This window comes from Scedosporium apiospermum (assembly GCF_000732125.1).
Source record: "Scedosporium apiospermum strain IHEM 14462 chromosome Unknown SEQ_SAPIO_0087, whole genome shotgun sequence".
NCBI lineage: Eukaryota > Fungi > Ascomycota > Sordariomycetes > Microascales > Microascaceae > Scedosporium > Scedosporium apiospermum.
In genome coordinates, this window is record NW_015971788.1 from 1,386 (window position 1) to 107,547 (window position 106,162).

The window sequence follows — 106,162 nt, forward strand, 5'->3', positions numbered from 1 at the left end:
AGACAGAGCAGCTTCGAGTCGGAAGCCCCGATGTCGGTGACCGGGGAGAACTTTAATGTGCAGAACTACTTGCTTCTTTTGAGGTATTACCCGCGTTCGCAGGAAAAGGTGAGCATGCATGCAGCACTTGATGCATGTCTCAATGGAGACTCGAAGAGAAGACATCTAGTAAGGACATGGATAGGAATAGGATATGTAGTGTAATCAGTGGAGACATTAATTTAACCTTTTGTGCGACTCTTTTGAACCATAGGTCAGAATCCTTAGCTTCTTGGGCGATAAGGACTTCCCCAGAGCGAAAGCGTTTCGAGATTTTCCATGGGTATCCTGGTGTTGACCAACCAGATGGAAGCTGCATGGCTTTCCTTCGTACAACAGTGTCAGCCCTAAGAGGCTGAGTTGGCAGAAAGGGAGATATAAGGATCTACTGATCCCGTATTCCACATGGACGAATGACCAGGGAGGGTGCTAATCCACACATATTACATGTCAGCCAAGGAGATCACACAGCAAGCCAATCTCCAACACTTCACTCAAGCCGTGGATACCAAGTTAACTCAGATAATGTTTCGAGATATCCGAGACAGCCCAAAGACCAGGAAGGGCCATCCACATCGATCTGATCCGCACATGTTTCAAGTAAGCATGTGGCGAAATCGAGACGATTCGTTGGCCAACCACACCGAACGAAGCCACCGCCTTAGACTTCCAAAGCAGCGACTTGAGGATTCCGAGGGAGGTCATACGCACACCGTAAAGAAGGGAGACAAAAAGAAGAAAAAAAAAAAAAAAAAAAAGAGAAAAAGAGGGGGAAAAAAATTGGGGAAAATGATGAGAAGACGAAATCATGTCTGAAATGGTCGAATGGGCTAGGAACTTCAAAGACAACTGACACTCAGCCAGCCAGACCGCAGCTACACCGAGAGAGAGCAAAGGACGCGAACGCACCCGGAGCCGAAACGGGACTGGCGCATCTAATCGACACAGAAAGGGAGGGGGAAAAAAGGTGGTCAGCCGGACCGGATTATGGCCTGCCGTTCCTTGTACCATTTTGTGACGGATGATCTAGAACACGGAGTATGCCTTGATATTCCTCATATCTAGACTTGGGCCAGCAGCCTTGGCAAAATATACCCGGAAAGAATCAGTAAGACTCAGTCGACGACGGCTCGAACCAGTCTCGGAGTCGGCCGGTGAACAAAGAAACATGGGACGATAGCCTCTTTGGCCCCGGTTGTCAATATTACCTTGCCTTTTGTCCGGAGCTTTCTTGGATTCCTTGTTATTAATATCGTTTTTAACGATGCTATTAGAAATCGAGCCCGCACAGTCTCGAAGCCTAGCGCATGACTTTCAAGACTGTACCGAAGAATGATCGAGAATCACTCGGGAGAATCGGGAGCATACTGTCGTAATAGGAGCATCGACGTCATTACAATGGATATTCTCGAGAGCAGTATTCCTCGCGAAGTTAACCCGTCTTAGAGTCCTTGACTCTGATCTCCTCCAAGCCTCATGCTTGGCAGACCGGAAATGGGTTGAGGAGGTGCTCACGAGGGTCAATGCGTCGGAACGTCGTGTAAGACCATGGAAGACTGGGGACGCAGGGGGTGAAGAGAAGCATAACACAGCATGATGTTTCCTAATCCTCCCGCGAGTCAGTTGAAGACTCTCCAACTTTCTAGAAACAGGCATGGGATGGGTGTGTCATATGAAGCCAGCGGGGTTGAGACACTTGTATTAACCTCAGGCTTCTGGGGACACCCTCTTTTTTTTTTTTTTTTTTTTTTTTTTTTTTTCCATCTGTGCTTGAAGGGGCTTCGCGACACCACCTCTTCATAAGACTACCGGCATGCTTGATGCACCATGGCGACGCGTGTCGCGAGGCGAAACTAGGTCTCACTGTTTCTAGGATTACCTTCCGAATCTGCCGCGTGCAACCTCGACCAAGGAACTCCGTGGACGAGATTCATTTTCTTGGCTGTCTAAGTTGGCAAGGGGCGGGTGAGAGCGAAAAAGAGACAAAACAAAGAGGTGTGCAACGACGAAAGCCGGCAGCTCTTGTTGCAGGCTGTGGGGTGGAAAGGGTTAGGAGGATCCCAAAACGGATGAAAGCAATTAATGATGATGGGGCGTGTTACGTCCCACTATACTTGAGAGGAAGGTATGTTTCCATTTATAACATGCCTTACAAACACGGAGCCGGTGTCGCCTCTTCCCGCAAACGATCCCACGCTCGATCAAGACGGGAGAATTCAACCTCATACGTAAAAAGTAAGGCGATGGTGGCAAAGCTTCGTTGTTAGTGAAAGGGAGCCCTCAATGCCTTCCAGCCCATGTAGCTGACGACCCGAGCAAGTCCGAGCCGAGAACGCATCTCGATAACAAAGAGGTGTCGGGACCGTCCTTGTATTCATCCAGCTTCAAGGACCGATGGCAAATCATGAAAGGTCCAAAGGGCCCTAAAAAAGAACGGAAGACCCGGGATAGGACAGGGTTCCGTTACATCAAGGAAGCCCATCGTGCAGCACGCTTGTCCATGGGGCCCGGCACGTGCCACACCTGGAGGTACCTCCCCGGTCCTGAGGAAGTGGTGTTGGGTATTACCAAAGACGTTTTTGAGGCTTTGGTCGAGACAACGTCGAATGGTTAGCCCCATGCCCGGGTTCATCAAAACAAATACCTCCTACTACTCCATAGCTCGAGACGGTCCTATCCCGGCTCATCCATCAGGATATCCAGATTCAAATCTCACAGGAATCTGCAAAGATGTCGATGTTATCCACCTTGCATCGTCTGAAAAAAACAAGGCATTGCATCGATACGGAACCCGGAGGTTGATGAAGAGACAGGTGGTGGCATCAAAGCCAAGACACTAGAACGCTGCAAAGGTCTAGCTTTGGGGTTGAGAGTGGATCCGGCAATGTCAATATCGGCTTAGAGACTTCGCGAGGGAAGCGTGTCTTCTCCTAAGCCATCCCCATCGGCTGATTGCAGCTGAGGAAGTCTCAGAAACAAGCTTGCGGGGGAAAGCTAGACCTAACTTGGCAGCGGTATCACCCCCTCAAGCAGAGCACCGTGACCAAGAGCGTGACTGTACGGGCCATGGCTTGTATGCTATGGGTGGGAAACAACAGCAATACGAGAATTATTGGGGAATAAATTGGCCTGGTGAGCAGGTGTAGTGGAGGGCTAGCTCCATCGAGACTGAGGTCGAACGGGCGTTTGGAGTGTGGATAGGTTTATGGTGTGGACGCAGACGGAGGAGCAGACGGGGGGTGCATAGTAGGCAAGATGTGCAGGGTGGTGAGGGACACTCGACGATGATTAGTCGGAGCCTTACAACTGCATGAGCTGCGGTCAGTGAGGAGTGATGCATTGAGACTGGAGAGGCCCTATCGGAAAAAAATCGTGCAGGAGAGGATCGAGGAAGGTAATGAGCGGGGAATGAGATGTCTTCCAAGACGAGACCAGGATTGTTCCGTCATTTTTCGCGATGTGTTCTGGTGGATAATATAGCCGTTCCCACGGAGGCTCGAACTAGGAAGTTGGATATTCTGAAGTGCACCACTATTGGGGGACGGGAGAGCCAAGAATAGACCTGAATACAAGGACGGCGCGCTAGTGAAGCGTGAACCTGGTTGACGTTGATGGTGGAGAGATCCTCCACTGCAACGGAGGCTAAACAAGGATCTTCCCACCAGGAATTTGGTTACATTGAGCAGGCTTGCTCCTGGGGCTTGAAGCGTGGTTGATCATTTTTATCCAAGGATGTCGCAAAATGCCACATCGGAAATTCTCGTTCGAAGGTGATAGGTGTGCGATCGGACATTATTGAAAGACTGCGCTGACAAGCATGAGTTAGTGGGAGCGGCAAACAGTGCAGCATGCAGCGCAGATAGCCATCGTGCAGGTAGATATGGCGGATAAGGCGGCCAAAGAGAATCAATCTACCCCGAAGAGTGCAGCCTGTTCAATGTGACCCTTTGCACGATGCGGATTCCCAAGACAGAGGAGGGAAAGGTGGGGGCATCGCATCGCCATGGTCTGCCCACTGGAAAAGTCCAAAGGTCGATGAGCAGAGAACCATTAATGCGGCATCGAGGGGCAGCGTAACCAGATGATAATTGCCAACTTGAGGCGTTTGAAAACTTTGGAGCTGACCACAATACTTCATACGAAAAGACTGATGACGACAGTCCAATACAACGCCGAGCAGGCGCACCCAGTCCTTTGCGCGATGTTAACATCGGAGATACGAAACTTGCTCACCAAGGATCAGTCAATGATCGTAAACGAGGTGGTCACCTTGACCCCCATGATCCCAGTCCCATCACTAATTATACTCGGCGAATTCTTCCCGCGAGGAGTACCGGCCCAGGCATATCGATTAATCGAATAAAAGCGGCAGGATGGCGAACTTGTGATGAGAAACTCTTGCTGATGGGCAAGGGAGGCAATGTGGTGGGTGGTAGTGGAGGATGGCGTTGCCGTTGGGTTTCCTCGAGGCGTCGCGGTCAACAAAACGCGCCATTCTTGTTCCCTCCGATGGTGGGTTTCACTCGGAAACATCTCAAACAGGGTTCCCCTGTGGAAGCAGACAATTTTTTTTTACGTCCTTTTTTTTACGTCCTTTCGTGGCCGCGCTCGTTAAAATCCGGCAGTAAGGACACAAGGGGCGATTCTGGGTTCTATTGAGTGTTGGCTGTCTCTTCCTCGTTGGGGCAATCCTCCATCTACCGTTGTCTATAGGGACAACTCGAGTACCAAGGGCTAACCCACACGGGGCGAAACGGCGAGGAATCTGCAGGCCTAATCGAACACAGCCAGACATGCCGATATACTGATACTTGAAAGTTTTCGGGTGAAAGCCAGCTCTAATAAGGAATGCTCGAGTTAAGTTGTTGATAGGCTTAAGTGAGACCGAGAGACGCAACTAGCCGCCATCCTGCAAGGCTCGCTAGTTTCGGTTGGTTGAGGTAGCTCATGATGTCATATCAGAGACGGGGTGTTACAGTGCTTTCTTCCTCGACGTGAGCACTCTTCTTTCTCATCTCTTGAGCCATTCTCAAGGGAACTCAGTCGAAGGTGTAAATTTGGGTCACGCTGACCTAAAGAGCTGCTAGCAACGTTCTCTGGTAACACTGAGAGCTCGTGAAATGGACACTTCCGGAGAGTCGAAAGCTGGAGGAATCCATCCTAGAGCCAAAACTAACCGTCCGCTGCCTAGCCAAGACAGGCCTGGCACGGCCTGGATATCCGATCCTTCACCAGGGATGATGTTGCATAGCCTAAGCAAGAAAATCCGAGCGGCCCGACCCACGCTTCGAGAGGAGTTGAGCAGAAAGACGAATTGTAAATATTTTCGAGTTCAGGAGGACATTCGAGGACTCAAATGAGTCATCACGGTTGTATCGAACAGATGTCATCTGCTGCTTTTGCCACCAACAAGAAGCATTGCATCTGGTTCAAACAAGGGTCGGAACAGTGTGATTGATCTCCATGCCGTGAGGGTGCACAGATTTGCGATCAATTCCGCTTTCAGTGAGCAACGAGCCACCCACAGCCACTGATGCCGAATCGAAGAGAACAGTTTGGACAGCCAGGCCAGACCGGCATTGGAGGTCTTCACTTCTCCTGCCAGGGACGACCGTGACGACAGCCTGCGTTGCCCCTTCCCCATGTTTCGAATGCGTTGATGTCACCTGCTCCCGCTCCCCACCAACTTGGCTGCATAAAGAAGGACTTGCCTCGGGAGAGCGTCACTCGCTGCTTCCATCATGGGGGTTTTTACCTAATATGCCCCCAGATGTGTACAACCTGTGCGAACCGGAGCCTCGTGACAGACCGGGAAGTTGCGTCGGTACAATTGTATCCTCAAAATCTTGACTAGCATCTTGATCTTTCTGTTCATGGGTGCTGTGGAGCATAAAGTGTATGAGGGGAGCTGACAGATACGACAATTCAATTGGCCGAACAGATGTACTAAGCCACGCCTAGTGTCAGGATCTGGGAGCAGCATCGAGAAAAAAGGGCCTAACACCGCTGAGTTTTGCATTCTGATGAAGTGTTGAACCCGACTCCAAGCCTTCAGGCGTCGCCATGTGAGTGGCTGACTGGCCAGCTAGACCACTGGCCCAGACTCGACCTTAGGAAGACCCCGCCTTCCGGATTAGAGCAGGGATCTGGTTGGCATGTACTGCTGTACACCGGCGCCTTTCGTTCACCGCCAAAATTTTTCAAGAAAGCACCCTGATCATACAGGAGCAGGCACTCCCGCTCGACAGGTAGAGTCGAGGTCCAATCCAAGGTTTCGGCGAACCCACCCATCTTTAGGCGAGGCGTACCTAACATTTGAATTAAGCTATTGATGTTGAGGGAACTAGAAGATGGCGTCAAGTCTCCCGTTGCGTCTCTTGATTTCTTTCAAGCTGAGCGGATGCTGATGGTTTCTTGACTAATGTTCGATCCAGCTGGTGTGCTCGACTCTTTGTTGCTTCGACGTGTAGCGGGCACCAGCTCTACGCGTAATTATTGGCGGCCTCGATTTGGGGTATCGCAACGCCCTTACTGGATTGGACCTGTCATCTCCCCCAATCGGTTCAATATTGTTAGTCTTTCCTGCTGAATGGACGGACCGCGGTACCTCTTGTCCAGTCGCTCCTGCTACAGTTCCTCCCCTTAGACTCAAACCAAGGTGTTCTGTTAAAGTGGCAGCAGCAGTACGAAGTCGTGATATCAATATTCCCATGCAAGCACATACTTGGCAATAGATGACTTCCCCCCCCCAAACCCCCCCCAAAACACCCCAAAAGCCTTCTTTCCATTGAGTACGTATTCCCTTTCCCCGGTTTCCATATTTCATGCTGTGTATCCCGGGCTTGGGCCTGAGCCTGTCCCCCACTTTCCCTTTCCATTTTTCCCATCCCAACCCCACCAATGTAAATGAGGTCAAAGTGTACCTCCATTGGTACCACTGTACCACCACACCCTCTTCCGCCGGCCCAGGCCACACACCACTGTGACCATGCCTAAGTCCGGGGCCAGCTTAAGCCTCCATCTCCGGTGCTTCCCAATGCTTCGTCCTCACAGGAACAAAAGAAGAAAAAGGGAAGAAATATCAAGGCATTTCCCGCCTTCTTCATCTGATAGGCCACCATACGGGCCCTCACCTGACAACAAGCTATGCCTCGCCCTCCCTCCCAAGAATAAGTTGGTTGGTCAACTGTATAATATAATCTTGGTTGGTGTGCCCTTTAAATCAAGCCCACACACCCTTTGACCCTTCGACCTTGGTATCCTGGAGAGTTTCTTAAATACTGGATCGATTTTAATTGTCTTTCTACCTCCTTCCATCCTGCACCTACATCCCTCGCCTAGAAGGAGCATTCAACTCGGTTCGGACTGGATATTTCGAAAACATCAAAGATTGAAGCGCCCTGTTAGTGGGGTTACAGCCAGGCCCGCTCCAGGTTGTTCGGCGCTGTCCTACACCACAGATAACACCAGGACAAAGCACTAACACTACGCTGTCGCCTCTTCTCTTCACTAAGTTCGCGAAAGGTTAACCCGGCCCATTCACAGCATCTGACGCCAGATCTCGGTTTATTTCGGGGCTTTTCACACTCGGGCAAAATTGAGAAAAGAAAAAAAAAAATACATAAAAAAGAAGAAGAAGAAGGCGAAAAGAAAAGAATCAACGACGACGACCGCCGGCATCAGACTCTACTTCGCCTGTGCTAGGTAGAGATATCATTGATCTCCTCTCCTCCAGTGACCAGCCGCCCCAGTCCAAGTCCGCTGGTGAACGTTCCTTTCTCCGTTCCTCTCCCTCCTCTTTCCTGTTGAACCCCACATGGTTGATGCCATCACGTCAATTCAGATTTCTTAATTGAGCGACCCTGGACCGGACCCGAACCCAAAGACCACTCACCACCCCCCTCCCTCCCAACCCTTGCTCTCAGACCAGGGCGCCCAACCCCATTTATCGGTTGCCCCCAAGCAAGCCATTCCACCTGAAGCGTGCTGAGATAAGCCGGCGATTCAACCCCTCATCCTCACCCAAGCCCTCTCCGCCTTCCCTCAATTGTTGTCTGGACCTGATCATCCCGAGTGCTCAAATACGAAGTACTGCACCTGGCCTCCAATAACAATTTCTTCTCTGCCTGTCTGAAATTCCGCTACCAGTCGGCACACTTGTATCATCTTTTCTTCCCGCCTCTTCCGGCTTCATCCCATCTCCTTCCCACGCAACCTCCGATCACCACACGTCGGTCGCAGGATCCTCGAGGTCACAATTCTTCGCGACGTGTGCTACTCCACGTCGCCCGAGATCTCCGCTCGCGGCTCTCTACAGCCTTTCCTCTCTTTAACTCCGACCGATCCCGAAAGTCGATTCCGCTACCCAACACTCTACCCAAGGCCGACAGTTTGCTTCGTACGACGTATTTTTCTTCCGCTCTACCGAGCTCATCCTCCGCTAGAAGATGCCGGGGCCCAATTTGCCCGAATACCGTCATGCCCGCGGTAACAGTCTGAGTATTCACAACGCCAATGGCGTATCTACACCCGCGGCTCCGCGATTTGACGGTCCTCGCAGCCCTCCGAGTAAGTTTTAGGTTGAGTCTGGCTTGTTCTTCTTGTTTCCCGTCCCTGTCAGCCCACTCTGCTGGGGCATTGCTGTTCTCCCTTCTTCCCATGCGATACCTGTGCAATGTTTCACAAAGTTGAGTCTTCTAACTTATCCTCCCATTACTAGACACTTCGCATGTCCCCTGCAAGTTTTTCCGCCAAGGCGCATGCCAGGCGGGAAATGCCTGTCCTTTCAGTCACGACCTCTCGTCCGCATCCGAGAATATCTGCAAATACTTCGCCAAGGTACGCTTTTCGAAACATAGAGGCTTAGATATGCCTACCTCACATTCCGAGACATGCGATTGAGGTATTGTCAGATGTGGATGTTACTAACCATCCTGACCTGTAGGGAAACTGCAAATTCGGCCCGAAATGCGCCAATATCCATGTCCTCCCCGACGGGCGACGCATAAACTATGGCAAGCATGGTGTGACGATCGGACCTGCGCTACCGACGCTTTCGCCAGTGAGGCCGACAACAGCCACCCAGACCAACAACTACCACCCTTCGACGAGTGCACTTACGAACGGTCTATATCGTGCCGAGGGCATCCCGCCATATACTCCCACCTACACGTCCTTCCAGACTGCGACTGACGATGGACACCATCACCTTGGTCGCCAGCCCAGTCTTGAGAACGGCCTTCCCACTATCGATACGCCTGGATATTCAGGCTCCGTATACGGCTCACCACGCGACGACGATGCGAGCCGGTATGGCCTTGCGTTGTCGCCGGCAAATGCAAAGGGCCTCTCCGTCCTAGATGCTCCGCTGCCCGCTTCGTTTGATTCCAATGGCATTTCAAATGCTGCCCGATACCCCGCAGGCCCGTGGCCATCTTCCGTTCCCTCCAAATTCGGCCTTGAATCGCCCTCGCCGTCGCTCAACGCTGCCAAGGACTCGAGGACGTCAGAAGCTTTGAAGCTCCTCCATACCTCTGCCTTTGGCAGCAGTGAACACCTTTCTCCCAATATCCCACCATCCAGCAGTCCGTCAGCCGGCTTTTTAGACGAACCTTTCGCCAAGCGTACCCTCCACTCAAGTCGGTACACCAAGACTCGAGTGCTCAGTTCGAGCTTACCCAAGCCAGCCACCGTAGATAGGGACTGGGAGGCTGAGTTTGCTTTCCTCGAAGAAGATTACGTGCCCCAAAATCTACAAGATCTTCTCACCCCCGCCGAGAAGGCTCGCCGTGGCTCTCTCCGGGCGGTAGATGCCGAAAGACCCGAGGGCATCACAAAGTATGGGAGCCCGATCGGTGCTGCCAGCCCTAGTCGATGGGGCCCTCTCTTCCAGCGCCAGCGAGAAGAAGAACTGGAAAGCAGGGCTATCAAAGCATCTGCATTTGGCCACGTAGGCAGTCCTCTCCGGAATTCGAGCCTCGCCGATGAGATTGATAGCCGACAGAACGGTTCCCATCTTCTCTCTGGATCGAGGTCCGGTGGTGATTCCAATTCCATGTCGGCCTTGACTCAACAGTTGCAGCGCACGCGTTTGAATGAGGAAACGGGTAGCCCACTGCTGCACCCGAATTCGGCCGTCGGACGAAGCGTGGGTGTCGTGGCCCCTAGGGAGCGAGATAGGACGATTGAACGACATGTGTCCACTGGATCCATCGGCTCGACATTAGCCCGCATAACGACCCCCATCGACGAAGAAGATGCCACTTTCGTCTTTAGAATGGAAGAAGAAGAAGACCAGCAGCCCAGTCGATCGCGAAGGAACCACCCTTCCGGCCTCGGATGGAGCCTAGCCGGATCCAATAAGGGAGTCAATGTTGATCCCAAAGACCACCGCGAAGCCTCTGATCCTGTTGGGCGATGACTAGTAATGGCATAACCACGAACTTGTTACGGCTCGAATGAAAGTCTGGCGAAGAGATAATCGGTATGTTGTGTTTAATGCTTTTTTTTCCAGACCGCGACACACGAAAAAAAAAAACGGGGGGTAAAAAACGGGGGGTTAGATTGTGAGAGGTAGCGATTAGAGGGATGCCGGGGTAACCCGCATTCCACTGCATATTAGCTAGGAGCATTCTATTCAATTGGCAACGAGGGTGTCTAGGAGTATTGGCAACTAAGGCACGGCGTTTGTTTCTCTTTTCTTTTTGAGCCCATTCTCGTTTTGGGCTCGACAGGATAGCGACGGATATTTCTTCGCCAAGGGGATGGAACGCGACCCTAGGTGGTAGAAAGGCGGAAGTGGAACACGCGTGACATTAGCAAAATCATTGATGGCTCGGTTTCTTCTCTTGGTTCTGGTACTGGTTTTTCGGTTTGCTATTTTCTCGAGTTATCCTCCCCTCCTGTCTGTCATTTACGCCTGGTCAGAGAGTGGATTTTTGTTTTGTCTACCCTTGAAAACATTGATACACCATTCGGGTCGGTTTTCTAAAAACAAATATGGAATATGAAAGAGATATCCCCATGGCAGCGAGTCGCACATTCGGAAGGACAAGTTAGGACGGGATCATTTGAGGAATTTCTCTTTTCTTTTCAACATGGATGTCAATCTTTCCAGTTATTCTGCAGTTTTGGGTCTGTTTGATGAGCCGAGTTTGTTTGATTGGGTATGGATGGGTGGGGAACATACTCGAACGTTATTCGACTTGAGAAGATAATGTATCAATAGCCTCTCTCTAATGGGAGGCCTAGATGAAGGAGCCACGAATGGGTGAGATGGTGATAGATGCCAGCTGCTTCGCGAGTCCGAGAGACGAGACGCATCGATATCAGCGGGTCAGAATAAGAGCAAGCTACTCACGTACAAACCATCCTGATCGACTGCCCACTTCTATATGTCATGGACTCTCCACGTCAGGTGAATCGTTTCGTTCAGGGACTTCCACGGTAGATGGAGCCAGAGGACGGGCCCGGATGGGAACTACGGCGGACGTGACTTAGCACTGTCATGAGGAAACGCCAAGGAGGTAGATTTAACATGGCGAAACAACGAAGACAAGATGGTATACAGTTACAAAAGGAGTAGTAGTCGTCCCATTTGCCATTTAAAGATGATCCAGATCTATATGCCTAACTCACCGCCCCCAAGAAGTCTCGGCTCGACAAAGGGCGGCAGAAGTGAGAAGGGGGTTTGCCGAACAAGGAAACAAGGAGAACTCGGGAAAAAAAAAGCCAGCTGAGATGGAGATGGTTTGTATCGGGAAGGAAGAAAGGGAGTCTTCCAGAAAAGAGGTATTTGTTTTGTTTTTGTAGCAAAAGAGGCGAACTATATCGTATTGTACAGGAATGTTTTGAATCGTTTCTGTGTTTTCCCTCCTCTTTCTATCTCGACCCGTCTAGATGGTTAAAGGGAGAGAGATTAAGTTCGGTGGAAACGGCGGCGGCGGGGACACGACTATGATTTAGTTGGCGTCGGGCTGTTTGAGGATGTACTCCACCGCTTGGTCGACTGTAGTCATTTGGGTTAGTATAAGGTCATGGCAGAGCGTGTCCAGGTTGAAAAGCCTTACTGGAGTGGATGGCATCGGCCTCCTTGTCGGGGATCTCAATGCTGAACTCCTGTTCGGTTGTTAGACGGTTGGTTCTCCTTTTGACTAAAGTATCATGAGTCGGGGGTGGGGATCGGGAATGCGAACCTCCTCGATGGCCATGACGACCTCGACGGTGTCAAGGCTGTCCAAGCCGAGATCGTTGGAGAAGTGGGCATTGGGCTTGATCTATATTAATATCAGGGTTAGAAAAGCCGCGCCACCTTCAGATATCCATCCTCCATTCAATTGCTGGGTGAATGACACATACGTTGTTGGGGTCGTTGACCTGTTCAAAAGAGTTGTTAGCAAACTACAACTTCTCTCCAAGAGTTCCTGCCAACAAATATCCGGGGAAAAAAAAAATAGCTGAAAGGCCTAAATCTCACCTTGTCGAAGCCCTGGAGCAAAGAGATGATCCTTCCCTCAACCTCCTCCTTGTTAAGCGATCCCCCCGCAGAGTAATACCTAACCGCAAAAGCAGCAGTGCGTGTTGGCGCAATCACGACGGGCCTGCGCGCGACGCCGCTAAGGAACCTAGTCGACGAGACGGCGGGCCTCGCGGCGACGGTTCGGAGAGCCGGAGCGGTCCTGAGAAGGGCGGTGCGGAACATTTTTATCCTCGGCGATGGAATTTTCTCTCGGATGATTTGGAAATTGTCTCGTAGCGATTGGGGGCTAGACGAGACCTTTGTTGAGGAAAGGGAGAAAGAACAGGTCCTGGAGATGAGGGTTATGGACTTGATGAGTTGGATTGACCTGGTTTTTGGATGGAAGGGGAGGTGGGTTTTTTCTGCTTCGGCCTGGAACGGGAGAACGAAGGAAGTTGACGTTAGAAGGTGGTGATGATAAATTTCTCGGAATAGCTAGGGGCATTGGGCTTGGAGCTTTCCCGGTTGGATGGTTGACATTGATATCACGTGATGACTAGTGTAAACAACTGGCTGCAGTTGACTCGGTCCGGTTGAAGGGACAATGTCGGCATTGGAATGCGCTCAATAACATGATGGGTCTAGCTCTTGTCTCACCGCGTGGACGATGCATTTGATAACAAGCTCCCAAGATACAAAATAATTCATGGAATAGAATAGCGGGCAGTTTATGTTTTTGGAACTCTAGAAAACTTCTATATTTACACGATCCTCCACTCCATCATAGTCAATTGTTTAGCGATAAGGAGCGTCAGCTCGGATAGCAGCGGCCAGCTCAGACTCCCACTTGTCACCATTGGAGAGAAGCTTCTCTACAGAGGAAGTCAGAAATCGGATCCAGATAGGTAAAGGAAGTAAAAAGAACGTACCCTTGTTGTAGAGGAGCTCTTCCCTAGTCTCGGTCGCGTACTCGGCATTGGGAGATTCAACAATGGCATCGACGGGGCAGGACTCTTGGCAGAAGCCGCAGTAGATGCACTTGGTCATGTCAATATCGTACCGGGTAGTTCGGCGGGAGCCGTCAGCACGCTCCTCGGCCTCGATAGTGATAGCCTGGGCAGGGCAGACCTGTTTGGATTGTGTTGGTTAGAGGTGGGAGAGGTGGAGGAGATATTGGAGATATATCTGGGACCCATGACGTACAGCTTCGCAGAGCTTGCAGGCGATGCAGCGTTCCTCGCCGGAAGGATACCGTCTTAACGCGTGCTCACCACGGAATCTGGGGGAGATGGGACCCTAATTTCATCAAGGTATTAGAATAATCCATCGCAGGGCGTTAGTGCAGGTCGAGTGTTCTGCGGATATCGGAGACAATATCGAACCTTCTCAAAGGGATAGAAGATGGTGTAACTGTATCCACGGTGTCAGAAAACCGGAAACTCCACAGCTAATCGTCGTCGGGTATAACATACGGCGGCCTGAAGAACTGCTCAAGCGCCACGTACATGCCGCGGAACATCTCGGTCAACAGGAAGTAATTTCCAACGTAGTCCATCGTCGACTCGGGGTGGCTCTCCCACGTCTGCTTCTTCGTGATCCTGAATCCAGAGGGAGGAGGGCCGGAAGGCGTGGCATAGCTTCGCCTCGCGGTTCCGAAGGCCACGGGTAGTGTTCGTCGCACCACTGCGACGCTGGGAGCTGCCCGCTGCAGCTGTCTCGTCGTCGAGAGCATGACGACTGTCGAATGGGAGGGGGGTTCCGGAGTGGAGATTGGCGGAGGTTCGGTCGGGAGCGTTGTCGTTCGGCTCGACGAAATCGGTCTCTCAGCCCCTGTCAAGATCAATTGACGACAGCGCCAATTGATCGCCTAGGTGGTGGTTGCGGGAAGCGGTTGGCAGACGCCTGGGATTGTCTGGAGATCGAAAATGTTCTCTTTTCCACGAGGTTCATTGAGCAATTGCAAAGCGAATGAGGGATTACTGAAAGGAATAGGAGCGCTGCTGATTGGTTGGTGTCGTCTGTGTCACGTGATTTAACTGTGGTGGACAGGCGCTCCAGGTACAAACCGGTCGAGGCTTGACCTTCTACTTCAGCCTTCTGTGAACTCATCTTTGCAGCCTGAGCACACTCAGTAATTGCGCATGATCTTTCTCTTGTGCTGGGGCTAGTTTGCCGTTGTCGGAATACAATTGATATAACAACAGCTTTGATCTACGGATTTCCCCAAACCTCGATCGGATCTATTATAGGACTCAAGACCACCCAACTCATATCTGCCATTTACTCTAATAAGCACTCAGCTTCTGAACATTCAATTGCTTCCATTTGCGATGTAATCATAAACTCATCATAAGCTCATTACATCGCTCTTGTCTTTTCATACTATTTAATCTCATCTCTCACTACCTTCAATTACATCCCATTCATTACTGCCAAAAACTCTTCTCCCAAGCTCCCCACCAGATACCCATATTCGCAGCTATTACTAAATCAAGCATCTTCATGCCCTCGTCAAAGATGATAAGTTTTCCAAGTTTAGCCCGCCTGCCACGTGTACCTCCGCCCGCCTTCTCTTTGCCCAGGCTGAGATCAAATGGAAGAACGGAATACTCCTCGTCGCTGCTGTACCCTGCGGAATTCTGGGGCTTTAACAGTTTATTGAAATGATCGTGCAGCTGCTGGGCAGCTTCCTCGCGTGACTTGAGAAGATCGGCGACAGGTAGGTTGAATCTTAGTTCGCTAACAGGAGGGTACACACCAAGCTTTGCCTTGCGGCGCTCGCTCGACGTGTGCACCAAGGGGTTCGAATGGCTCTGCCCCGATTCGGCAGTGATGTGACGGCAGATGACGCTTCGGCCTGCGTTTCCGGTGCGGAAGACACAGCGGCCATCCCATGGGCTCGTAAACATGTACCCCTGCGGTCTTAGTCCCGGACCTGGCTTCGTGATGGGTCCCTCATGCTCAAAGTCGATCGAGTCTGAGCTTCGCTGCCTCGAATGGGACCGTGCGTGGCCCGAGCTCTCGGAATCACCGCGACGGAATTTCTCACGAATACCAGACCTCCAGCCCTTCGTATAGGTCATCAAAGCCTGTCTTGAGAAGCCCGAGTTTGCGTCTGCCGCCGAGGTGCTCAGATCCACTAAAGACGATGGGAAGGAGGCAACCGAATCACGTTGTCGTCCGTCGAGACTCTGGCGGTTAGGCATGCTGGGCATTCCGCGGAACTTGCAGTAGCCGGACGTTTCGATTAGGATATTGATCGGAGGGGGCTCCGGGCCGTCCTCGTATGCCGGGCGTTGGTGGATGTATCCGGATTCTTCTTCCGTTTCAATCTGGCACGAGCTGACTTTACCCACATTCCACTGGTGGCCTGTACTTGGGTCTCGGCGAATAATCGTCAAGGAAAAGGGGACGTAAGGTGTGAAATTGTCCATCGGTCGTACGGGCGAAGGACTTCGAATGGTACTAACGCCCGGAGGGGTATTGCTGACGCGAGGTCCGTTCCGGGGCTGCGAGGTTATTGCGGAGCCGTCCGTTAAGGGGGCTCCCCCGGCGGACAGGGTTCCCGGTAGCGGTCGCGGGCCAAGCAACCTAGGACCATCCGGATGCAGGTTGCCTTGAGAGCCCGGGCGAGGAGGCAGATCCGGAGGGAACTCGTAGCCATGATTCTCTAGACTCGATGCTGGGCGGGGAGGTAAAACTGGTCGCAGGCGCTCATCGTCGCTGCTCTCGGCGCTACGAGTGGGTCGGTCAAGGGGTGATGGAGTATACGGCGGAGGAGGGTCATCGGCAGGCGACAGGTTCTTCGGAGCTGTGGCAGCGGGGGCCAGGACGGCCGCTGGTGCAGGTGCAGGTGCCGGAGCAGGTGCCAATACGGGTGCTGGCGCTGGCGCTGGTGCTCGCGTCGGTGAGGTAGCTCCAACCGATCCCGTCGGTGATGAGACAAGGGTGGCGGCTCTAGAGTCAGCGGGCAATGGCTTTCTGCGGATCTGATTCTGGCTAGTAGTGCTTCTAGAGCTTTCTTGACTTCTCCTAGGCGCAGCGGGATCCGCGATGGGGGCCGGCGGCTCAGATGTTTCATTGGGCAAGTCGAGGTGAACGTAGTATAGGGCGTTGAGTACGTCCTCGCCCGTTACGTTCTTGAGCTGTGGCTTAGCTGTGGAAAGAATTACATCTAGAATACATGTCATGGTCAGCCGGTCTCCCATCGAGACACGTAATCTGTCTTGTTAAAACGATTCAGCTTTACCTCTTGTGCCGGGAACTCGGGAAATGTAAAGCACTAGAGGCTCTAACTTTTCGTCGGTAGGTTTATTTGGATATTGAGGCGGATTGGCGGCGAGGTGGTTAAGCGAAGTGAGAGATCGGGCCTCGACGGTTTCCACCGCGTTTGGATCTCTGCCATGAGACCCCGCCATCTGCAAGACAGCAAGCTCCGAGAGCGCTGGGTTGAGAACAATGAGGGTAGTGGGGGCCGATCGATATGTGAGAGGAAATCGGGATGGTTAAAAAGAAATAGGGAAAATCAATGAATGAAATGCCCGAAATAAATAATGGGAGGTGAAAAAGGTAAGGGGTGTGAGGGTGAGGAAAAGAGATCTCGACTGGGTTCAATGTTTATCTTATACAGACTGCAGGTGTGTGTGAAGTGATGAAAGTGAACCTGGCAACCAGGTATCAAATATTGCCTTCTGTGGTGCGGCAAGACACTGGAAGTCAAACGACAAAATCCAGCCACGGCGGATGCTGTCGTGGTGCCAAGCCCGTCTTTCCCTCCCGGCAGCGATTCGAAGGGGGCCTCAGTCCAGTGGATCTAGATGAACCCAGCAACAGTGAAGACGTCGGCGGTTCGGTTCAATTCTGCTGGCATCAGATTGTTTCGCATTAGGTATTGCTAGCTACGAAGTGACACAGAGATTTGATGCACACAGCAACATCAAACCAACACCAGGGGGGTGAGGCGGATGAGCTGACCATTCAGCTCCAGGGATGCTGACACTAAGGATGATTGGAGCTGCCTGTGCGAGGAAGAGGAAAGTAACCTTGCTTGTTGGTGGCTAGGAGCTCCTTGGGAGTCTGGGACTAAGGTGCAAGAATGCAGGAATTATGTGGGTGGGAAACCTGCAACGTCAGCACCCAGTTTTGGTCTGGATCGGCCTCTCCCAACCTTGGAAGCTAATACGAAATCGTGGAAGTCCGCTGGGAGGTGTCGCGGCTGTGTTCGATGACCTGACTGTGTTGGTTTGCGTCGAGAAGCTACTTCGTAGTCGACAGCTTGTTCTATTTCTGGCCGCGGGTGCGCGTGACTGGATTGATGAAGAGGGGCGATGAGACTGGAGGATACGATATCTATTCCATCGACTTTTGTCTTATTCTTCTCTTTTCCTCGACAATGAAGATTTACAAGTTCTCAATCTTGACCGCTTTCTCGACGTCGGTCTCGTTGATATCAATGCCTGTTAGGTGCAGGGATCCCTGCTGCGAGCTTCAGACGAAAGAGGCCGCCAATAATACTAACTCACGCCAATACCTCAAGCAATAAGGCCAGAGGTCGGGGTGCTGAGTCTGGTCTGTCCCAACCGAAGCGGCCATGCTGCAGGCTGCCGCGCGGCGGGTTTCAGCGCATATCGCGCTACCCATGTATCATTGACAAGAGCACATGGAACAATGCACAACAGCTGCCATCAGACCCAGGCACAACGATCAACGATAAACGAGCGAGCGAACGGGGGGATGACTTCGTACCGAATTGGCTTCGTATCCTTATGAGGCTGTTCCAAAGAATCAAACTTTTTGAGGAGCAGATCGCCCAGTTTCTCGGTGAAGCCAATCCCAGATTTACAAGGGCGGCAGTACATACAACCAGCAAATAATAGACGGGAATGAGTATTGACTGCCAAAGATTGATCAACGCGAGGGTAGGAACTAGCCTACCGTATCTGTATTTGGAGTATAACTTCATCTGCATGGTGTAAAATGGTAGTGCAGAGTTACAAAGTAAAATGAGAGTTTAGTTGAAGATATCCGAAATCCAGGTCAGGGCTGAAGGTAGCGCAGATTCCTGTACTCCGAGGTGCGAGATGAGATAGATCCTCGGTCTCGGTACTTGTACGAATGTACCTTGGCCTGTCGAAGGATCAATTTGCTCATTTGGTGGGATGCACAGTGTCAATCCGTCCAACACAAACCGCACAAAGGAACATTGAAGATGCCCAAACGGACGATGTGCCCTGCAACTAGACTACACAAGTAAACTGGACGGGCAGTGGACAGTGACAGTGGGACTCCAACTAACTTTCGTCATCAAGGCACACCCAGACGACAGCCACATGCTGCAGTAACAGCATCAGCCCAACGCATGCCGGTTTCGCAATCAACCACCAATCGAAATTTTGCTTGGTTCCCAGTGTAGCACTCTAGCTATCAACCAAGGCTGCGATAACAACGCGCACAGCATAGCAAAGCTGCACCACAAGGAAAACCTCTCCTCCCCCCCACATTCCACCTCTCAAACCCTCCGTACTCGACAAGCGCCACGATGGCCCAGCAGGAGGAAAAGCAACAGCCCGTTGTGCTAAAGGGCCCCAGTGCCCTACGGTCTATCATCGCCGGGTCTACGGCCGGTGCAATCGAAATTGGTGAGACCCGTCGCGAACCGAGCTGCCTGCGATCAACATCTATCGATAGCTAGGAGCCAAGGATATATAATGCCGGACGAAGTCTGGACGTCGAGGATATATGCTAACCCTTGTTCGTTTTGTAGCTATTACTTACCCTGCCGAATGTACGTCCCCGCAAACTCGATCGAGAGACCGACCATATCTGTATTAAGGGGGATTCGCTAACATGAAAACTCCTCCCAAGTTGCCAAGACAAGAACACAGCTTAATCGCCGCCTCGCCGATGGCAAGAAGCTCCCATGGCCTCCATTTGGCGCCCAGTGGTATGCAGGATGTACCACTCTCATAATAGGAAACTCCCTCAAGGCCGGAATCCGTACGTTTCGTCTCGCGACCAAACACCCCGCAAGGGGTCAAGGCCCACGTCGCTTCCCGTCTCACACCCCTATCTAACAACGGATCTAGGCTTCGTTGCCTTTGACCAGTTCAAGAGGCTCCTTGTCGATTCCGAAGGCAAGCTATCCGGGCCGAGAACAGTTATCGCCGGTTTCGGCGCCGGTGTGACAGAGTCCCTCCTCGCTGTCACCCCCACCGAGAGTATCAAGACCACGCTGTAAGCAAGATCCCCGGTGTTTGCCTTTTATTCCTGAGAGCGCAACTTTCTAATTATATCATCTTGAACGAACGTAGAATCGACGACCGAAAGAGTGCCAAGCCCCGAATGCGCGGTTTCCTAGACGCCGTCCCCATCATTGCCCGCGAGCGAGGTATCCGCGGTTTCTTCCAGGGTTTCGTCCCCACCACGGCGCGACAGGCCGCCAACAGCGCCACGAGATTCGGTTCCTACAACTTCTTCAAGCAGATCGCCGAGTCTTACATCGCTCCCGGCGAAAAGCTTGGTGCTGCTGGAACGTTCGCCATGGGCGGTCTTGCCGGTCTCGTCACCGTGTACGTCACGCAACCGCTCGACACCATCAAGACTCGTATGCAGAGTATCGAGGCGAGGTCGCAATACGGAAACTCGTTCAGGTGCGCTGCTATCATCTTCAAGCAGGAGGGTGTCTTGACTTTCTGGAGCGGTGCTCTTCCGCGGTTGGCTCGGTTAGTTCTCAGCGGCGGTATCGTCTTCACGATTTACGAGAAGGCGATAGATTTCATGAACAAGGTCGATCCGGACCAGAAGTACATATAAGCGCAGTGTAGAGGACTTTGGGAAACAAAGCTAGAGGCGGGAAGATCATGAGCGGCGCATAGCCCTTGCATATATACCCCAGTACTTGTTACAGCTATTGTACAGATCTAAAATAAGATTTCTTGCCCCATATACAAATCTTTCTTCTTCACCGTTATCGCTTTTTTTTTTTCTTTTACCTCAACCGAATGAAACCCGATATCCTCTCCCACAACTTCGCCGCATATGTCTTGTCTGGCATCCTGTCGAGCTCCGCGAGGAGATTTTCAAAATACGCCGGGTTGGATTTCGGTTTGAGTGTTGCCCTCAGGGGATACTACCGAAACGCATCTATTAGTCCACACTCCAGATTGTTCGATTCGCGAAGAGAGCTATTCTACCTTCTTCTGGTACCCGTCATTCAGTAACGTGAGAAGAGCGCTGGCCTGCTTCAACTCAATAGCCTCGTCCGGCGCCGCAGCTTTGGCATCAAACGTCCGATCTACTCGCTTCTGGATGGCATCCTGTATCTGGACGCCGGGCCGCACCTTGTCGCGGGGCCATAGAGAAATGGCCTTTTGGTACCGCTGAAAAGCGAGCTGTACGTACACAACGTTAGCAGTGATTCAGAGGTCACAGAGAAATCTGTTTAAAACTTACACTCGCGGGTCGTGACATGATTAAGAGTTAGGATCTATCCTGGCCCCCAATACTAGTCATGCTCCTGATGCTTGTGATGCGTCTTTCTCGCGTTCAAGAAAAATTAAAGTGAAGGCCGTGCAGGACACAGTGCCATACCTCCGTTTCGACGGTGTTTCGTCATCTGATCTAATTTGCCTCAGGCGTAGTGAATACCAAAGGTACTTCGTACTTTCACCCAACTCTTCCCGCACTTCGGAACCAACAATTGAAGTCCCCGCTCGCCTCTCTGACACGCAAGAGTTACAAAACCGATTACAGGGCGCTTTGTCTCGTGCACCTGGAGTCTAGTGTTCCTGTGCCCTCAGCTCAGCCTCCTTTCGCTCTCCGATCGATTCGCTTCCATTTGTCACCTTTGGTGCCTGTCAACTTCCCCAGCAGGCCCAAAACACATGGCGACATTTTTTCGTTTGTTCTCTTAATTAATTTACTTCTTTTACTCTTATTCTTAGCATTTGATTTTTTTGCCTTCGATTCACGACGATTTCTTCCATCCGACGTCACCTTTTCCGGTCCAACTTCACCACACTCGACCATTCCACTCGACGAACCTACGAACCTACACGACATGTCAGGCGGTGGCTACGAACGGGTAGGAACCCCTTCTAACGAGTCCGCAACCACCGAGTTTTCATTAACTAACGTTTTGTCGATATACAGGTAAATACCCGCGATGAAGAAGATCACAGGACAGGGGCAACCGGGCCCCGAGAAATGAACCCAATTCCCAATTCACCGCCTCCTTCCTTCCACTCCAGAGCCTCTTCCTTCGAGCGGCGCCGACAACGCGTGAACCAAGACCTTGCAGATGCTTTCGATGCCGACGGAGACGATAGTGAGGACGAGTCCGATGATCGACAGAGGCTGGTGCGAAACAACAGCCTACCGGCCGAACCCACCACACCATCACAGAGTAACGAGGAGACGCCAGCCAGAACAGGGAGGAACGGGTATCAGTCAGTACCGCAAGTAGGGAGTGCAAGCCTAGGAGGAAGGGTTTATGGTGGTGGCTCGCAGGCGGACGGAGTATTTTCCAACATGTCTGCGAAGCCCGAGAGGAGTGACGGCGAGAAGGAGGAACAGCCACCAGTAAGTTGAGGGGAATAAGTATCCAAGTGCAAGACAGTGGTACTGACGTATTTTCGCAGTCATACGAACAAGCTGCGGCGGACCAGGCGCCACCGTACTGGGAGACGACGATCCTAGCACCCGGTCTCGGTGGACCAGACGATGTGTTTATCGATGGTCTACCGGTTGGCTCTTTCTTCAGTTTTCTCTGGAACGCCTTGATTTCGTGGTCATTCCAAATCGTCGGATTCCTCCTCACGTACCTCCTACACTCTTCACATGCGGCAAAGAATGGTTCCCGGGCGGGCCTAGGTATCACATTAATCCAATTCGGATTCGGCCTCAAGACCACTGTTGGCTCGTCGCCGCCTTCTGGGCAGATGCCTGGACCCGACGGTTACGCGAGCCCCCCAGATCCGAACTCCCACGACTTCGATCCGAGCGATGTGACGAACAGTGACGACGACGCATTTGACATTTCCGGATCCGAGTGGCTTTCTTATATCCTGATGGTGGTGGGATGGTTCATTCTCATTAGGGCGATTAGCGATTATCTGAATGCGAGGCGACACGAGCAGCTTGTCCTGCAGAGTCCTGACCGGGGACTCCCGGTGCCTATTATTGCTGAGGGAGAGCCTCCAGAAAGAACCGTATAGACGGCACCTGCAGTCATTGCTTCATCTTTGGACTTCTTTTTCCTTCCTCTCTCTCTCTCTCTCTCTCTCTCTCTCTCTCTCACTTTTCCATTTTCCTTGTTTGGGTACGGATGGCGGATATAATGTATTACTACATCACACGGGCATACGGCGATTTTCCTATCTGATTCACACTTTTTTTGGTCATATACTCACTCATATGAAGCATGAAGGCTTCATTTCGTCTCGAAAAAACAATACCATTTCCTTGCTGTTTCGGAGACTGCTGATCCAATTGATGTAGAAACCGCCATCTACTAAGTCACTAGTGTCCCTTCGTGAATCCAGTACTATTTATTCCCATACGCCAGAGGAAGAAATGGAGTGAAGCTAAGCATGTGCTTTGATTAACTTGCTAGGTTTGACGTCTTATAAACGGTTTGATGTTTGACATCCAGGAACATACCTCGCCAGACTTCTCTTTTGTTCGGTTCCCCCACGTAAATGTCGCAAAATCCAAAGCCATGTTCAAAGGGAACAAGCAGTTGAATCAAACGGGCAAAAGTATCTCGGAATTCTGACTAAACTCTGAACTGGTAAACCAACCCAAGACAGCATACAATTGTCAACTGCATGCTATGCTGCAGAACGAGACACCTCAACTCATGCGCCATGTGCCGCTTCCCCCCCGCACTTTGAGTCTTGGGTGATGGTGACTTCATACGATTATTAGATCATCACATCACCACCAGGTCATTCAAATTGATTCGATTGTGACACGGCGCCACCAACCTCGTTACTTGCTTTCCCACAGGGAGAGGTTTTCGTTTGTTTTTAAGGGGGGAAGATCCCTCATTGTGTTGAAATACGAGGATCTTGTTTCTGCGTCAGATCACGCCTTCGGAGCTGAGCAACTTATAAACACCCTACGACGACCCATTGATGATATCAAGGAGATCCTTCTCGCGCATCAGGACTATTCGATTCCGATATCCACCTTTCGTGCCTAGGATCATTTTCCCAGCGTACTCTGCGACTAAGGACTTAGGGACAACCGAGATAAGAAATACCAGCTCGTTCGCAAAAGCGTTGAAAATGGCGTGGAGAAGCACGGGGACTTCCAACTCGGAGCTGGTGGAGAATATGGCGAGGCATGGTCTCCTCAAAGATGCCCGAGTGAAAGAGGCATTCCTCAACGTGAGCTTAAACAATGCTTTGGGGGCGGGGATATTTGGTTTCTACATTACCGGAGCAGCCCGGGAGTTACGTGCTGTATAATCTCAATATGCTGATGAGTATTCGAATACATAGGTTGACCGGGCGCACTACGCCCCGGAAATGGCGTACGAAGATGCACCGCAGCCCATCGGCTACGGGGCAACTATCTCAGCGCCGCACATGCACGCTACAGCCATGGAGAACCTCGTCGATTACATGGTACCTACGGCCAACCGTCCAGCACCCCGCGTGCTCGACATCGGTTCGGGCTCAGGCTATCTCACCCATCTGATGGCCGAGCTGGTGGGCGACAAGGGCCTCGTCGTGGGCGTCGAGCACATCAAGCAGCTCAAGGAGCTAGGAGAGAAGAACATGAAGAAGAGCAAGGAGGGCAGGGAGTTTGTGGACTCGGGAAAGGTCAAGTTTACCGTTGGGGATGGGAGGAAGGGGTGGGTTGAGGAGCCGAGGGAGGGTGAGGAAGCGGGCGGAGAGGGGTGGGATGCTATTCATGTTGGGGCTTCGGCGAAGGAGGTCCATGAGGAGCTTTTGGCGCAGCTGAAGTCGCCTGGGAGGTAAGATTGTTGTGCGTGAATTTTGCGGTCAGGATGTCCTATGCTAACGGGTTTTCTTGCACCTAGGCTGTTTATTCCAGTGGATGACGATATTGGCGGATGGGACCAGCATGTTTGGAACATTGACAAGGATGAGAATGGAAAAATTACGAGGACTAAGTTGTTTGGTGTCCGGTATGTGCCGTTGACAGATGCGCCGAAGTATTAGGGTCATTGATGGTGAGAGTGCGGCTTGAGACATCTCACAGGAAGGTCTTTAAGCAAATGGGCCATCCGCCCATACGAAAAACGATAACAAATTGAAGAACACAATAGTATCTACCACACATTGAGATGAAAATCCCAAGGAGTTGCTGTGCGGGAAGCATGGAGACCTAACATCGCGTGGTGTTATGCATAACGGTCACAAATGTGAGCTGGGCGTCGTTAGCTCTCTCTCACCTGATGTTGCAGATGCTTGAGGATACCACGCTGGGTCAAGTACCAAGTACTCTGTAGTGTGGATAGAGGGCCAGCTATTGAGAGGAATTGATCGGTGGCGAAAGGTGCGAGATCACCTGTCCGTTAAGCAGAAAGACCGATGATAAACTAGATGATAGGACGCAGTCTCATCGCATCAATTGACTCCCAAGTTGGCATCTCACTCCAACACGTGCACGACATCGGTTCTACCTCAACTACCTCACTAAATTGTGGCTGATGAATCCCTCAATTGGTCCTCTGGGTTGTGCTCAACGGAATGCGCTCTATTCTAGGCAGATGGTTCAATTAAACTGTATGTGGGACGGCAGACTTGAAGACCTGGGATGGTCTCTACTCTTGGAGGCACAGCATTGCTACAAACAGCAATCTACTTTTGTACGGTGAAGCATTTATGATTCGAGGAAGGTGCATGTGGGTTGGATGAGGTCAGAGATGTGGGGGCATTTGGGGACGCAACTGAACAACGAGGAGGTACGAAGTACAACATTTTTTCGACTGGTCCTTGCAAGTGTAAGTCTGACGAGGGGTACAAGGGACTTGGGAGCTATTCACGCACGGACCAGTTTCGCAGATCCAGCCACACCATGTCACGACCCTGTGGCTCGGGGGAAAGGTACAATAGCTGAGGAAATTACTGGTTAATAGTAGCGGTACTTGGGTCTCCAGTCAATTAGGCTTCAAACCTATATTGATTTTGATGTGTGGAAAGTACTGGTACACTATAGCCTGTCCTTGCTTCGCACCAGCTACAAGTATATAAGTGGGGTTTCTCCTGGGTTTTGCAAGCACAATTGCAGGGAGCTTCCAAGCTGTACGAGTACAAAGGTACCATGGTCCGCTGCTCACTCTTCCCTCTTTTCTCCTTGTTCCGCTGTGGTCCAGAACCACTTCTTCACAGCCAAAGCTCCAGCCAACTCTAGTTTTGAGTCTCCCGTCTGCCAAGAACATTGACGAGTCTTGGTCTTTTTATCTTTACCTCAGGAATTTGATGATCAACGCGAAGCATCTTCGCCTCGCACGCCTCGCACGCCTCGTCACCATCATACATACCCATTACCTTTCGATTACATCTTTTTCCCTCTGATTTTCCACCCCCTTTGCCCTTGCATTATCGAGCCTTGCTGGCAGCATTGTTAATCCGGCCCGAGTCGAAATCCAACTACAAGCTTCATCACCTTATCGTCGCGCCTTGGGAAGCTACCACTGACTTGGCCCCGTTCCGCGTCGCGCCTTAGTCATTCCACAACTTCCAGGGCACTCCAACCCGCGCCTCTCCCCAATTTTACATCCTCACATACTTCACCCCACACCCTTCTGAATCGGATACCACGGATTGACAGCGGCAGCACACATTTCTAAGGGACCTCTTGAGATCGTTCCCAATCCATTCCCCCCCCCTTTCGCATTGCCCGTCCCTGTCGGGCGAGGTGCATGCCAGCCATCAGACGACCCTTGTTGTCAGCATACCGCCGTTCTCGCTCCCCACCATTGACACCGAACAAAGAGCGCCACCAGCTTACCTTTTTTTCCGACTACCGCGTTCAGCAAGAGACACCTGTTCCAACGCGCTTCTTTGATACGATACACCCAACCATAAATGTCCCGGTGATGGGATTGCCGCACCCGACACACATGTCCCCAACATGACCAAGATATTGTCCCTAGGGTCGCGCTTGCGCTACCCCATCACGATAACCAAGCTGTTAAAATCGCCCGGCGACGAGGTCAAGAAGCGTGAGCCCGTCTTCGAATACAAGTTCAAATGGATGAAAGAGGTTGGTGACTCGTTCCGCGGCGAAACGAGAGAGGAAGAGCAAGTCACCCTCGTGTCGTGGGAGTCTCCTGCCGATGGCAAGCTGACGGAGTGGCGCATCCATGAGGGTGCCACCATTGAGAAGGATGCGCCGTGCATGGTGATCGAAGAATCCTGCACCCATGAGATCCAATTCCAGGGTCTCTGCGCGATATGCGGCAAAGACATGACGGAAATGGATTGGTCGTCCGACAAACCCGAGACGTCGCGCGCTACCATCAATATGACGCACGATAGCACCGGCCTCACAGTTAGCTCGAACCTTGCCGCGAGAGTAGAACACGCGACTCAGAGGCGCCTGCTCGAGCAGCGCAAGCTAAGTCTCGTCGTGGATCTCGATCAGACCATCATCCACGCGTGTATAGAACCCACCATTGGCGAGTGGCAGAGCGATCCGAACAACCCCAATTACGAAGCCGTCAAGGATATCAAGAGTTTCCAGCTTAACGACGATGGACCTCGAGGCTTGGCTACTGGCTGTTGGTATTACATCAAGATGCGGCCCGGTCTCGCCGAGTTCCTCGAGACCATGGTAGACATGTACGAGATGCACGTCTACACCATGGGTACCCGCGCCTATGCCATCAATATTGCGAAACTTATCGATCCCGAGAAGAAGTACTTCGGCGACCGCGTAATATCGCGAGATGAAAACGGAAATATAATTTCCAAAAACCTCCATCGGCTGTTTCCCGTCAGCACTGACATGGTCGTTATTATCGACGACAGGTCTGATGTCTGGCCCAGGAACCGGCCGAATCTAGTCAAGGTTACCCCCTACGACTTTTTCAAAGGAATCGGCGACATTAACTCTAGCTTCCTGCCCAAAAGACAGGATATCCTCCCCGCCCCGCCAAAGGCGACGAATGGCAGCACTCCTCTTAGCCCTCTTAGCGCTGCCGTGGCTGCGTCGACAGGCGATGCGGCGGCAATCAAAACGGCATCCGCACTCGACGATCTAGTAAGCATGAGTAGTGGCCAGGATAAGGCGCTACAGCTGGAGCAGGCGGCATTGCAGGAGAAGTCTCTCGCGAAGCAGATCACGGAGCGGCCGCTGCTTCACATGCAGGAAGAGTTGGACAAGGAAGACGATCTCGCACAGAAGGCGGAGGAGTCGGCCAATGCCACATCATCGTCATCATCATCGTCGTCGGTGGTGAGGCACCACGTCCTTCGCGATGACGACGAAGAGCTTTCACACATTAAGCGACACCTGACCAACATACATAAAGAGTTTTACAAACACTACGACGAGCGGAATCCTGAAGGCAAGGACGATTTGTCTCTCATCCCCGACGCGGGATACATTCTGGATGAGCTCAAAGGCGAGGTACTGAAGGGATGCGTCGTTGTTCTGTCGGGCCTCGTGCCCCTCGGCGTCGACGTGCTGCAGTCTGAACTCGGACTCCAGATTATGAGTTTCGGTGCGGATTTGGACACGCGGATCTCTAAGCGGGTGACGCATCTCGTCGTATCGACACAGCGGCCGCGAACAGAGAAGTTGCGACAGGCTGCCAAGATACCGAGCATCAAAATCGTCAACCAGTACTGGCTCATCGACTGTCTTAGCCAATGGAAGGCGCTCGACGAAACACCGTACCTGGTCGAGGTGCACCCATCGGACAGGAAACGACCGTCTGTAAAGCCACTCTCGGCGGAGGTTTCTGATGCCGACGAGGATGAGAATGCTGAAGCGACCCCGACGCTGACGATTATTGATGAGTCGGGCCAAAAGCAAGCGCTCGAACTCGACGAGGATGTCGGTAATGGTCATGGTGATGACCACGACGAAGGGGAGGAAGAGGAGGAGGGGGGCAACGCAGGCGAGGCAGGCGAGAAGCTCGTCATCGACGTCGACCATGTCATGCCTCATCAGATCGAAGCAGGCGCTAACAGCCCGATCGACGACCTGAAGACATTCGACTGGGAGGGTGCCGACGATGAGCTTGCCGAATTCCTTGGCAGCGATGCCTCCGATCTAGACGAAGAAGAGGAGGAGGAAGAGGAAGGGGATGAGGACGTTGAAATTGATGGCGAGGAATCTGGGCCTTCCTCCAAACCAACACCTTCATCTCAGTCTGGCGCTAAGAGGAGGGCCGAGGAAGAGGCCGAAAATAGTGCAGCGAAACGCCAGCGGCTGACGAACGGAGATGTTTCCGATCCTCCTGCTTCCGGGTCCGCTGAGGACGAAGCGCAGCAGGGAGAGAAGAGGGCGCCCAGCGACGTGGAGGAGGAGAGGAGGGGGTCGTTCGAGGAGGACCTTGAGGCCGACTTATTAGCGGAGTTGGAGGCTCAGGAGAATGGCTAGAAGGCATTCTTGTGAGGGGAAAGTTGTTAGGATTTGGCCGTGTTTAGATAGAACAGAGGGAGGTGTGCATGGGGGCGAGATATACCCTGTTGGAACAGCTCTTTGTAAATTAGATGATTTTTTGGCGTTTTCTTAACTTTATGAGGAAATGGTTCATGAAAGGTACATCCTTTTTTTTTTTTTTTTTTTTTTTTTTTTTTTTTGTGCCTATTGTAATTGTGATTCTTGCTGTTTAGTGAACCATGGAGGATATATCGAGGAGCACAAGCGAGATCGAATTGCTCGTTTTGGCTGAGGGCGACGTACCGTTGATTGCGCGTCTGTTCTACGGAGAGTTCCCAAATGACACGGCAGAAGCGCAGTCTTGAATCTTGCTACACATTAACCACATAATGAACAGGAATGCTTTCATGATCTATGAGATCCACGGGGAACGGTCATCTTGAAAGTCATCCGACAGACAAGATCAAGATACAGGGACCCCAAGATGAGCGTCGGCCGACCTTGCTTCTGCCGCAAGGTACCTGCCAGTTAATAAAAGCCGGGAAATTCAGGGCAAGCTGTCAAACTGCCGGCTCGATGCAATAAACCTTGGCCTTGCCCACCCGGGACAGCCGATGATGGGAATGAGTGCGGGGGAAAACAATTAACAAATCGAGGAGGGAAGAGGTTATAACTGGCCCAATAACTATAACATGGGATTTGGGTAATTGGAAATGTCCAAGTATCTCCCTTTTAGGCGGAGATGTCAGAGAGGACCGCCCCTGGAGAGGATATATGAGGAGCAGCTGTGAATAGATGACTTGCAGGACATACTTCGTACTTCGGGGTTGAGGCCGCAATGACAGGCCGGACCCGAAGCGGAGAGGATGGGGAAGCAATCGTACTATGGGTCGGGAAAATTGGATGACAGCAATTTATACGAGTGCGTATTTTGGAGATGCGGGTTTGAGGGGAAAAGGAGAACTTGGCGAGCCTTGGTATATATGAAGATGCGGAGAACGGTGGATTTTGCTCTGGAAGATTGTGATGGATGATCTCTCTTTCAAAGCGATTCCGTGAAGGCATTGCTCAATTGGAAGCAAGGACAACCTCGAAAGAATCCAGGTTGAGAAAACATCTTGAGCATTTGATGATGGCTCCGACTCGGGCACTCGTCCTTCTCGGTACGCTTGCATTGGCGAGCGCCTTGCCGCATAGGAACGGCATTGGGAGGGTTGTCAAGAGACAGGTTGAGGAGCTTCGCGACAGTTATGATTTCGTCGTTGTTGGCGGTGGAACGGCGGGTCTTACCATTGCCGACCGTCTCAGCGAGGCTTTTCCCGAGCGTAGGTTTGCATCTCATTTCTCCTGCGGATGTTCTACCCAAGAACTATATTAACATGACGAGTCTAGGAAATACTCTCGTCATAGAGTATGGTGTCGTCGAAGACGCCGAGGCGGTTTTCGAGCCTCCCGGCGGCGGCCCCGGTAACAAGCGTCTCAACATCCAGTCGCTTCCCATTCCGGCCCTGAACAACCGACGTGCTTCGCTTACCGTGGGAATGACTGTCGGTGGGAGCTCGACCATCAACGGACAGTTCTTCGATCGTGGACATAAGCTCGATTATGACGACTGGGCCAAGATTGGTAGCCCTGAGTTTGATGAGAGTGAGGAGAGTTGGGACTGGGATAATATTTTGCCATTTTTCAAGAAGGTGAGGATATACATAATACCCACTCCTAGCCTTTGGGTGGTTATGGAAGAGGGGAGGGGGAAGAAGAAGCTAACTTTATATTTGCTGCAGAGCGTCACTTTCTTCGAGCCTTCGGAGGAGAATGCCGAACTGTACGGATACACCTGGGATGTTGATGCCGCATATGGCGAGAACGTCTCTCACATCCAGGCCGTCTATGCCCAGTACCAGTTCCCCGTCCAGAGTAAGCTTTACAAACAGCGGCCCAGCCCAATTTCTCCCCCCAGAAACAGAGCTCTTAAGAACGTTTTATGGCTAATTCACGAGTTACTGTCAGAAATCGCCTGGGACGCCTTCATCGAGATGGGTCTCCCCTCACCCAAGGAATGCGCCGGCGGCGACAAACACGGCGTCTGCTGGGTCCCCGCCTCGCAGTACTATCTCGACGGCCAGCGATCTCACGCCGGCCGCGGCCACTACCTCGAAGTCATCGAGGACCGGTCCAACTACGACCTTCTCGCTGGACACAAGGTCACGCGTCTCATCGTAGGCGAGGCCGATGCTCCGCCGGCCATCGAATTCAAGCCCGTAGATTCGGATAGTGAGGATGATGTCAAGACCGTCACGCCTAAGTTGGAAGTTGTCGTTTCGGCTGGGGCTATTCACTCACCGCAGATTCTGCAGAGGAGTGGCATTGGGGAGGCCGAGTTTTTGGAGGCTGCTGGTATTGAGGTTGTGGTTGACTTGCCTGGTGTGGGACATAATTTCCAGGATCACTGCGGCCCTGGATCTTCCTTTGCGCGTAAGTCTTCCTCAGGGGATGAGAATACAAGTGCTCGTAGTTCGCTCAAAACTAACTATTGTGTGAATTATAGTCGCCGAGTCCATTCAACCCAGCCAAGGCTCCATCAACTCCAACGAAACCTTCGCCAAAGAAGCCCTCGACCTCTACGCCGAACGCCCCGCCAAAGGCCCATACACCCTCGCCATGGGCAATAGCGCCATCTACCTCTCCCTACCTGTTATCACCGAAGACTCAGCCGACATCGTAGCCGCCATCCGCGCACAGATCGAAGACGGTTCGGCGCTCGACTACCTCTCCGAAGGAACACCCGAGAGCGTCAAGGATGGCTACCTCGCGCAGCTTGCCGTGCTGGCTGACGCGCTTGAGAACCCCGAGCACCCCGTCCTCGAGGCCCCCTGGATGAGCTCGACGCCTGGCGGAGGCTTCCTTCTTAAGCCGCTTAGCCGTGGGACCGTGCAGCTCAACCCTGAGGATCACGACGCCGAACCCATCGTTGATTATAGGACTGGTGCCAATCCCATCGATATGGAGGTCATGTCGCGTTTCTTGCCATTTTTCAGACGGTACTATGAGACGGAGACGATGCAGGCTTTGGGTGCCAGGGAGGTCTCTCCTGGCGCGAATGTGACGGCGGTGGAGGACATTACGGAGTATATTCGGAATACTATCACGCCTTCGTTTATGCATCCCTGCTGCACGGCGTCGATGATGCCCAAGGAGAAGGGAGGCGTGGTTGGTCCGGATTTGAAGGTGCATGGATTAGAGAGGGTGAGGGTTGCGGATATTAGTATTATTCCCATAATTCCCGGAACGCATACTAGTGCTACTGCTTATGCCATTGGTGAGAAGGTAAGTTGTATTGCTCTCTTATATTATTTTCTGATGATGTTGACGAAGGAAATGAATGCTAACGAGGTTTCAGGCTGCTGATATCATTATTCGATCCTGGCCTTCTGAGGAGGCCGAGGAGCCGGTGAAGGAGGCACCCAAGTGCAAGAAGAGGCGATCGCAGAAGCACTAGGCGAAGGAAGATGTTTCTGGAATGTGTGTTTTTGTCTGTAAGGCTCGAAGTGGGTGTTGGGTCATTGATCCATCCAACTGCTTAACTTCTAGCCCGTTCGAGTAAGCATTCGCTGCAAATGTTTCCTTTTCACATAGCTCAAAATGTCCGACTTGATGATTCGCAAAACGGCCTTGTATGTGAAAAAGCTGCTATAAAAAATGGTATCATTGATATTGTGATCCCCCCCCCTTGTCAGTCTCAGTCGCTGTCTCCTATACCCATCGGCTAGGAGATAGGGGATCAAACGTAGCAAGACTTAACAACCTAAAAGAAACAACCCGCCAAAGAGGTATATACAGAAAACCAAAGCCAAAACCAAGTCACCCCTAGAACCACCTCGACTTAATCACCTCCGTCAACCCCAACTTCTTCCACGCCAAAATAATCATAACCGCCCCCGAAGCCAAATACCCCAGCGCCTTCCTCTGTCCCTCCTCCCCACCCCTCCTCCACATCTCTACGGCGTCGACGAGATCCACGGCGCCCACCATACTCATGAGCACACCGACGGCCATGTCGTCTCCGTGGCCCTCGTGCGAAAGAAACAGGAATCCCAGGGCGATGTCGCGCGAGCCCTTTTGGCGTAGCAGTAGGTTGATGAGCGAGTCGAGGTCTGAGGCGGCGTGGTCCTCGGTGGCGGCGAGGGCCGTGGAGGATTTCTTGATGGCGGCCTCGTCCGTAGAGAAGAGGGGGAGAGGTTGCCCGATTATGGGGAGGGGGGCTCGGCGGATGAAGGGGTAGATGCCTAGGCCGATGAAGGCCGTGCCTAGGATGTAGCTCGTTTTGAAGAACTCGGGCATGTTTGTTTGTAGTTGGGGAGGAGTTTATGAGTTTCTGGTAGTTTGGATAAGGTTGCTATGGTATTCCTCTATGTGAATATGCGAGGGTATATGATCAAATATGATTAAAGTGGGAGGTTAAGGATGAGCTCACTTGATTCTCTCTCTTGGTCTCTCTCCGCCCTTACACTGAGAAGGCGCCTCCAAGTCCAGTGATCAGGCCACGCGGGATCCCTCAAGCTCCAGATGGCCTGAGTTTCGCATCTCCGGTCTCCGACATCGTCAAGTACAGTCTCGCCAGGTGGAATGACCTGCCACCACCCGCCAACCAATAGCCTCCCCACAAAAACAGATGACGCCGGAGTACCGAATGACTAAGCATCAACCACCCTTCCCATCGCGAAGAGAGGCTCTCTCTTTTTGCAGACATTCAATTGGAACCACGCAAATCGAGCCGACTTCTCTTCTACGATCGACGCCCGGCGCTCCCCGACTCGAAGGCCGCCCTTACGAGGAGATAATCAATTCGAAGTTCCTACCGGTTGCGATTCCGAGTTTCTTTCCGTCTGCCCGCCATGCCTCAGGATATGCCGCCTGCTGGCGGCTATGCCCCAGTTCAGTATAAGGTGAGCAGTTTGGGGGATTTTTTTCTTCATTATGATGGCCATTGTTAGCGGAACTGCGGGATTTGGGCGAAAGAATACCGAGATGGGTGGATTAAAAGTTTGAGAGATCCTCCGACTCGATGGGAAGGGTGGATTGGGCGGCCAATTGCGTTGAGACTGTCGGAGTCCGAGGGACGGTCTAAAGCAAGATGGATTTTAAGCCTCGTGAGAGAGGAGCAGAACGGCTGACGTATTTCTTTCCACCGCAGCGAAACCTTCCCTTCCGCGGTTTCCGACCCCGAACGTACCTCCTCGGCATCGGCGTCGTCATGGCCTACGGCTGGTACAAGCTCGTCAGTGGTATCCGCGAAACGAAGTGAGAGAATTACCCCCTCCCCCTCCCAGCTCCGCCCGATGCACGAGGAGAGAACGGGGCGAAAGGAAACGAAATATCCTTTTTTTTTGGAAGGGAGACGACGTATAATTGCTAATTGAGGTTGAAACCTGCAGCGAGTACGCCCGTGAGAAGATGTGGGCTCGTATCCACCTCCTGCCCGTTCTCCAGGCTGAGGAGGACAGGGACCAGGTGAGGCGGTATCTTGCCGATCAGGCGCGTGAGAAGGAGCTTTTGGGCGAGAATACCAAGGTGTACCACAGCGACAGGTATGGCTTTCTTGTCCTTTTCTTTGCTTTCTTTTCTTTTGCCCCTCTTTCATTTTGCTGCGTACAAAAGTTTGGAACTGATGGCTGTCCGATAGGTTTGTGAGGCCGACGTTTGCGGCCACCCCTCGAGAAATCTCGAAATAAAATGTTTTAGGACGGGAAGAGGAGAACGGGGGGGTGTGACTGTGTGTTGAATGTTAAATGCTGGGTATTGTACAAAACACTCCGAGCTAGGATTTACGGAATTGAAACTTGTTAGACTTATCGCCAGCCTACTCTATGTGCCTCACGTGCATAAGTACGATATCCCTGATCAGGAGGAACGTGTGATGCCTTGAAGGAGCAGGAACAAGATGAAACATTGAACAACAGAATTTCCATACAAATATACCGCCAGCTAAACAAAATCCATACACATCCCATAACCCCCCCAATCCAGTCCATATTCCTCATTACACGCATTACGACTCAACTAAGATGGAAAAGGAAAAACTACGCCGCGACTTGGACAACCTTGAAACCCTCGGACACGAGCTTGGTAATCTCCTCGTTCTTGTGCTGAAGAAGACCGAGCGCAAAGGCGACGTCGTTCCACTGCCTTTCCGTCTCGCACCTGTTGAGCCTCGCCGCGAGCTTCTCGGCGAGCTGCTTGGCATGCTTGTCCTGTTCGAGACGGTTAGCACCAGACAACATTGGGTAACGAAGAGAGAGAGTGAGAGATGAAGGGGAAAGAAAACGTACCTTTTCAACAAAACCAAGCAAAAACCTAACAATCCTCCTAAAGCTCTCCTCCTCCAACGCCTTCTCAGCGCTAAGCAAGCTAAACATGTCCACAAAGTGGTTATAAACAGCATTGTCCTTCGTGCTCAGCTCCGTGAAGAACATCCTCGCGAGATCCGCGATGCGCCTATCCTCGTCCTCCAGACACTTCGCCATCTCGCCCAGCTGTCCCTTGACCTTGACCTGACCCGCGAGGATGAGGAATGTCAGTGTCATGAGACACGTGCGCTTGACGGAGATCTCCGAGTCCGCGAGGCGGCGGTACAGGAAGTCCGTGTTCTCGTCGATGAGGTGGTTGAAGCACACGGCCATGTCGCCGAGGGCGATGACGGCGTTGGAACGCACGGTGGCGTCCGTCGAGCGCTCCATGATGGTGATGAGGAGCGGGAGGTTCGTCTCGCAGTACTCCGAGCTGACGCACATGAGCTTCGCGAGGCAGAGCGTCGCGGCCGCCTGGAGTCCCTTGTCAGAGTACGTCGTGTTATTGGCGCAGATTTCAGACACGAGCGGGCCAAAGACGGCGAGGAGCGAGTTGGGTCCGTAAAGGAGTTCTCGCTCGCGGATGTGCGTCATGGCTTCGGTGAAGTCGTCTTCTGTCGTGCCGCCGATGAGGTCGAGCTCGTCGCCTTCGTCATCCTTGTCCTTGCCGGCACCCTTGTCACCCGCCTTGGATCCCGCTTCGCGCTCTTTTTCTTGCTTGCGCCGCTTAAAGTCTTGCTCGCAGAGCTCGAGGTGGACAATCTGCTTGATGGCAACATGGCCGACGATGAAGAAAAGTTGGGATAGGCCGACTGCAGCATCGCGGGTCCTAGGCTGGGGGGCGAGCACGACTGTCTGGGTGCCGTCTGCGTCGACAGTGGTAGTAACAGCTTGCGTGACGGCCTGCGTCTCGTCGCGGGAAGTTGGGCGGGATCCAGCCGCAGCAGCGCCGCCACTGCCGAATACCTGCCTCGTCTTTCGGCGGATGATTGCGGAGCACAGGCTGTCAGGGTGCTTGGCAATAGCGTAGATGGCGTTGATGGCCTGCTCGGCAACACCATACCACTCCTTGCTCTCGGTGGGCACCTCGGTAATGGCGGCAAGTCGCAGAAGGACCGCGTGGTCGTTGGGCAGCCGCGAGAACTTGACGGCAGACTCCTTGCTCGCTCGGCCAGAAGGGTTGATGCGGCTCAAGGCAATGCAGGTATACTTGGCAAGCTGCAGGTCGGCCCTGCCATGGGCACCAAGACCAGTGCGAAGCATGGTCTCCATCTCGCCGACGACAATCTCAGGGCTCGCCGTGGCAAGCATACCGAGGACAATAATGGCGCCGCGGCGCTGCTTCTTCGACATCTCACGCTTCTGAACACCGTAGACCTGCCAGAGCTTAGCAACCACAATATCGGGAATCATGCCTCCCTTCATCATAGTACTCAGGAGCTGCTCAAGCGAGGTCAGCTCGGCGGGAGTGGCGCCGAAAGTAAGACTGATCATGTTGCGGGCGATATAGATGGCTGCATCATTGGGGCTGAAATTATCAGGGGCCTCGAAGAAGAGTCTCTTGTAGCAGTCGATGAGGTGGGTCTGGACACCCTTGCCCTCATCGCTGTTGCCCTTGGTCCAGATGAGCCTGAGCATGCGGCGAATGCCAACCTTGTTCTGCTCAATATTGTAGGCGTCTCCAATCTCAAAATAGTCGATCGCCTCGATGACCTCGCTCTTGTTCCTAGACCCAAGTAGCTGGCAGACAGTAGTGGTCGCTTCGTGCACGACATCGATAAACTTGAGCGCATCGGTGTAGTAGCGCTTCTGCAGTGTCAGCTTGCTGATGGCCTCGGAAGTCGCAGCTTCTTCTTGCGCCTTCTTAATGGCGGCAATTTTCTCCTCATCCGACATGGGTTTCTGTTTCTGTGGCGATTCGATCTGGGTGGCCTCGTCAATGAGACCCTGGTCCGTCGTCGTGTTGGCCTCGTCACCCATCGCGGGAGCATCGGCGGGGGGTTTGAGAGCATTAATCTCGGCGTCGACCTGGTCTAGACGTGCCTGCCACTCCTTGCGAGCGAGCTGAGCGCCGTGCATGTGGGTGAAGGGATGTGTCTTGATGAGGGTTCCGATGAGCTTGATGGCGTTCCTGCGCACGTGGCTGCTCTTGTCCTCGAGACTTCGGGTGGCTAGCTCAGCAGCCTTGAGCCTACGCTTGGGGAACTTTTGCTCCAGCTCGCAGAGCTTGACGTAGACCTGGATAGTCCTGCACCGGCAGTAGGGGTTGATGTCGAGAAAGCGTTCTTCCAAAACATCGAAGAATGCGTTGAGCTGAGTCTTGTGATTCTCACCGCGCTCATCTTGACGACTCAGGTGGGCAATCATGTTGCCGCAAACCTCGATCAGCGCGCATCGCAGAGTATACGACTGAACAAGAACGGGTGGTAAGTCAGTGGCTCTTGGGTTCGGGTGGAAGCAATCTTCAACGTACCTCGCTGTCAAGCTGCTTGGCGAGCATGGTGACCTGCTTTATGACAATCCTCGGTGATAGTTCGGAAAGCTTGACAATGAAGCTTGAAACAGACTTTGGGCCTCTCGTATCATTGGAGTTGAACTCCTTGTTACTGAGTTCTCGAAGAACCTCCTCTGCAAGTTGGCTGTAGTCGTAAGTTTCGGCGAGAATGTGGAGGAATTCGGCCATGGGCTCGGATAGATGCTCGAAATACGTCAAGTTCTGAACGATCGAAATTTGCGCAGCTACACACACAGAGTCAGCAATCGCCTGAGAGCCGGAGGCGGGAGAAATCAGAAGAAAACCAATGATAAGCTCGCATACCATATCCGTGGCCATGGTGCTTGATAGCCATGCAAAGCACCTTGAAGGCATGCATCCTGATGGGCGTGTCCTTGACCCTCTGTTCGCTCTCGAGAATCATGTAGACTGGCCGGGTTAGCAGCTGCTGGATAAATGTATCTCGCTCCGAAGTTGTCAAGAAGATCTTGGAGAGCTTCAGCTTCAGGACCTTGCACATAATTTCCATAGCGGCCTGCAACTGGGAGGCGGAATCCCAGCTCGACTCCTTGTCCTTTGCAGCACCCTTGCCCTTAGGCTTGCCCCTACCCCTCGCGACGGGAGCGGTGGTGGATGACTTTTCGGCGGCCTTAGTCTCGACAGCGGCGATGGTCCATTGTAAGAGGAAGCCGTAAATCTCTAGGAGCTGTTTGTGGTGTGCGCCGGACTCTTGCTCGTCGGGCGACTCGTGTTCTTGGTGGATGGCGTCGGCCTCGGCGGAGAGCCCAGACATGACAAGATCGAAGACCTTGCTGAGAGCATGGGTGGAGAGGAAGGATGGGTATCTGGAAGAACCGGAGAGCTTAGAATGCTGCCTCACAGCGAGCGACCCTAACGTTTGATAATTAGACGAAATAGAAAAGGTGGAAGCAAACTTTAAAAGGAACTGGAGAGAGTCCAGGTAGGCCGGGCGCGCAATGGCCTCGGGGCACTCTGCCACAGCATCGACGATGTGGTTTAACACGGGGTTGATGAGGGCATTCGTAAGGGATTCGGGATCGTTTTCGCAGTCGAGAAGAGCAGAGTCGGCTTCGGGCGTGGGCACCGAGAAGGGGTCACTCATGTAGTATTTGAGCGCCTCATTGATGTCGAAGCTGATGCCGTCCATTGTTTCGGTTGCGCCGTCGGGCGGCGGGCGAAGGAGGCGGGCGATATATCGACGGCTAGTGTTGGATGGCCGTGTCCAGGAGAGGACAGCGAGAGAAGAATTGAAAATTCCACCGGGCTATGAAGCAATCAACAACAATCGAAAGACCACCTCTGAATTGAAGATGCGTCGTTGGTGGCGTTTTGGAGATGGAGGATTGAGGTGGTGCAGCGAAGTCGATTTGATGGTTGGAGTTGACGTCGACCTTGGCAACGGTTTGTTTTTGTTTTCTTTGCGACACGCGCCTAACAAATAAAATTGAGCCGCATCGAGTTTCACCCCACCAAAATATCAATGGGGATTGTCAATTTGTCACTTTGTCACTGCTACTTTAGATACTGTCGGAATGTACTTCGTACCTCGCTAATCGCCCCCGCTCATCAGAGCCACGCTACCACTGAGAATCTCGCGTCACCCCTGCAAACCCGTTCTTCGCCCACTGAAGGAATCAATCAACACGGCGATTGACATGACGAACGAAACTCGACCTTGCTATGTGTCTACGAAGTACGCCCAATTGATGCCAATTGATCGAGTTGACTGGTTCGGCTTCTCATTTTTTTCACTTTATACTTGTCGAGCTCACATACCCCTTGCATGCACTCGTTACGCAATGCTCTGCTGAAACCCGTTCCTTTGCCGCCTCCCTCCTTCTCACCCTTGGAAGTATCATTTCCCCACTGAGACCGCGTCTCGATATCACTCTGCCCCCAATCTCACTCCCTCCAGTCGGGAGCCTGCCAACCCTCACCCACTTATATGGCAGGTTCTCTTGAAAGACATATAGATATATAGACATGGCGTCAATGATTCGGGGTCCGGTGCCTGGCCAGGCCTTTGCAATCCACGAAGATGCCCCTACAGACGAAGCCGAGATGATTGACGAGTCGGAACAAAGGACGGAGGAAGTCAGGCCAGAGTCTGAAGGTGCTGTGAGCGGGGAGGAGGGAGAGGAAGAAGAGCCCTCTGATGAAACGGAGAGCTCCGACGATGAAGTCTCTGCACCGGACCACGTCGCCCAGGACATGGAGAAGCTTCAGAGGAGCATCCCAGGATTCAAGGAGAAGTACCGGTTAATCAAGAGAATTGGCGAGGGTTTGTCTTCCGTGGCTCATGGTCGCACTTTCGAGTGATTCTCAGAGCCGTCGCTAACACCAGCTCTAGGCACGTTCTCGACAGTTTACAAGGCGGAGGATCTCCAGTATGACAAGTATATCAACCACTGGGACTTTGATGAGAAGGAAAACGTCAAGTGGACGCCCCCACCGCTTAAAAGGAATCGAAACCGAAGTCACCCGTCCCAGTCGGAGCCACGCCGACGGCCCAAGTATGTCGCCATCAAGAAAATCTACGTCACTTCTAGTCCAGCGCGCATCTTCAATGAGCTGGAGCTCCTCCATGTCCTTCGCAACTGTCCTTCTGTCTGCCCCCTCATCACTGCTTTCAGATCCACCGACCAGGTCGTTGCCATCCTACCCTACTTTCGCCATGCAGACTTTAGGGACTACTTCCGGCAGATGACTGTGGTCGACACGGCCATTTACCTGCGCTCCCTCTTTACGGCGTTGGAGGCTGTCCATGAAGCCAAGATTCTCCATCGGGATATTAAACCTACCAACTTTCTCTACGACCCTTCGACGAAGAGGGGCGTCTTGGTCGACTTTGGTCTCGCCGAGAGGCAAGGCACTGAATCCCGGCCATGTCTCTGCCACGAAAGCCCCACCGTCCGAAAACGCCGCGCGGAGTCGAGCGTAGCTGGCCAAGCCGGCCCTCAACAAGGCTACCCCAAGACTGACACCCGGCCTTCGAGACGTGCCAATCGTGCTGGCACGAGAGGGTTCCGCGCCCCGGAGGTTCTATTCAAGTGTACCGAGCAGACGACCAAGATTGACATCTGGTCTGTTGGCGTCATACTCCTGACCATCCTCAGCAGGCGGTTTCCCTTTTTCAACAGTGCCGATGATGTTGAAGCCCTGATTGAAATCACCACGATTTTCGGTTCCAAGAAGATGAAGGCGGCCGGCCTCCTGCATGGCTGCGTCATGGAGACCACCATTCCTACGATTGGCCTGCATGGGTTCAATCTTGAAAAGATCATCTTGTGGTCCACTTGTCGGACGGACGGTGGCAAGGACGGCCAGGGACAGCCGCTTGATGATGATGAGAAGCTTGCTGTGGAGTTCTTGAACCGCTGTCTGGAACTTGATCCTAGTAAGCGAATCAGCGCAAGTGAAGCGTTGAACCATGAGTTCCTTCTTTTGCCCGAGCGTGACCTGCATGCGTCAGTTGAGATTGGGGATGACGTTGACGATGAGATGGACATTGTTCACGTATGATAGGGAGGAGTTGAAGTATCACCAAGTTTATATGGGAATTTCTATATGGGAATTGGGGTGGAGTACATATGAATATGGCAACGATTTGTATTTCTAGTGGACATTATTAGCACATACGGCAGACGGGGACTGTAGATAGGCAGCTCGAGGTACTGGACCTCTCTCCCCCTCCCCTCCTCTTGATGGTCCAGCGGAGCGGTTCATTGCATCTGGTCATAATATCATAATACCATTGAAGTCACAAACACGAAACAGCTGGCCAACAAGAAAGCATCCACCCGCCTCCCGGAGTGCTCTTCTCTTGCGCGACGTTGGTTTTGGAATGTTTTTCTTTTTTCTTTTGCTTTGTTCACGTCCAATCCCAGGTGTATTTCGCAAAACTCCTCGTTGATAATAGAGTCAATGCACATGAGCAACCGTCCGATTCCCTTTTTGTTCCCTTTTCGAGTTCGTCCGAGATTGTGCTCAAAAATATCCTCTAAGAAGATTTTTCGTTTTCCCTCAACCGAACCGAAAGGTTTCATGATTCCCGACACCCCTAAGAATGCAACAAGAGTACCAAAGTTATAATTTACGCTACCAACTCAACGACACCACCGGCCTCGGTAATCTTCTTCTCCGCGAGCTTGCTGACGTAGCGGGCACGAACGACGATGGGGATCTCGGGGAGGCGGCCCTTGCCGAGGACCTTGGAGTAGCCGAGGGGAAGGAGATCGAGGACGGGCGCGGTGTCCTTCTTCTGGCCAGCGAGGTAGGCCTCACGGGTCTCGGCGGGGACGAGGGTCCAGAGCTAGAGTCGACTGTTAGCACCCATTGCATCCTCCGAATAATCTTTTGCGCATCCTCGGGGTTTCTCTGTTTGACTCGATCTTTCTCTCGGGCGGTGTCATCTCGAGTGGAATCGGGCGGAAATTACCTTGTCGATGTTTATCGTGGGGCGCCAGAAGTGAGCCTAGAGACAGTCAGATCCTGAAAATTTCAAAGCGAGAGAGAACAGTAGGGCTACATACGAGTTGCTTGTGGTAGTACCTCATACCAACTTTACCAAAGTAACCATAGTGGTATTTCTAAGGGAAAGGGTTAGTACTTCGATCGTATCGCACTCCAAAGGCTTTCGGTGGAGGATAGACTTGCATCCATGTTGGTTCGGTGGCTGCGCAGGAACGAAATGGTCAGCAACGAAAAAAAGTTCGCCATAGTCACAATTCCTTGAGGAATATACTCACTGGTGCTGGCCACCAGCCAGACCGCGACCACCCGGGTGCTTCCTGTGCTTGCCTACACGCATTGTTGTTTAGAAGTTTCGTCCTCATCCCCATCTCGATCAATTCACGGGTTCTCGCTCGTACCAATTCGGCCCTTTCCGGCGGAAACATGTCCCCGGCTGCGCATCGACTGTCAGTTTCATTGTCTCCCTCGATATCTTCCCCAAACAGCGCCAACACAACAACTTGTCGGGGGAAGCCAAAACTGGACAACGGTTTTCAAACGTACTGTTTCCTCGTCTTCGAGAATCGGGTAGGCATGGCGACGGTATTATCGAAAAATAGTCGCTCGGTTGGGGGGTCAAGGGGTTGTTGGATGTGAAAAGTTGCGAACTTTCACTTTGGCGTGGGGATTGGTGTGCAAAAGAGGTTTTCTTTTTTGGGTGATACGCTTCGGCTGGACTTTGGCAAATCCTGGGCGTAGGGAATCGGAGCCCTAACCAGAGTGTGTGCGTGTGTATCTGGTCCGTGCGCTTTAATAGTCACGTGAGTATAGAGGACAGAGCTAACCAAGATGGTCGAATGCAGATAACATTTACCCCACCAAACTGCTCCCCTCCTCTCAATCAGTCAGTCCTGGCTCCCAGTTCAAGCCGACATGTCCTCAATCAAGCAAATACGCCGAATGCAAGACTCAGACAACTCAAAGCAAGCCATCAATTAAGAAGATAAGACTCACAGTAGATACTAAATTAGAGCACATTCCCATAAAATACCCCTCTTGAATTTTATCAATTACTCAGTACAAGTAGAAGCTTTCAATGGTAAGGGAGAGAAAAGATTGTTTTCGGATTTCTATCTTAGAAATTCATATCTAATCTACTCATCTCCTTGAAGGGCGGCGCCTCCCAGCTAGATCGATATTGTCTCCACCGGTGTTTCGAAGGAACCTGGGAGACGGTAGAATTCGAACACAAGCCCTCGAAAGAGGCGGCTTCACGCTTATTAACTGGCTTGGTTTGGCCGGTGAGAGCTCGTAATATCATTTTGGGCTGTAGGCTTTTTGGGCTCCTTGGAATTGGGAATTTGCGACGAGAAGCCTTGATTTGGAGGAGTCTTCCATTCACTTCAAATCCTCCCGACATTCGGTCCTGTCTGCGCACTCCGTGGCTCTCCTAGTCTACTAGTTGTAGAAGCCGACACTAGCTTGGGATCCTCATCTCCTCGTAGGGTTCTACTTTGATCATCAGACTGAAGATGCCTCAGATTATTTCACTCTGGCCATCCATTCCTGCCCACTTTGTTGCTCCGTCAGGAATATCAAGCACTCTCTGAGTATAGAATATGTGGCACCTCCGGCTCAACACCAGCAATTAGCCAAAATTGTACCAGCGGCATGGCTGATATACAGCTACTCAACAGGAGGGAGAAGCATACCGTGGCTTAAAGAGCTGCCTTTCCTCTTCGCTGCGGAACTTGATGAGCGTCGGGAAGATGAGCGCCATATTCCTCCCTTCATCCATGATTGGCGTGCGGCAGAACTTGCAGCTGACTTTGCAGGGCAGGTCGTGTGCCGATGTCTTGGTGGCCGATCTGTAGAAGGCGAGACCGGAGGTTCCGTTGTCAAAGGCCATGTCGGCCTTGTGGAAGATGGCTGCCCATTGGAATGGTGCGCCTGGTATCTGAGTTGAGTACCTTGACACGCTCTCATATGCCATAGTTACCTACCATGAAGGACTTGGCAGTCACGACAGTGGCAATACTTGGATGCGAGTGGCCGCTCGCGGCTTAGAGAGTATCGGATTCGCCCACAGTGGCATGTCCCATGATAGCGGGCAACAAAGTCTTCCCTTTCTAATGCTGACCGGTACGGCGGCTGAGTCTCCCAGTTCTTATGCGGCTGAATTGAATTTGACATTGGTGGTTCCTTTTAATTTCTATCAGTGGTGTTCTCATTCAGCATGTTGAGTATCTCGATGTCAGTCCATGACTTCGTGTAAGTCCATGATGGAAGCGGGCTCGAAGACACTACCATTGCTGACTCATCCCTCCACATAAATCCACGTGACACTCTCAAGTCGCGGTTCAAGATGTTCCTGAACTCAATTCTCATTAGTCGCGTCTTGAGATCTTGAACTTGAACACTGCGCTCGTCTCCACATCTTACAATGTCTCTGCCACTGAGATCCGAGACTGCCAACGAGGGTGGTTCCCAAGATGAACCGGTAAATTTCCACCACCCTTATACGCCCTACGACGTACAGCTCCAATTCATGAAAGCGGTCTACAAAGTCCTCCAAGCTGGCAATGGTCAAATCGGAATTCTCGAGAGTCCCACGGGCACCGGCAAGTCCCTCTCTCTCATCTGCTCCTCCCTCACATGGCTGCGCAACTTCAAGGCGTCGTCCCACGAAGCGGCGCTCAAGGACCTAGGCGCCAAATTCGCCGATGAGCCCGACTGGGTGGTCGAGCAGCTGCTCAAGCGAAAGAGTGAGGAACTCACCCGGCGGTGGGAGGAGAGGGAGGAACGGCTTGAAAAGATACGACAGAAGGAAAAGGCTATGGAGGCGAGACGGAGTGCCAAGCGACGGCGTGTTGGCGAAGAGGAATCACTGAGCACGCGGAAAGGACCGATTGACGAGGATGCCGAGTGGCTCCTAGATGACTGGGAGGGTGACGATTCGAAGGGAAGCGATCCCTTCTCTGGGCTCAGTGCCGAAACCAGAGAGATATTGGCACGGATGGGCGGACTTGGCGGGGTGAAGAAGCAGAGTGATACTGACGACAAGCTCGAGGACGAAGTGAAGGTAGTACCTCATCGTCTCTTTATTGTCCTTGTAGGAGAACATTGTAGTAACGAATATACCTAGATATTTTACGCATCCAGGACGCATTCTCAGCTGAGCCAGTTTATATCAGAGCTCCGTCGACCTTCTTTCCCTTCCAGCTATCCAAAAATGCAATCCTCGCCTAAGACGGCAGATGGATCCAAGGATAAAGAGCATGTCAAGCATATTCCTTTGTCATCGCGACAAAAATTATGCATAAACCCGTCTGTTGCGAGGCTTGGGTCGCTCTCGGCCATCAATGATCGCTGCGCTGAGTTGCAGCAATCCAAGACGAAGGAGAAGTGCAAGTTCTTGCCCAATGAGGAAACGCTTTCCCAAACTCATCAGTTTCGGGACACGGCCCTTGCTACGCTTCCTGATATCGAGGACCTTTATACCTTGGGAAAGTCTCTAGCGGTATGCCCGTATTACGCCTCGCGAACGGCGATCCCTGCATCCGAGATCATTACTCTCCCTTATCCGCTCCTCTTACAAAAGAGTGCTAGAGACGCACTTGGCATCAAACTCGAAGGCAATGTTGTCATCATAGACGAAGCACATAACATCATGGACGCTGTGTCGAACGTAAACTCTGCGGCGATCAAACTGAGCGAACTCAAACGTGCGCGGCAGATGCTCAGTGTATACGTGCGAAAGTTTGGCAAGAAGCTGAAAGGGGAGAATCGAGTCATGGTGGGCCGAGTTGGCCGTGTTGTCGAAGGGTTGAGCGACTGGCTGGATGGCGCCATGAAGCAAAAGGTAGGATTCTCTTGTGCCGGTTAGGTCCTTGACTCGTGTGCTAATTTTCGGCGCAGAGCGAACATGGCATTGTGGACGCAAATGCCCTTCTACGACAGAAGGCCATCGACCAAATTAACATGTACAAGCTCGTTCAATATATCCAAGAATCGAAACTAGCCTACAAGATCGAGAGCTACGTCTCCTACGTCGAAGACGAACAACAACCCGATTCTACCCACCAAACCGCGGCGAAATCATCCACCCCCGTCCTCCATACCCTCCTCTCTTTCCTCCTTGCCCTCACGAATCTTAGTTTCGAAGGCCGAATATTTTACCAAAAACTGGACTCCACCCCACGCGACATCGAGCTCTCCTACCTCCTCCTCTCCCCTACTCACGCCTTCTCCTCAATTGCCTCCTCCGCCCGCGCCGTCATCCTCGCCGGCGGCACCATGTCTCCCTTTGACGATTACACTGCTCACCTATTTCCTTATCTACCGGCCGAAAAGATCACAACGCTAAGCTGCGGCCACGTTATCCCCCGCGAGAATCTCTGCGTTTGGACCCTCGGTCGATCTCGTGCCGGTGATGCCTCACCAACGTTCGAGTTCAGCTTTCAGCGCCGAGGGGACAAGGCCATGATCAATGATCTCGGCCTCGCGCTTCTGAACATTTGCTCTGTAGTTCCAGATGGGGTAGTCGCTTTCTTCCCCAGCTACGGCTACCTAGACGAAGTTGTACAGGCGTGGCAAGCAAAACCTCCCGGCGCTCCCAACTCGGTGTGGGATCGACTGGGCACTAGGAAGGAAATATTCCGTGAATCAAAGGGCTGCTCAAGCGACGAGATTCTCGAAGCTTACTCGACCGCGATATTATCACCCGCAGCCAACGCAAAGACAAAGGGCGCTTTACTCCTCAGCGTGGTCGGTGGCAAAATGAGCGAGGGCATCAACTTCTCTGATCGCCTTGGGCGGTGTGTCCTCATCATCGGACTCCCTTATCCCAATATCAATTCCCCTGAGTGGAAGGCGAGAATAGAATATATCGAATCCACCACTGTGTCGCGTCTACTCCCCTCCTCTTCATCTTCAACTACGGATGCCCCCGAGGGTACTACCACGAGCATACCTGGTAGAAAGATGACTAAAGACCAGGCGATGGCTCAAGCTAAGAATGCTGCTCGGTCCTTCTATGAAAATGCCTGCATGCGGGCTGTGAATCAGAGTATTGGCAGAGCTATTCGTCACAGAGGTGACTACGCTGCTATCATCCTCGTGGATAGGCGGTACGCGGCGAAGAGGATACGTGGAAAGCTTCCGGGGTGGATTGCGGAGGCGATGGAGGGAGGCGATGAGGGAGAAACGCTGGGGAAAGTAATGGGCGGGTTGAGTGTTTTCTTTAGGGGAAAGAAAAGTACAGAGAATTAGATAGTTGGACAACGTTGGACAACTAGACAATTACTTTGTGTGTTGCCCCTTTGTATTGTATTGGAGAAATAGAAGTTAACGCTATAAGAGGCTCTGTTGTAGCCCGATGATGCGGCAATTACGACGACGAAGATGCAATGTCTTTTTTTTTTTTTTTTTTTTTTTTTTTTTTTTCTTCAATAATGTAAATGATATCCAGCGGAAACATCGACTGAGTAAATTTAAAGAAGCCCTCAACTCTGAAACTTTCGGGAAGGATTATGTCTTTGCAAATTGTCCTCTATCAAGGGTCTGAGTGATCAACTACATGTACTCAGTCGGATCCGGCGCCGTTGCTCTGAGCCGAATCTCGCGATGCTTAAGCGTGTTTAGCTGGCGAATGCAGGTACACCAGTACTGTGAAGGGCAGCCCGGGAGCGCCGATTCCTAGTTCCGAATGCCCGGGATCCATTCTAGAATCGATGGTATGAAAGGTGAGGGTAATCCCTGTCCTAGGGCCAAGGCGGGCGTCTCTCTATGGCGTGGGTTCAAACGGATAGTTGCGGCCTGACCGATAATATGGGAAGGCTTGGTATCTGGGATCGGATATATGCCATTTTGCTTCTTCGGAAACCACTTGATCTCCTTTCACTTAGACGCATAGACGGACAAGAGGGCTTGCAGCGTCCGATTCAATTTATGAGTGAATTTTCAAACATGCCGCGGGAGAGAGAGCCGAAAGAAGTACGCTATTGTGAAATAGAGGATGGGAAATTCCAGGAATGAATAGACATCGGCATTGCATTCTTTCTGGAAGTTGTCTCGGACGAACGCAATCGCTTTCTTTGTAAACTAGGATCATTGATAACCGACGTTGCTCTCAACTATGAGAATGGCGCCCTCCATCCCGAGGCAAGATAAAAGCCGCACTCGAATCATGGGGTGATCGAGATGTTGCCTCAACTGCGTCATCCGCCCAGGACGTCGTTACCCGCAACGCCATTTATGACATCGACAGAAGGCGTGGAAGGGAGACCCCGGCCGAAAGCGCACAGGGCATGACAAGTTCAAAGCTGGACCCGGTGACTACCTTGGAGGACGAAGTATCGCTTGAAGGAAGAAATCCCTCCAAATTTGTTGATGGCAGGTGAGCTGCATGTATCACATGCGAGGGATGAGAGACAAAATTGAAGCACCAGCGATAACGCCGATTTAGGCAAGAACAGTGTACTAGTCCCGAACAATTCTTTCCAACGAAGAACGTTGAAGTAGCAACGTACGAAGTACTGCGGAGTACAATAGTGTGCAATTAGGGACTTAGTGTGGAATATCGGTGCCACCGTTCCTTGACGACATTCGCCCCCATCGTGTACCGAGGAAACCGTGGCAGCGCGGACAAGTTCAGAGAGAGGTACAGAGTAGTCATCGTCGATGTCGATGTCGAGGTCTACTTCGCAGTTCCCTGCCTCGCTGATGCAGAATGCCAAGTTTTAGGGGCGAAGAAAAGCTCGAAGCGCTGAGGCAAGTACTTCGTAGTGTATAACGGTAATGAAGCGTTGAACAATGTCATTGTTCCTGCCTTTCTTATCGATAAAGAATGGAACTCAATACGGACAGCCAAGAAAGCCAAGAATATGTACCTATACCTGGAACGAAATTTGAAATTCGCCAATTTATGGAAACGCTTGAGTATTGTTACTTTACACATGCAGCTTAAAAGGTACTTTCTTGTCTCTACTATCCTTGCAGAGGTACCATGAATTCTCGTCGCCTTCCTTGTACCATACGATGTTCTATAACCTTCAAGTTCTTAGCAAAGGTGCACCATGTAGAGCCCTGAGAGCCACTGTCGATCTTCAACAACACAGCTAATAATCTCTGTCAACATAATGTAGACTTCCCCCACCCTGTCCCTTGCCTGTTCCTCTCCCCCAAACTCTTCCTGCATTCGCATGGAACACCAATTCAGACATCCTGACACCCCCCATAAGCCACGAGCTGACGTGCTGCTTTATCGTAGGCTCATTTTTTACTACACCTTTTTCTCACCTACACATGCACATTTACAGACATCAATAGACTGCATTTTCACGCGCTCTTTTTGGTCATTCTGGGCTCGAGCAAGGCAACCTTTTGTCTATCCGTTCGCTGCTCCACCTCCTCTTGCTTAACACTACCTTGCTCAGTCTTGCTTGATTCCCTTGTTCCATCAGCCCTACTGGTCATATCGCCTGGCTCCATAGAGCTAACTCCTACTCCATCTTCCGATCTTCCATTTCCCTCTCTATCTGACTGGTACGAAGCATCGCCGACGCCGACGTTACACCTCCCCCGCAACGATGACTTCGAGTTGTCCATCTTAATACCAATCTTTCATGCACGATACGCGGAAACCGACGCCCCATTAGCCACCGCGGCCGTGCTCTGTGAGAGGAGGCTCGGTCTCCCGGTTCCACTTGCGACGGACCAACCAGGTTCCCCACGACGAATGAACGCATCGCATCCGACTGCGGCTCGAGCTGTGCCTGCCTACGACCCCAGACCATAAGCATAAGACTCCTCCAATACCAGCTTCGAGCACAACCCTAGCCCTCGCTTCCATATTTCAATCCTCTCTCTCTCTCTTTTGCATTACTCGACATCAAACATATCCTGAGATTTCTCGTTCCCTCGAAGTTCAATCACGGTTATCGCCCGAGTACTCTTGCAACCATCCTCTTTGTTTCTTACCTGCCTGACTCGGTGCGAGGTCACACCGACTCCTCACCAAGACATGGCGCCCTTCGACGCCTCCTCCGACCTGGAGGAAGAGTCCAAGGCCAAGCATGTGCATGTACCAAAAAAGCTCCATAAACGCCGACCAAAAGAGTCAATCACCTCCGACGACCCCAACATGCCCGAGAGGCTAAGATGCCTTGATGATGCTGGCGAGGAGGACTTGACTGTCGCTAGTCAGGGCCCGACCATGTACATGGACATGAACCAGTCAATATTTGGCCTCATTGCCGCCGCCGGCTCCCGCCTCGACTTCACCGACCGGTTTCATCCCCAGTCCAGTGATGACGAAGGCGACAACGAGGGCAAAAATGACCTGCCACCACCTGGTTCTCGCACTACCATATTTAGGCGCCACGCTAAATCCCCCAAGTCCAGCGAAAAGAGTCGGCTAAAGATCACCGATCACAAGCTTTTACGTTCTTTACCAGCCTTGCCTCGACTCTCCAAGTCTAAACTTAAGAAGGATCATTCCAAGTTTCCTACGTCCCCGACCGACACGACCCCAAGTGATGCATCCGACAGTGTTTCACGTGGTTCCGACCTCGAGAGCGACAAACGATACGCTCCTGTAATGAGTCGTATGTTGGAAGCGAGAGCAGAGATGGCAGCTCGTCCCAGCTTCGACTTGGAGAGGTTGTCTGGGGAAGGTAGTCGAGATAGTGACTCCACGGATCTCGGAATCAGTCCGTTGGCTCGGAAGCTCAAAGAGATATTTGAATTCGACGAGCCAGAAGAGGTTATCGAGGGTATGCTACCACCTCCTACTCATCCATAGCCACCCCCAACTCCTCTTCTTGCAGTGCACTTTGCTAACTCGACTTGCTCCTTCGTTTAGAGTACCCTTGCTGGCTCCTACAGTGTGTCCTATTGCAAGGTTTCATGTACATTACGGCGAAGCACGTCTGCTTCTATGCATATCTTCCGAAGAAAGCCGTACGTTCCCCCCCCCCTTCTTCTTCTGCATTTATCGCGAACGCTCGACACACCTTGCTAGTGATGTTGCTCAGAAACTTACATTCTCCTAGAACGAGGTCTCCAAGTCCGGTTACCTCTCCAAGAGCGGCAAGAGGAATCCCAAGTACAACCGCTACTGGTTCCGCCTCAAGGGGGACGTCTTATCCTACTACGCCGACACCACCAACGTTTATTTCCCTAATGGCCAGATTGACTTGCGTTACGCCATCTCCGCCAACATCACAGACAAGGAAAAGGAAGGCACCCACTTCTCCGTGACCACCCATCATCGGACATACCACCTGAAGGCGGATAGTGCTCCTAGTGCCAAGGAGTGGGTCAAGGCGATTCAACGAGTCATCTTCCGGTCGCATAATGACGGAGACAGCGTCAAGATCTCCCTGCCCATTGAGAACATAATCGACATCGAAGAGATGCACATGTTGGAGTTTGCGGACACCTGCAAAATCCGGGTGTTAGATAATGACGAGACGTTTGTGCTTGACGAGGTAAGATTCAAATTTCTTTCTCTCTCCCCTTCCCCCTTTTCTTTTTCGACGAAACTGTACTCGATGCTGACGGCCTTCGAAAGTATTACTTTTCCTTCTTCAACCATGGCAAGGACGCCATTAATGTGCTCAAAATTCTGGTTGACGATGCAGCCTCGCGACAAAAGGATATGCCCAAGATCTCTGTCCTTGCCCACAGACCAAATTCACCTCTGGACCCGGCCGAGGTAGTTCAGGCGACCCTTCCTCGAGATATTGTCAAGGCGACTCTGTCACCCCACAGCCCTCCTGTCAGCCCTAGAGCGAGCGCCGATATGTCTAGGACTAGCTTTGATGGTTTTAAGCCGTTCGGTAGATCCAGCATCGATTGCGCGAGGAACAGCCAGGATATCCCTCGCAGGCACTTCAGCGGAACCCGGCGGTCTCTAAGCCGGAGTCGCGATGGGGTTGATGCGAGAGGGGGGTCGCCATGGAAGCACGGCGCCTCCTCCGAGTCCTATGTCCACTCCGTGGATGAGCCTAGCGTGTCGGCCCTCGTATTGTCTTCGAGCGATGATCCGTCGGCAAGCCAGATTCTAAAGGGGAGCGACGTGTTCCAAAGCCCCACCATAAGGAGGTCCACTTCTAGCACTCGCCTCAAGGATCGTCATGATAAATTACCCAGTGGTTTACAGCCTCAATCCCCGCCTCTCAAGTCCATTGCACCGAAACATGCAGCCAGCACCGGAAATCTGCCAAACCCGATCCCCCACGACCCCAATGGCCAGTCAACACCACCCACACCGACTCTACAGCAAATCGCTAAAATGGGATCCTACCCGCTACAACGCGCCGGAGCGTTTGCCAACTATCTGAATTCTACTAGCAGGAAGATGAGCTCGCTCCTAGCGTCTGAATCCATGGGCTATGTTGAGAAGGTATCTGGCATGTGGAAGGGTGGAAGGAAACACTACGAGCAACCGCACGCGCTGCGAACAGATGACGATGAGGACGATGATGACGATAGTGACGGAAACAAGCGTGCTACGGCCAACGAGAGGTTCAGAGCCCACTTTGCCCTGCCCGAGACGGAAAAGCTTCAGTCGACGTACTTTGGCCACCTGTTCCGCGTCCTTCCGTTGTATGGAAAGATTTATATTAGCGACCAGAATCTCTGCTTCCGGAGCCTGCTGATTGGAACACGGACAAAGCTTATTCTTCCGCTGAAGGACATTGAGAATGTCAACAAGGAGAAGGGCTTTACTTTTGGCTACTCGGGCCTGGTATTGGTGATCCGCGGGCACGAAGAGCTCTTCTTTGAGTTCAACAGAAGCGAAATTCGAGACGACTGCACGGTGACGCTCCTGCGCGCCCTGGAGAAAACACGGTTCATGAAGGATTCAGCCCAACTACCCATCGCGGAGGATCCCAGTGCCGAGGCTGCTAGAGCCGAGCGGGACGCCCTGCAGGAGGAGAGGCACGAAGTCGAGAATTCTAATGCGATCAACGCCCTCGAGGCCGCGACGGATGGCCCCCCTATTCTCTTCGGCGACATGAAGACATCGCTACTCGATTTTAAACCTGCAAACCCGCTTAATATTACCTGTTTGACGATCGGCTCAAGAGGCGATGTTCAGCCGTATATTGCACTCTGCAAGGGATTATTGGCAGAGGGTCATAAGCCGCGTATCGCGACACATGCGGAATTTCAGGGCTGGATCGAGAGTCATGGCATCGAGTTTGCCAAGGTTGAGGGTGACCCTGGCGAATTGATGAGGCTTTGCATTGAGAATGGCACGTTCACGTGGTCTTTCCTACGGGAAGCCAACTCAATGTTCCGGGGCTGGCTCGACGAGCTACTGGCATCGGCCTGGGTTGCTTGCCAGGGCAGTGACCTGCTCATCGAGAGTCCTAGCGCCATGGCTGGTATTCACATTGCCGAGGCGCTTGGTATCCCGTACTTCAGGGCCTTCACGATGCCATGGACCCGTACGCGTGCATATCCACATGCTTTCGTTATGCCCGAGAGTAAGATGGGTGGTGCGTATAACGTGACGAGCTACGTCCTGTTCGACAATGTCTTCTGGAAGACCACCGCCTATCAGATCAACCGATGGCGACGGAACATGCTCAAACTTCCCAACACCAGCCTGGAGAAGATGCAACCGAACAAGGTGCCTTTCATGTACAACTTCTCGCCTTCCGTGGTTGCACCGCCCATTGACTTTTCCGACTGGATCCGCGTCACGGGTTACTGGTTCCTCGACGAAGGACAGGATTGGACGCCGCCGCAGGATCTGGCCAACTTTATCGCCAAGGCGAGGGAGGACGGCAAGAAGATCGTATATGTTGGCTTCGGGTCCATCATCGTGAAGAACCCGGCCAAGATGACGCAAGAGGTTATCGATGCCGTTCTCGCTGCCGATGTGCGCTGTATTCTGTCCAAGGGATGGTCGGATCGCATTGTCAAGGGCGGACCACCTCCCATCGCTGATGAGCCCGAGCTCCCTCCCGAAATCTTTGTCATTAAGAGCGCCCCGCACGACTGGCTCTTTAGGCAGATAGACGCTGCTGCGCATCACGGCGGTTCGGGCACGACTGGTGCGAGTCTCCGGGCGGGTATCCCAACCATCATTCGGCCGTTCTTTGGCGACCAGTTCTTCTTTGGCAGCCGGGTGGAGGATCTGGGTGTGGGTATCTGGCTGAGGAAGTGGGGAGCGAACTCCTTTGGAAGAGCGCTCTGGGAGGCTACGCATAACGAGCGTATGATTGTCAGGGCTAGATCACTTGGACAAAGGATCCGAAAGGTAAGCATTGATGACCGCAAGAGTTGAAGAGAGAAGAAAAGAGAAAAAGAAATACTAATATCATCCTAGGAGAATGGTGTCGAGATGGCTATACAGTGCATCTACCGCGATCTCGAATATGCCAAATCGCTGATTAAGAGAAAACCCAAGGAAGGCGAGCAGCCAAAGGACCTTGACGATGATGACGAAGGGGAAGAGGAGAGCTGGACATTTGTGGGACGGGACGAGCCCGACCCCGAGGTACTTACTAGGAGATTGTCTGACCTATGGCCTGGCCCGGAGAATTAGAGAGTTTTGCGGGCTAGGTGGAACGAGGATCGGGAGAACGGGCCGAGGGGGACAAGTTGTGATGGGGAGGTGTGTAGATGGCGCTGTGCATGTTCCTGAGGGGAGCATATAATGTTGACGAGCAAGCATTATTTTCGCGTTGCTTCCGATTGGTTTGCGCTTTACTCTTCTTCTTATTCTTTTTTTTCTCTTCTCTTTCGTGTCTTTTCCTGTTCCTGTTCATAAGAGGATGGATGGTTAAGATGGCATTTCGATGTGGCGATTTGGAAGATAGACGGCGTTTGATACTTTGTTTTGCCTTGCGCTAGAGGCTGTAATGACGAGAATGTATTAGAGGGTTTGATTTCCTTGTTCTACACGGATAAAGTAATACATAGCAAGTGGTTCCTTTGATGGAAGTAACAGTCAAGTTTAGGTCCTCATTCGTGATTCTTCTTCGGTTCAGAGAGATCGTTGCTAAATCGAAGTGTGCTGCAGCTTAGAATCTTCTTGGACTGAGACAGTGGCGGACGTTGAGCAACTCCCTTGCGGACCTGGAGGGTATAGTGAGAGAAGGGCTCAGGAGCGGCCAAAATCACCGAAGGATTGAGGAAACTGCCACAGCCTCTTAAGAAACGGACAGGGCGTGTTTAGGATCTTGAAAGCAAGATACCATACAGTCGGTGACAATCTAGGGGCAGTCTTCTCTGGCCTCGGCGGAGCAAGTTGATATAATTGTCGGCATTGTAGAGGGCTGCAGATTTCGGTCAAAACAGAGAGCCATGTATATATGCTGGGACTCCGAGAGTAATGCTTGGAGCCTGCGAACACGGGTAGGTGTTGTTGTCCCGCGTCCATTGCTGCTGGCATCACATCCTGTTTTTGGTTGACAGTGTCAATGGAGACAAAACTTGAGATGAATCGGTTACGAACAGTTCCATTCTGCTCCATTACAAGTATCTCGGCTTCCTACCAAGAGGCAGTGCAACAGATATATATAAGAGCAACGGATTCCGCCCCTCTAACTCCTGGCTAAATCAATAAACGCAGATACCAAGCTGCCACCTTTCCCGTCCTTCTCTTCCGTCACTTTTCCTCAAACGCCAAACCTTACGAAATACAGAAGTTCCCCCATCACATCCAGAGACAGAGCTTTCCGCTCGCCGTGCCTCCTGCAACCCAATCCATCGTCGGATGAAATTGCGCAACTGCCGGCACGGCCGTAATGCCATCGCCCCCAAGCTGCGCCAACTGGCTCCCATCAGCAGCAAACACATCCACAAAGCGGTTCATATTGCCAATGACAAATTTTGGCACGCCGTCTTTGGGCTGCTGCTGCCACTGAGGTTTGAGGATCGTCACCCACCTGCCCGTCTGGTTATTATGCCGTACGACGTGGGCTGGTTCCATCTCCTTTTCGGTGAGGGTATGTCCGGGCTTCCATTTTCCGGCGTCGGCGAACGAGTAGATCTTAATCGTGTCATCGTATGACGACGTGGCTAGATGTCCGCCAGCACTCCAGGCCGCGTGGGAGACGGAGAGCCTCGAGGCGTGTTCGCCCACAAGGGTGGGTGTCTTCTTGTGGCCGGAGCCCGAGAATTTCCTCAGATCCCAGATCTTGACGGTGCGATCCAGGGAGGCGGTGGCGAGGAGGTGTGGGTGCAGAGGGTGCAGCGAGAACCCGCCGATTTTGTGCTCGGAGAGGACCCATTGGTCCGTCTTCTTCGCCGGTTCGCGGATGTCGGTGCGGCCCACGACGCCTTCGAGGGTCGAAAAGTAGATAACGTTGGGATCGGAGCGGGCCATGTCCAGCGCCGAGATGGGCGCGTCCTCGGACACGTCGGCTGGCGCGTAGACCTGGACCGAGACGCCCTTTGCGATGTCGAGTCTTCGGATGGAGGAGTCGTAGGAGGCCGAGTAGACGGAGTTGGCGTCGGCGGGGGAGAAGAGGAAGGAGGAGATGGTGCGCGAGTGGGTGTGGAAGGCGGACACTTGGGGTTCTTGGTCTTCGTCTTCAGGGGCGTCTTGGGAGGCATCGAAGACGCCCATTGCGCCTTCTTTGTCGCCGGCGAAGATGATGGGTTTGTCTTGGGTGGGGTGGAAGCCCATGCTGTAGACTCGTTGGGGTACCAGCTTGATATCTAGAGACGGGAGAGGTTTGCCATTAGCATTCACACTCTTGCATAAAAGCCGGGATCAAAGCCGGAAAACACCCTCGCAACTTACCATTCGGCACCCACTTCTCATAAAGCGTCAACCCACCCATCCTAACCCTCAACTTCTTCAACACCTCATCCGTCGTCTCCTTAATCTGATCCTCCGTAAACGTCCTCACCCCCGGCTGCGCACCCCTAAAAATATCCTTCAACCCCTGCACATCATTATCCCACTTCCTCCCCTCAACCCCAATATTCCCCAACACAAGATCCCCACTAACGCGCATCCGCTTCGCAGCCTGCTTCTGTGCTTCCGCCGCCGCCTCCTCTTCAAACTTGCGCTTCTGCACCTCGCTATCGGCCTCGATTCCCGCTAAGCGCGCGCTCGCTCGGGTTCGTCGGAGGGGCTGCTCGCGCTTGACGGGCGCCGAGGGGGATCGTTTTCGTCGCGGGTGTTTGGCGTGCGCGGCGGGTGGGGGAGGCGTCGGCAGGATGTTGGTTGCTACTTCGGCGAGCTCGCTTATTAGCTCGATGTTGGCTTGGCGGTTTTCGCGCCGTTTGCGCTCGAAGGCGCTGAGGGGTTTGGCGCTTGTTGCTGGCATTTTTGCCTTTCGATTTTTGTGCTGATGGGATGAAGTGAAGAAGAGCTGGAGAGAGAGAGAGGAGCGAGGTGAAAGCAAAGGTGAACAGTAAGGGAAGCAAGAGCTTGAGGAGCAAGTTACGCAAGGTGAAGCAAATTGAGAAGTAGCCAGAAACGTATTTTCGTTGTGTATGTGTGTATATAGGAGCAAGGAATAGCAAGGAATGAACTTTGTTTGTCTGGAATGGATTGTGAAGTCCAGCTCAGTTCACGATGGATTAAATCCAAGGAAGTAGAGGTACTTTGATACTTTTTAAAGTTCCAGTCGCGTACTTTAATTGAATTTCGCGTCGCGACCATCTTGACACTGTCACCACTTGTCCGCCAGCTGTGCCAACCTGCAGGTACCTTGTCGCTCAAAATCTACCATCTTGAGCTTCAGTCTCTGCCAAGATCGAAATTCAGCATTCACATCGCTAACAGCTCCAGCCTTCCCGCCCAAACTCAACAAGCCCGGCTGGGCTCAAAATGAGCCTCAAAATGTCATCCACCCTCCTCCTCCTCCGTCCCCTCCAGCGCGCAGTTCTCCCCTCCCTCTCCCCCGCCGCCCGTACCTCCCTCCTCCTCCACCGACCTCTTCACACCTCCCTCCGCCTCCGCGCCCGCCGGCATCCCGACGATGAATCCATCCCCTTCGAATTCGGTCCAGACCAAGCCGACGCCGCAGCAGCCCGGAACATGCGCGGCCCCTCCTCCACGATGACCGAGGCCGAGAAGCGCGTATTCGACGAGATCTTCGGCGACATCACGAAGCGGAGGAAACAAGTCGGCGGCGTTTCCGCCCCGGGCCTTGCGCCGAGCGGAATAGAAGTCGTGGGGAAGCCGCCGGGGCGAGAAAAGGAAATTCCCGCCGCGACGGACCAGGACCTTACGCGCGAAATGATCCTGATGATGTACCCTCCCGCGCTGCGCCGCGCTGCCGAGATCGCCCTGGGTTTACAAGAAGAGGAAGTGATCGATGATGAATTCCTTGTCGGCGAAAGGCCCTCCACCGACGCTGTCGAGGCCGAGGAGGCGTCGGAAGATTTGCGGAAGATGGAGGAGGCCAAGGTTGCCGAGCGCGCTGCGCTGATGGCGCTGCATCGGGAAGAAAAAGCGCGGGTGTTGGGTCTTATGCAGCAGTGTCGGACGGACGTCGAGCTTTGGAGTGTCCTCGAGGAGGAAGTCTTTTCCATGGTTGAACGGCTGGGGATCGGAAATGCCAAGGAGGAACCGGAGGCGGCGAGGAAAGAAACTGGGGAGGCAAAAAAGAAAAAGAAGAAGAATAAGAAGAATAAGAAGGAAGTCGAGCCTGCGGATCGGACTATTCAGTTTCGCGAGAGCTCACTTAGCATGGAGCAGTACGGACCTTTATATTCGGTCCACCTACTCACGGGCCTCCGACTCCTCGACCGCGGATTCGCCACGCCATCACCACTCGCCCTCAACGTCCTCCCGCGCGTCCTAGAGCTGGGAATGGCGTCCTACGTCCTCGGCGTATCGACGAGGTTCTACAACGAACTCATATCGATCTACTGGTACCGATACGGCGACTCGGACTCGGTCATGCGTCTGCTCCGCGAGATGGAGAGGGCGGGCATGTCGGGCGACAGCCAGACGCTGCGTATCATCAACTCCGTTGCGGACTCGATCGAGGGGCTTGCGGAGGCGGAGCAGAGGAGTCCGTTTGCGGCAGTTTTGAGCTCGATGCAGGAGTATGATTCGATTATGGTGGCGAGACTGAAGAGGAGGAGAGCTTGGGTGCTTGATTCGATGCGGGAGAAGGCTGAGGAGCTTCCTTTCTAGGAAACTTGAGAGCTTGTTTGGTGAGAAGGAGGGAGTTTAAGATAATGTTGTGGCTGAGCAGAGCCTGGCCGCGTGTATATCAACGCCACTTGGAGAAGACAAAAGCATCACTTAGATTGGGGAGAAAATGGCGGTCAACCTAGGCGAATGGGATCTGTACAATAGAACAAAAAACGATCACTTATGGAGTATGTCCAATAGACACATTTTGTATATTATACCAAACACTATTTCCCCAATCGAAAGAGAGACAAGCAAGAGAAATCTATGTTTTTGATACCAAGGGAGGAATGATATTAAACCAGTTGAAGGAAATCGAAGGAACGTGAAATCAGAGGTATCTAGTAGCGGTATATGAGAGCAATCAGAGGGCCAGGCCCATCGCCTTTCAACAAAGGAAACCCAAGGGGAAATCCCAGACGCCATATCCAACAAAGCCAACCAACATGTAAGTCCAAAGGCCAAGATCCAAGATCGGGAACAAAAACAAACCGAGACACACAGACCACACACTCCAACACTCTGGTCATCATCATCACCATCCGCCTCCAGGAAAAAAGAGAGCAAAAAGGCCCTCAGACACTCTCCACCTTCTGCGGCCCTCCGATCCCATCCTCCAACCAAAAAGGCGGCAAACCCACCTTATTCCCTCTCACCATCCCAGTCACATCAAACGGATCAACCACCGTCTGCCAAAACGGCCTAGGATCCTTCCAACCGGGACCTAACTTCTCCGTTGAGCCATCGACGGCCAAGTAGGTATTGCTATCCTCAGGAAGCCACTTCCTCGGGTGCCTCACGTTCATCATAACGAGATTGATCAACATCAACGCAGCCTCGAACACGTAAAAGAACCACTCGTACCTCACGAGCGGCGTCATGCTCTTAGGGTCGAAGTCCGGATCACTGAACCTGAGCGACGCGAGGTCAAAGTACTCGACGACGCGGTAAATGGTACGCACGACGATGAGGGCTGTGCTAGCGTATAGAGTGTAAAGGGGCTGCTGAACACGCGGATTCCGGATCTTATGGATATAGCACCGATGGTGGAAGGTGAAAGCCAGTGCGAGGAAGGCGGCGGCCACGACGAGCTGGAGAAGCAGAGCGGTCTTGATGAGGCCGTGGCCGGCGGCCAGGGAGTCGTCGTCGAGGGATTGGTTGGCAGTTAGGGAGGCGCCCCAGCCGTTGAGGGTCTCGACTATGGCGGAGATGATGGCGAAGGTGGAGAGGACGCGGCCGGGGTGGATCGGGGAGTGGTAGGGGACGTAGTAGAGGATGCGACCGAGGATGTTGTAGTTTTGGAGCTCGAGCAGAGGACTATAAGATAGGTCGAGGGGATTTGGTTAGCTCGGTAGGTTTCATAGGAAGACGGCGTTGAGAACTTACGGGGCCGCGTAGGTGAGGCAGATACTCGCGATGAAGACGTCGAGGTTGTCATAGTGGTGAGATCCGTATATCCTCAGGGCGAAGCCGGCAACGAAGAGAAGGGAGCAGAAGGGGAAGAAGCTCGTCCGGATAAGAGACTTGTACTTTCTGGGTAACTGTGAGAATATAAACTAGATAGGAATAGATCGCGGACGCAATTGATGCTTCGCCTCGGTGTCCTGAGGAGAAGTCGCAAAGAAGGAACCAAAGTGGCTTCGGAGTGCGATGAGATCATGGGGTCATATTGATAGTCACTTACACGTTCTGGTACAAGTGGAACAGGCCCGTCGATAAAAAGGCAATCACAAAGAAGATGGGAGCGCCCTTGTTCGGGGCATAGAAGTAGTAGCTCCCCGGCACTAATAAACAGGAAATGCCGTGTTAGTCGACGATGTCAAGACTTCTCGGGGCGATCATTTCTGGGGTAAAGATTGTTTTCGAGGCGTACCCCATTCACCGTTGGCCATGTTAGATCGTTGATAGTATCTCCAGATGCTGTTGTTTGTAGTTTCAGTTCCGAGCAAGTGTTGTTGGGATGCGCCGCTGGGCTCTTCTTGGTGACGATTCAAAAGAGTCTGAGAACAATCGACTTTTATTATTGCATTCGTCCGCTAGAATCCGTTACATCTGAATTGAATCTCTTTTCCATCTCCCGACTCACGAGGGGGGAACCAAGACTTCTTATATATCTCCCCATCTCTCAGTTCACTTCCTGCCTTCGAATAAGGCCTGCCCGAAACAACCCCCTCCTCACAGCGGGCCAACGCACCAAATCGGGCCTGCATCGACGTCCCACAAAGCCAAGGCCTCATTTTAAGGTGTGGGATGGACTGGGACGTCAAAGGAAGGAACTGGCCAATCGCATCGTTTTCTGGGGGATACGGTCGATCAGATGAACCCGACAGATGGGATGAGACGAAGAGAGCCGTGAACTTGCCAGTCTCTCCCTAACATATCTCTATGTAAATTTAGCTTGAATATGTTAGCCCGAGACTGTAGCGTTACATCCATCCTTCGCATTCCCCGTATCGCGACTTAACCGACCAAAACGCCTTGGCGACATGGCATAGCAATGGCACCAAGAGCATAGGGCTGGGCTCTTTTCCCTTTCTGGGCATATTTCTTCACCTTAGCATTGGACCCCTTCGCTTCGCCAATCACACAATCATCCTCTGAGTGAAGATTAGGAAGGGTGTAATATGAGGAGCAGTGTTAGCCCGTGAATTTTGTACGAGCAATGCGAGATTCAATGCGCTGAGCCACACTTTGATTTCGCGTCTGTCCCCTGGAGAAACACTCCAACTCTTTTGATGTCTCGTGCACAACATTATTTCCGAGTATTAATGGAGTCTGCCTTGCCTGTGCTGGACACCAACGTCTTCTTCGGACATATGTGCCGCCCACCCGCCCCGTCTTACTCCTTTCCCTGCCCCAAAGCTAAACGTCTTGCATTCACCAAAATATTACCAAGTCCGGTCAAGTCCTGTGGCGTGCATAACTTTGAAATAATATTCGATTTGATTCATGATGGCGTCTTAATTCGTGTTGTCCTGTACATTATAAAACAAAACTGCCTTTGTCCAAAACACGCATGGTGAAGAAGGAAAAAAAAAGAAGTGGAAAAAACATTTGAAACATGACAATAAGACGGAGAGCACTTGCCCGCCCGTCTTCCTTTTTACAATAGTAGTACACATTCTCAGCGACCTTCTGGCCGCATCCTATACGTAAGCCATCAACTTTCCTAATCAACTCCCCACGTCCGGCCCGTGTCGTCCTCGTCGCTGGTATTCCGCCCATCCTTCCTGTTGTCATCATCATCATCCTCACTGCTTCCCACCTCTCGCGTTTGTTCCTCTTCCTCCCCTGCCGACGGCGGCGGGGCAAAGTCGGCGTCCTCATCGCTGTCCCAGTCCAGATCGCCGTCGCCGTCGGAGTAGTCCCACTGCACCGGGATCTTCTCGCCGCGCTCGCCGAACCCGAAGACCATCCCGCGCCACTCGCCCGCGGCGATCTTCGATGCCACCTTGAGCATTAGCGTGACGAGATACGCCGGCGGCCCGAGGAGCACGTCGCACGTCTTCGCCACGATGGCAAGCGGCATCCGGCGGAGTACGTCGATGCGCGTGCCGGAACGGCTGCTCTTCTGCTGGTGCTGCTGTTGTTGTCGCGTTGGGCCGACCATGGCCAGTCCTATCGACTGGGGCGGTGAGAACAAGGCTGCTGCCGCCGGGAGTGGCGACAGTACCCTATTCGTCGATATGCTAGCCGTTGATCGGTGCCGAAGTGCCGACCTGTCCTTTTTCCTCGCCGTCGTGAAGCATGCCCCATCCTCTGACACGTTCGACTTGCCGCATTCTTCGATAGTATCTAGGTACGTATCCGGTGCCGTTATCGCACTTAGCTGTGATGTTGCGCTGGATGAAGTCGTCGACATGGCGTCCCACGTGTACCGTGTGTCTGGTGTCACCGTTGAATCCGAGACATCTCTCTGGTGGGTTACTTGATTAGGCATGACAATGTTGTCGTGTGGGTAAGGGAACATTTGCGGTTCGCTATGCTCCGTGTCGGGAAGTGATATGACCGGCGGAGATATGGGAGACTGCCACGCCCGCACGCTATGAAAGGAGTCTGCCGATTCCGTCGGCGATACAGTCCCCGACGTTTCTGACGGGTCCTGGCATGGTTCGGGCTGTTGGGTATCTGCTACTGTCTCCGTCGTCTTTTGTACGGATCTAGAAGATGAAGAAGTGATCAAGGTGAGGTGTGGTGGGGTCATCGTGGACCGAGAAGAAGAGAAGCCGCCGTATCGCCTTAGCTTCCGTTTCATTAGGATGTTGCTGCCTTGGCCGGAACCTTCGTGGACTTCATCAAACGCGACTTCATGGGCGGCGGTTGGCTCTACTTCGGTTGTACTCTCGGCCTCTTCTTCGCGTATAGTGATGTCCGCATAAGTCGCAACTTCTTCCTCGACATCTTCGGCTTCTTCTGCATTTGACCCTAGCGTACATGACGAAGTTGAAAATCCGTATGATCCGTAGGATGAAACGGGTTCGATGGCCCTCGATTCGAACCTGGGGATAGCTGTGACGGGGGTAGTTGGTGTTAATGCCCCCATCTTTATGGTGGTTGTCCGAAGATCCGCTGCTGACGTTGTATGAACAAAGTTTGTTTTCGCGTGTGGCGTTGGCGTGCTGGGTTGCCGCCACCGCGGCTCTTCTGGCTTCGGTTCCGGCGTCGTAACATTGTTGATTTCAAATCTAGGCGGTACCGGTTCCTCGGCGATACGTTCCTCGATAACTGAGACTACTTGTTTCACCTTGACTGGTGTCTCGACCTGAGTTGTTTCCTTAAGTGGTCCGGGGGCTGGTTCAGCTTCTCTCTCTGTCTCGGGAGTGGTCCCAGGCGCGTCCGATTGACTCGCTTCCCCGGGCTGGTCTAGGTCTTGATCAGGTCCTCCAGCATACCTCACTTCCCGACCATTCGCCGATGGCTCTGTTTGTTCTCCGGTTGTTTCCGGCCTCACGTCCGCAATCTCAGGGATTGTAGGAGGCTTGCTTTCTGTGGCTGAGTCTACGTCTTTTAACCTCGAACTTTTCGTCGGCGTCTGCATCTGCGGTGGTGTCGAGGAAGTTGTCGGCTTAGGCTCGTAGAATGCTGGTCTCGTCAACGACCTGACGACTATGGGCGTTGGTGGCGTCTCAGGCGACTCGGGTGCTCGGATTGGCACAAAAGACCTCCTAGCCGGCGTCCATGGCTTCTTTTTAATCGGAGTCTGAGGAGGCTCGGGTAGCTGCACCGTAAACGAGCGTTTGAAAGGGCACCGCGTTTTCTCAAAGAGCAGGATCTGATCAAAAATATCTCGCAGTAAAAAGGCCCGTTCCCTATCTTCGATATCCGTGACAGGAAGTTCGATTCGCCAGTACTGGGGTTTTCGGATCTGGAGTACGAATTTGCTCGAGTCTTCTTCAATACACCAGCATTGGCTTTTAGGTAGTATGGGTTGCAAAGCAGAGCCACAGTTGAGAAACGCAACGGATCCAGGCGCACGGTATATTCGGAAGGTTCCTGAGCAAGAAAAGAACCAGGGTTAGCAACACTAGATCGACGAAAAATATTTACCTGGTGTTGGGGTGATAAAATCGGTTTTAAAAAAAATCGAGTCACGCGTCAACCTACCGACTGCTATCGTCCTCTCCAACTGTGAAGACCATGAGAGCGTTCCTTGGTCCTCATCTGTGGGCGAGCCGCCGTTCTTCGTCGGACTTCTCGGCACGGTACGAGCGGTGGCTGTAAAAGCAATGATCTTGGCGTTGGGGTGATTGTAGAGAGTCTCAACACTTCCGGATGGGCCTGTTGATGAGGTGGACGATGAGGATGAGGATGGTCGTGTAGAGGGGAGAGGTGCCGTGAAGACACGGCGTGGAGAAGCAAACTGTGCGGTGGAGGACTCCATTGAGAGTATGTCCCGCCGCCAGAAGGCGGTGTGGCACCAGATTTTTTTTTCCTTCTCTTTATTCGAGCGATGGTTTGTTTAGTTTATCGTGATCGCGAGAGAAGCGGTGTTGATACAGGAAGACGGAACCATCCTGATAGGAACTCAACCCACCATTGCATCAACAATGGAGAGGAGGGGCGTCGTCGGTGGGAGCGGCCGTTGTCAGGGCGGATGGATGGGAGGAGAAATACAGACTTGGTCCTGTTCGGGGTAAGCGCTGGAAGGAAATGATACGTTCTTTTTTCCGCTCTATCGCCGGATCGGAAAGGACGAGATGGATCAATGTCGAGGAGCAGGAATTATTTGTAGTTTAGAGTCTGAGCGGCAGCAGGTGGACTGTGAGTTAAATGAGGGAAGCTATCGACGGCGCGTAGTTGAGGGTGGAGCCAATGTGAAGCCTTGGTGGGAGTCTTAGGGGTAGGATGGTGACAGAGTTTATTTCGAATATCGAACGTCGAATGCAGCTCGGTCGATAATCCAGTTTTAGGACTGGACGTGGGAGAAGTGGAGGCAATGGTTGGAAGAAGGTGAATGTTTTCAGTGGATCAAGAACAGCTCTGGTACTCAGGTACTCCTGCACTCCTACACTCCTGCAGAGTACTCTGGTACTGTTGTGGTGTATGTGTACGAAGGAAGTAGCCACTGAAGTGTAAATTCTAGACTCTAGAGGAGAGTGGATGTCGAAGGCAAGTGCAGCAAGCAACATTGAGGCCCAGCTCGATGCTGGTTGGTCCATATGTTCATTTGTTCATTGTTGCTGCTCGCAACTTCCTGGAGAAATTTGCCGACGCAGACGCACGTACCAGCAAAACGCGGAAGGGGAAGGAACGTTGGAACCAAACCACGCGACCAGGAGCTAAAGCGGAGCCAAAAATGGCACGATGGATTCCAAGGACGCCGGAGTTTTGTGTGGCAGGCGCAAACCAACGTCGACAGATGAGTCGATGCTAGAGTTACGAGATGCTGCACTCCCGTTTCAAGACAGTTTGGCTGTGTTTCTGCGATGGTCGATTCTCCTTGATTGACTCAAGTCTTTTTCCGGCTTGCTTGCTCGATCGATCGAGACTTGATTTGCAGAACTGGGTGATTTTCAATCCTGTTGGGTGGTTGGAAACTTGGAATTGATCGTGGCCTCCGAAAGGGATGACCCGAGGTAATCTCAAAGACGCAACACCCCGAAATTGATAGTAAATCTATCAATTTCGTAAATGATGGCACGAAGTACATTCAGTAATTCTTGATTGTCTGTTTAAACGGTGCGCCGTTTCCGCAAGTTTCTACAGAGGACATCCATTTGATATAGATAGATAGATTGAAGTTTTGATTGAACATCTGTGATCCGCTTAATCACTATTAAGTCTATCAGTTTATTAATTGGATCACCATGATCCGTGATGCTTGATCGGCCCTCCACCAGTTCGTCGATTGATCTTGGCCCAGTTCAAACTGTTTGTCAGCAGTTCGCGTCAACTCAGGTCGAGGCTTCGACTTCAGCTCCGCCGTCGTATTTGATCCCTTATCGCGCACTCTATAGATCCTTGGCTTGAGGTATTAATTACAATTGTATCGAGTCCTTCCCTGATATTGATCAATGATTGATGTTAACTACATCGGAGAGCTCCCCACTAAAAGTTTCCACTAAAAGCTTCCACTCAAAGCTTCTGGTAAAAGCTCGTGCTCTCTAAAGCCTGGCTGTAGTGGTAGTCTGTACTGACCGTTGAAGAGACTAACGCACCTGTGTACTTCGTGGAGCATGCAACATTGAGCTGATTGATCCTCGATGTTCAGTGTTTAATGTTCTCAAATAGTTTGACCATAACTAACCTCTGCTTGCGTCGTGTTCCAGGCAGCACTTTCAATGGGACCAAAGCTGAGTTCCGCTTTGGGCAAGGCACTTCAGCTGTTCGACGTTGCGTTGAAACTGACCCCACCAAATCAGCACCTGGACTCGTTTTGATTTCGTCATCACTTTTGCTGTGTCTTATTCGGCCTCTTTTGCTTGGCCTGGATCCTTTGACGTCTTTCGAGGCTGCGTCAGCTGTAAAACTGTCCCACTCAGGATAACCAATTCTCGAGATCTTGATTGAAGCTCCCGCGCTTTCCTTTCCTTCTTTTCTGTCCCTTCTACAATACTGCGAGGGCAAAGGCACACCATTTCACTCCCATCTCCCACGGCTGTCCTTTGGGAGTTTTCAATATCGACCGACAAGACAAGCTCGTCGCTCACTCAGGTCCCGAGCTTCGCTTGCGAACTAGCCATGGCCACTCGCCGAGGCCGACCTCAAGCAGAGGGCCCGAGCCAAGGACAAGACAGACAGCATGAACTAGCACACGAACCCCTCGATTTCGAGACTCTCAAGAGCCAATTCGACATTTCCAACTTTGACCTCAATGCCATCATACGCGGAATCCAGCTCACTTTCGTCGGAGGTATGCGCCGAGGTCACTCATTGAAACCATCCACAATGGCCATGTGACTGACATTAACATAGCAAACCGAGCTCTCCAGAACCCGGCCATATTTACGAATAAACACTACAAGCAAGCTGCTTATGCGGTGGTTGCTGGTCTAGTCATCCGTCTCGTGATAGCCATTCCCGTAGGTTTCCATAGCTTGTTTACTCCCGCCGTGTTGCTGCTACGAACTCGCCAGAGGTTCTCTACTAATGCGCTCCCGCCGTTAGATTTTCCTTGTCAGGGTGCTACTATGGACCCTCTCCTTCTTCATCTCCATGGAGAATGCCACCTGGGACGACACCATTCTTAATGGGCTTGATTTCATAGCTGAATATGTCCTGCAAATCCCTTTATTCCTGATGGTGCTCATGCGCTACGTCAGTCCGACCTTGGACAATCTGTAAGTGGTATTCCCCCAGTGATACCCGGCCCCTTTCCCTGCCCCGTCCCATACTTACCACTGACGATGCCAGATTCATGGACTCCCTCCGCTGGGTCGACACAACCTACGTCCAAAAACACAAAACCGAACGCCCCACCACCCTCCGCCCCCTCTACTACCCCAACCTCAAACTCTATCGCCTCACCGACTCTGCAACCCACACCACCGCTCTCACCGACCGCATCACGACCTTCCTCGCCCGCTTCGCCAAACGCGCCGCCATCTCCCTAACCGTCTACGCCCTCTCCTTTGTGCCCCTCATCGGCCGCTTCGTCCTCCCCGCCGCCTCCTTCTACACCTTCCGTAAAGCCGTCGGTCTCGGGCCTGCGTCCGCTATCTTCGCCGCGGGACTCTTCCTGCCTCGAGCCTGGCTCGTTGTCTTCCTGCAAACGTACTACTCTGCCCGCAGTCTTATGCGCGAGCTTCTCGAGCCTTACTTCGCTCGCATCCGCTTCACCCCGGCGCAGAAGCGCGCGTGGTTCCACGCCCGCGCAGGACTCCTCTTCGGCTTCGCGCTTGCCTTTAACGTTCTTATCCGTGTGCCCCTCGTCGGCGTCCTCGTCTACGGCATCGCAGAGGCCTCTACCGCCTATCTCATCACCAAAATCACGGATCCGCCTCCGCCTCCCCAGCGCCAGGCCGGCTTTGCTGAGAGCCAGACCGTGTGGAGGAATAAACAAAAGTTCCTGAGCTTGTCGCTCTCTAACCTAGATGCGCTGCAGACTGCGCCGCCTTCGCCCCCTATCTCGACGGCTGCTACGGCTACCGGCGTCGATCTTGGGGCCGAGGAAACGACGGAACATCCACCGTTGAGTGAGCTACCTTCGTATGAAGAGGCTATGGCTGCTCTGAGAGTAGAAGGGAGCTAGCTGCGGAAAAACATGATCGGCCCCGAAATAGCTTGCGACCGCCAATAGAGACGTTCTCTGAATATCTACATCTATGTGTATGCATGCACTTTTTACTGTACAACTTGTATCAAGGTAAAAATGAATAAAATGACCCTTCTCGGGTAACATTGGGTTCTGTCGAATCTTCCTATAAACTCCTGACTCCTAAAGACCGGAACCTTGAAAAAAAAGAGGTGGTACAAATGCGACGTAAAGAAGCCGCTGGATCCGAATCCCCTTCCTCAGCCAAGTCCCCCTTTTCGAAACCTCCATTCCCTTCCCGTTTTCTACTAAAGCAGACATTGGTGGCCTGCAGCTATAAAACAGGATTAAAAGAAGAGAAAAAAGTAAAAGAAGAAAGAGGAGAAAAAACAGGGTACATCATCTCAAACCACGGATGATGGACGACAAAAGAACCGAAAGACCAAAGGCCATAGAAATATAGCGCTAGTCGTACAAACCGAAGACACCGCCACCAGCACGCCCCTCGTAGCTCGTTGCTCGTGGAAAGAAGAAATCAACCCTCATCAAAACGGAGACCACACCAGTCAGACTTTCCTCAACAGAGCATGGACACATCGGCTCCACTAATAATAGTCGAAGAAAGGCGGGGGGATTTGATACTAAAGATGCCCCGGGAACCCATCAGGAGCCGAGAATCTCATCTGGTAGTCCCTCAGCGACGCCCAGGTGCTCAGCTCTTCCTCTTCGTCCTTGTCCGTCATGGAATCGTTGCCGGGGCCAGATGAGCTCGTCTTCTCGAGGCGCGTGAGCACGGCGAGAAGAGACGAGAGGGCCTCCTTGTGCTGGTCGGATAGCGGCTCGCGGCAGGGAGCGCTCTGCAAGAGGGTCGACGCGACTTGGCGGATCTTGGTGATGAGCGAGTTGCCGTTGGGCTCTAGGTTGCGCTGCGAGATGGCGCCGAGTACGACGAGAAGATCCTCGACTATCTGATCGCGTTCTTGGGTCATGATAACGCGGACTGTCTCCTCTTCGCGAATCTCGAGGTTCTCTTCCTCGGTGCCCTCACCGTTGGTCGCGAGTAGCTGAATGCCGGGGTCGTAATTGACGTTGCGGCGGCTAAAGTAGAGCTCGACAAAGTACGAGCGGGTCGCAAGCTGCGACAGGAAAATGTTGGCCTTCTGAATCTCGAGCTGCAAACTTCGGCGACGGAAAGGCTGCGTCTTGATCACCTGACGCACATCATGGGGGAGGGGAGGTGCGTCGGCGTTGCCGGGAGGAACGTATTCAAGCCCCTGGTCATCGAATAAGGTTATACCGGCAGCCGTCGGGTCGGGGGAAATGAGCTGGAGCTCGGGCGGAAGATTATCCAGGGTTGCCTTGGCGGCGAGGAGGCTGTCTTTCAACATCCCACGCTGGTCGGGCCACTTAAGGCTATCAAAACCGTAGGACATCTCGACGCTGACAATGGGATTCATCGTCATGTAGATGTCACAGGCAAGACTGAAGCCTGTCATGAGAGTGGTGGTACCTGGCTCCTGTTGGAGGACTTCGTTCGCTTGGATGTCCTTATCATCAGCGGCCGCAGGACGCGCAGGGTACGGGAAGGCGGGCGTGGGAGGGAGGATGAAGAGATTGGCGGCAGATCCGCCGAGTTGGAAGAGGGAGCTGTGGTGAGATCAAAAAATATTAGCATTGGCCACGCATTTACCAGACGCAAGGAACAACACAATAAACTTACCGAACTCCAAGGAAGATGCACCAGAAAATCCTCTTGCCAACCTGATCCTTGATGTGGTTGAAGGGAAGCTTATCAGGAGCGGGCGCACTGATATCATTGCCGTAAGTCGGACCTTCGTTTGGATGCTTAGGCCTCTCGAAGCCCAGCTCGTTGATAAGACCGAGCGCCTCGGTCATGTGCAGACGGAAGACGTTCACCTGGAGAGTATAAGAGGCGGACAGCGCGAGGAAGTAGCTGGTAGCCGCGTCATTGAGAGTCTTTGGCTGCTTCGAAGGCCACTTGACGCCACGGGCCTGGAGGGCGATGTCACGGCACTTGTCAATCATGACGGTGGCACGCGGGAAGATATGCATACTCTGCTGGTTCTTGAGATGCGCGCGGGCGGTTCGAGGGAAGGATGCGACGAGGGCGCCAATCATGCTCGCAAGAAGCGCCAAGAACTCGGGATCAGTCCGATCATCTCGATTGACGAAGGCAGCCTGGAACGTCGGCTGATGGGGGAAGGGGCAAAGAGGATGAATGTATGTGAAAAAGTCGTCGACAAGGGCTTCCAAGATGGGCCTGGGCGCAATGGCCTCGCCATCGAGGTGAATACCAGTTTCGTTAACTCCTGCAATTGAGACGAGCGCCTGGGCGGCCGAGTGAGGAGTAGAACCGCTGTAACCGAGCTGCTGCAGTCCTCCCACGCCCACACCTACGCCGACGCCAGTAAGGCCCATTTCTTGAGCTGCAACCTCAGAGAGTCGCTTCTTGAGACGAATAGCCTCGACAGCCTTGTTGGGGGGACCACGACGTTTGACGACGCGATTATTCGTGCATTCGAGGTTAAGATCGACGCAAGGCTTGCAAGGCCGAACCGCATCGCATTTGACTTTTCGCTGCGAGCAATTATCGCACGCGCGTGAGAGTCGCGTCAACTTGGGGTTCACCGAGGGGTCTCGCGAAACTCGCGGAATTGGGACGGCAGCCGCCGCCGCCGCAGCAGCGCGCGCGGCAAGAGCCTCCTGCGCGAGAGCCTCCTGAGTCAATGCATCCGGTGCGAACGCGTCCTGAGCACCTGCGGCAGCCGCGACCGCGGCGAGGGCAGCTGGGTCGGAGATGATTCGAGCTGGGCTGCTGGAAATGCCAGGCGGGAGAGTCAAGTGCTGCTGATTAGGTGTCTGCGGCATCGTTGTGACGATAGGTTTCGCGTCTTCGGGCTGCTGGCTCTGATGCTGCTCGTCATCTTGCTGCTGCTGATGCTCGTGATGCTCATGCTGCTGCAGGTGCTGCTGAGCAGCGGCTTGCTGCGCGGCCTGCTGGAGATCATGGTGCTGTTCGAGCTCCTGCGACTGTCCGTCGTGGAAAATCGCTTGGTGCGCGTTGGTGGCGGCTTGCAGGACCTGCAAACCATTGCTCGCATAGGCGTGATACGCCTGTTGATTAGGCGACGGAGGCGAATCCGCCATGGTCGATTTTGATGATGGAAACGCTCTGTTGTCGGGTTGATTTCTGGCTGATTGTCGGGGGTTGCGGTTGTGTCGACTGTTCGCCAGATACTCGGTAGTTTTGCGGAAGTTGGTTTGGGAGAGAAATATTGAGCGGAGGGCGGAGTGAACCAATGGTCGGTGGGATTATGCAAACAGGGCGTGCCCAGATGTGGGTGTCACGTGAGTTCGTGCTTTGGTGGGTTAAGGAAATAGAGAGGTGCACCTTCACACTGGAGCATTACGAAGTGAATCTAAGTCGCACCTTCCAACAGAAGTCAGTTTACTCTAAGCACTGAAATTAATTTCTTTTATGTTAAATACTGATGCCTGGGGCTGAAAAGACTACAATCAGATGTATTCCCCAGGTTAAGCAGCACTCTTTTGATAGTGGGCATGAAGAGAGGATCTGGTCAAGTTGGCACTAAATCCAGACCATGCTTTTGTGTAAAAACTAAAGTGCTTCAAACTCCAAGTTTGTATTGAATAATAGAACGATCCGCTTCCCTTACCCTTTTCGCATACAAATGCCCTAAGAATACAATTACTCGTCCAGCCTAGCCACGCCGGGCAACTTGCCTGGAAAATAAATCAAGGTCCAATTCACCTCGAGATTAGGTCTTGTCGTTGACATGCCTATCAAACCCAATGAAACAAATCCATAGTAGAAACCCCCCACCCCTTCTCTGTCAAATCCTCCTCCTAGTTCTCCCCTTCCCTAAAAAGACTCATTTAGCGTGAACCTCGCGCATAACCTCATCCCACTTATCGAGGCCTTGCTCCTCACGAAGCTTCTTCGTAGTCTCCTCATGAGCCTTGAAGTAACCAGCGAGCACATCAGCGGCCTGGTCTAGAGCCTTCTCCTTGGCCTCGGCGGCAGCAGCCTCCTCCTCCGCCTTGCGCTTCTTAGCCTCCTCGGCGCGCTTCTCGTCTCGCGCCTTGCGCTTGGCTTCCCTTTCCTTCTTCCATTCGTCGAGGTCGGAAAGGTAGCGGACACTGTGGCCCAAGGCGGCGCTCTTGGCGGTCAGCGCACCGTTCTCCCTGATGACTGGAGGGGCGGTCCAGAACAGGACACGTCCCTGCTCATCTTTGCGGTAAAGATCGCGGATGTCTTCAGGGACGGCGGCGTTCTGTTCGTCGGCGAGGGTGAAAACCTCTCGGGGACGGGTGGTGGTACCGGCAGGAGCAGGGACCTGGGCTGCGGGCGCGGGTACGGTGGCGGGTACCATTGGCGCTCTGGGCTGCGCGGGCATGGGCGCGCGGTGAGCCTCGTACGCTGGTACGACTGGAGTCTGCATTGGTGGAGGGTGGTGTTGGATAGGAGTACCGGCGTAGGGTTGATGATAGCCCGGGTGGTAACCTTGCGGCGGCGGCGGCGGCGGGTGTTGGCCGGGGTGCAAAGGTCGGATCGCTACGGGCGGTGGTTGTTGCTGCTGATATTGGAAGGAGACGGGGCTTGCGACTTGATTATGCCTCAAGACGGGGGACGGAGTGGCAGGAAGTGGTGTAGATGGTTGGAAATGTCCAGGTGTATAGTGATGAATTGGAGACTGAGCAGGAATTGGCGCAGCTCCCATAGGGTGGTGGTAGCCTGGAGGGGGTGGATGATGGTTGTGTCCTACCACAGGTGGAATGCCTCGCCCGATTTGGTGAGGCGACGGCCTCGGGATAGAGTTGCTTCGCACCGCCGCAATGGCTGGTGCTGGCGTAGGTGGAGGCGATGGTTCGGGTGGTGGAGACTCCTGTAATAGAAACAAGACTCGTTAGAACTCGATTCAAAGAGTTTTCGATACCCTGCTATTGGGTGATTCGAATGTTTTGTCCCCAAAAATTGCTTGTGAAGTGAAAATATATCTCACTCCCCTGTGAGAGCTAGAAAGAAATTGAATGAAGGGATATCACAACAAATCTTAAAAAATAATCACCAAGACAGCAAAAAATACCCGACAAAGTGCCGGTGTGAGAAACAAGGGAGGAAGGGATCGAAACTAGAGAAGCAACCAGACAACATCGGGCGCAACGAGGAAGAAACGGTTCAAGGACAAGAAGCGCCAGCGCCAGCGGCAGAATGAACCAGAACATCGAAAAAAATGCAAAGGGTAAAATAATCCAAAAAGGAAGAAAAAGGGGAAAAAAAGAAAAAAAAAAGGTTTGAAAAGACGCAACAGAGATACTCACATTCGCCTCGCGTGGCCGACAGTGCACTGCGCCGACAATTGGAGGCGCATTAGGATTGCCCCAAGTGGGCTTGGGCAAGTCGTCTGTCGGCCTGGCATCGTGACGCAGCAGATGCTTGATCGGGCTCGGAACTTTCCTCATCTTCAACGGGACTGGATAGAGATCCATTACATAGTCCTTTTCTCGGACCTCGTCGGGCAAGCAGCTCGCCCACGTTTTGATCTTGTTGAACGTGTATCGCTCCTCGTTATATCGCGACTCGCAGACATAGATCGCTTTGCCCGGGGGGAAACCTTGCGGTCGTCCCTTGGGGAACCGAGTCACAAACATGACGAAGCAGCGATCGACAATTTCCTCGGCGCGATGATCGCGATACTGACCGGTTTTGACGACTTCGTGCTCGTAGAAATGCTTCTCCACACGATGGACGGTCTGCTCAGGTCGGTAGTACCAACAGGCATTGATCCAACTCTGACCCGAAGGATCCTGCCACGTTCGGTAGACTTGAGCCACAATGGGCTTTCTCGGGTCATTTGGGTTCCGGATATGCACCCAGTCGCCGACTCTCCAGGTTTCACCTCTGAACTGAATTTCGGTCAAGGGTCGTTTGCCTTCGTCGTCTCGGAAGCTGTCATCGGGCTTCTCTTTTTCCTGCACCACGAGCTCCCGTGCGAACTTCTGCAACTCCACGGCCGCCTCGAATAGCGGACTTCCATCCTCATTATAGAGCTTGGCATTTTCAAACATCAAATTGATGTCGTTCAGTAAGTGGTCGACATCGCGGTACTTCTTACGCTTAGCCTTCTTCTTAATGTTATCCAGGGCCATGGGATGAGCGATGACTTCGTAATAGTCTGGCAGCGCCTGTCGATCTGGCAGCTTTTCGAACGGGAGAATCAATAGCTCTCCGTCCTCATCCCTTGGTTTCCGCAGGCCCTTGATAACCGACTGGATCCGAGCCTCCATCGGAGTCAGAACTCGAGGCGGTCGTCCACGTCGTTTCTTACCCTCGCCGGCAGATCCCTGTCGTCTCGACTGTCGCCTTCGTCCTCCACGGCGACGACCGCCCTCATCGTCATCGTCATCGTCATCCTCCTCGTCTTCATCTTCCTCTTCTTCTTCCTCCTCCTCCTCGGGCGGCGGGGACTCGTCGGCCGAAGGAATTTCCCCCAAGTCAGGCAGCTCGGCTTCGGCCTGGGTGATGACACCCTTCTCCACCAATTTGTGGAGCTCTTCCTGGAATACCTCTCGCAACCTCACCGCGGCGCCGAAAATTCCAGCAGACGGCCGATTGAAGACCTGCGCATTGTGGCAAATCTGCGCGACGTCGCGCACGAACTCGGAGAAGGCTGTGTATTGTTTGCGAATAGTTTTTTGCTGCAACAGGACAGGAAAAAAACCATGTCAGTATTTTCTACAGCGCAACCAATTGGAGAGAAAACTAAATTACTCTCCCTGATGTATTCTCGCGCTGGACGAACTACGTACCCTAATTGTGCTAAAAGCTATCGGATTCGAGATGATGTCAAAGTAGTGGGGAAGCGTTCGCCGGTTCGGGATGCGCTGGAAGCCCATGGCCAATTCATCCTCCTCGCCCCTGGAAACCCACCCGCAGTTAGCCATGCCATTGCAATAGCGCGAAAGAGGGGAAAAAAAAAAAACAATTACACCAATGTCAAACTTACTCATCTTTATAAGTGCACAAGAACGTCGAGAGGTCTTGAATCGTCTGCAGCAACTCCCTGGACCCTTTGCCAGGTTGTGTACTATCGCGATTCGTGTCATCCTCCTCGCCCTCGGCATCAACATCGTCATCCTCTTCTCCTTCGGCATCGGCCTCACCGTCATCCTCCTCGCGATCCTTCATCTCGACATCTTCGGAGGTTGTTGTGGCTGTCGTCGGCGGTTTCGCTTCGATGGTCTCGCGCACCTCGGTCGCGTTTCCATCGTCGGGGTTGGCTGACATTGCGACACGAAGCGGCGCGGCGACGGCCCGGGAAACAAGGGGAGCAGGGGGCACTAACGCCAATTTTGCTTCACGAGTACGACAATCTTGGTATATGGATCGGATGGGGCTTCGGGGTAGGATTCTTTGACTGAAAATGGCCGAATAAACACACGCGACAACAAGATCCCAGCCTTTTTTCAATCAAAATCGGAGCGCAAACAATTGCGAAGGCAGGAACCAGAGAACATCAACACGCGGAAGACTTCGACTTGCTGGGATCAGCCGATAAATAGCCGAAGCCCGCCACTTCCCCACAAGCTTCGTTGCTCGCCGAAACTCACACTGTTTCCTCAAGTCTGACATTGAGTGTCCGATGGTTCCTGCGTTCCTGGGTCGATGTACCTGGCTCTGCAGGTACCACACCTGAGTCTGGTGAAATGGCCGATAAATCGCCAACTTCCATTTTCTCCGATCGACCGCAGTATGAAAAGTAGATCAGTCTCCACCGCCTTCAATAAGCGATGGAGATCTGTTGCATCCTGGACCCCGGCCATTTTCAAGCCGGGTGCCCCCGCCCAGGTGACGTGTTTACTAGGTAAGTACGAAGTAAAACTAAGGAGATTGCAATATAGCGACCTGTCCCGAATGGGTAGGGTATTGGTATTTTTGGGAGGATCCCGTTGCTGATCACTTATCGCTTACGACTCCTACTCTGGAAAGTGTTCCTCGAAGTACTGCCCACATTCGTAAGACTATAATAGAGGTCTCTTCGCTCCACACACAAGACCATCTTAGGGAGATAGAAGAGGGTATCTCATTATATCATAAGCTCATACTGAAGCGGAAAACATAAAACAGATAAGGGAAACTAGCTACTCGTAAACCTCGCACTCCAGACGTCTTTCATCCTTCTCTTCCCATCGGTCTTGAGGCACGCTCTAAGTCCAGCAGGGGAGGAAGACCCCACAAAGGACGAGGAATAAAAGCAGATAAAGAAATAAGAAAGGAAAGTGGAAGAAGAAAGCAATAAGGAAATCCTAGCTCATCAGAAAAAAAAAAAAAAAGATCCCAACCCCGAAAGCCTCTCGGCTGACTGAGAGGCGTTTGTTCCGTTGCAAGTGTCCTGTTGAGCCTGATATACTCCAAACCAAAAAGAAAAGAGTGTCCCTAGTCCGAGTTTCCCATCCCATGAACCACATAAAACGTGACGCATAAAAACACAAAACGAATAGAGACTTAACTCCCAACGTAGACGAACGACACCAACAGTATCAGAAACGCTTGAGGCCGCCTGCGAAACAATGAAGCTCCACCTCTATTCCGCTCGGAGCTCATCGCATGCAAATTGCACGAAACACTAAGCAGCTAAGAAATAACGAGGCTCCGGAGAAAAAGCAAGCCCAGGATGAGTTCGACAGCGAGTCGAGTAAGAGCGAGAGAGAGTTGAGGGAAATATATGGGGTGTACCGTTCTCTGAAGAGAAACTCCGTTCTTGTGTAGGGTGTTGCTCATGAGAAGAAAAAAAAGAGGAAATAATGCAATGAAATCCCCCAGACTGCCCCCATATAAAAAGGAAAAAAAAAAAAAAAAAGAAAGAAAATGATGCCGTCCATTCCCCGTTCTCCTATGGGTATAACAATTGAGTGAGCGTTATATGATCATCTGAGCTTTGTAGCGATTGTGTTCTCATGAAACTCTAAACCAGAAACCCCGAAAGCTAGACAAAGAAAAGCCGAACGTAGCTTGGACTCGATTCGAGGAAAAGGAAAAACAAAAGGCACTCGGGCCAATCATTAAAGGAAATAAGGCGCTTCAATATCAAATTTCCAAAGGTTTGAGTTGAATTGTCAGAAATCATTCAGGCACTTCATGGCCGTTTAATAGGCGGCAGCAGTCTTGCCCTCGCTAGTCGCAACTGCAACCAGTGCTTCCAGTCTCCTGAGCGAGTCTGGGCTGGCCGGCCCGGATTGCTGGGGATTAGGTGGTGGTGGGGCCGGTTCGCGTGCTGGAAAACCCGAAAACGCGGCAATATTAGGGTGGACCATGCGGTCAACCCTCTGCTGTCGTGGGTCTACATGGTGCTCGGGATGCATCTGGGCTTCGCTATGGATGTTCATCGGGCCGTGGTACCAGCCATGCCGCTTCGACTCCCTAGGGGTGGTGATGGATGGTGCCGAGAGTGTGTGCTGGTGATACCCTCTGGGCGCTGTCTGAGGTGGCGGAGGCGGGGCAGCAGGTGCCGGCTCAACCTGGAATCTAACTGTGGGAGGGTTGGCTCTGACCTGCTCGGCCTGAGCCTGCACCGCACGCTCAGTCTCGTTCGCCCAAGATCCGGCGCTATCACGAGGAGGCGTGTTGTTCTTTGAAATGTCAAGGCGATGAAGTCCGCGGTGCAGCGCCATATCCCACTGGGTTTGATTCCTCCTTTCATCATCAATCGGGCGTTGCGGGCTCGACATGTCGGCGTCGACCATCATCGGCGATCCAGGCCTCCTCGGCGGCGTCACAGGATGCGCAACAGTATCAAACGACTCGATACCGGGCAGGCGAATGTTAGAATTGCGGTTTGGCGGAGTATCAGCGAGGGGAGCAGGTGGGTTGAGGTGGATGTTGTCAGAGTTCGCAACACTGTTCAGCGTACTTGTAGGGGCAGCGAAGTTACGAGAGTCTGGATGCCAGGTTCGCCTGCGCCACGCCTCATCAGTCGTTGAGACGGCAGTAGAGAAGGAATCCCTCCTGCTAGAAAAGCCTGACGACGGAGGGGTGACAAGATTATGTCCAACTGGAGAATAAGGCCCTTGGTTTGGATGGGTCATTCCAGCAGGCACCATTATCGGCCGACCAGGAACGGCACCGGGCTGAGCGTGGAATGGACTGACACCCGAAGGAACGCTAAGACGACGACCGCCAGGTATCCTGGTATCGGCGTACATACTCTGCGACCGGGAGTGCGATGACGTAGGAGAGGCCATCGTAGACCACCTGGGGCTACTTTGGTTCGTGGAAAAGGTTGCCGAAGTGGGTGTACTAAAATCGCCAGGAGAGGGGTGTCGGTAGGAAGTATAGGAGCTGTCACCGGTGCTGCCGTACGACTCCATGGATAACCTAGGCCTGTGATCGGCCATTACCCTATGGTCGGCCATTACAAGAGGTGGTGGCCTTCGCCGCAAGTCTTCTCCTCGAGCGCCGAATACGGATCCAACAGAACCAATGCTTGCGATGCTAGATGTCGACAGACTCTTCGAGTGACCACGAACCGGACCACCGACCGTGCCGGTGGTGGTTGCTCTTGCTCTGCCATTCGGTCGTACTCGGTCTGTGCGAATTTGTCGCTGGTACCTGGAGCCGGTGGCGGCTAATGAGTCGATGGGAATATCCTCGTTGATGTGCACGGTCTGGGCGTGTTGGCGGAGGTTGTCCAATCTTGAAAATCGTCGAGAGCAGTGGCACTGGAACGGGCGTTCGCCGGTGTGTTTCCTATAAACATGTTAGCGGAAAAAAAAAAAAAAAATAAGAGAAGGCTGGGCAAAAGGTAGTACGCCTCTGTTGGCGACGAACCTGATGTGTCGAGCGAGGTGTTCGCTTCTCGTGAAACTTAGGTTGCAGGGTGGGTAATCGGTGCAGTAGAATCGCTGAGACTTTTTCTTCTTGTTCGATCTCGAACCGTCGGCATTTACGCTATCCTCGTCGGAGCCAGGTTCTTCCTGGATGCTAGGTTCGGTGCCGCCCATGGTAGGGTCGGTCGGGCCAGCCGATGAGCCTTCCATCTCGATGTCTTCATTTTTCACCTGAGAATATCCATCTCTATCGTTCAGACTATTGCTGGATAGTGCCGAGTTTGGTACCTGGACAGCCTGTGGAAAGGGAGACGTGGGGAGGGGTTTTTGCGTGGAGAGAGAAGGGTTGAAGGATGCCCTAGTCGGGGTCGTGGCATCGTCGACATGCCGAGCCTGGTCGGTGAGCGACGCACCGGCTGAACGGGGCGTCGTGGGAGAGGTCATGTTGGTATTCGCATCGGCATTCGGTAATGGAGAGTTTACTGGACGAAATGCGCTCGACATGGTCGAGATTCCGGGGGAGTGGAAGATGGGTCGATGGAGAGCGGAAGCAAAGGAAGGGGGGAAAGGGGAAAAGGCGAGGTTACGCAGGTACGGCGGGATGCGGGAGGTAGATATGTTGGAGCGGGCCTGGTGAGGCTGAGGGGCGCACTTTGAAAGGGTGGCAGGGGGAGGGGTGGTCGGTGACTTGTGGATGCGGGGACGGGGGGGAGTGTGAGCGGGCTGTGGAGGGGGGCGTCGTTTGAGAATGATTAAAAGAGGGCAAGGACACCGAGCGGAACAGGAAGTAGTAACTGGATCATGGGCGGGCGGGTCTGCAGAATGGTGGAGAGGCGGAAGGGGCAATGGAGCTTGGGAAAATCGAGGGGTAAAATGGATGAGCAAGGGAGAGGGTTATAGAAGGCGATATAAAAGATGAGGAGGGAATGGAAACGGGATTAAAGAGCCAGAGTGGTTTCCGTCGCATCAAGTGTTAATTCGAGGATCAATCCATAGATCCATATGACACTTTGTTGGCATTAGTCTTGACACCTGCTCGTGGGCTGCCGGGCGATGCGCCAACTTGAAAGGCGGCCTTATTGAGAAATATAGCGTGCTGGGCCTCTTTTTGCGAGGGGAGGGGAGGGTTTGGGGCTGCTTTTTTGGGGACTCTCAATTCACAAAGGCAGGGCGATGATGACGAAGTCCGTTGCCACAAAGTGAGGAAGCCGCTGATGGCTTCAATGTTTCTTCCTTAGAGGCGGTAGCTTAATGATTAAATTCTTTGGTAACAGCAACAGAGGAACAGAGTAACTGTCGATGTCGTACTTGAGTATTCGATGTACTCTCCGTCGAGCAATACAAAGAATCAAATGACAAACTACCCTCTACTTAAAGGGCCAAAAAGATGTAACCATCAGGATTAAATTTGTCACCGGTGTTCCGGAGTCGTCGAACTAAAGTTTTTGGTGTGAAATAATGGCCGACAATCAGATGCTAGGGGACCTTTTCGGGATCGGGTCTGATGGGTTTGATAGTTTGCGACGATGTTTCTGTTGATGAGCGCTGACAGGAAAGACATTGGGGCCTGGCGAGTACCGATCAGAACAGATCTAGATTGCCTCGAATATGGATCGGGAATTGAGGGATTCGCTAGACTCTAGTTAAAAGGACGAACAACAAAGGGGGAAAAAAAAAAACGCCGTCATGTGTCGTGTATCAGGAGAGGATGAGAAAGTCGTCGAGTTCCTGACAAAGGTTACCCAGACCATGAACAAATCCACAAGGAGCCCCAAACCAGGGCCGGGTGGCTTGTGGTGGCGACTCCAGGGAAAGCTAGACTCGGGATAATGTAGAAGTCAGTACACAGGTAGTTGGCTGTACCTCGCCCATCTAGTACAGCAGATGGAAGGAATTCCTTCACAGATCAATGCAACACGACGCACAGTACCCGCTGACAATGGGCTTGGACCGCTTATACGATGATGCCCGTAGAGACCCACCTTTCATCGTTTAGAACCCCTTGCGTTGCCTGTTCCGCAGTCAATCAGAACCCAAGACCTGGGAGACGAGCACGGATATGGATGGACACCGATCAAGTACTTCGTGACATGATGTGAATGGTCCATCTGAAGGACGATGCGCAAGGGCTTTTCCACTGGAACCTCGACCTAAAAAATAAGAAAAAAATGACCTCAATGGATCTGTACCTCGTACATACACCATGGTCCGTACCTGGGAAATGGATCGGCTTCTTGCGACCACCCGCATCAAATCGAATGGAACATGCTAACCGCACTTGCTCTTTCCAGGACGATGTGGGTGGTACTCGGGTCTAGTGAGGACGAAAGCGAGATAGTGTCCTCTGGCTTAGGACTAGGCCCAGACCCCGCCAGCCAGCCAACCACCTTTCAACCATTCGGTCAGCTAGGGACTGCCTGGTTTTGTAGAATCATACGCATATGTGCTTTCCAGGCGAGGGGAGGAATACTGCACATGCACGAAGGCGACCATGCGGAAACTCTGCATCCTATTGTCATCTGAGGGAGCCTCGCAGCCAAGCCCGCTCCAAGAGTCATCAATATTGATCCTTCTGTAAACCGTTTCCCCGAGTTCGGGAGGCCGACATTATGGTTGAAGACGACAGAGAATTATTCGCTGTCGCCATTCCTTCTATAAACTTAATACGAATGGGATCGTTGGGACAATACAAGTACTGGAGAGGTGTTGAGGAAGGGTTTAAAACCTCCAAACATGGGCGTCAAGTACCTGATACTAAGATCAATCGCAGGTATATATTCACACATCCAAGGACCAGATACATGAAATAGATACATGAGGGGTCCTGTCTTGGAGAGAGGAAGACATATTGTATGCAGATGCACGCGGGTCTTGGAATGTGACATGACGGAACAATAAAGTAGGGGTGGAAAGTCACCTCAGTCAGGAAGGAGCATGGATATGTAAAAGCTGTCGTCGTGAAAATGAGTGGCATCCCGGATCCCGATGTCTCTGATGTCTCTCTTCTATCCCTTCTTTGATACCTGGTACATGCCTCAGCCTGCTACATGACCATACCCTCGCCCTGCTACCCATACCGTCTCCCATGAAATATTGATTCCACACCCAAATAGGAAGGGTCGGGATTTCTAAGAAAACTGGACGAAAAAAAGATGGCAAAATGGAAAAGTGGTATTCCCGAGGCGGAAAAAAGACATGTCCATCATGGTCAAGGGCAAGGAAATCAGGCGTCCCCGAACTATTGCGGCTTACATTTCAGTGCTGGTACTTGACTGGTAGCGTTTAAGGCTATCTGCGCCACGCCACATGCTAAAGTGTAAAGTGTTAATAAGGCGTTGTTGGAAGAGGGCTTTAGTCATGGGCCAGGGTGAAGTACGATTGTACTGGATGTCCGGCATTCGCATGTAGAATCTTTCTGGTCCTGTTGTCCCTGTGCCTTGCTTTGATGGCCGACCCCATGTTTGACGACGTAGGTAAGGTACGAGGGATGCAAGTTGTGAGTCAGCGTTGCAAGAAGTACCGAATTGGCATCGCTGTGACAAGGACTTGGAACGGAGGCGCCGGGCCAAGCAGAGTTTTTTCTTCCTTTTCAATGTTCCTTTCGGGTCCTCGAACGAGGTCACCCCGATCCTGGCATTTGTAATGCTAGGCAGGGGATGGAGAGGGGAAGCGGACAGAGTGACCAGGCACAAGGTACGAGGTACGGGCAGTTGGTACAGCGCACGCTAGCAGGAGGGCGTTCTTTGAAGAGGGCCTGGCCATATCGAGATGCCAGATTCTGACAGCTTATTGGAAGTCGAGGTAGGATGGCGGGAAGCCTTTTTTCGCACCCTACCCCTCCCTCACCGCCTTCACCGCGGTGACGTCCCAAGACCTGCAGTATTATGTCTCTGACTCCTACTAATATCGAACTAACAAGTACGAAGCATCTAACGTGGGAGAATTCATATGTTCCGTAGTATTATATAATGGTCGTAGTGTGGACGGTGATTTGATTATGGTGGTTGTGGACGCCGGGGTTCTCGAGGGGGAGGCAGGTGGCTGGCCTGGCGCAGGAAACGTCAAATCCGTACTACTACGTAGATTACTACTCTACAGGAAGGAACATCAATTTATTACTTCGTACACCACATGCTCCGTCTCTTGGTGGAGACGGTGGGGTGGAAGGATTTTGGGGGAAACCAACATTGAAAGAAACAGACCCAGCAAAGCAGCAACAAGTGATAGCGTGAGTGTGCAAGGGTGGGAGATGGAGGGGGAGAGGGGTGGAGGAGGGGTGGCGATGACGTTTGTCGAGCGATCAGTGGACAAAGCGTCGCCCACTCAAGTCGCCACCCAGTGAAGTACCAGACTAAACAACCTGCGCCAAACTAAGCACACACCACCGCCAAGAGCAACAACCAAGAAACATACCTTCCCAGACCAAAAACCAGGCATGAAAAAAAGAGGAAAGAGGCGGCCAGGCCAGGAACCTCCAGGAGCAGGAGCAAGGAGCCGAAGGATGGAAGGCTCGGATGCGCTGGACCGGGCGAGCCACTAACAAATTTTGTCTTCCTCGAGAGCGCCGCGGCCCAACCTTTTTTGTTGCTCTTTTTCTCTTCGCCGCAAAAAGCATAATCCCGCGATCGGCCCTGATCAGAACTTCGAGCTCGTCAGGCCACTAGCGCCAGGTTCGCAGCTACCGTCATGACCGCAAATTTCGAGGGATCATGCCTTTTGCGAGGGAAGCTGGGCGCTGCCGCTGCCCCGCTCTGCGCCCCAGAGCCACAAATCCACCGAGCAGACTGAGAGAGAATAACCAGGGGGTTGGAGATGTTGCGAACCTCGAGCCCTGGCAACGCAGGCGGCTCCGCTCGAGTACGACGTTATTAAAGCCGCCAATCCCCTGGCCACCTCATTCACAACAAGATATTGGACCCCTCAAGAACCCCCATCCTGGTCATGGCTTTCCACTGCTCCACGCATGCTTTTTTGGTCCCCTACTCGGCGTCTCTTCTTCTTTTTTTCTTCGTTTTCTTTTGTCGTCCGAGTTATCGGGAGTTGCACCTTATGTTGTGGGCTGGGAAAAGACTCGGTCGTCTCATGCGCACTTGTTTCAAAGCTCACTGCGGCTTAATAGTCTGCTTGGCTCATATGTCGCTAACCTTGGTTCCTTGAGTTGTCTAATCCTCTCGTCATCTGCCGTACAGGAAAATAGTCCATGCAAACCTTAAGACGTCCTTTCATGGTTTTTCGGTGATGTCCAGGAGGCGATCAGGCGTCGCATGTTCATGTTGGGGGATTGTCTCTGGTCCCTCTTCTGACAAGACACCAACCATCTCTGAAAGTTCAGGCGGTTCCTAGTGTCAGCACTGCCGTTGTCTTGGGGTCAAGTGTGCTTACTCACCTCTCACCACGTCCAGTATCCCAGCCAGCCCAGCCCGACGCAGGTGAAGGGGAAGATCCTGCCCATGCTTCTGCGTGGGACCAGGCCACCAACGAGAGACCTTTTTAGCGTCAAGTGCCTGCAGATGGGAAACGCACTAATCCGCACTATCAAGAATACGTCCACAAAAACGCTGGTTCCAATGATAGACCTTCGAAGTCACCTCCACGGACTCAGCATGGCAATCCGTGATCAAAGACCACAGCAACAGTAAAAGGCCATGTGATAACGAGAGTCTACTCCCTGGAAACAGTCATGGCAACGAAGACTAAATCAAAATTCTCCGGAATCAGGGTACCTTCATTCACGTTTGGAGATTACTTGACGCAATCCGAGGAGAGCTTGTTTACGAGCCTTGGTCGAGCATCATGCAGCACTTTCGTCCAGCACCTTCATTCAGCACACTACATTGATGTTAGACGGTAAGACGCGGTGGCTGGGAGCTCGGTTCACCCTTGCATCGGGAGCCATTTTTCTGATTTCAGGGCTGAAGTAGTCTCGTTTCGGACGGCAGAGGGCCCATAGAGTACTGTAGCCTGTTTTGAGGCTCCGCGATGAGATTCGTTTGCGAATCCATCACATTTCTCTGCCTGGTCCAGTCCGCAATGCGTAACAGCCACTTCCACCAGCCATCGCCAATGATGTCTGGTGGTGTTGTTGCACTGTAACCATCGGAACGCTCGGACTTATAACCTCCAAAATAATAGCCCACTCCCTTGTTCTTCCTCCTGGTCTATAACACCCCGCATGGTCGATAGTCGGTGAACACTCAGCTGCGATTGAGGCCTGTGCTCGGTGCAGACGTCACCTGAACTCTAAATGGGCCTGATCTGGCTATCGATAAAAGTAAAGTGCGTGCGTTGGTCAGGTCCTGCCATGCGTATCCCTACCCAGCATCGCAAGCCCCAGGGCGAATGGTCGCGATGCTCGACAGAAGCCGCATCTCCCTCGGGAAAAATCGTATTAAATAAATACCGCCAAACTAACGACGATCCCGTCCAAGGGGAGTCGCGGCACTAGACCTTGGGATCAGCATGTCACACCCGTACATCGTTGAATGCGACAACGATGATATGCGACCCTAAAAAAAGGATTGATCTTCCCCATCACCCTCGCCTACTTCGTTGCATTTGGGTTCTCTTTATGCGCTGATGTGTACTTCGTAGCCGGGTCCTCTCACACCCGCCTCCTCTTCCACCCCATAAGCTGTCTTGGCAGCCATGCAATGTGTAACCCCATCTCAGTCAAAAATGATGCTGGATCCAACCTCTCAGGGTTCCCCCTTCGCAACAGCAACAGCGTTGCAGTGGGCGTGCGATGTTCCCAGACGGAAAGTTCCATCCCTAGACAGGATCAAGACACGACCAGCTGACCCTTTTTCTGCGACTGGACAACCTGGCGCAGAGTGACAACTTGGTCATTTATTTCGTGGACAAAAGGGGGGAAAAAAAAATTCTCAATTTAAGTCCTGCCACATTTACCTGTGTATACGAGCGACGTTTCACACTCCACTTCGCCGCCCTGGCACGAAGACCACGGGACCCAACCCTCCATTGCATCGGATATAAAGCGTCATTAAGTCACAGTGTTTATCTGTATTCATCCTTTACAAATAGATCTTGAGGCGGATCCGAACAGGGTTCGCCCGCCTCGTCGATAGTTTTGTAGACAAATTGCTCTACTTCGTAGATTCGCCCAAAGTAAGCCATGCTTGTGATATTTGATCATGACAAGCAGTCCATGTCCTGGCAGAAATATGAGATCTCAGGGTTAAATTGACTCACCCTCGCCGCCCGTCAGACTGATCCTGGTGTGTTGTAAGTGTCTTTCATCCCCTGTATTTATCCTCAAAGAACCACCTCACCGTGTGCGAATGGGGATGGTCCCCACACTCTCGGTTGAAACTTGACGTCAAGGAGTCCTGGCTCCTGGTGCTCCTGGTACCTGACCTATGCTCCGTTCCTCTTATCAAGGGGACCTGATAAATCTGGAAGTGCGCCATGTAACCCACATCGCTTGGGAGGGTGGGGAAGAAAACATCACCTGCTTCTCTCTTTCTCATCCCTCCGGCAGCGACTCGGGGATTCATCATTATGGCATCATCGGTCTGATCGTGAGGAAGGATTCTAGTTTGGAGAGTTTGGTTCCTTCATTCAAACATTTGATTTTTTTTTTTTTTTTTTTTTTTTTTTTTTTTGTTCTTTTTTCTCTTAGTTTTCTCTTCTTCCTTTCTTCGCGACGGGACGAGATTATTCATTTGCAAATATCCGCTGAGATTTTATGTCTCTGCTTGTTTTGTTTTGCTTTTTCCTTCTTCTTTCAGGAATTAACCACGCACGCCCCGCTCCACGACAACGGGGTTGGTCATTGTTTGCAAATACCACGAAGCATCCCTCACGTCTCTTATCCCCGGCCGGACTGAGTGGTACGACGCATATCAACCTGTATTTACTCCGTATTGTTCCTTGTTGAGGGCGCGCGTCGGATAGACAAGAGTCGCGCTCGTTTCTGGGCTGCGGGCTTTTACTTTGCGACTGGCATTTCATCCGTATCCCGGAGAGTGGGAATCCCGTCAGGTGCTGTTGTTTTATTCCTCCTCCGTTCCCGCTCGTGAACATTTTCAATATCGAAGCGTTCTGGGTCGCCGGGTCTTGAGTTTCACGTTTATAAGCGACCGATCCAACGGAAGGAATCTTGCGGTTCCCCGTAGAGCGAAATATCAAATCCTAGAATGTAAGCAGGACAAGGGCACAGAAGTAAGCAGCAACATCGCCATCCATACGGCGGACCGGGTGCCAAAAGAAGAAAAACAGCGGAATGAATGCGGGGGACATGTTTCGTCACCTGCGGTGATGCATGGTCGTCGTCAAGCTGCTCCTCCCATCTCAGTCCGTTTCTATATCTGTCCGCAGCGGCCCAGCATTGGATGCATGCAAAAGCTCAGGCACACCCCGGTCCTGGGCGTTTACGAGATCACCCCCAAGCGAGAGAGTGACCCTCCATTCCACTCTTGATTTTCCCCGTCCCTGGAAGATCTGCTCCGAATGTTCAACTGGGTTTTTCTCCCTCGCATGTCACGGACCATGTACGACCCTTAGAACGTGTTCCACCAGGAGCGGGCAGAAGGATCAGACCTGGGGATGATCCGAACGAGTAATGCCGCTCGAGTCAGAGCGAAATGGGATAATAGCAGGCAGGTTCTATAGGGGAACAAAAGACAAAATACGATCCCCCGTCAGTGGGCTGGTCATGAACGTAAGTCTTCCACCCTAGCACGACGGCATTCAGCGCCGTACCCGGCTTCTCGGCCTCGTATGAGGCTTCGTACCCTCCTCGCCTCAAGTTGAGCAAGTTTGGCTGAATAACGACACCACATTCGGTAACAGGAGTGGGTCAATGTATGGGGCTTGATTTCTGTTAAATAGGACTCCATACAATAACACAGACAACATCCTGGTATAGGAATTGCCATTTTGAGGTACAACCCTCCGCCTTCCTCTTATCCACGGATGTGCCTGCCCCGGGTCCTCTCGTGCCACCCGATTAGGAAAGTGCGTCTCGACATTGATTCTTTCAAATTCGGCCATCTTAATTGAGACGGAAAGGTTCGTCTGGTCAAGTTGGGCAGTCATCCATTGTCGGGTACAACAAACATCTTTCCCAAGCTCTGGGTGTGAGGAAGGTGCAGGGCACCACAGTGGGATAAGAAAATAGGTTGAACATTTTGAAGTTTGTGCTAGCTTCATGGATCAGGAAGTACTGATATTCTCAAAGCCCGCATCTGCTTTTGGTGATATTTTCTCCAATACATAAAGGGTACCTTTCTAATCTCATTGCTTCGTGTCCAGCTTACCATCGCCATCATCACTACTAGTATCACTAGACAATCGACTACCGTCGCAAGTTTTCCTTGGCAATGATTTTATATATAATTCTGTTATTAGCTGGAACAGTTCCTGTCTTTTACGCCTCCCGCATTGCCATTATGATATATCTATTCTTCTCTCCGTCCTCTTCCCCCTCCATATACCACACTTGAGTAACAATGCGCCTAACCTTCGACGTCCTGCCTATTCACAAGCGGTTTTTTGCTGTGAAGACCGGGTTTGAGCCCTGAAAGGAACCTGGGGAGACCCCTCGAAACTTCGAGAAGAGGTTTCTCGGTATATCAAGCCTCTTTCAGAGGAGTGGAGAAGGCTTGAGCATGAACACGAGGCCCTGATCGAGGTTGTGGTGAGTTCCGTTGTTTTCCCCTACGCGCCCTGTTCTTTCATATCTCTCTTTCTACTTACTTAGCTTCCAGAAGATTGGGACTGACATTTCCGACTCTAAATAGGTCGACAAGGACTTCTTCCGGGCGGTTCTCCAATCTCCTTAAGATCGCAACCCGGATCGGAGATCTTCATAGGTTTCAAGATAGGCTCCCCAAGCTTGTGGGCTTCCACCCCAGGGAGAAAAAGCTCCGCTTCCACCAACCGAAACCAGAGCTCCTCATACCGTTCAAAGATCTCTGTGGGGCGTGCGCCAGCCTAGCAGCCCTTCATGAGATGGGAATATATGCACGCGAACTGGTATTTGCTATCTATCGAAGGGCTATCATATATAAAGTGAACAGGAGCCAGATTTCCTTCTTTCACAATGAGGGGAGGTGGGTACTCCTGGGGAATAGGACTCCTCCGAGCTGTGTACTTACTTCAACCAGGAAACTTGTTGGGAATGTCGGGTTAGACAGAAGGCCGAGCTTGAGGAAATTGATCGTACTTTTTTTCCCCCCGATCAGGATTCTGAAGGCTCTCCATAAACAGAATAACTTAGATGGGGTGGTGGGCGAGGTATAAAAAAACCTTGCTCCTTGCCCCCTGTTATCAGCCTCATTGCGTTCTGGATTTCGTATAGATCAGTATCGGTAAAGGCGAATACACGAAGGCCGGAGAGAATAGAAGCCATTATATTAACCAAAAGAATAACCTGTATGTTTCGGGTGTGTCTTCCTTCCCTTTACGCGAAGCGTCTTTGTGACTTCACTTTTTATCCTCGTGAACTACACCAGGACATATTTGGCGATTCAATCTGGGCTCAGTTCAGACTCGTTGCCAGAAATGACAGTTCCTCTGCTGTAACAGGAATGACAGTGCCATGTCTCGGACTCTTGGGTAAACTCCAGCCGCTGGACAGCTTCCACTCCCCGCTCGCAATATCTGTCGTCTCAAGCGGCACATACCCTCTGCCTCCGTACTCATCAACAAACAGGTAATACTTGCCGCCGCCGTTAACGTCTCCAGGATTCGCCTTGAAGATCGAAGGGCCTTCCACGGCCGAAGTCCCCGCGTTGCGGCCGATACATGTGGCCAGGATTGTCCAATCTGACATCGGGCCCCTCAAAGAGGTTGATCGCTCCTGAATAATATCCGTACACCCCGTGGCTCGAGCCCCTTCATCCTTGGTACAGCGGTAATAGACTCCGCTGGACTCGTCTCGAGTGACCGTGGTATCGATTCGTGACGTACCTGCATCCTGCCATACCTGCGGCGGTGAGAAGTTGACAAAGTCCCGAGTGGTCACGTAAAGCATGCGATGGTACGTTGAACCTGTGTGCCTGGCGTCATTTTCAGCATAGAGCGAAGACGCCCAGAAGACGACGTACGCTCCGATTTCGTCATCGTAGAACGCTTCTGGGGCCCAAGTGTTGCCCGCCGTGGGCGGGGAGACGAGGACGTGTCGCTGGGGTGACCAGTTGACGAGGTCGTGGGATTCCCAGATTTCGAGATGGCGACTGCCTACACGGACAGCGTCGCCCCACGAAGTTCCCGAGCCGATGGAGAGATCCGTTGCGATGAGGTAGAAAGTGTCGCCTTCCGGGGAACGAATCATGAATGGGTCCCGAAGTCCTGTGGTGCCCTTCGTGGAGCTTAGGACGGGTTGTCCTCCGTGAAGTTCGCGCCATCGGAGAGCATTGTTGCCGTCGCTGGCGGCAAAATATATGCGCTCGCCGTCACGGGAGTTTCCGGTGAAGTAGGAGAAGGCGTAGCCCTCGAAGGGAGGGACGTAGACGGCCTTGCGTACCTTGGCTGTGAAATCACGAGTGGCGCCTTCGAGGGTGGCAGTTAGGGTGACTTCGACGTCGGAATCCTGGCGATTGACGACGCCATCCGGGGAAATCACGGATGGGTCGCTGCTATTCCAGGTGATCTGAAAACCGTCTAATTCCTCGGGAAGGAAGATGTTGCCGCGGACATCGTCTACGTTGGTGACAGTGAGAGATGCGAGAGCATCATCCAGTCGACTGGTCTCGTTGGGCTGGAGCTGCGCGATCTCAGATTCCGTCAAGGCCCTACTGTAGATTCTAAAGTCACGGATGGAGCCAGCCAGGAGATTGTCGGCAGTGTATTGCGATCGGCCGATGTAGTTGTTTGCAGTTGATCCTCCGCCAATTGTGCCTGGTGCCACGATCTGCTTATTATTCGCAAGTCCTGCTACCCGTTCCCCGTCCAGATAGAGGGTAGCGGACCCAGCGGTGCTATCAATCGAGTAGGTGATTGTCTTCCACATGTCGCGTGGAAGGTCCAAGTTTGTTCGTGATTCGGCCTCGAGCTCCCAGTTCCCTGAGGAGATAGCTGCGCGGAAGGGATTCCCCGTCGCGAAGACGTATCCGTCGCCAATGTCATTTCTCGTCACACCCAGACCGAAGATGAAGTACTTTCCGGATTGCTCACCCCTGATTAGGACCTGAGTACTAACTGTCATGGCTGTCAAGTTTCGCATAATGTCGCTGGGAAGAACAAGGTAATCGTCGACTCCGTCGAGGAGAAGTCCGCCTGCGCCTGTGAGCTGGGGCGAGCCGATAAGTTTGCCATCATTTCCGCTTCCACTTGCATCTCGGATGACTGCGGTCGCACTCGAAGCTCCAGTCAACGGGTAGTGAAGAATAAGGCCGTCCTGAGCTCTAGCCATGGCCGTTGTTAGGGCAAATCCAAGGAGGTGGAGGGCCCTCATCTTGTAGGCTGGTTTGTGATGTCTAGTACTCTCCAGCAACCCCTCTATCGCCACAGAAGAGCGGAATACCTGACTTATTAGTCCGGGCCCTGTGATCCTGTGCACTCACACAGACTTCAACTTGATCTCCGATCAGCGTTGCATTCCCGTGGGCGCTGAGGGGGTGGATTGGTGCGCATACGCAGAAGCTCACATGCAACTTCACGAACGAACAGCGTAAGAGAAAAGAGGAAGAAGGGGGTAGGCTCCTCAGGTACTGGATAATTTCATCCAATCTCGCTCCTAGATTGCTCTCTTCCGTCTGCGTTCCCGTTCCCGTATATTTTCCTTGAGGTCATTTATCCGCTCCAGTCCAAGGCCGAGTTGGGCAGATACCCCAGGTTTTGGTACTAAGGTCAGCCATGGGGGAGATACCACTGAAAACCGTCGTATAGAATGACCGTGTAGGATACATTATCGAACATGCTTCTTGAATATGTGGATTGAGTAGAGCATAAAAAGAGTTGGCGAGAGTGGTGTTCGCGTTGGCTTTTTGCGTCTGCCTTGGGGGCCTGTCATCTTTCCCAATTGGAAGTTGGATTTGGCTGGATGATATCGTCGCCCAGCGGGGCGCTTTTCCATGTCGAAGCGGTTGTTAACTGATCCAGATAATCGTCTTTTAACAATCTAGATCAACGTGGGTCACTTGTAGTCGCAGTAGGATGCTGCGAGTAACTACCCACAAGTCGGAAAGCAGACGAGGATTGGACACCGTTCCCGGGAGCTACTCCGTACATTTCGTAATCCTGGGGGTTGGCCTGACTTTGAGATTTATTGTATCAGACATGGGCTCCTGATGCATAGAAATTTGTGAAGGATGCATGTGGCGCCATGTCGAACTCGAGATCGTTCGCAGAACCACCAAACGTGTGAAAACTAAAAGGGTAAGAAAAGCCACATACATATCAGTGGCGACGTGGATGCTTGCTTCTGGTTGATGCCGGAAAGGAGAACAGACCACAATAGCAGTCGGTAGAGTAGGAAACTGGTCAGCGTTAGCAACTTAGCATGAACGTACCAAGTTCCATGGCAGGCCTGATATGGGTTGGGCTCACCCCAGTTGTCGCCCTCTCTCTCCATCGTCCCTAAGATACTGGCTGAAATTGGTTTCATGGCTGCCCGAGAAATCCCGTAACGAACAAACTTCCGAGTTCTCGACGTTGCCGGATTCTTCGAGTAGGTGGCGAACTGTGAGGAAGGACGTCTTGCCATGGAGCTCGCGTTCCGATAAGATTCAAGCACAAGACAAGAATAACAGCTGATGGAGAGGATCATATTTTGCTATTACATATTATAGTGGTCATAAAGATATTCGTACATCTGAAAAATCCAAGACATGGGTATCATTATCATCCAGTAACCGTCCAGTCCTCTATCATGACCCTCTTTATGCAAATTCAGTTCTCCGGACGACCATAACCAACATGGAACAAGTTCGTCCGGGTTGTAGAAAAGGCCGAGATGAGAAAGCATCAGCAGCGATAACGTCGCCCGTCTCATGCCTCTCAAGAATACCACCAATTTTCGTCGCCCTTATGGAATCTCGAATCCATCGAGTTTTTCCTCGAGCGGCCTGTCCTTACGAGGCCAATCTTCTCGAAGGCCTTGGACATGCCCGGGTAGCTGGCACAGAAAAGTACCAGGAAATCGTCCGTGGCATGGGAAACCTGGCTCCGGGTGACCGTCATGCGTTCCCTCGCGAGCCAGTCGACGAGGAATCTTATGTCCTTGGCGTGGTTGATCTTCTTGTAGCCGTGGGTGGACATTCGGTCCACCCAGGAGGCAATCTTGAAGTTTAGGAGATGAGCCGGATGGAGGATGGGGTATCCGTTGACGGTGATGGTCTCGGGGACCCCTCCGGTAGAGGTAAAGTTTTGGGCGATGTCGTGCGGCTCGAGCACATCGAGGTTGTAGTTGCGGTGGAGCGAGGCGTGGAACCACGCGCGTCTCCGACCTGTCTGTGTCGTCTCGGTGCCGAAATGGCCAGTGGCTGCTAATAACGTGGCGGCTTCGGCGGCCTTGCCATCGGGGACGACGATGTCGAGGTCTTTCGTCGGCCGTGGGGACCCGAGGACGATGCATGCTACGCCACCGATGACTGCATAGGGTATCGTGTCGCCTAGAGCTTTCTGGATTGCTTCGAGTGCCGCCCACATGTCAGTTCGGGGCATGTCGAGATGACATATTGATTCTGGTCGACGCGCTGCCACCACAGGCCGAGCGGGCTTTGGTGTTGGTATGAGGTTGTTGGTCGACGACTGTTTGGATGTGGCTGCTGAGGTTGCCGGTGTGGTTGCTATCGGAGTCCGATGCCTGATCTTTGTGTCGTGCACATCCACTGGGAGGTGGACAGGCCTTGGCCCTTCGACGAAGGACGAACCTTCGCCGTTCAGGATATCATGTTTGCGGTGGAAGAAAAAGCACATTTACGTGATGTGTGATGTTTGATGCATATGCTCGACTGTTCAAGTCCATGACGAAATCGTGGGAGCAAAGGCCAGGGCGATGCTCAGCGCGTCAGGGAGTCCGATCTATATATGTGGAAAATCCAAGAAAAATCCTGTGGGCCGAAATTACCGCCATGATGCCGCGTGTTAAAAAAGCTATTAACGTGCTTGGCAGTGACTTGGGCTGAGCTCGAGCTTCTCGCGTGACGGGATTCCATCCCTGGCTACGGGGCATGCGCGCAAAAGTTGCAGAACACGTAGGGGGCGACGAATGGGCTTCCAGAGAATACAACTTGCTAACATTTACTGGGGCGACTGCCTCAGGGACGGCGGCGACTAGCGTTCGAGTTCGGAAGGCCTGAGCCGTTTCAGTGGCTTCATTGGGCGAAAAGGGAGTTCAAGTTTGGATCCAGTGACCAGTGTACTTTGTACCTTTAAGGAGGGGGATCAACGCAGGTGAGCTCAGGCAATTTTCCCAGCCTGGAAATGTACCTGTTACGGGTTGAAGCGGATCTCGTATGGCGCAGGGTACGCAACTTATGCTGATTTGTACCAGATTTATGCCAAATGGGGCGATTCTAAGTCCGATGGGGCGGGACTGGCGGGGAAGGAGCGGGGCAGTGCAAGCACAAGGACTTGAGGTTTTTTCTGTGCGGCGATTTCCGCATGGATAAACAGCCCCTTCCGACTCGACTAGAGTATTACGAAGTAGTTTATCTTCGTATTTCGACAATGCGCAGTTCTGAGGTCATCAGCCAAATAAACTACCGGGCTACGTCGAAAACGGCTCTTTCCGGCCATTTGGAGCGCTCAGTCTGGGGATTGCCGGGCGCTAAGACGAGGTCGACCGAAAACCGCAATTGAATCGTGAGAGCACTTGACTTAGGCTTCGGCTACCTCCACTTCCTCTGCTCGCTTGGTATGTCGGAAATGTACTTTTAATCACATGTCACTGTACCTCAGTGGCATCTGATCTGACACCACCGGCACTTTCCTTCCTCATTACTTCATCGTGGTGCAGGTTCCTGTACCCGACAGACTCTGACCAAGGCACATGACGTCGCTGACTTCCGCTTCAGAACGCGTCTTTTTTTTTTTTTTTTTTTTTTTTTTTTTTTTCCTTAGCTCAGCTTGCAGGGCGACAACTACCAGATTCGCGTAGCTTCGTGCTGGGACAATAGCTCCTGGTGGCATTGATATTCATCTCTCCACAGGATATCTCCGACTTCCCCTCTGCTTGAAGGGCTTGTTGGTGAGACAGTTCAGGCGGATGAGTGGGCCTTCTTGACTGGAATGAACTAGATCTGGCCTGGCGCATTGGTGAGCGCTTGGCAGTGCCCTCTTTACGTATTGGAAATCTCTACCGCCCGACCATCCTGAACGATTTTGACACCTGGCTGTCGCCAGCAAGAGCACTCCTTGACGACGGCTTGGACCTATCGATTCTCATTACAACGCCACGCGCACTGCACCATCTCGACGCCGAGGGCTGCCAAGAACGGTCTAAATTCTGAAAATTCCGTTTTTGTATATGAGAGATCAACATCGCCTGGCTCTCCAGCACTGCTCCCTACTCAGGACAGAAGTAGATACTTATCACCTCTGCACGGTTCCTCCTCGCTAATCTCCTAATCTTCACCATGGCGCCGGTAGCTTTCCAGATTATGTCCGATCTGCATCTCGAGACACATCCTACCTACGACTACGAAATCAAATTATCCGCGCCGTATCTCGCTCTCCTTGGTGATATCGGCCATGTAGGCGACGAAGGCCTCTACAAGTTCTTTGAGAAGCTGTTGAAGCGTTACTGGGTCGTCTTCTTTCTTCTGGGCAACCACGAGCCTACATATCAGACCTGGCAGATTGCCAAGGACCGCATCCGCGCCTTCGAGCGGAGGCTACAACATCTGCACTCCAACTCGACGATTGGAAAGTTTGTCTTTCTTGATCAGACCAGATATGATGTCACCGATACTTTGACGGTGCTTGGCTGCACCCTTTTTACGAATGTGCCGCCCGAGCAGGCAACAGATATTCGCGACAGAATGGTGGACTTCAAGGGCATTCGGGAATGGACTGTCAATGACCATAACGCCGCGCATCAATCGGACGTCGAGTGGCTCAATAGCCAGGTTGCCTCCATCTCCGCAGCGGAGCCGCACCGGGAAATTGTGGTCTTTACACATCACTGTCCTACCAAAGATGAGAGGGCGCTTGACCCGAGGCACGTCGACAGTCCTGTATCATCTGGGTTTGTTTGCGACATGCGGGGAGAGCCGTGCTGGCAGAACAAGTCGGTTGTCTGTTGGGGTTTTGGACATACGCACTACACCTGCGATTTCATCGACGAGCATGGGACGAGAGTTGTGGCTAATCAGAAAGGTTATTACACGGCGCAAGAAAAAGGGTTTTCAATGAGGAAAATCTTCATGGTGGGTCGGGACTGAACGATTTCCGATACGGACTTTGCAGTTCCATCAATCATCAATCACCAACGAGGATTGGTCCTTGACTTTACAAGGCGAGCCAGGCCTTTATGCGTCCAGTCGAGGATTTCACACGACCATGAGTCGCCATCACCCGTCGCCCGCATTGGCTGCCACACATCCACGACGGGATCGACGTTAAGGACGCGGAACAGTTTCGAAAGCTCCGAAGAAGCCACTCACTCCCCCACGTAGCGATTGATATAAATCGAGACAGAACCCCGCAGACACCGTTGAAGCTTTTTACTAAGCGATTAACACCGCCTCGATTGCGCCTTGCGTCAGTGAACGTCATACCTCCTTTTCTTCATTGATGCGTATTTGTAGACGGTCGAATCCGTTAATTTCATAGCCATGCCCGTATACTGCATCACTGGAACGAACCGCGGTCTTGGCCTTGAGTTCGTCCGCCAGCTCGCTGCGTCAGCCGACAATACCATCCTCGCCGCCACCCGCTCCCTCGAATCCGACCTCACAGACCTCAAGGCCATCACCGGCCCAGCCAAGATTCACATCCTCCAATGCGATACTTCTGATGTCGAATCGATCCGCAGCTTTGCCTTCAAAGCCAAATCCATCCTTGACGCCTCTGGCCTCAAGATTGACGTCCTCCTTAATAACGCCGGCATCAATAAGAAGTCGCACCAGACCAGTCTTGACTTCGACCCCGAGTCCCTCCTCGAGCAGATACAAGTCAACGTCATCGGCCCCGCCAAGGTAGTCGAGTTCCTCAACGCAGGTTCTTTGCTCTCACCGAACGTCCGCATTGTCAATTTTACGTCCGGGCTAGGGTCCATGACGGAGAGCCTCGGCGCCCCGGGAAACACAGCGAGGAAGTGCTGCACGTACAGTATCTCCAAGGCAGGGCTCAATATGTTGGCTGTGCACCAATCTGGGGATCTGAGGGAGAAGGCCGGATTACACGGGGCTGTGGTGATTCTCATGGATCCGGGCTGGGTCAAAACGCGTATGGGTGGTCCGGGGGCGATCCTAGAGCCGCATGAGAGCATTTCTGGGATTTTGAAAGTGATAGATGGCTTGACTGATGGAGACAATGGGACGTTTTACAGCCATAGCGGGAAGCAGAAGCCATGGTAGGGAGGTTTGTGGCGGACGGTTTGCAAGGCCTGTTCCTGAGGCAACGAGAGATGGATGTCTCTAGAATTTAGAGTAGATGAAAAACTGCTTAGTTCTACTGAATTTGCGGATCCTGTCCTATGCTTCACCTACTATTTATATCTCGGCGTGTCCGTTGCCAGTCGACGGCCGGAACAGGCCTAAGCCTCCGGCTTTTGAGTCTATTCGAAGTGTGTCCTATCTCCATATAATAGAGTGGTGTACTCTGAAGCGGAAAACATACAGTCTATGGGACGGGCTCAGGATGGCGTAGCGAAAATGGACGCGTAAGTGTGCTTCTCTTCGGCGAGTTTCCTTGCTCCTTTTTTTAGGGCGTGGAATGAAGGGTGGTGGGGCCGTATCGAGTCACCGGACCGCACTCCATAATAAAATCCCGTCTTGGGATGGCATCTGAGCAGAAGAGAAACTCTAAAATCCCGCTCATGGACGTAACTCGTTTCTCAAGTCACTCATAAAAATACCAATCGATCGCATGTCTACAGATCCCACGATGTCGGCCCCGAAGTTTGAGATTGGCCGTCTAATTTCCCATTTCACAAACAGGTCAGGAGCCTGAATCCCCACCTCATGTGGGACTAAATGTTATGATGGGATTCTGACGAGCTGAATAGGCCGCTTGAGGATCAAGCTTCTGGTTGGGCGGAACTATGGGATACTGATCAATCTGACCTCTGGGATCGAGGAAGGCCGTCGGCGCCGCTCATTGAGCTCGTCGAGTCACATCCAGAAGTCCTTCCCAAACCTACCGCCGGACGCCGACTAAAGGCCTTGGTTCCAGTGGGTTAATCTTGCTGCCCTTGATTGAATTCAAAATATGGCGTTACTGATGGTGGCATATAGGGCTGCGGAAAGGGGTACGATGTTGTGATGCTGGCACTGCACGCCTTTGATACCTACGGGTTGGAAGTTTCCAGCGCCGCTATCAAGACTGCAGAGGCCTACGCGGCTCACGAGCTTGGTGAACCAAGGCCTATTAACTATGGTAATAAAGATGATCCCGCTGTAAGTGAGCTTGGCCTCGTCAAGTTTATCGAGGGAGACTTCTTTTCGAGGGACTGGGAGAAGGATATAAATTTTCAGGATGCTGGGGGATTCGATCTCATCTACGACTACACGGTAAGTGCATTCGAGAGAATGTAACTGAGGCCGTAGGCTTAATGTGTGCTGATACCCAGGGAGTAATAGTTCTTGTGTGCTCTGCCGCCCGAGATGCGTCAAGGTTGGGCGCGGAGAATGAGCGAGCTGCTTGCCCCTGGCGGCATTCTCGTCTGCCTGGAATTTCCCCTCCACAAGGATATGAAGTATCCTGGCCCTCCTTGGCCGTTGCAAGGAGTATATTGGGACCTTCTCGCCGAAGGGGGAACTGGGGTTGTACGTGAACTCGTGGACGAGAGTAGTGGTGGGAATGGGGCTTTTGAGAGGATTTTAAGATATAAGCCGAAGGAATCGTATCCTCAGGGGCAGGGGAAGGATATGGTTGGTGTCTGGAGTCTCAAGCAAGGTGAGGTTAAGAGTTCAAACTTGTAGTTCCTTTACCTTGAGTTCCTTTACCTTGAGCGTCATAGGAGTCCGAGGCAAGGATAAATGCCATGGCTATGGGATTTATTATTATACTTCCAAAGTTTTAGAACATAGGGTGCCCAACCTCAGCTTTATACCGACTTAGTGGATGCAAGTTTGTGACGGCATATCTGGCTAACCATACCCCAACCTTTCCTCCGACAACACGCCTCCATCGCTTTGACGTGGTCATTATCAACCATATTCACATTAGCTCCAGCATCGACCAGCGAACATGCAACTTCCATCTGACCATGTCTCGAAGCAACGTGCAGTGCCGTCCATCCATGAAACCCACGCACATCCAACCTAGCACCAGCCCGAATTAGTTCGTCGGCCGCCTCAACCTGACCGTACCTAGCCGCCACCATCAACGCTGTCCAAGCTTTGGAGTTCTCGCAGTCGACATCCATACCCGAATTGATGAGCTGGCGGAGGCAGATGAGGCAGCCTTTCCGCGCCGCAATATGCAGCGCAGTTTCTCCGTCTTCGGTTCTGCCTTGAAGAGCTGGGTTGAAGGAGAGGAGTAAGGACATGGTTTCGTGGAGACAGGATTTGGCGAGAAGGGGTAGGTAGGCTTTTGAAGGCGAAGGAAGGTGGGTTTCGTGCGCGACGAGATGGGCCATGTAGGGGAGGGCGAGAATAGAGAAGTGGAGGGATGTAGCTCGGAGGGCGATGAGGCTATGTTTGTCGAGGTGCTGGGTTGTCGTCAGCTTTCGCAGTTATCATATAGAGAAGCGTGAGTGCAAGGTAGGATACCTTTAAGATCAAGTCTAAGAGCTCCATAGGAAGGCTCAGTAAGTCATCCATTATGCCCATCTATTTTGGCAGTTTACTCATCTGGTTTGTGAATGCTCACGGTGGAGAGCGGCACCTCCCGCTTATATCCCCTTTTCCACGGAGATGCAATCTCGGGCGGGGAGGATGACGGGCGGGATGCGGAAGGGGTGTGCGACTTGAAAAATCTCGGGCCTTGGTTGGGCTCGTTGTCTTTGACGAGTAAATAGAAAAGGGTCCGCGGCTTTCGCCCGTCTATAATTGGGTATTTTCGAGTCATCACGGTGTTGTATTGAAAGCCTGTCGGGTTCTCTATTGGACTTGGCATGAGTTGGTGACACGTCGTAGGGCGTTGAATGGCATCTCGACCGGGCAAGTTTGAAGCCACGCCTTTGTTGTAGGGCGTCGAATGGCACATTTGGTGGGTCACTGGGTCCGGAAGATAGTGAGTGCAATGGATGGACATTCCTGCGTTATCAGGGCAAGCTGGTGAATCCAATCCTGGAGTGCGATATGGTGTCTACATCTATAGATATGTGTGCATGTGTGTGCATATGCGTGCTAGATTTCTGTTCCCTAAATATTGGATATGATGAGACAGGTCCCTTGTCGGTTAAGTACCTAGGGAGCAAGTTCCTGCGCATGTATTACAGTTCTAGAGATCATCATGTTCCCTATGACTAGGTCAAGTTATATGGAGGAACTCTAAAGATGAAGTTCCTCTTCAAGTGAGAATATCTGGTCCGTCCCTATATCACCCACTGGGACAAAATCTCCCTCGACGATTGTAGAATGCGCCACATCCTGGTCTGCGAATACACCCGTAGTGCAGGAGTTCATGAATGAACTCTCGTAGGCACTCATGCTAGGATTCTTTCCGCAAGTTACATCGAAACTGTCCGTAGCACTCACCGAGTTGATGGCCATATCTGTCCCCGAGAGTGACGGAAGTAGGCCCATTAAGCGGAATTCTGCAAGGCACTCGGGTGTCTGCCAAGCCAAGGGCACCTGTAGGTTGCACTCTGGTCGGTCCCATTGGGCCGCCTCGCAGAAGTTAATGGTGTTGATAGTCCCACCAGACATGGCGGCTTGGCGCATCTTATCTAGAGTGAAAGGTGAAAAGACTGCAGCCTCCGCGTCGGTCTGCGTCCCCAATGTTCCTTCGTTCGTGGTCGATAGTATAGTAGGGTCAGGATGTAGGCCCCAAGGCGTGCACAAGCCGTAGCCAGTCTTGAATAGATTGAGCCATTCGGGGTTATCGGCCGGTGTCTGGTTCCACGGGTCGTCTTCTCCATAGAGTATCATCCTCGCCTCGCGTTGTAACATTTCATCGGTAATAGAGATGCCACTACCCTTTTTGATCTTCACAAACTCCCCCAAATGTGCCGTGAGCATTTCGAACCGCGTTGGGTGAACTGAGGGGCGCCCTTCTTCAAGGCCACAACCCTCTTGGTTCTTATGCGAGGCGCTGAAGGGTTCCAAGTCATTAGATTCAAGACCAATGAGATACGGAGGCATGGCGTTCTCAACCAGGAGTGCAACGGCCGCTTCCAGGCCACGGCACCCCTTCCAGTCCTTCATCCTAGCGCCGTCGCGAAAGTGGTCGGTTAGGTGGTCATTACGGTCTGACCATAGATTAAAAGTCTCGCCGCAGAAGCCGCAGCGTGATTTCACCTTGTTTATCTTAGACTTCCAGTCTTTCATGCAAGGGCGTACATCGCTGATACCGTGAGTTTGGCGTAGGTGTTGCCGCAGATGATCTTTACGGAAGAAGGAACGCACGTTTAGCGGCTTAGAAGCGCATTCGTTGCTTCTGTGCGAGTCCAGATGGGCTGTGGATGGATTTTCTGCGTCGCAGAATACGCAGCGGGCTACGCTCTCCGAAGGCCGACAGTATCGGGGTCCCGATGCGAGGCAAGTCCACTTTTCCAGCAGAAGATGTAGGGTTCCTTCGTGCCGAGTCCAGTCGTACCTCGACTTAAACGTGTCTGTGCAGAATGTGCATTGATAGATTCGCAACTCCTTGTCGGAGTCCTTGCCCGAGGTTTGGAGAGATTTCAACGCCCTTCCTTGAGACCGCCGTCGTCTTTGACGAGATTTCCTATGGCTATGCAGGCTTACTAGGGAACCGGAGCTCCATGAGTGGGCGGATGATCCGCTGGATTGGCTACCAGTTGATGACCTGAGTGAGCTATTCTCCGAAATGTAATTGGAGTTATATACTCGCTGAGAGGTGCCATATGACACGCCGCCATTCCCGATGGCCTTTGAGATAGCGTCCCAGGACACAGGCTCCTCGTCGGGCGGCGAATTGCGCCAACGGTCGAGTGGCGTCATTTCGCCCCAGCTCGCTGTTCCCTCAGCAGGCATGGAGGATGGCATGCTCGGAGCGACAGTATTAGATGCATCTTCCCCGGAACTGACGGGCTTCCTCCGCCGTGCATTAACGAACCAGTGGGATATTTGACGGATGCTAAGCCCTGTTCTCTGAGAAAGGGCTTCCTTCTCCTCGTCAGTCGGATAAGGGTATGAAGAGTGCGAAGAAAACCATTCCTTCAAGACCCTGGTTGAGCTCCTGCTGTGGCGGGGGGTCTTTTTCTTCGAACTATCTTCAGCCTTGGAAGGAGGCAGGCATGATTGAATATTCATGATGGTACGTGCGTATACGAGCAACCGATCGGCTATGGAGGAGGGCTTTCTGGCGCAAGGAGATGGGACCTTGGGAGTAGAATTGATCCACGTTATTTCAATTGCTGTCCGTCGAGGTTACTGGAAAAGCACATTCCCCACATTGATCACTAAGCAAAAATTCGGGTGCAAACAGTGTAAACTAAATGACATTCACGAATCGCTGACCACCTCTCGCATGGGCAGGACAGAACCAGTATTAGCCAGTGGGTAAACTCGTTGCCTCCCTCTGGGTGGTGGAGAACACCCTGAGGGGAGGATGAATCAAATTCTACATCACTGGCTTAACTCTCAAATTTAACCCTAGAAACAAGTACACCGGAAGATATCCAGAAGGCTTGTTTTCACGCACCCAGGCTTCATTCGAATAGGACACTCATAGTTGCCCGTACACTCAGCCTCCGAAACGTTTTCATAACACCTTGTGCCAGCAGGAGGAGTGTTAATAGGTGCCGGCGCCGGCGGCTCAGGGGATCCGCATTGGCAAGTGCCTTGAATGCAAGAATAGACAACGCCACCACCAGCGCATAGCGGTGAAGAGCAGTCATTGTCGCTCTTGCATAAGTCTGCGGGAGGATTGGTCGTAGTTGGTGGGGCAGTTCGCATGCCATCAAGCTCAGCTTGGAAACGTTTCTGGACCTCCTCGTCACTGGTATCGCCCTGGGATTCTCCGAGGTAAACGGGGAAGATATCTCGAGCACGATCTTCATCCTCGGCCGAGATGTTGTCGATGTCGGCAATGTCCCTAAACTTCGGCGGCCTAGGGAAATAGCCCGTTGCATCGTAGAAGTATAGGCTATTGGTTAGCCATGCATAGCTGTCTGCATTTGTGCTTGCCCTTGTGGCTCCACCGCCTTGGTTGAGGGGGCGTTGTGCTAGCCGATAGACATACTGAGGACCATATGCCATTGGTCCCCGTCCAGTCTCCTCGACGCGTTCGTCGCCAACTACAAATCAATCGATGATTGTCAGCAACTCTAGATAGAGCAGGGGTATACGAGGGTACTAAAGCTTACTGTCAGGATCGCCCACGGCCTTGAGGTGCATCATTTCATGTAAGAAAAATTGGCCCTTGTTCTTCTGCCACTCTGCCTGTTCGGCATACTTAGTCTCACCTGACGCCAGACCCTTCTCGATCATCTCGAACTTTTCTTCGAGGGAGTCGAGGCCAAAGTAAACCGGGCATAGGGTGATGTGCTGGTACGACCCAAACCAGGTTTCCTTTGTCCAGGCGTAGCCGCCGACTGATTTGCCGTCGATCCTGGTGCTGCACCAGTTCTTGGTGTCTTTGCAGCTAACTATAATATCGAACTTCTTTTTGGCCCTGTGATCTTGGTCCCGGCGTAAGTTGTCTGTCGGCAAGGATTTATGTAAGTATCTCCTAAAGTTCCTGGGCTGGGAGACCTACCAACTATACGGTCCTGCTGCGTAGAGAAGTCGGGACCGATATAAGCTCTCCAGGTCGCAATTTCTCTTGCAGATACTGGACGCTTCGCTCCAAAGTTGGCAGGCGTCAACGCATCCCACGCAGCGATCTCAAGGGAGCGTTTCTGGCCGTCGTTGCAGAGGCTATCCTTTTCGAATATTAGATCGCCAGCGTACGCCTCAACATCGTTATTTTGTCGGGCCTACAGGTCACGAAGACACTGCTCAGATGGATTCCAGAGGTTATCACATGAATCGGGAACAGTGGCAGAGTTACCAGCAAACGGGTTCTCGCTGATGGACTGTGGGCGCGGAGGATGTTTGATAGAAGAAGGAGGGGGCTTTGGATCAGATGCAGAGGGGTTATCTGGATCGACATCTCTAGGTATGTGAGGTACTGCCAAAGATGTTCCCATTAGAAAACCCAAAAAGGATATAATAGACTTGGCCCTCATGATTGCTGTGACGAAGTTTGCGACTGCAGAGCGTTGGACGTAACTCTCGAAGAGGTTGGAGAAGAATGTCAGGTCTGCTACTTTATTTCAAGGAAAACGTTGTGAAGATGCCGCCCTCAACCGCATTATACGTAAATTTCAGATGTCCAAGGAAGAAGTGATAATTGATTTCGCGTTGCATTTTCGCGCCCAACGAGCAACAGAGTGATGAGAGTCTCTTTCTCGTTCACAACTGCCGAGCTTTGGACTTGCATGAAGTTAGTTTTGAACCCTCCAGCCCCCAAAAGAGAGCGGTTGAGCATTGAGGCACCCAGGTTGATGTCCAAGGCCAACACGAGATCACCAACTGTGTGATGCCTGCCACTCCACAACTGAGGTAGGCACAGGGGAAGGAATGGCCCCCAAAGGGACGGCCGAGGCCAAGATGAGACTCTAGTCTAGCCACGAAAGTAAGATATACTACGCGACTGAGGCAGAGCACAGCAAAAGGGATCGCCCCCAAGTGGGTGCCCAAGGCCAGCATGAGATTAATACTGCCACCGACAAAGACTACCCACAAAATCAAGATTTACATCGCAAACGAGGCAAAGCAGAGCCGAAAGAATGGCCCCAAAGCTCAGATACGAGCACCCCAAAAATGAT

At 52.3% G+C, this 106,162-nt stretch overlaps 24 protein-coding genes and 6 pseudogenes across 24 annotated transcripts; 13 read left to right on the top strand and 17 right to left on the bottom strand.

The window, feature by feature from the left end:
• Window positions 1-8,486: 8,486 nt before the first annotated feature.
• On the top strand, window positions 8,487-10,459 carry SAPIO_CDS2727 (uncharacterized protein; the record flags this gene model as incomplete). The annotated part of the gene is made up of 3 exons (XM_016785674.1): window positions 8,487-8,607; window positions 8,759-8,877; window positions 8,984-10,459. The coding sequence occupies 3 exons, from the start codon at window positions 8,487-8,489 to the stop codon at window positions 10,457-10,459; spliced, it is 1,716 nt and encodes a 571-aa protein (XP_016644456.1).
• A 1,540-nt stretch (window positions 10,460-11,999) lies between these two features.
• Window positions 12,000-12,739, bottom strand: SAPIO_CDS2728 (uncharacterized protein; the record flags this gene model as incomplete). The annotated part of the gene is made up of 5 exons (XM_016785675.1): window positions 12,000-12,046; window positions 12,108-12,156; window positions 12,234-12,314; window positions 12,397-12,414; window positions 12,515-12,739. 5 exons carry the CDS (start codon window positions 12,737-12,739, stop codon window positions 12,000-12,002), a joined length of 420 nt encoding a protein of 139 aa, XP_016644457.1.
• Window positions 12,740-13,291: 552 nt separating this feature from the next.
• Window positions 13,292-14,228, bottom strand: SAPIO_CDS2729 (NADH dehydrogenase; the record flags this gene model as incomplete). Its single annotated transcript, XM_016785676.1, has 5 exons — window positions 13,292-13,368; window positions 13,426-13,624; window positions 13,700-13,792; window positions 13,879-13,906; window positions 13,969-14,228. The coding sequence occupies 5 exons, from the start codon at window positions 14,226-14,228 to the stop codon at window positions 13,292-13,294; spliced, it is 657 nt and encodes a 218-aa protein (XP_016644458.1).
• A 694-nt stretch (window positions 14,229-14,922) lies between these two features.
• Window positions 14,923-16,686, bottom strand: SAPIO_CDS2730 (annotated as a pseudogene; the record flags this gene model as incomplete).
• A 2,348-nt stretch (window positions 16,687-19,034) lies between these two features.
• SAPIO_CDS2731 (uncharacterized protein) lies at window positions 19,035-20,308 on the top strand (the record flags this gene model as incomplete). Its single annotated transcript, XM_016785677.1, has 5 exons — window positions 19,035-19,134; window positions 19,260-19,280; window positions 19,361-19,492; window positions 19,582-19,729; window positions 19,807-20,308. The coding sequence occupies 5 exons, from the start codon at window positions 19,035-19,037 to the stop codon at window positions 20,306-20,308; spliced, it is 903 nt and encodes a 300-aa protein (XP_016644459.1).
• Window positions 20,309-20,679: 371 nt separating this feature from the next.
• SAPIO_CDS2732 (uncharacterized protein) lies at window positions 20,680-20,965 on the bottom strand (the record flags this gene model as incomplete). The annotated part of the gene is made up of 2 exons (XM_016785678.1): window positions 20,680-20,886; window positions 20,948-20,965. The coding sequence occupies 2 exons, from the start codon at window positions 20,963-20,965 to the stop codon at window positions 20,680-20,682; spliced, it is 225 nt and encodes a 74-aa protein (XP_016644460.1).
• Window positions 20,966-21,554: 589 nt separating this feature from the next.
• Window positions 21,555-22,710, top strand: SAPIO_CDS2733 (Uncharacterized protein; the record flags this gene model as incomplete). Its single annotated transcript, XM_016785679.1, has 3 exons — window positions 21,555-21,578; window positions 21,647-22,075; window positions 22,135-22,710. The coding sequence occupies 3 exons, from the start codon at window positions 21,555-21,557 to the stop codon at window positions 22,708-22,710; spliced, it is 1,029 nt and encodes a 342-aa protein (XP_016644461.1).
• A 1,074-nt stretch (window positions 22,711-23,784) lies between these two features.
• SAPIO_CDS2734 (Protein-L-isoaspartate O-methyltransferase) lies at window positions 23,785-24,687 on the top strand (the record flags this gene model as incomplete). The annotated part of the gene is made up of 3 exons (XM_016785680.1): window positions 23,785-23,886; window positions 24,001-24,479; window positions 24,546-24,687. The coding sequence occupies 3 exons, from the start codon at window positions 23,785-23,787 to the stop codon at window positions 24,685-24,687; spliced, it is 723 nt and encodes a 240-aa protein (XP_016644462.1).
• Window positions 24,688-26,605: 1,918 nt separating this feature from the next.
• Window positions 26,606-29,083, top strand: SAPIO_CDS2735 (annotated as a pseudogene; the record flags this gene model as incomplete).
• A 1,135-nt stretch (window positions 29,084-30,218) lies between these two features.
• Window positions 30,219-32,585, top strand: SAPIO_CDS2736 (Alcohol oxidase; the record flags this gene model as incomplete). The annotated part of the gene is made up of 6 exons (XM_016785681.1): window positions 30,219-30,411; window positions 30,479-30,780; window positions 30,871-31,003; window positions 31,097-31,561; window positions 31,635-32,413; window positions 32,487-32,585. The coding sequence occupies 6 exons, from the start codon at window positions 30,219-30,221 to the stop codon at window positions 32,583-32,585; spliced, it is 1,971 nt and encodes a 656-aa protein (XP_016644463.1).
• Window positions 32,586-32,953: 368 nt separating this feature from the next.
• SAPIO_CDS2737 lies at window positions 32,954-33,427 on the bottom strand (annotated as a pseudogene; the record flags this gene model as incomplete).
• A 554-nt stretch (window positions 33,428-33,981) lies between these two features.
• Window positions 33,982-35,012, top strand: SAPIO_CDS2738 (uncharacterized protein; the record flags this gene model as incomplete). Its single annotated transcript, XM_016785682.1, has 4 exons — window positions 33,982-34,032; window positions 34,281-34,387; window positions 34,522-34,674; window positions 34,934-35,012. 4 exons carry the CDS (start codon window positions 33,982-33,984, stop codon window positions 35,010-35,012), a joined length of 390 nt encoding a protein of 129 aa, XP_016644464.1.
• Window positions 35,013-35,166: 154 nt separating this feature from the next.
• Window positions 35,167-39,095, bottom strand: SAPIO_CDS2739 (Condensin complex subunit 1; the record flags this gene model as incomplete). Its single annotated transcript, XM_016785683.1, has 4 exons — window positions 35,167-35,337; window positions 35,416-37,842; window positions 37,907-38,172; window positions 38,252-39,095. 4 exons carry the CDS (start codon window positions 39,093-39,095, stop codon window positions 35,167-35,169), a joined length of 3,708 nt encoding a protein of 1,235 aa, XP_016644465.1.
• Window positions 39,096-39,931: 836 nt separating this feature from the next.
• Window positions 39,932-41,470, top strand: SAPIO_CDS2740 (Cell cycle serine/threonine-protein kinase hsk1; the record flags this gene model as incomplete). Its single annotated transcript, XM_016785684.1, has 2 exons — window positions 39,932-40,229; window positions 40,299-41,470. The coding sequence occupies 2 exons, from the start codon at window positions 39,932-39,934 to the stop codon at window positions 41,468-41,470; spliced, it is 1,470 nt and encodes a 489-aa protein (XP_016644466.1).
• A 571-nt stretch (window positions 41,471-42,041) lies between these two features.
• Window positions 42,042-42,996, bottom strand: SAPIO_CDS2741 (uncharacterized protein; the record flags this gene model as incomplete). The annotated part of the gene is made up of 5 exons (XM_016785685.1): window positions 42,042-42,260; window positions 42,516-42,537; window positions 42,697-42,748; window positions 42,820-42,854; window positions 42,965-42,996. The coding sequence occupies 5 exons, from the start codon at window positions 42,994-42,996 to the stop codon at window positions 42,042-42,044; spliced, it is 360 nt and encodes a 119-aa protein (XP_016644467.1).
• An 881-nt stretch (window positions 42,997-43,877) lies between these two features.
• Window positions 43,878-44,309, bottom strand: SAPIO_CDS2742 (uncharacterized protein; the record flags this gene model as incomplete). The annotated part of the gene is made up of 2 exons (XM_016785686.1): window positions 43,878-43,926; window positions 44,113-44,309. 2 exons carry the CDS (start codon window positions 44,307-44,309, stop codon window positions 43,878-43,880), a joined length of 246 nt encoding a protein of 81 aa, XP_016644468.1.
• Window positions 44,310-44,843: 534 nt separating this feature from the next.
• SAPIO_CDS2743 (ATP-dependent RNA helicase chl-1) lies at window positions 44,844-47,671 on the top strand (the record flags this gene model as incomplete). The annotated part of the gene is made up of 3 exons (XM_016785687.1): window positions 44,844-45,482; window positions 45,546-46,262; window positions 46,319-47,671. 3 exons carry the CDS (start codon window positions 44,844-44,846, stop codon window positions 47,669-47,671), a joined length of 2,709 nt encoding a protein of 902 aa, XP_016644469.1.
• Window positions 47,672-50,423: 2,752 nt separating this feature from the next.
• On the top strand, window positions 50,424-54,965 carry SAPIO_CDS2744 (Sterol 3-beta-glucosyltransferase; the record flags this gene model as incomplete). Its single annotated transcript, XM_016785688.1, has 5 exons — window positions 50,424-51,174; window positions 51,264-51,361; window positions 51,454-51,891; window positions 51,975-54,677; window positions 54,747-54,965. 5 exons carry the CDS (start codon window positions 50,424-50,426, stop codon window positions 54,963-54,965), a joined length of 4,209 nt encoding a protein of 1,402 aa, XP_016644470.1.
• Window positions 54,966-56,078: 1,113 nt separating this feature from the next.
• On the bottom strand, window positions 56,079-57,702 carry SAPIO_CDS2745 (WD repeat-containing protein; the record flags this gene model as incomplete). Its single annotated transcript, XM_016785689.1, has 2 exons — window positions 56,079-57,085; window positions 57,171-57,702. The coding sequence occupies 2 exons, from the start codon at window positions 57,700-57,702 to the stop codon at window positions 56,079-56,081; spliced, it is 1,539 nt and encodes a 512-aa protein (XP_016644471.1).
• Window positions 57,703-58,220: 518 nt separating this feature from the next.
• Window positions 58,221-59,525, top strand: SAPIO_CDS2746 (annotated as a pseudogene; the record flags this gene model as incomplete).
• A 575-nt stretch (window positions 59,526-60,100) lies between these two features.
• Window positions 60,101-61,417, bottom strand: SAPIO_CDS2747 (uncharacterized protein; the record flags this gene model as incomplete). Its single annotated transcript, XM_016785690.1, has 4 exons — window positions 60,101-60,842; window positions 60,912-61,058; window positions 61,210-61,309; window positions 61,399-61,417. 4 exons carry the CDS (start codon window positions 61,415-61,417, stop codon window positions 60,101-60,103), a joined length of 1,008 nt encoding a protein of 335 aa, XP_016644472.1.
• A 1,277-nt stretch (window positions 61,418-62,694) lies between these two features.
• SAPIO_CDS2748 (uncharacterized protein) lies at window positions 62,695-65,406 on the bottom strand (the record flags this gene model as incomplete). The annotated part of the gene is made up of 2 exons (XM_016785691.1): window positions 62,695-65,018; window positions 65,130-65,406. 2 exons carry the CDS (start codon window positions 65,404-65,406, stop codon window positions 62,695-62,697), a joined length of 2,601 nt encoding a protein of 866 aa, XP_016644473.1.
• A 2,300-nt stretch (window positions 65,407-67,706) lies between these two features.
• On the top strand, window positions 67,707-69,216 carry SAPIO_CDS2749 (uncharacterized protein; the record flags this gene model as incomplete). The annotated part of the gene is made up of 4 exons (XM_016785692.1): window positions 67,707-67,878; window positions 67,941-68,047; window positions 68,133-68,305; window positions 68,379-69,216. The coding sequence occupies 4 exons, from the start codon at window positions 67,707-67,709 to the stop codon at window positions 69,214-69,216; spliced, it is 1,290 nt and encodes a 429-aa protein (XP_016644474.1).
• Window positions 69,217-69,860: 644 nt separating this feature from the next.
• Window positions 69,861-72,387, bottom strand: SAPIO_CDS2750 (uncharacterized protein; the record flags this gene model as incomplete). The annotated part of the gene is made up of 2 exons (XM_016785693.1): window positions 69,861-70,866; window positions 70,940-72,387. 2 exons carry the CDS (start codon window positions 72,385-72,387, stop codon window positions 69,861-69,863), a joined length of 2,454 nt encoding a protein of 817 aa, XP_016644475.1.
• Window positions 72,388-73,133: 746 nt separating this feature from the next.
• Window positions 73,134-76,549, bottom strand: SAPIO_CDS2751 (Uncharacterized protein; the record flags this gene model as incomplete). Its single annotated transcript, XM_016785694.1, has 4 exons — window positions 73,134-74,147; window positions 74,584-75,960; window positions 76,072-76,180; window positions 76,269-76,549. 4 exons carry the CDS (start codon window positions 76,547-76,549, stop codon window positions 73,134-73,136), a joined length of 2,781 nt encoding a protein of 926 aa, XP_016644476.1.
• Window positions 76,550-78,408: 1,859 nt separating this feature from the next.
• Window positions 78,409-80,891, bottom strand: SAPIO_CDS2752 (Uncharacterized protein; the record flags this gene model as incomplete). Its single annotated transcript, XM_016785695.1, has 3 exons — window positions 78,409-79,954; window positions 80,090-80,811; window positions 80,871-80,891. The coding sequence occupies 3 exons, from the start codon at window positions 80,889-80,891 to the stop codon at window positions 78,409-78,411; spliced, it is 2,289 nt and encodes a 762-aa protein (XP_016644477.1).
• A 9,698-nt stretch (window positions 80,892-90,589) lies between these two features.
• On the bottom strand, window positions 90,590-92,506 carry SAPIO_CDS2753 (annotated as a pseudogene; the record flags this gene model as incomplete).
• A 1,544-nt stretch (window positions 92,507-94,050) lies between these two features.
• SAPIO_CDS2754 lies at window positions 94,051-94,716 on the bottom strand (annotated as a pseudogene; the record flags this gene model as incomplete).
• Window positions 94,717-96,632: 1,916 nt separating this feature from the next.
• Window positions 96,633-100,142, top strand: SAPIO_CDS2755 (uncharacterized protein; the record flags this gene model as incomplete). Its single annotated transcript, XM_016785696.1, has 6 exons — window positions 96,633-97,374; window positions 97,831-98,445; window positions 99,098-99,158; window positions 99,227-99,392; window positions 99,456-99,731; window positions 99,801-100,142. The coding sequence occupies 6 exons, from the start codon at window positions 96,633-96,635 to the stop codon at window positions 100,140-100,142; spliced, it is 2,202 nt and encodes a 733-aa protein (XP_016644478.1).
• Window positions 100,143-100,380: 238 nt separating this feature from the next.
• On the bottom strand, window positions 100,381-105,520 carry SAPIO_CDS2756 (uncharacterized protein; the record flags this gene model as incomplete). Its single annotated transcript, XM_016785697.1, has 11 exons — window positions 100,381-100,423; window positions 100,485-100,873; window positions 101,715-102,534; window positions 102,669-102,712; window positions 103,176-103,335; window positions 103,993-104,436; window positions 104,533-104,587; window positions 104,657-104,938; window positions 105,049-105,268; window positions 105,329-105,446; window positions 105,510-105,520. 11 exons carry the CDS (start codon window positions 105,518-105,520, stop codon window positions 100,381-100,383), a joined length of 2,586 nt encoding a protein of 861 aa, XP_016644479.1.
• Window positions 105,521-106,162: the final 642 nt, after the last annotated feature.